This window comes from Musa acuminata, chromosome BXJ1-5, assembly GCF_036884655.1.
Source record: "Musa acuminata AAA Group cultivar baxijiao chromosome BXJ1-5, Cavendish_Baxijiao_AAA, whole genome shotgun sequence".
NCBI classification, from domain to species: Eukaryota; Viridiplantae; Streptophyta; class Magnoliopsida; order Zingiberales; family Musaceae; genus Musa; species Musa acuminata.
Window position 1 is genome coordinate 33993802 of NC_088331.1, and position 144179 is coordinate 34137980.

The 144179-nt window shown below is 37.9% G+C and overlaps 6 protein-coding genes across 11 annotated transcripts; 3 read left to right on the forward strand and 3 right to left on the reverse strand.

The window, feature by feature from the left end:
• The first annotated feature begins 39048 nt into the window (after positions 1 to 39048).
• Positions 39049 to 47348, forward strand: LOC135581738 (DNA excision repair protein CSB-like). The gene is made up of 6 exons (XM_065183652.1): positions 39049 to 39443; positions 40766 to 41332; positions 41658 to 42060; positions 43749 to 45223; positions 45928 to 46323; positions 46407 to 47348. The coding sequence occupies exons 1-6, from the start codon at positions 39339 to 39341 to the stop codon at positions 47076 to 47078; spliced, it is 3618 nt and encodes a 1205-aa protein (XP_065039724.1). The 5' UTR covers positions 39049 to 39338; the 3' UTR covers positions 47079 to 47348.
• A 1119-nt stretch (positions 47349 to 48467) lies between these two features.
• LOC135581975 (transport inhibitor response 1-like protein Os04g0395600) lies at positions 48468 to 52650 on the reverse strand. Of its 2 annotated transcripts, none has more exons than XM_065183654.1 (4): positions 51698 to 52650; positions 50673 to 51168; positions 49791 to 50600; positions 48468 to 48690 (listed from the first exon to the last, which is right to left on the reverse strand). In XM_065183654.1, exons 1-3 carry the CDS (start codon positions 52147 to 52149, stop codon positions 49821 to 49823), a joined length of 1728 nt encoding a protein of 575 aa, XP_065039726.1. In that variant the 5' UTR covers positions 52150 to 52650; the 3' UTR covers positions 48468 to 48690; positions 49791 to 49820. The 2 variants fall into 2 exon arrangements, with proteins under 2 accessions (XP_065039726.1, XP_065039725.1); XM_065183653.1 differs by lacking the exon at positions 48468 to 48690 and having other exon boundaries at positions 49612 to 50600; positions 51698 to 52200; positions 52302 to 52650.
• Positions 52651 to 60885: 8235 nt separating this feature from the next.
• On the forward strand, positions 60886 to 67995 carry LOC135674144 (RNA polymerase II C-terminal domain phosphatase-like 3). 2 transcript variants are annotated; one of them, XM_065183656.1, is made up of 13 exons: positions 60886 to 61857; positions 62082 to 62220; positions 62311 to 62366; positions 62449 to 62509; positions 62595 to 63965; positions 64315 to 64917; positions 64989 to 65135; positions 65238 to 65506; positions 65596 to 65707; positions 65785 to 66042; positions 66214 to 66260; positions 66454 to 67477; positions 67572 to 67995. In XM_065183656.1, exons 1-12 carry the CDS (start codon positions 61235 to 61237, stop codon positions 66521 to 66523), a joined length of 3756 nt encoding a protein of 1251 aa, XP_065039728.1. In that variant the 5' UTR covers positions 60886 to 61234; the 3' UTR covers positions 66524 to 67477; positions 67572 to 67995. The 2 variants fall into 2 exon arrangements, with proteins under 2 accessions (XP_065039728.1, XP_065039727.1); XM_065183655.1 differs by having other exon boundaries at positions 66454 to 67272.
• Positions 67996 to 72068: 4073 nt separating this feature from the next.
• Positions 72069 to 82643, reverse strand: LOC135674145 (chaperone protein ClpC1, chloroplastic-like). Its single transcript, XM_065183657.1, has 10 exons — positions 82492 to 82643; positions 80915 to 81523; positions 80029 to 80144; positions 79824 to 79946; positions 79292 to 79477; positions 78910 to 79125; positions 78538 to 78755; positions 74476 to 74551; positions 74319 to 74408; positions 72069 to 74047 (listed from the first exon to the last, which is right to left on the reverse strand). The coding sequence occupies exons 2-10, from the start codon at positions 81477 to 81479 to the stop codon at positions 72869 to 72871; spliced, it is 2769 nt and encodes a 922-aa protein (XP_065039729.1). The 5' UTR covers positions 81480 to 81523; positions 82492 to 82643; the 3' UTR covers positions 72069 to 72868.
• Positions 82644 to 88579: 5936 nt separating this feature from the next.
• Positions 88580 to 91967, forward strand: LOC135674146 (transcription factor ICE1-like). 2 transcript variants are annotated; one of them, XM_065183659.1, is made up of 5 exons: positions 88580 to 89107; positions 89171 to 89873; positions 90557 to 90787; positions 91326 to 91496; positions 91639 to 91967. In XM_065183659.1, the coding sequence occupies exons 1-5, from the start codon at positions 88698 to 88700 to the stop codon at positions 91723 to 91725; spliced, it is 1602 nt and encodes a 533-aa protein (XP_065039731.1). In that variant the 5' UTR covers positions 88580 to 88697; the 3' UTR covers positions 91726 to 91967. The 2 variants fall into 2 exon arrangements, with proteins under 2 accessions (XP_065039731.1, XP_065039730.1); XM_065183658.1 differs by having other exon boundaries at positions 88580 to 89873.
• An 8954-nt stretch (positions 91968 to 100921) lies between these two features.
• On the reverse strand, positions 100922 to 106687 carry LOC135674147 (auxin response factor 23-like). 3 transcript variants are annotated; one of them, XM_065183662.1, is made up of 15 exons: positions 106178 to 106687; positions 105959 to 106071; positions 105695 to 105790; positions 105551 to 105607; positions 105265 to 105420; positions 105106 to 105190; positions 104574 to 104664; positions 104328 to 104492; positions 104016 to 104132; positions 103833 to 103908; positions 103636 to 103759; positions 102725 to 103515; positions 101823 to 102013; positions 101542 to 101736; positions 100922 to 101230 (listed from the first exon to the last, which is right to left on the reverse strand). In XM_065183662.1, the coding sequence occupies exons 1-15, from the start codon at positions 106326 to 106328 to the stop codon at positions 101167 to 101169; spliced, it is 2472 nt and encodes an 823-aa protein (XP_065039734.1). In that variant the 5' UTR covers positions 106329 to 106687; the 3' UTR covers positions 100922 to 101166. The 3 variants fall into 3 exon arrangements, with proteins under 3 accessions (XP_065039734.1, XP_065039733.1, XP_065039732.1); XM_065183661.1 differs by having other exon boundaries at positions 102725 to 103500; positions 103591 to 103759; XM_065183660.1 differs by having other exon boundaries at positions 103591 to 103759.
• Positions 106688 to 144179: the final 37492 nt, after the last annotated feature.

The window sequence follows — 144179 nt, forward strand, 5'->3', positions numbered from 1 at the left end:
GATCCGATTCCCATTGCACAAATCTGTGGATATCATAATATATGTAACATGCAATATAAAGTGAGAAAATAATAATAATAAGAAAAAAAGACTATATAGTATGTCACATATTGTTGAATCTCGGATTTTGATGATGAAGTCAATTGTCATTTGTTGTCTAACCTATATGTTGAGATAAGTGTGCAGGATTAACTACGATGAAAGTAAGACATACAGCAGGAGTTGCGCCAGAGTCATGACAATGATCACGTTGGGAGTTCGAGAGCTCGACGGAAGTTCGGACAATCATCGGAGGTTCTACGGGAACAAATCCGAGAAGTCCATAAGCTTGCCAAAGAAGCTCATCGGAAATCGCCAAGTGGATCGTCGCAAGTCCAGGAGTTTGCCGGAAGTCCGCAGGAGAATCACCGAGGGTTCATCGGATGATCGACGGAAGTTCGTCGGAAACTCGCCGGAAGAAGCGATTGACGCACCGGAGCAAGCTGTAGAAATTATCTTAGGATTTATTATAGTTAGCACAATGATTAAGTTGGTAATGGGAGGTGATCCCATTAGCTTAATCTTGGGGCAATTGGACCCCTGAAAAACTCAAATTGGGTCAAATGGATCTACTCATTCGGACCCTAATTGCTGTGGGAGGTGCAACCGCCCAAGCCAGGAGGTAGCACCGCCTGGGCTAAGTCTCCCAGGGAGACTGGGCGGTGCAACTGCCCCAGCTAGGAGGTGCAACCACCTGGGCTCAGTCTCCAAGCGAGACTAGGCGGTGCAACCTCTCCTGACAGGAGGTAGCACCGCTTGAGCTCGGTCTTCGAGCTCTGGCAAGCGGTGCAACCGCCCCAGTCAGGAGGTGCAACCGCCTGAGCTCGGTCTTCGAGCTCTGGCAGAGAGGTGCAACCGCCCCTGACAGACGTGGCACCGCCTAGAGGCTCAGTCTTCGAGCTCTGCCAGGCGGTGCAACTGCCCCAGTCAGGAGGTGCAACCGCCTGATCCCGGAATTCCGGGAATTGACAGTTTTGAGCTCCAAATTTGAATTGGGTTGGGGCCTATAAATACCCCACCCATTCAGCACTGAAAGGAAGCAACTTACACTCAAAATTTTGATATCTTTCTGTGATTCTTAGAGCTCAAAATTGTTGTAAAGGCCAAAAGTTCTCCTCCCTCTATTCTTCAAAGTTTTGAGTTGTAAAGAGAGGAGAGAAAATTTCTGTAAGGGTTGTCTCCTAAGCCCGTCAAAAGGAGTGAAACTGTAAAAGGGTGGTTGGCCTTCGCCTATTGAAGGAAGGCCTCTAGTTGACGTCGGTGACCTCGTCGGTGGAGGAAGCCAAAAGTGGAGTAGGTCATGATTGACCGAACCACTCTAAATCTCGGTTTGCATTTACTTTGAGCATTTTATCTTTACTGCAAACCTCCTAAATAGCTACTGCCTTCTGTGCTTTTACGAATGAATTTCTAAGTTCAGTATCTTCAAAATTGTCATTTAGGCGTAAACTGGTTTTATCGTACGAACGTCGCATTTCAGTTTGCGCTTGCATTCTGATTTTCATCATAAACTGCAAACTGCCTTTGTAGATTTACTTTAACGTCATCTCGCTTAATCTTAAGTAACCTTAAAATCGGCTTTTACATCGAAATCATTTTTTATCAAACGAACGTAGCTTTCGGTTTTAATCGCTGAAAAATTTCCGCTGCACTAATTCACCCCCCCCCCCCCCCCCCCCCTCTTAGTGCTCTTGATCCTAACAATTGGTATCAGAGCGGGGTTAACTCTCAAACGGATTAAAACCCTAGAGAGATGGTTTACGCCGAAAACCAAGAGGGCCATTCTATTACACGTCCACCCATGTTCAATGGGATGGACTACACCTATTGGAAGACCCGAATGAGGATCTTTCTTATTTCTATGGATTTTGAACTTTGGAATCTTGTCGAAAATGGTTTTTCGAAGTCTTCTCTTCCAATGATCGATTGGAATGATTTGGAGAAGAATGCTTTCGCTCTTAATGCAAAGGCTATGCATGCCTTATTTTGTGCACTTGATAAAAATGAGTTTAATCGTGTTTCGATTTGTGAAACCGCATTTGATATTTGGCACACACTCGAAGTGACTCATGAAGGCACAAGTAGAGTGAAAGAGTCAAAAATCAATCTTTTGTTACACTCTTTTGAACTTTTCCGGATGAAACCGAGTGAGACTATTGGCGACATATTTACCCGTTTCACGGATGTCGTCAACGGTCTAAAAGGACTCAGAAAAAGTTTTTCGGATTTTGAGCTCGTAAATAAGATTCTAAGATCCCTTCCTAAGAGTTGGGATCCTAAAGTCACTGCTATTCAAGAGGCGAAAGATCTAAACAACTTTCCTCTTGAAGAACTAATTGGGTCAATAATGACCTACGAGATGACTTGCAAAGCTCATGAAGAGCAAGAAGACATCCTTCCAAAGAACACGAAGGATATGGCACTTAGAACTTTGGAAGACCACTTGAAAGAAAACTCAAGTGATGAGGACTGTGACGATGACTTGGCACTTCTAATAAGAAATTTTAAAAAATTCATTAAAAGAAACAAGTTTAAGAATGACACAAAAAATAAACTTGAACCCAAGAAGGACCAAGTTATTTGCTATGAGTGCAAAAAGTCGGGACACTACAAGAGTGATTGTCCCCAAGTCAAAAAGAGAACAACAAAGAAGAAGGCGCTCAAAGCAACATGGGATGATTCGAGCGCGTCCGAAGAAGAGGAGTCCAACACCGAGCAAGTTGCTCATTACGCCTTAATGGCCATCGGAGAAGCGGTAACGAATTTAATAGATGCAGATTTATCTTTCGATGAATTATTAAATGCCTTCAATGACTTATTTGATGAATGCAAAATTATTGATAGAAAATATAAATTGCTAAAAAATGAGCATGATAGTCTTACTTGTGATTTTGATAAGTTAAAAACTGAATATCATGATAGTTTAAATTCATGCATCAAATGCCATGATCTAGAAACTCTCCAAAAAGAAAACTTGCTACTTAAGGACACCTTGAAGAAATTCGAGGTTGGTAGCAAGTCATTGAACATGATCCTTGCAAACAAGGGTCACGTTCCCAAAAGAAGTGGAATTGGATTTGTGAGAAGTCCTCACCAAAATCCAACCACCTTCATAAAAGGCCCCATCCTACATGTTCGACACCAAAACAAATGTAACTTTTGTTGCAAATTTGGACACAAGACGCATTATTATCCATTCAAGAAAATTAGTCCAAACAAATTGATTTTGGTTCCTAAAGGAACCATGATAAACTCTATGTAACATGATAAACAATGTAGATCTATCTTTGAGGTACCCAAAAGCAAATGGGTACCTAAAACTCATCCTTTCTTGTAGAAACCTATACCATCGCAAGCTAGGAGCAAGAGATTGTACCTTGATAGTGGATGCTCAAGGCATATGACCGGAGATCCATCTCAATTCTCTAAGCTCACTAGCATAGACGAAGGCTATGTCACCTTTGGAGACAACAACAAGGGTAAAATCGTTGGCAAAGGAACCATAGGTAACAAATCCAACTTCTTTATTGAAGATGTTTTGTTAGTTGATGGCTTAAAACATAACCTCTTGAGCATTAGTCAATTATGTGATAAAGTATACATTGTCAGATTCGAATCTAATGCTTGCATCATTAAAAAACCACACAAAAACATGTCTATGATTACATTAAAACAAAATAACGTATACACTATTGACATCAATGATTTGTGTAATGAAATATGTTTTTCGGTTTTGAATGAGGATGCTTGGCTATGGCATAGAAGATTAGGTCATGCTAGCATGAAACTAATCACTCAAATATCATCTAAAGAACTTGTAAGAGGAATTCCTCATATCAAGTTCATCAAAGATAATGTATGTGATGCTTGCCAATTAGGTAAACAAATTAAGGGTAGCTTCAAATCAAAGAATCAATTAATCCATATGGACTTGTTCGGAGCAATCTCTACATCAAGTCTAGGAGATAGCAAATACGCCTTCGTCATTGTGGATGACTATAGCAGATATACATGGACCTACTTCTTAAAACAGAAAAATGAATGCTTTAGATATTTTACAAAGTTTTGTAAACTTGTTCAAAATGAAAAGGGTTCCATGATTTCATCAATTAGAAGTGATCACGGGGGAGAATTTCAAAACCATGATTTCCAAGAATTTTGTGAACTCAATGGATACAACCATAATTTCTCTACTCTAAGAAATCCTCAACAAAATGGAGTAGTATAAAGAAAAAATCGATATTTACAAGAAATGGCAAGAACCATATTGAATGAACATAGCTTACCCAAATATTTTTGGGTCGAAGCCGTAAACACCATATGCTATATTTTGAATAGAGTTCTAGTAAGACCCTTACTCACCAAAACTCCTTATGAGTTATGGAACAACAAAAAACCCAATGTTTCATATTTTAAAGTCTTTAGGTGTAAGTGTTTTATCTTGAATGAAAAGGATAACTTAAGAAAATTTGATGCTAAATTCGATAAAGGAAACTTTCTTGGTTATTCTTCGGTTTCTAAAGCTTCTCGTATCTTCAATAAAAGAACTTTAATTATTGAAGAATCTATTCATGTTATTTTCAATGAGATTTCCGAAATCAGGAAAAATGATTTTGATGATGATGTTAATTTTGGTTCCTTGAATTTAAATAAAACCCCGTCTCCAACTAGCAACTTGGATGCATCCACTTCCGAAACATCCTTACCCAAGGATTGGAAGTATGTAGATGCTCATCCTAAGGAGCAAAACTTAGGAGACACATCAAAGGGGGTTCAAACACGATCTTCTCTTAAAAATTTTTGTGCCAACGCCGCTTTTCTCTCCCAAATTGAACCCAAATGTGTTGACGAAGCCATAAAAGATGATTCATGGATTATCGCAATGCAAGATGAATTAAATCAATTTGAGAGAAATGAGGTGTGGACGCTTGTTCCTAGGCCTAATGACCATTTAGTTATTGGTACTAAATGGGTCTTTAGAAACAAGCAAGATGAAAATGGTATCGTGGTTAGAAACAAGGCTAGATTAGTGGCCAAAGGTTTCAACCAAGAAGAAGGTATCGATTACAAAGAAACCTTCACTCCTGTGGCTCGATTAGAAGCCATAAGAATGCTCCTTGCCTACGCTAGTAGTAATAATTTTAAGTTATTTCAAATAGATGTTAAAAGTGCTTTTCTTAATGGCTTTATTTCCGAAGAAGTCTATGTTGAACAACCTCCTGGATTTGAAAATAATAGCCTCCCTAATCATGTGTTTAGATTAACTAAAGCTCTCTATGGTTTAAAACAAGCTCCGAGGGCTTGGTATGAGAGACTTAGTTCTTTTCTTATTGAAAATAATTTCATGAAAGGCAAGGTTGATACTATATTATTCATCAAGAATTTTGAAAATAATTTTCTCATTGTTCAGATTTATGTTGATGATATTATCTTTGGTTCTACGAATGAATCTCTTTGTGAATCTTTTGCTAAAACTATGAGTCTTGAATTTGAAATGAGTTTAATGGGAGAGTTAACATTCTTCTTAGGTTTACAAATCAAACAACTAAGCAATGACATCTTTATTAGTCAAACTAAATATGCTATGAATTTACTAAAAAAGTTTAATATGAATAACTCAAAAGCTATTAACACTCCTATGAGCACCTCCACTAAGTTAGAAATTGATGAAAGTGGAGAAAGCTTCGATCAAAAAACTTATAGGGGTATGATAGGAAGTTTACTTTACCTCACTGCAACTAGACCAGACATCATGTTCAGTGTAGGACTTTGTGCTAGATTTCAATCAAACCCTAAGATATCTCATCTCAAAGCAGTTAAAAGAATACTCAGATATCTTAATGGTACCACAAATCTAGGATTATGGTATCCAAAATCAGAGAATCTTGAGTTAATTGCTTATGCTGATGCGAACTTTGCTGGCTATAGACTAGATAGAAAAAGCACATCAGGAACATGTCAATTTTTAGGACATGCCCTTGTTTCCTGGTCATCTAAGAAACAAAACTCGGTTGCACTATCAATAACCGAAGCTAAATATATTACAGCAAGTGCATGTTGTGCACAAGTTGTATGGATGAAAAACACCTTAGAAGATTATAAAGTTCATCTTAAAAATATTCTCATTAAATGTGATAACACAAGTGCAATATGCTTAACAAAGAATCCTATACAACACTCAAGAACAAAACATATTGATATTAGACATCATTTTATACGAGATCATGTTACTAATCATGATGTAATCATAGAGTTCATTGATACTAAACATCAACTAGCCGATATTTTTACAAAACCTCTAAATGAAGAACAATTTGATTTTATATGAAGAGAATTAGGAATGTTAATGTGTCCGAATACTTAAACTAGTTAAAATTACTTTTCGGACTTTATTGAATGATCAAATCACTTGATTGCCATGTGTTGAAATGTTTTGATTTTTGAAAACCTGTAGCATAATCTTGTCCGAATGCATGAAAGAATTCATCTCATTTTCGGACTCGCTTAACAGTTGGAATGACAAAAATCAAATACACTCTTATGAAAAATATTTTTTTCGAAATGGATTTGATAAAATGACTTTCCTCCTTCATGCACAAAGAATTATAACATACAAGGAGAAGAAGTATTCAAAGCATTATACGTATCATGCCTTCCTTTATATGCTTGATAACTTGCTTATATTGTTCTCCTGGTATCAAATCTACCATGCTTTTTGTTGATGACAAAGGGGGAGAAATATATGAATTGATTTGATACTATAAACACTGATGCTATGATTATGTCATGCCTGCATCATCAAGAGATATATGAACAGATGCCATATATAGAAATGCAACACTTGCTAAAATATTTGAAATGTGTACATCATGTAATGATATCAAAATCTTGCTTCACAGCTTTACATGTTGATATCTTACAATATGATGAATTGTTTCAATTACCATCATTCAAAATTATTATGTAAGAATGAATGTCAAGCCTTGACATCATCTTTAGAGATGTCACTTGAATTCTTAGGTCTTGAATTCAAGAATGACTTATCTCAAGTATGGCATGTAGACAGGGGGAGTTAAGGTTAACTCCATTATCAATTGATTGTCATCATCAAAAAGGGGGAGATTGTTGAATCTCGAATTTTGATGATAAAGTCAATTGTCATTTATTGTCTAACCTATATGTTGAGATAAGTGTGCAGGATTAACTACGATGAAAGTAAGACATGCAGCAGGAGTTGCGCCGGAGTCATGACAATGATCACGTTGGGAGTTCGAGAGCTCGACGGAAGTTCGAACAATCGTCGGAGGTTCTGCGGGAACAAATCCGAGAAGTCCATAAGCTTGCCAAAGAGGCTCATCGGAACTCGCCAAGTGGATCGTCGCAAGTCCAGGAGTTTGCCGGAAGTCCGCAGGAGAATCACCGAGGGTTCATCGGATGATTGACGGAAGTTCGTCGGAAACTCGCCGGAAGAAGCGATTGACGCACCGGAGCAAGCTGCAGAAATTATCTTAGGATTATTGTAGTTAGCACAATGATTAAGTTGGTAATGGGAGGTGATCCCATTATCTTAATCTAGGGGCAATTGGGCCCCTGAAAAACTCAAATTGGGCCGAATGGATCTACCCATTCGGACCCTGATTGTTGTGGGAGGTGCAACCGCCCAAGCCAGGAGGTAGCACCGCCTGGGCTAAGTCTCCCAGGGAGACTGGGCGGTGCAACTGCCCTAGCTAGGAGGTGCAACTGCCTGGGCTCAGTCTCCAAGTGAGACTGGGCGGTGCAACCTCTCCTGACAGGAGGTAGCACCGCCTGAGCTCGGTCTTTGAGCTCTGGCAGGCGGTGCAACCGCCCCAGTCAGGAGGTGCAACCGCCTGAGCTCGGTCTTCGAGCTCTCGCAGAGAGGTGCAACCGCCCCTAACAGAGGTGGCACCGCCCAGAGGCTCAGTCTTCGAGCTCTGCCAGGCGGTGCAACCGCCTGATCCCGGAATTCCGGGAATTGATAGTTTTGAGCTCCAAATTTGAACTGGGTTGGGGCCTATAATACCCCACCCATTCAGCACTGAAAGGAAGCAACTTACACTCGAAATCTTGATATCTTTCTATGATTCTTAGAGCTCAAAATTGTTGTAAAGGCCAAAAGTTCTCCTCCCTCTGTTCTTCAAAGTTTTGAGTTGTAAAGAGAGGAGAGAAAATTTCTGTAAGGGTTGTCTCCTAAGCCCGTCAAAAGGAGTGAAACTGTAAAAGAGTGGTTGGCCTTCGCCTATTGAAGGAAGGCCTCTAGTTGACGTCGGTGACCTCGTCGGTGGAGGAAGCCAAAAGTGGAGTAGGTCAAGATTGACCGAACCACTCTAAATCTCGGTTTGCATTTACTTTGAGCATTTTATCTTTACTGCAAACCTCCTAAATAGCTACTACCTTCTGCGCTTTTACGAACGAATTTCTAAGTTCAGTATCTTCAAAATTGTCATTTAGACGTAAACTAGTTTTATCGTACGAACGTCGCATTTCAGTTTGCGCTTGCATTCTGATTTTCATCATAAACTGCAAACTGCCTTTGTAGATTTACTTTAACGTCATCTCGCTTAATCTTAAGTAATCTTAGAATCGGCTTTTACATCGAAATCGTTTTTTAACAAACGAACGCAGCTTTCGGTTTTAATCGCTGAAAATTTTCCACTGCACTAATTCACCACCCCCCCCCCCCCCCCCCCCCTCTTAGTGCTCTTGATCCTAACACATATGTCATCACTCATATGATTGACTTGCAAGGCACCTATGACTAGCAATCTTCTACGTGGCCCTAAAGTTAATCACCTATGTATTTGATCCTCATCAGACTCTTGTGAAACCAAAAACTAATATGAGATAATGACTTTGTTAGTGGATCTATGATGTTATCTTTGTTAGGATCTTGAATAGCACTAAGAGGAGGGGGTGAATTAGTGCTATCGCAAAAATTAAGTCGATTCGAAACTTTTGGCTTGATAAAAATATATTGGAGAAGATATTGAAAGTGTGCTTGACTTAGAATAAGAGTGATAAGTAATTAAGGTAGAAAACAATAGTAATGAAGAGCAACAAGAAATTGCACACCATTTTTATAGTGGTTCGGTCGTCGTGACCCATATCCACTTCGATTCCTCCATTGAGGCCACCGACATCCACTATCGATCTTCCTTCAATGGACGAAGACCAACCACCCTCTTACAATACTTTCTCTTTTTTATAGGTTTAGGAGACAACCTTTTACAAGCCTCACACGTCTCTTAGATTGATAATAAAGCTAAAGGAGGAGGAGGAGGAGGATACTTAGAACTTTTTCAATATTTTTATAACCAAAATCTTAAGACTTTTTTTCACACTTTTTATACTCTTTTATGCATAAAAGAGTGAGGTATTTATTAGCTCTAATGACTTCAAAAATGGAGCTAAAAATTATCTCATCCCGGATTTCCAGAGTACTAGCGGTACCACCACTAGTATTAGATGGTACTACCGCCTGCAGATTAACATTGGGCGGTACCACCACCTAGTTTAGGTGGTACGATTACCTGACAGAGCCTCAGAGATCGAGCACTAGTGGTACCACTGCTTGATAGGGTGGTACCATCGCTTGATAGTATTAATGAGTAGATCAATCAATGAACTTATTCTCCAATTAGCCAGTTACCTCCATCATATAGATGGATATACAATATACTAGTCTATCCAATTATCTCGATATCCCTCTTTAGTAACCTATGACCGGGATTATTTAGGATCTATATTTAAAGACAAATCGGTTTCATCATAGTAATCTCATCACGATCCAATTCACATTACACAGATCTATGAACATCACAATATATATAGTATGCAACATAAAGTGAGAAAATAGCAATAATAATAATAAAGACTATGCAGCATATCACACATGTCATCACTCACATGATTGGCTTGCAGGGCACCTATGACTTGAACTTACTCCCACGTTTTTCCTTTAGGATCACTTACTTTTCATTGATAAAAAATTCATAATTAATTTAAATTTTTTTTTAAGTAATATCACCCAAATTTAATAATCACTACTTCTAAGCACAACCTTATAGTTCTCCAATGATAGCAAGAAAAAATCCGCAAGCAACTCTTGGCCCTACATAACAAGCTTCACATTGAAACACTTACTATCACAAGTTCAAATTTGTTCATCAGTAACCTTCACCTCGAACTTATCACAACATTTAATATGATAGGACAATCGCACAGTAACCTTGCTATCTATAAAAATATTGGTACTATCAATATTAATCAAAATAATAACATACTAACATTTCAAAAGCCCTTCAACTTTCCTAATTTGAGGATTAGAATGGCCAACTAATGCATTAATAACATGTGTGATAGGTTCAGCAATCTCATCATTATTGGTACTTTTATTATTAGAGTCTACAGCCTCAATCTTTGATTCCTCCTCAATCGGTTCAATCATCCAAAGTTTCTTGCTTACAATGATACTCTCTACTACACTTTTTAGTATAATGCTAGCACAAACCCTTTATTGATAGTTCTTTGAGTTCCTATTAGATCTGTCTTCTAGTATTATGATTTCAAATATGAATGATTATATTAGTTGACTTGCAAATCACATATTTATTAACATTCCTGATTCGATGGTTTTTCATGTTAATTTTTTCTTCCTGCATTCATGTAAAAGAAATTATAGTTGTTATAGTGTGAGGTTAGTGAATCTTAACTTCACAATGAATGTTTGAATTAAGACCTTTAAAGAATGTTCCCACTAATTACTATTCAGCCTAGTTGTTGAATCTCGGATTTTGATAATGAAATCAATTGGTAAATTATTTGATCTAATCCATGTGTTGAGATAAGTGTGCAAGATTAAGTATGATAGCAGTATGGCGTAAAGCAAATGATGTACCAGAGTTGAAGACTCGGACGATATACTGGGAGCTTGCCGAGAGTTCATCATGAGACTCGCCGAAAGCTCATCGAGAGATCACCGGAAGTACGCCGAAAGACTAGCCGAGAGTTGGTCGGGAGTTCGCCGGAAGACTCGTCGAGAAGTTCGTCGAAGGATTGCTGAGTGAAAAATTGATGTACCAGACCATGCTTGCCTTAATCATAGTTAGAATGATAATTAGAGTTGATTTGGGAGGTAATCCCATCAACTCTGTTAGGGGCCAACTGGGCTCGAAGCTAGGATGGTTTGGGTCGAATACAAGGCCCAACTAGGTTGCTGAACTTTAACCAACGGTGGCATCGCCTGGAAAGCAGTGCCCCCAGGACTGTGGTACCACCCAGACTGGGTGGTGGTACCGCCCAAATTGGGCGGTGGTACCGCTAGCAGTATTAACTGCCAACGGTGGTATCCCTAACAGTATTAACTGCCAACGGTGGTATCGCCCCTGTCAAGTGGTGGTACCGCCCGTGTCTGGCGATGGTACCGCCAGAGCTCGGTCTCTGAGCTCTGTTAAGCGGTGGTACCGCCCAAACTAGGCGGTGGTACCGTCCAGTGTCAAGTGTCAGGCGGTGGTACCACTCAGTAATGGCGACGGTGTTGAATCTCATATTTTGATGATGAAACCAATTAATAGTATTTAGGATTTGATCTGTGTTTTAAGTGATGCAGGATGCTTCGATTAGGGAGAGATATTTAAAGCAAGAAGAATCATGTTGGGCCAGAGAAATATGTCAGAAGATTAGACGTCGCGCCGGAGGATCAGTCGATGTATCAACAGAATGCTTCGGGCCATGGATTCGGGCATCGAACCAAGAAGAGTAGATATTACATCAAGGATATCAGAGTTACAGAGGTCAACTAGCCAATTGGACAATAGGCTGCAAGAGAGGACGATGTGCTGAAGAATCAGACGAAGCATCAATGGACCAATGACATGCCAAACAACATGATTCATACTTAGTATTAATTATCTAGATTAAAGTATATTTTTTACATATGCAGGATTAACTACGATAGTAAGGCATAAAGCAAAATGAAGTCCTAGAGTCAAGAACGTGATTTCATTGGGAGTTCGAGAGTTCATTGGAAGTCCGAACGTTTGTCGGAATTGACCAAGATGTCTCGGAGCTTGCCAAAGAAGCTCGTCGGAACTCACCAAAAAGATCATCATGAAGTCCCGGAGCTTGCCGGGAGTCCACTGGAACATTGCCGAGAGATCGTCGGAAGTTCGCCGGAAGATCGCCGGAAGCTCGCCGAAAGAAACCAAGACCTAGGGACTTGTTTAGCTTAAGTATGCCTTAGATTTCGTAGTTAGCATGTAATTGGGATTGGATTTGGGCCAACCCAATTATGTGCCAATTGGGCCCATGTAAAGATTGTGTTGGGCCCAATGAAAGGCCCAAATAATGACCCAAGAGATGGCACCGTCTTCGAGACTATATCAAGCGATGGTACCACCAGCCTGGGCGGTGGTACCACCAGCCTAGGTGGTGGTACCACCCAGTGGCCCAGTGCCAAGAGGTGGTACCGCCAGACTGGGCGGTGGTACTGCCCAGTGCAGTGTCAATGTCAGACTGACACTGGCGGTGGTACCGCCCGAACCCAAGAAACTTAGGATGAGATATTTTTAGGTTCCAAGTTTGAATCAACTTGAGGCCTATAAATACCCCTCTCATCCCTGGTTAAGAAACACAAGCACAGAGAGTCTAAAAGTGAAGAAACGCAGTTGCAATCACTTAAGAAATCCACTCCTCTAGTCTAAGTTTAGAATTTTGTTTAGGAGGAGTGAGTGCTTGTAAAGATTGTCTCCTAAACCTATGAAAAAGAGAAGAGGGGTGTAAGAAGGAGGTTGATCTTCGCCTATTAAAGGAAGATCAATAGTAGATGCTGGTAGCCTCGACGAAAGAGGAATCGGCGGAGTGAATGTAGGTCATGACGACCGAACCACTATAAAATTGGCGTGTTCTCTAGTTTTCATATACTTCTTGCAATTTACATTAACTGCAAACTGCCTTCAATATGCTCTTACTTCGCTTTCAAAGTTAAGCATTTTCGAGTTCGATTTTATTATACAAAAGGATTTTCCAAAATTGATATTTTTATCGCTGCACTAATTCATCCCCTCCTCTTAGTACCGACTCATTCCTAACAGTTGGTATTAGAGTCTCATTTTTTATATTTGGTTTAACACCCAAATAGAAATGGCTCTTTTCGGCTTTCAAGAGGGTCATACTCTCATTCATCCTCCCTTGTTCAATGGAACAGACTACACATATTGGAAAACTCGAATGAGAGTTTTCTTACTTTTCTTGGATTTAAATTTATGGAATATTATCGAAAATGGATTTGAAATGTATTCTCTTCCAATGAACCATTAGAATGATTTTAAGAAGAAAATTTTTTCCTTAAATGCTAGAGCTATGAATGTTCTATTTTGCGCTTTGGATAAAACTGAGTTTAATTGTGTTTCTATGTGCGAAACGACTTTCGATATTTGGCACACTCTTGAAATCACACACAAAGGCACTAATAGAGTTAAATATTCTAAAGTTAATCTTTTAATGCATGATTTTAAACTTTTTCGAATGAAGCCTAGTGAAACCTGTTAGGATCAAGAGCACTAAGGGGTGGGGGGGGGGGTGAATTAGTGCAGCGAAAAACTTTCGACGATTAAAACTGCGTTCGTACGATAAAAGTGATTTCAGTAAGAAAGACGATTCGTAAATCACTCTAACTTGTGATCAAGCGAGATGCAGTTAAAGCAAAGATATAAAGGTAGTTTGCAGTTATGATGGAAATCAGAATGTAAGCGCAAACTAAAATATGATGTTCGTACGATAAAACCGATTTCCGTCTTAACGCCGATTCGGAAAATACTTAACTATGAAACACATTCGTAAATGAGCAGAAGGCAGTAAGCTATTGAGGAGGTTTGCAGTACAGATAAGATGCTCAAAGTAAATGCAAACCGAGATTTAGAGTGGTTCGGTCAATCTTGACCTACATCCACTTTTGGCTTCCTCCACCGACGAGGTCACCAACGTCCACTAGAGGCCTTCCTTTAATAGGTGAAGGCCAACCACCTTTTTACAGTTTCACTCCTTTTGACGGGCTTAGGAGACAACCCTTACAAACTTTTCTCTCCTCTCTTGAAAGAGCAAAACTTGGAAGAAAAGAGGGAGGAGAACTTCTAGACGTTACAACACTTTTGAGCTTTAAAATCACAGAGTAAGACCAAGCTTTTGGTGGTTTGGGTTGCCCTTTCATTGCTGAAAGGGTGGGGTATTTATAAGCCCCAAACCAGTTTGAATTCCGAGCTAAAAACTGTCATCTCCCGGAATTTTGGGGTTTAGCGGTTGCACCGCCTGACAGAGCTCGGAGACTGAGCCTTTGGGCGGTGCCACCACTTATCAAGGGCGGTTGCACTGCTTGGCATAGCTCGGAGTCTGAGCCTCTGGGCGGTGCTACCGCCTGACAGGGGCGGTTACACCGCTTGGCAGAGCTCGGAGACCGAGTATAAGCGGAGACTGAGCCCAAGCGGTGCCACCGCCTGATTGGAGCGGTTGCACCGCCCGATCTCACTCAGAGACCGAACCCAGGTGATGCCGCCACCACCCAGGTTTCCTGGGAGACCATCTCCTAGGCGGTGCCACCGCCTAGTAGGAATTCTAGTCCGAATAGGTTGATCTATTCGGCCCAATTTGGGTCTGTCAAGGGCTCAATTGCCCCCAGATTAAGTTAATGGGATCACCTCCTATTTCTAACTTAATCATCATGCTAACTATGATTTTTCATAAGACATTTACTGCAACTTGCTCCAGTGCGTCAATCGCTTCTTCCGGCAACATAGCGAGTTCTGATGAGCTTCTTTTGGCAAGCTCCTAGACTTCTCGGATTTGTTCCTGCAGAAACTCTGACGACCGTCCGGACTTCCGTCAAACTCTCGTACTCCCAACATGATCATAGTCTTGACTCCGGTGCAACTCCTGCTGCATGTCTTACTTCCATCGTAGTTAATCTTGCACATGTAAAACAAAACTTCAATTGAGACAATTAATTCTAAGCAATTAACCAAGCTGTCCGGCATGTCATTGGTCCCTCGATGCTTCGTCCGATTCTTCGGCATATCATCCTCTCCTGTGGCCTATTGCCCAATCGGCCAGTTGACTCCGCAACTCCGATATCCTTAGCACAATACCCGCTCTTCTTGGCCCGATGCCCAAGTCCACGGCTTGAAGCCTTCTGTCGATATGTCAACCGATCCACCGGCCCGACGTCCAATCTTCTGACATGTTCCTCCGGCACAACATGATTTTTCCTACTTTAATTGTCTCATCCTGATCGAAGCATCCTGCATCACTCAAAACGCAGATTAAATCATAAACATATATCAAGTGGTTTCATCATCAAAATACGAGATTCAACAAAATCGTTGTTGACTTGTACACCTATTTTACGGATGTCGTTAATGGTTTAAAAGCTCTTGGCAAATGCTTTTCTAATTTTGAACTCGTTAACAAGATTTTACGATCGCTTTCTAAATATTGGGATTCGAAAATAACGGCTATTCAAGAATCAAAAAATTTAGATATTTTTTTTATCGAAGAACTCATCGGGTCTCTAATGACCTATGAAATGATGTGCAATGCACGTGAAGAATTTGAGAACCACTTTCTAAAGAACAGGAAGGATTTCGGACTAAGAACAAACGAAGATCACTCGAGCATAAGCTCAAGTGATGGTGAACTTGAACTCATCACTATGAAATTTAAAAGTTTCATGAAACAAAAATTAAAGAACAAAAAGAACGCAACTACTTACTATGAACACAAGAAGAGGGAAGCACTTTGGGATGAATTGAGCTCCTCCGAAGACGAGGAGAAAATCAACAAAGGCGATGTGGCAAACTATGCCTTAACACCTTTCGATGATGAGGTAATAAAAATGCCCTTAGTTTATTTCGAAATTACATGATTCTTTTCATGAGTTATTTTTAATTTAGAAAAATTATTTTTAAAAAAAATATATGTTTAATAAAATACAAAAAATTAGGAACAATGCTTATCTAGTAATTTTGAAAATAATCATGAAAATTACATGTGTTATGATAAAGGAACAAAACGTTAGACTTAAATCATGCTAGATGTTTTAACAATAATGTGTATCTTAATGATTTTCGTATTATTGAAAACACTTTATGAAGTCATGCTTGATGAAATAATGTAATGATGCATAATGATCGTGCTTAATAAATTTATCTTTTGAAATTATGCATGATGATTTGAAATAATGATGATTTTTGGGTGATTTATGCCTTATTGATCTTTGTTGTAATAAATCTTGCCCTTTCAGTTTTAAACATGATACATGTTTTTATTTGGCATAAATGAAATAAAATCATATGAATTGAAACAACTAAAAAGAAAAAAATAATTTTCTTGAAATTTATTTTTCTCTATCTTATTGATTTTAATGAATCCATTTGTATCATTTTTATGAATCTCTTGGACTTTGAAAATGATTTTGATGATTTAAATTTGAATAAATTTTTATCCAAGTCATGATCTTGATTCCTTGATATTTATAAATTAAGATTTATTATGAATCAAGATTTTTCATTAATCGTTCTCCTACGATTCTTCTTGGTATTTTATTTAAAGAAGAGATTAACTATATGAATCATATCTTTTGGTATTTAAGTGGTCTTATCTTTGATGACATGATTTCTTTGTATTTATGGCACGAATGCCTTGAAATGATTGAAATATTTTACACTATTATGTTCTTCCCTTATTCTTTCTTATTTACAATGATAAAAGGGGGAAAAGTTATTATCATGCATGGTAGGATATAATTTGACAAATTGATACTATGATGATGTGAAATATTTATGATTTGGAATGATACATGCAATACTTATGCTTTTTATTATGATGATGTATGTGATGTATTGCATATGATGATTGAAATTGCTTTGATTTAAATTCAAGGTTTATCTCAATTATGACATTTTGAAATAAGAATGAATTTTTTACCTTTGTCATGATTTGAAAATTGTTGTAAAGGGAAAAATATTACAACATTGTATTCTTCCCTTCTTTTTGACAATGACAAAGGGGGAGAAAAATTGCTAGCTCAAGATACAAAATTTAGAAACTTGCACATTGTAAACGAAGCAAATTGCTAGCTTGTTCATCAAAAAAGAGAAGCAAGAAGTGCTATCTTGCAAATCTCAAGACGCACAAATACAAACTTCAAAATTTGTAATTTTGCACATCTTTAAAATTTATGATGATTTGGTGATTATGCATGTTCTAAAATGTTGTAAGATTCACTAGCTTGCATGATGTAGAACTTGCTATCTTGAACATCACCAAGAAGTGCTATCTTGCCTATCTTAAGAAGCAAAAAATATTAACTTGCACATCTAGCAAAATTTACAAACTTGTATATTTCAAGAAGCAAGAGTTGCTTTCTTGAACATCTCAAAATTGCTAGCTTGCATGTTTTAAAATGTTGTAAAATTATTACTAGCTTGCATGATGATAAAACTGAAGATTATGTTTATTATGCAATAATTTGAACTTGTATGTCCAAATATTTGAAAGTTGCAATTCTCCTTTTTGTTGATGACAAAGGGGGGGAAGTATGATGTTATACATAAGTTTATGATAACATGTTGTTTAGATTTTAGATTTTTGAATTAGTTCAATGGTAAAATCATGTTTTCAAAACTTTTCGTTTCGATTAAAATCGTTTCTTACGAAAAACCGATTTTAGAAACTTCTCTTGAAAGCATACGTAATGAATTGAAGGCAGTAAGCACTTAAGGAGGTTTGCAATAAGGTAATAGCAAAAATAAATACCCCTCTCATCCCTGGTTAACTAATACAAGTACAAAGAGTTTTAAAGTGAGAAAATGCTATAGAAATCACTTGTGAAATCCCTCCTCTAGATCTAACTTTAGAATTTTATTTAGAAAGGAGTGTGTGTGCTTGTAAGGGTTGTCTCTTAAACCTGATAAAAGAAGAAGAGGAGTGTAAGAAGGAGGTTAATCTTCGCATATTAAAAGAAAATCGATAATGGATGCTGGTGGCCTCGACAGAAGAGGAATCGGAGAAGTGGATGTAGGTCACGACGACCGAACCACTATAAATTGGTTTACATTTCTGTTTTACTATTTATCTTAACTGCAAACTGCCTTCCTTACTTTACATCAACTACACTTCCATATAATTTCAATTTAAAAATCTTTTCAAAATGATTTTCATAGAAATCAGATTTTATCGTACGAAGGTTTTTCTAACCGACGTAATTTTTATCACTGCACTAATTCACCCCCCCTCTTAGTGCCGACTCGTTCCTAACAGTTGGTATAAGAGCTTGTTTTCTCATTTGGTTTAACATCTAAAGAGAAATGGCTCTTTTCGGCTTTCAAGAGAGTCACTCTCTCATTCATCCTCCTTTTTTCAATGGGACGGACTACACTTATTAGAAAACTCGAATGAGAGTTTTCTTGCTTTCATTGAATCTCGATTTATGGTACATAGTCGAATTTGGTTTTCAAATATCTTCTCTTCTAATGAACCATTAGAATGATTTGGAGAAGAAGACTTTTTCTCTAAATGCAAAGGCTATGAATGCCTTGTTTTACGCCTTAGGTAAAACTGAGTTTAATCGGATTTCTATGTGTGAAACGGCTTTTAATATATGGCACACTCTCGAAATCACACATGAAGGCACTAGCAAAGTTAAAAATTTAAAAATTAATTTTTTAATGCATGATTTTGAACTTTTTCAAATGAAGCCGAGTGAAACCATTGTTGACATGTACACCCATTTTACGGATATCGTCAATAGTTTAAAAGCTCTTCGTAAAAGTTTTTCAAATCTTGAACTTGTGAATAAAGTTTTATGCTCACTCTCCAAAACTTGGGATTCGAAAATAACTGCTATACAAAAATTAAAAATTTTGAATACTTTTTTGATCGAAGAACTCATCGGGTCTCTAATGACCTATGAAATGACGTGCAATACACATGAAGAACTCAAGAACAACCTTCCAAAGAACAAGAAGGATTTAGCACTTAGAACACATGAAGACCACTCGAGCATAAGCTCAAGTGATGGTAAACTTGAACTACTAATGAAATTTATAAAGTTAATAAAATAAAAATTAAAGAACAAAAAGAACGCAACTACTTGCTATAAACTCAAGAAGAAAAAAGAACTTTGGGATGAATCGAGCTCTTCCGAAGACGAGGAGAAAATCAACAAAGGCGAGGTGACAAACTACGCCTTAATAGCTTTCTACAATGAGGTAAACAACTCAAACAAAACTCTTTTAATTTATTTTGAAATTACATAATACTTTTAATGAGTTATTTTTAATTTAGTTTAATTATTTTTCTTGAAATTTGCATGTTTAATGATGTAATGAAATATGCCAAAAATAAAATAGGATCATGCTTATCATGCTAGTAATTTTAAAAATGATAATGAAAATTACATGTTTTATGTTAAAGGATTAAAATGTTAGATTTAAATCTAATGATAATCCTATATATGTTTTTCAAGAAGAAATAATGTATATCTTGATGATTTTCATATTGATTTTCGATTGTGTTTGAAAATGATTTATGCTAAATGAAACCATGATTGATAAATATACTTTATGTTTTCTTTGGCTTGTATGCCTTATCATGATGAATGTTTTGAAAATAAATATTTGCATCATGTTTGATGATTTTTATGCATGAGAACTTGAAATAATGATTTGAAATCATATGTTTTGGAATTATGTGTTACACTTTCTGATCTTGATGATTTTTTATCTTTCCGTTTTAAACATTGATGTATGGTTTTCATATGAAAAACTTGAGTATGCTTATATGAAATCAATCACTTAAAATGAAACACATAAAAAGGCAAACAAATTATCATTGGATTTAAAATGATAAATCAAATCTCTTGTTTAAAGAAGTCTTATGTTTAATATGTTATACTTTTTTGGTCTTGATGGTTTTTATGACAAAATTTACTTTTCGATCCTAAATGTTGATGCATATTTTTATTTGGCAAAAATGAAAAAGGCATGCATCTATGAAATCAATCTTATGAATTGAATCACTAAAAAGAAGAAAACTTTCTCCTTAAAAAGTTTCTCTACTTTATCGATTTTTCAAAAATGAGAGACTAATGAACCTATCTTTATTCTTAGAATCTATTGAAAATGATTTTGATTTGACGATTTGAATTTGAATGAGCTTTATCTTGATTTTTTGAGATTTATAACTTGAGATTTCTTATGCATGAATCAAGATATTATTTCATTTGATCTCCCATGTTTCTTTTTGCTATTTATAAAAAGAAGAGATTTGATGAAATAAATTATGTCTTGTGGCATTCATGATTTGATATTATTATCTTTCATGACATGATGTGTAAAATCTAACATGTATTTGTATTCTTCCACTCTACTTCTTTCTTGTCTAAAATAACAAAGGGGAGAAAGAAAATTGCTAGCTTAAATAGAAACTTAGACATGTTAGATCTTCCAAATACATAAATTCTTCTTATATATTTTCCGGATTATAATCTTGATCTCTTGAATTTTAGACTTAATCTTTTATTTTTGATGATTGAAATAATGATTGAAACATTGATGATATGAATGCATGAAATACTCATGATATTGTTTTGATGCTTTAAAATTATATAAATTTGCTAGCTTATGAGTATCATGTATGATATGATGATTGATTTATTTTAAGTATCATGCATAGAGTAAGGATGATATGTAAAGTTTTAAAATTGTGCATGTTGTAAATTGAAACTATAATGATGCATAAACATATTGAAATAATGATTGAAATATTAATGTAATTATGAATGATGATTTGATATTATGCATGCAACACTTCAACTTATGAAAATGATGCATGCAATGATAAAATATTCATGATGAAAAATTGTTTTGATATTCATAACATGATTTTTTGATTATCCACTCTTTGTCATGATTTGAAAATTATAGTAAAGGAAAAAAGAGATACAAAACTGTATTCTACCCTTCTTTTTGACAATGACAAAGGGGGAGAAAAATTGCTAGCTCAAGATGCAAAATTTGGAAACTTGCACATTGCAAAAGAAGCAAACTTGCTAGCTTGCTCATCTCAAAAAAGAAGCAAGAAGTGCTATCTTGCAAATCTCAAGACGCACAAATGCAAACTTGCAAAATTTATAATTTTGCACAACATTAAAATTTATGATGATTTGGTGATTATGCATGTTCTAAATGTTGTAAGATTCACTAGCTTGTATGATATAGAACATGCTATCTTACTACCTTGCATATCTACAACTTGATAGCTTGAATGTTCTAAATATGATGTAACGCTTGCTAAATTTTCTAGCTTACAAATTACATGATGATAAAACTTGATATTATATTCTTTATGCAATGATTTAAACTTGTATGTCTAAACATTTGATAAGTGGACTTCTCCTTTTTGTTGATAACAAAGGGGGAGAAGTATAATGATGTTATGCATAAGTTTATGATAACATGTTGCTTGGATTTTTGAATCCAAGAGTTCTATCGATATGGCATATTGATAGTGGAGTTTGGTTATGCTAGTCATAGGTGCCTAGCAAGCCAATCACGTGAGTGATGGCACGTGTGACTTGATACAGAATCTTTTTGCTTATTATATTTTGGCGTGTATCACTTTATAACTATTGCATAAATGCATACATATATTGTGATGTCCTTGGATTTGTGCAATGGGAATTGGATCGTGATGAGATTATGATAATGAGATCGATTCACCTTTAAACACATATCTTAAATAATCCCGGTCATAGGTTACTCGAGAGGGACATCGTGATAACCGGATAGACTGGTGTGCTGTATACCCGTCCATATAATGGATACAACTGGTCTCATAGCTGCTCATGTAGGGACACTAGGGATACAGTACATGTGCTCATTGGAGAATGAGTTCACTGATTGATCCGCTTACGGAATGCTGGATGGTTGATGATGCCTTATTGTTAGACAGCGATTCCGTAGTCCTAGTGGTGTATCTGGTCCTTAGACTTGAGACACCAAGGATGTCCTATATGAGTGCTCCACTCTTTGATACCAGACTTATAGGTTTGGTTGTCCCAAATCTAGTACAACTGGTCATTAAGAGTGGTAGTCGACCTTACGAGGGCTATTGAGTGTCGATAGAGGATCATCCACTCTCGGCGTCATGAGAGGAATATCTCATGTGTTCTTACTCAGACAAATCCCTGGCCAAGGTCATTCGGGTTGAGAGAGAAAGAGTTCTCCGGGAGAATCCGATTAGAGCGAGACTCGAGTAGAAACCGTATGGGTCTGACAGCACCATGCTCGATATACGGTCTTTGGGATATTAGATGGATGAGGGACTATAGGTACACGGTAACTAAGGACAGACAGGTCCAATGGATTGGATTCCCCTGTATCGTCTGGGGACTACGGCATAGTGGCCTAGTACGTCCATAATCGATGAGTTAAGTGAATTATTAAAGAGATAATAATTCACTGAGTTAGAAGGAGTTCTAACGAGTATGACTCACGGCCAGCTCGATATTGGGCCTAGAGGGTCACACACATATGGTAGGTATTGCGATGAGTAGAGGTTCGGATATGAGATATCCGACGGAGCCCTTGTCTTATTGGATGCAGATCCAATACCCACTAGGGGAGGACCCATTAGGGTTTGACAGGGGACCTCTATAAATAGGATGGATTCAGAGCCTCATAGGCTAGAGCCTTTGCTTGCCTTTCCTATTCTCCTCTTCCTCTCCACCTCAGATCAGGCCTAGAGTTTTGAGGAGCGTCGTCGCAACCCTGCTGTGTGGATCACCGCTAGAGAGGAGGACATTTGACCTCCTTTACCCTCTCCTAAGGATCTGCAAGGAAACAGGGATATACGATCTCCCTAGATAACACAATCTACTCTATACGTAGTTTCATGTTTCGCGGATTTTTGCGCACCAATCTTTGCACGACGATGAACATCTTTTTGGGAATCGAGATTTTGTTTTCTTGTTCTTCCGCTGCGCATGTGATGTCGCCCCCATGATTTCCCAATAGTGGTATCAAAGCCAGGTTATTTGTGCGAATGATTGGTTTTGAACTGCGTGTGTTGTGTTTAGGAAGAATTTTGACGTCAAAATCGTTGACGCAAAAACAAGGAAGGGCAGCAACAGTTGCTGCCCTCGATCTGCGTACGTGCAGCGCAACCAAAGGCAGGCAGCACAGCGCCGGCGCATGCGCAAGCGCTGTGCCTGCAGCAGCCGGCCGGCGGCCTGCTTGCAGCGGGCTTGCGTCCGGCGGGGCTGGCAGCCCGCGGGCAGAGGCGCCTGCGGCCGCTTCTCTCGCGGGGTGAGGCGCCGCAGGGCAGCGGCGCTTGCTGCCGCTGCTCCCGCGGGCGAAACCCTCCCCCCCACAGGGGCGGCCGCCCGGCGGGACAACACCGCCTGCGGGCGTTGCCCCGCCGGCAGAACCGCCCGCGGAGGCGGCGGCGCCCGCGGGGGAGCCCACCTGCAGCGGCAACACCGCCAGCGGGCGTGCCACCTGCAGGCGAGGGCAGCGCCCTCGCCCCGCCGCACAGGCCGCCGCCAGCAGGGTGGCGGCGGCGGCGGTAGCAGCAAAGGATAGTTGGGCATTAGGGTTTTCTGGGAAAAAGATAGTTTTACCCCTCGGAATTTGAGAAATTCCAGTTTCTGTCTTTTGTCCAAACTACGAAAATACCCCTATAAATTCAGAAATTCCCTACATGTCCCTGATTTCAGAAAATATTAATTAATTAAAAGGTTTAGTTGATTATTATTTTTATTATTATCTAGTAGTCCTACATGATGATGATTATTTATACATATGATGTATGATGTGTGGACGGATGATCATGGACCGTGTGATGTGTGTACTTGTGATTATTATTATTGAGGTCTGCGAGCCTCCATTATATTTCTCGTTTATTGTCGGGCCTGCGTGCCTATGATTAAGTTGTAATCACATGAGGAGGCGCAGCGGGAGCATGGATGCGATAGCGGGACCCACGAGACGGACGATCGTGATGCATGGAGATGCATCAAGATGTCGACGGAACAGACGAGGACGAGATGGACGATCACAGGGCATGGAGATGCACCGTTGCACACATAGATCTTGATGTGAGTGATTAGGCCTACTGGCTCGGGCCTAATCATATTAGGTTGTGGTCCATGATCATCTGGTGTGATTGCTTATACATATACTAGATAATTATATATATTTGCATGCGATGTAGATATATATTATATATGTATATGTGTGACATGTCATATTAGGAGACGAAATCTTAGAAACATCTCTCGATAATATTAAGTCGGTAAACGTGAGGCAATTAGATTGACCCACGTGGCCTTCCATCGTTATAAGTAGGAATCGATTCCCGGTGTAGGTTGAGTTGGTCGAGTCCCTCGAGAATCACCTATATCGCGATTCGCTATCTTGCTTACGACATAAAGATGTCACCGGTGACCTGAGGGAATGGTATACTTGGTCGAGTCCCTCGAGGGTATATCATCAAATCATACTCATCTTGTAACGAAGGTGTTGACTTAACCGAGCATCATGGTTGGTCAAGTCCCTCGAGGCCATGGTGATTCGGAGGCCGAACAGGACGGGAATCACAAGGAGTTGTGATCGGTAAGAGTTGCCTACCTTTTAGGCTTAATGTGATTGGTCGAGTCCCTCGAGGTTACACTAAGACGTTGATTGGATCCTGATCCCCACTAGAAGTCTGTCGGAGACTTCCGTTTCACGTGCTGAGGGTGTCGCGTGACTCGTTAGTAAAATAGTTGGAGCATATTAAGATGGAAGTTCATATCTTGATAGTTTATTTCTTGCAAAATCTGCATGTTATTCATTTCTGCTGCATCTTTATTTTCAGAAAATGTCGCTTTCAAATCCCTTACGTGGCATACTTGATGTCAACCGCCTCACTGGTCCAAATTATACGGATTGGCTCCATAACTTGAGAATTGTTCTCACAGCGGAGAAAATCGTGTACGTCCTTGATACAGTGATGCCTACGCCCGAAGAAGGGGCAAGCGAGGATGAGATCGCTCACTATGTGAAGTACATTGATGACTCCACTCTTGCTCAGTGCTATATGTTAGGCTCTATGACTCCTGAGTTACAAAGACAACATGAAAAGATGGATGCCAGATCCATTCTCCTACTTGTTCGCAAATTGTTTGAGGAACAGGGAAGGACTCAACGATATGAGATATCTAAGAGCCTCTTCCGCGCTAGGATGATTGAGGGGACACCGGTTCAGAACCATGTCCTAAAGATGATTGAGTGGATAGAGAAACTCACAGGTCTAGGAATGGTCCTAGAGGATAACTTGTGTGTGGACATTGTGCTTCAGTCCCTACCATATTCCTTTTCATAGTTCATAATGAATTTTAATATGAACAAGCTTGAGATGACTCTCCCAGAGCTCCTCAATATGTTGAGGGAAGCAAAGAGTACTATTAAGAAAGAGAAGCTAGTTCTCTACACTGGTGAGACTAAAAAGAAAAGGAAAGCAGAAAGGTCCCTTAAGAAGGGAAAGGGCAAGGGCAGACCAGGTAAAGCAAAGGTTGCTAAGAAAGACCTAGTAAAGGACAAAGGCCAATGCTTCCACTGTGGTAAAGATGGGCACTGGAAGAGGAACTACAAAGAGTACCTTGCAGAAAGGGCGAACAAGAAGCTTGGTGAAGCTTCAGGTACATTCATGATCAGTCTCCATTTGTCAGACTCTTATGATAACACATGGGTATTGGATACCGGTAGTGCTTATCATATATGCAATTCGTTGCAGGTTCTGGCAAGGCCTAGGAGACTAGAGAGAGGCGAGATGGACCTCAAGATGGGTAATGGAGCAAAAGTTACTGTATTAGCTGTTGGTGAGGTCTCCCTACATCTGCCTAGTGGAGCTTTTATTGCATTAGATGCATGTTATTTTGTTCCTTCTATTATCAAAAACATTATCTCCATTTCATGTTTAACAGTTAGTGGATATAAATTTATTTTTGAGAAAATGGTTGTTCGATATTATTAGATGATAAGATCATCACGAAAGGAACATTGCATAATGGTTTGTTTATGCAAGACACTACTCCACATATCATGAATGTAAGTGTCTAAGAGGAAACGAGATGAGGTGAACAGTGCATACCTGTGGCATTGTAGGCTAGGTCATATCCATGAGGGAATGATTCAAAAGTTGCTAAATGATGGATATCTACATCCATTTGACTATGTGTCATATGCAACTTGTGAACCTTGCATTCGTGGAAAATTGACCAACTCTCCATTTAGTGGAACTGGAGAGAGAGCCACAGAGTTGTTGGAACTCATACATAGTGATGTATGTGGACCCATGTCAACTCATGCCATTGGAGGTTACTCCTACTTCATTACATTTACTGATGATTTCTCAAGGTATGGATATGTGTACTTAATGAAGTACAAGTCCGAGGCCTTTGAGAAATTCAGAGAGTATAAGAATGAGGTGGAAAACCAGACTGGAAAGAGTATCAAAACTCTTCGATCAGATCGAGGAGGTGAGTACTTAAGTATAGAGTTTACTCAGTTCCTTAAGGACCATAGGATATTATCCCAATGGACACCTCCTTATACACCTCAACTCAATGGTGTCTCTGGAAGGAGAAATCGTACGCTATTAGATATGGTATATAGTCCATGATGAGTTTCGCTGACCTACCCATCTTATTCTAGGGATATGCCCTAGAGACCGCAGCTTACCTTCTGAACAGAGTTCCAACTAAGTCGGTAGTGTCTACACCATATGAGATATGGAGAGGGAAGAAGCCTGATCTTAAGGTTGTTAAGATTTGGGGCTGCCCTACCTACGTTAAAAGACACAACCCCGATAAGTTAGAATCAAGGACAGAGTGATGCAAATTTGTGGGACACCCCAAGGAAACTTGTGGGTATTATTTCTATCATCTCGAGGACCAAAAGGTCTTTGTAGCTAAGAGAGCAGTGTTCCTTGAGAAGGAACACATTCTTGGCGGAGACAGTGGGAGAATGATAGAATTAAGCGAGGTTGGAGAACCAAGCTCAAGCACCACTCTACAGCCCGAGTCTGTTCAAGTATCTAATACACAATTTTCAACTATACGCAGGTCTAATAGAGTATCTCATCCTCCTGAGAGATATGTGGGACATATTAGAGGAGAGGATGTTGAGAATATTGATCCTCAGACCTACGAGGAGGCTATTATGAGTATAGACTCCGGGAAGTGGCAAGAAGCCATGAATTCTGAGATGGATTCTATGTACTCCAATAAGGTTTGGAACCTAGTTGATGCGCCCGAAGGTATTGTACCCATCGGTTGCAAATGGATCTTTAAGAAAAAGATAGGAGTAGATGGAAAGGTAGAGACCTATAAAGCAAGGCTAGTGGCTAAGGGGTATCGTCAAAGGCAAGGTGTTGATTATGACGAAACCTTCTCACTCGTAGCAATGCTAAAATCCATCAGAATTCTATTGGCTATTGCAGCACACTATGATTATGAGATCTGGCAAACTGATGTGAAAATCACATTCCTCAACGGGAACCTCGAGGAGGAGGTGTATATGATGCAACCTGAGGGATTCGTGTCCAAGAACTGCCCAGATAAGGTGTGTAGGTTGCTTAGATCCATTTATGGACTAAAGCAAGCTTCCCGAAGTTGGAACATAAGATTTGATGAGGCAATCAGATCTTATGACTTCGTTAAGAACGAAGATGAGCCTTGTGTGTACAGGAAGGTAAGTGGGAGCGCTATCACCTTTTTGGTGTTATATGTGGATGACATCCTCATCATTGGGAATGACGTAGGAATGCTATCCATAGTAAAGGCTTGGTTATCTAGATACTTCTCCATGAAGGACTTAGGGGAAGCATCCTATATCTTGGGGATTAGAATATATAGAGATAGATCCAAAAGGATGCTTGGCTTGTCCCAATCCAGGTACATAGAAACCATTGTCAAAATTTTTGGCATGGAATATTCCAAGAAAGGGCGAACATGGATATGATACCTTATGCCTCAGTAATAGGGTCTATCATGTATGCCATGCTATGTACTAGGCCTGATATAGCGCATGCTCTGAGTGTCACGAGTAGGTATCAGGCAGATCCAGGCTTGGAGCACTGGAAAGCAATAAAGTGTATCCTTATGTACTTGAGAAGGACTAAGGATCTTTTGCTAGTATATGGAGGTAATAGCCTTAAGGTTGAAGGCTACACTGACTCAAGTTTTCAGTTTGATGTCGATGATAGCAAGTCGAATTCAAGGTATGTGTATACCTTGAATGGAGGAGCAGTATGTTGGAAGAGTTCCAAGCAAGATACCACTGCTGACTCGACCACAAAGGCGGAGTACATTACTGCATTAGATGTAGCAAAGGAGGGAGTCTGGGTGAAGAAGTTCATCACAGATTTGGGAGTCATGCCGGGTAGCGAGGAGCCGATCTCCTTATATTACGATAATAATGGGGCGATTACTCAAATAAGGGAACCCGGGTCTCATCAGAAGTGTTCTGAGGAGGTTCCAACTTATCAGAGAGATCGTAACCCGAGGATATGTAGCAGTGGAAAGAGTTCCATCTGAAGATAACATTGCAGATCCACTGACAAAGTCGTTGTCTCATTTTGTCTTTGAGCGTCACAGGGGTCTGATGGGGATTAGACACATAGGTGATTGGCTTTAGGTCAAGTGGGAGATTGCTAGTCATAGGTGCCCAGCAAGCCAATCACGTCAGTGATGGCACGTGTGACTTGATACAGAATCTTTTTGCTTATTATATTTTGGCGTGTATCACTTTATAACTATTGCATAAATGCATACATATATTGTGATGTCCTTGGATTTGTGCAATGGGAATCAGATCGTGATGAGATCACGATAATGAGATCGATTCACCTTTAAACACATATCTTAAATAATCCTGGTCATAGGTTACTCGAGAGGGACATCGTGATAACCAGATAGACTGGTGTGCTGTATACCCATCCATATGATGGATACAGCTGGTCTCATAGCTGCTCGTGTAGGGACACTAGGGATACAGTACAGGTGCTCATTGGAGAATGAGTTCACTGATTGATCCGCTTACGGAATGCTGGATGGTTGATGATGCCTTATTGTCAAACAGCGATTCCGTAGTCCTAGTGGTGTATCTGGTCCTTAGACTTGAGACACCAAGGATGTCCTGTATGAGTGCTCCACTCTTTGATACCAGACTTATAGGTTTGGTTGTCCCAAATCTAGTACAACTGGTCATTGGGAGTGGTATTCGACCTTACGAGGGCTATTGAGTGTCGATAGAGGATCATCCACTCTCGGCGTCATGAGAGGAATATCCCATGTGTTCTTGCTCAGACAAATCCCTGGCCAAGGTCATTCGGGTTGAGAGAGAAAGAGTTCTCCGGGAGAATCCGATTAGAGCGAGACTCGAGTAGAAACCGTATGGGTCTGACAGCACCATGCTCGATATACGGTCTTTGGGATATTAGATGGATGAGGGACTATAGGTATACGGTAACTGAGGACAGACAGGTCCAATGGATTGGATTCCCCTGTATCGTCTGGGGACTACGGCATAGTGGCCTAGTACGTCCATAATCGATGAGTCAAGTGAATTATTAAAAAGATAATAATTCACTGAGTTAGAAGGAGTTCTGACAGGTATGACTCATGGCCAGCTCGATATTGGGCCTAGAGGGTCACACACATATGGTAGGTATTGCGATGAGTAGAGGTTCGGATATGAGATATCCAACGGAGCCCTTGTCTTATTAGATGCAGATCCAATACCCACTAGGGGAGGACTCATTAGGGTTTGACAGGGGACCTCTATAAATAGGAGGGATTCAGAGCCTCATAGGCTAGAGTCTTTGCTTGCCTTTCCTATTCTCCTCTTCCTCTCCACCTCAGATCAGGCCTGGAGTTTTGAGGAGCATCGTCGCAACCCTGCTGTGTGGATCACCGCTAGAGAGGAGGACGTTTGACCTCCTTTACCCTCTCCTAAGGATCTGCAAGGAAACAGGGATATACGATCTCCTTAGGTAACACAATCTACTCTATACGCAGTTTCATGTTTCGCGGATTTTTGCGCACCAATCTTCGCACGACGACGAACATCTTTTTGGGAATCGGGGATTTTGTTTTCTTGTTCTTCCGCTGCGCATGTGATGTTGCCCCCATGATTTCCCAACAGGTTAAACTCCGAGAGTTATGGTTAACTCCGTCATCAATTAGTTATCATCATCAAAAAGGGGGAGATTGTTGAATCTTGAATTTTGATGATAAAACCAATTGATAGTGTTTATGATTTAATCTGTGTTTTGAGTGATGTAGGGTGCTTCGATCAGGGAGAGACAACTAAAGCAGGAAGAATCATATTGGGCCAGAGAAATATGTTAGAAGATTGGACGTCAGGCCAAAGGATCGGTCGATGTATCGATAGAAGGCTTAGGGCCATGGATTCAGGCATCGGGCCATGAAGAGTGGATATTGTGCTAAGGATGTCAGAGTTGCGGAGGTCAACTGACCGATTGGGCAATAGGTCGTAAGAGAGGATGATGCACTGAAGAATCGAACGAAGCGTCGATGGAGCAATGACATGCCGGACGACATGATTCATGCTTAGTAATAATTGTCTAGATCAAAGTATATTTTTATCTATGTAGGATTAACTATAATAGCAAGGCATAAAGCAAAATGAAGTCCCGGAGTCAAGAACGTGATTTCGTTGGGAGTTTGAGAGTTCGTCGGAAGTCCAGATATTTGTCGAAAGTTCTGCCGGAATTAATTGAGAAGTCCTAGAGCTTGCTAAAGAAGCTCATTGGAACTTGCCAAGAAGATCATCGTGAAGTCTAGGAGGTTGTCGGGAGTCCGCCGGAACATTGCCGAGAGATCGTTGGAAGTTTACCGGAAGATCGCCGAAAGCTCACCGGAAGAAACCGAACCTATCTTGCTTAGATTATGTCTTAGGAATCGCAGTTAGCACATAATTAGAATTGGGATTGGGAGATAATCTCATCAACTCTGTTAGGGGCAATTAGGTCCAAAGTTGGGCTAGTTTGGGCCAGACTTAAGGCCCAACTAAGGTGCTGAAAGCTTGGCCGGTGGTGGCACCACTTGGGGAACATCACCCCAGGAAATCTGGATGGTGGTACCACCCAAGCTTGGCTATGGTACCGCCCAGGCTTGGCGGTGGTACCACCGACAACAATGTTGCAAGCGGTGGTATCGCCCAACTGCAGATCCTACAGTAGTAGTACCGCCCAGGAATGACGATGGTACCACCAATACCTAGGAAACCTGGGATAAAACTTTTTTAGGCTCCAAGTTTGAATTAACTTGAAGCCTATAAATATCCCTCTCATCCCTGGTTAACTAATACAAGCACAGAGAGTTTTAAAGTGAGAAAATACTATATAAATCATCAGAGTAATCTCTCCTCTATATCTAACTTTAAAATTCTATTTAGAGAAGAGTGTGTGTGCTTGTAAGGATTGTCTCCTAAACTCGGTAAAAGGAGAAGAAGGGTGTAAGAAGGAGGTTAATCTTTGCCTATTAAAGGAAGATCGATAGTGGATGCCGGTGGCCTCGACGGAAGAGGAATCGAGGGAGTGGATGTAGGTCATGACGATCGAACCACTATAAATCGGTTTGCATTTCTGTTTTGCCATTTATCTTAACTGCAAACTACCTTCCCAGATCTTTCCGAAATGGTTTTCATAGAAATCAAATTTTATCATACGAAGGTTTTTCTAACCGACATAATTTTTACCGCTGCACTAATTCACCCTCCCTCTTAATGCCGACTCGTTCCTAATAGTTTTTTGGTCTTCCAAGAAATAAAACTTAGTTGTATTATCTACAACCGAAGCTGAGTACATAGTTGCAAGTGCATGCTGTGCTCAAGTTATATAGATGAAAAACACTTTAAAGGATTATGAAATTGACTTGAAAAACATACCTATAAAGTGTGATAATACTAGTGTAATATGCTTAGCAAAAAATCCTATTCAACACTCTAGAACTAAACACATTGACATTATGCATCACTTCATATGAGATCTTATTAATAATCATGATATAATATTAGAGTTTATTAATACGAAACTTTAATTAGCCAATATCTTTATAAAACCATTAAATGAAGAACAATTTCATTTCATTAGAAGGGAATTAGGGATGTTAAATTATCCAAATGTATGAATATTGTTAAATCTCATTTTTGGACTTTCTCGATTTTTATCTTACAAGTTCGTTCACTTGATTCATGAACTTATAATATGCATTTTAGGAGTTTTGTACGATGAATCATGAACTTGTGGTATATATTTTACGAGTTTTACATAATGTTTTGATATGGATCTGCTCCTCTTATGATATAAATTGTATATGATGATGATATGTGTGTGTGCTTTGTGAGCAATGCTCATTGCCTGTAGGCGGTGGCACCGCCTAGCTGGTGGTGGCATCGCCAGTTGTCACATGTTATAGGCGGTAGCACCGCCCAGCCAGCGGTGCCACCGCCTGCAACCTGCCCCCTTATAAACACAAGTTAGGGTCGGCGGTAGAACCGATCCCAACATATTCTGCGCTCCTCCAAACAGCTCCAAACCTATTGCTCTCCCTCTAGCAACTCAAAAATCTCCACTTCTCACTAGATCAAGGATCAATCTTTGACATTCTTTTAAAGATCACTAGAAAGGAGAACTACTAAGGTAATCTCTACACCAAATTGTTTCCCCTTTGTATTACTTATTTTTACTCCTTATTTGCCTTCATTACTATAGTCTCAATGGATTCTAAAAGATCCTCTAAGGACAAAGGGAAAAGGAGATTAGATGAAAATTATAACTCCCTACTTTTCGATTCTAATCAACATACCCTAAAATTTTTATCCATAGAGTCTAGACATGTTCATAAGGGTAAATATATTGATTTAGACTAATTAAGTGATTTGGAACCTATTCAATGGTTTGCTAATCTAGACATTCTCCCAATCCTTCAAATGAGTGAACCTATCTACCCTAGACTTATTAGGCTATTTTACAACAATTTACATGTAGATGAAGATGAAAGGGTATCTATCTATCTATTAGGACATCATATACCTATTACGGATAGAACAATTTGTAACATCATAGGAATCCAGGTAAAAGAAAGAGGGTGTTATTTTATAGGACAATGGGATGAAGAAACAGTTGGGGCTACTTACGTTGATGCCTTAGGAACAATTTTTGGTAATTCTAACTTAACTATTCTTCCAAAAAGTTATGAACATTTACTACCCTTAAGCACCAAAATACTTCATCACATCCTGATAAGTATCATTCTCCCAAAACAATATCATCATGATGAAGTAAGCCAAATGGAATTAGACACCATGTATTGGATTATGAAGGGACATAACAATTGTTTTGGTTACCTAATCCAACAAAACATGATTGAACTATTAAAAAAGACATAATGTTTCCATATGGTGGCTTAATCACAAGACTACTCCATGCCTATGATATTACTATTCCACCCGAAGAAGAAGTTATAAAACTAGATAGATTTAGTATCATAAATAGAAATCTACTTTAACAGATGAGATGTACATTCAGAAATGGTATATGGAATAGACTTCCTAGAAGAACTAATCCCCTCCAACCTGAACAAGAACCTAAAACATCAATTTTTAAGGGTAATTAATCTCCTCCAACTGGTCCCTTTGAGGAATCACCTCCAATAGAGCAAGCATCTCCCTCATCTATCGATGACATAGGGACTCGAATGGATCGATTTGAATAATGTCAAGATCGACTTGAACAATGCCAAGATGTCTGAGTTGCAGCAGATTCATCAACAACTCAATACCCTGTTTAGACATTTTGACTGGCCACACCACATGAATAATTAATTATGACTTTTTGCTAATGACAAAGGGGGAGAAATTGATGAAATCCCTTTCTTTTATTCTACTTACTTTGATGTTGTAATCCTATGTTGTTTACCTTTGATGTTGTAAACTTAAAATGCTACTTACTTTGATAATTGTAATTCTATGCTTTAATTTCCATGTTATCTCTTCAAATGATGAGTATGATAATGCAATATCGTGCTTACTTGATGCTGAAAATTTCTATGATTTTGACTCGAAAATGGATGTCATGCCTTGACATCATTTCTATCGACGAATACGTGTTATTATCTTTACATTTGGTAAATCATGATGTGCATGATGATAATAAGTTTAAATTATCAATTTGATGCTTGAATTCAAAGGTGTTGAATTCAATAGTGTCTTTTCTCAATTATAGCATATAGATAGGGAAAGTTAAGATTAACTCCATCACTAATTGGTTGTCATCATCAAAAAGGATGAGATTATTGAATCTCATATTTTGATGATGAAATAAATTGGTAAATTATTTGATCTAATCGATGTGTTGAGATAAGTGTGTAGGATTAACTACAATAGTAGTATGGCATAAAGCATATGATAGGCCGGAGTCGAAGACTCGGACAATATACTAGGAGCTTGCCGAGAGTTCATAGTGAGATCACCAGAAGCACGCTAAAAGACTCACTAAGAGCTCGTCGGGAGATCGCCGGAAGCACGCCAGAAGATTAGCCAAGAGTTGGTCGGGAGTTCGTTGGAAGCTCACCGGAAGACTCGCCGAGAAGTTCGCTAGAGGATCGCCAAGTGAAAAATCGACGTACCGGACCATGCTTGTCTTAATCGTAGTTATAACGATAATAAGAGTTGATTTGGGAGGTAATCCCATCAACTCTATTAGGGGCCAACTAGGCTCGGAGCTAAGATGGTTTGGGCCGAATACAAGGCCCAACCAGGTTGTTGGACTCTGACCGACGGTGGCACCGCTAGGGCCGGCGGTGGCATTGCTTGGAAAGTAGTGCCCCTAGAATTTCTTAGTGGTGGTACCGCCCAGACTGGGCAATGGTACCGTTGGCAGTTAATGCTGCCAGCGGTGGTACCGCCTAGTGTCAGGTGTCAGGTGGTGGTACCGTCAGTACCCCGGAAATCCTAGATGAGACACTTTTTGGCTCCATTTTTTAAAGTCATTGGGGCCTATAAATACCCTACCCTTTTCTACATGAAAGGACACCGAAGTGTGATTATAATCTTTGGGGTGTAAAAGTGCTAGAGTTTTCCTCCTCCCTCTCTTAGCTTTGTAATCATTCAAGAAAGAGGAGTAAGGCTTGTAAGGGTTCTCTCCTAAACCCGACAAAAGAAGAAAGAGCTGTAAAAGGTGGTTGGTCTTCACCTATTGAAGAAAGACCTTTAGTGGACGCTGGTGACCTCGACGGAGGAGGAATCTGAAAGTGGATGTAGGTCACATTGACCGAACCACTCTAAATTTTGTTTTGCATTTCGTTTTGAGCAATTTTATTTTAACTGCAAATCATTTCTTAGCAAACTGCTTCTCCTCATCTTACTTTCAGTATGCTTATGCTCTCATACATTTCAAGTTGCTATCTTTCCAATTCGATTTTCATTTAACGTACGAAATATTTTACGAAATCGAAGAATTTTTCGCTGTACTAATTTACGCCCCCCCCCCCCCCCCCTCTTAGTGCCACTCTTGATCCTAACACTAACACATAGTAGAAGTCTGTGAATCTTTACAAGCTACCTATCAAATTCTCATATTTTGATGGTTCAAAATGAACAAAAAGTCCTTTCTTAAACATTTCCCATGTGAGAACTTCATAATCAGTTTTATACCTATCATATCATTGAATAGCATCCCTATCTAGTTAAATTGAAGCTATTTCCACTTTAGAATATTTTGGAGTTTTATGAAAATGAAGAAAAAAAATCTCGGCTCTAAAATTTAACCAATCGAATCTCCATCTTTCTATCTTAGAAATTATACTTTCATGTGAGGATAGCCACTATCACACTCTTGGTAACCTCTTCCTGTGACTTTCGATCGATCTAGTTATTTACTATAGAAATCGAACTTCCATCTTGTTGATTTTTGCTCAAACTCTCAAGCAAACACTTTTTAAAATCATTGAGAGTTACTTACGGCTTGTTAATTTACTTTCAAGGCTTCAAATTGAGATTTCATAGAATTAGCAATAGTCATTGCATATGATTATAGATTTATAATTTTTAAATTTTATTTTTAATTTCAAGTCAAGAACATAAGCACTACTTACTAAATATTGAAGGTGAAGTCATCATTGGCAATGCGAGCACCTGTGGCGGCATTAGGGAGAAGATTGAAGAAATGCTAAGGAAATACCATAAGAAGTTTGGAAACCCATTAGCGATGCAACCGTTGAGGCTTATGGTGATGCCGAAGAAGAGATTAAGGAAACACACAAGAACTTTAAGAACATTGCTTTGATAGAAAATATCACTATGATACTAAATGATAAAATCCTAAAGCTTTATCTAAGAAAAGATATAGGGATTTGATCACATTGAGGGGATCAACCTCATTTTGATCACCTCAAGAGGATCAACATTCAAATTGGTCAAAAGTTTTGAGTTATATTTCATTGATCGAAAAAAAAAAAGTCAAAGACAATATATTTATATATATAGCTATTTAATCCTTAATCAACTAGGATTATGATTTTTAATAAAAAAATAAATAAAAATGATAATCCCTAATTTGCAACATCAAAGAACTCCTATCATAATTAAAAAAATTAAAAATAGATCTAAAACTAGATCAGTTCAATAGTAAGCCGCAAGCGCTAAGCTTATTCCTGAGCGAGTCTCTTTCTTTGTTTTGTTTGAGTGCGAGTTAAGTTTCAAGAGAAGGTTGGCTTTCCCGTTTGCATGCTTAACGTGCAGTGCTTTGCTTTCCCTTTGCCCTTTACCTACCGAGTTCTATAAGTTTTACCTCTGTAGCAAACATTAGCACAAGGGAATAAATCTTGACTTTCAAAGAAGAACAACAAATAGAAAAGAATCTGACTGACTTATTGAGTTTGACATCTCATGTGATTGATTAAACTCACCACTGTTTACTTTATCCTTTAATTATCTAAAATTAAATTAAAAATAAAATTAATATCAAATTCAGGATTATCACAATGAATTTGATATAAGTGAAGCTGGTTCTAATTCTTATTGCTTCTTTCTCTACCGTTCAAGAAATCACGCGTTTCTTATCTGAGAAGCTTCGCATATATTTAAGCTCGCATTGCCATCACTCGAAAAACCTTGACCTTATTGGATCCTAAAGGTCAACCAATTTGAAGAGAACAAAAATCTTTTTGAGTAGTGGATAGCATTGACTTTATTAGTATTGGAATGATATGCTTAATGTTAAAGTTTATGAATTCCTTCCACCTGGTCCTATCAGTCGACAGAAGATAAGTAGATTGCTCAAGGACTCGGAATATATGTTTCCACTTTAGGCAAGATCATGGCACTTTTTATTCGGTGTAAGAAGAGCTCAAAGCATGTGATAAGAGAGGGCTCAAACAGTGTAAAATTTAGCATTAAATGAAACCAGTGGAATCACTTGGTGTGCAATTAGGAAGAAACTACAATCCTAATGAAATGTATCTCTCTTTTTTGCTTTATGGAAGTATATGACTGCTTGCCGATGCCCATGATAAATATGAGTAAAATGAACGTCCACAAAGCAACTGCCCTGACAAACCAGGAGAATATATTCTGCATGGAGAAAAGGAGTTGTGGATTAGGCAATCTGGTGTTGAAATTTAATCCAATCTCTTCTCCTTCCTGCGCTATAAATAGGACTCTAATTCTATCAGAAACTATGCCATTTCCTGAAGCAACAAGCAAGCAGAAGGGTGGCCTCACATGAAGATAAGATCCTGTCTTTGATAGCCAAGGATGACTTGCCTATGATCTCTTCGAGATCTCCATTCGTTGAATCAAAATCTTTGTGTTGTTTCTAGGCAATCTCCTTGGCTAATCTAAGTGGCTCTTATCCTCTCATGCTAGACCAGTTACCCTTGTATAGAACTTCGTATCACATCAAACAAGAAAAGGTACATCATTCTTATCTTTACTTAGCTGTATCAGTTATTTAATTTTGTCCATGTTCATGCATTATTTTTCTGCGACCACCCTGCGCAGGAATGACAGACTGCGTCATACCCACATCGAATAGAAATTAATGCTTGCTGATAACTATGATCAATTACTGCATTACAAGTAATTGACACCTCAATATTCAGAACTTTCTCAACATCGGCGAATCGGTCTCGATAACATTCAAATAAAAATGATTAGTGCTATTACATAAGATTTTAGGTTTAATGATATTTTTAATTATTATTTTTTTAAAAAAAAAATTTAGAGAATCAGATTTCAATTTCTTAGTTTCAACTCCTTATTTATCGAATCAAGGCAATAAACGGCAAATTAAAGCTGACATAAGGATTCCACTGAATACAAAACAATTCAGAAGAAAATTATAATTCCATCTTGAAAAAATATATATATTACTCCATCAGTCAGCATAACTATGTTTCGTCTGCTGTTATCAGCAAAGCAGTGTTCAGCCAAACAAACTCCTCTCTAACTCTACACATGTCAATCTGCACACGTTCCCAATAAGCAATCTTCATCATATTTCACGTCAACTAAAGCAGTAATCTTATTTGTTTCATTCTCACACCATCGGCCATACCAATCCATCGTGAAGCAATTGGAAATTGTAATCTTTTCCCAAAGTAAAACTCGACTAAAGTCGTAGCTTAAGTCGCGACTATGCGCTGGACCAACGTAGAATTGCCACCTAGAAGCTCGTGTGTTCCGTTATTGTCGAGGGTTTCCCTGCCATCGATTCTTCCGGATTCAGGTTACGTGGCGTCGTCTGAGCCGCACATATCCCCGATGCCCAGGATAAGGCCTAGCCGTCCGTCCGATCCCGACGGCGGTCCGGTCTCGATTCTATAACCGATCCATTTCCCGGTTCGACTTAACCCGGTCTTAAAGTCGTGTTGCCCTCTTCGTAATTTCGAGGACCTGGTAGACGACGCGACCGAGGGAGCAAGAGAAGGGCGACCGAGAGAGGGAAGGGGACGAACTCTGCAACAAGGGTTTTGGAATCGATTCAAATCACTTGCTGCATCCTTTTCTCCGTCTGAGGCCGTCCCCGAAATCGGCGGCGGCTACTGAAATCGAGGACGAATAATTGTTTTTGGATCCGTAGTGGCTTTGAACAAGGGTTGTATACGTCGTCGGATGTCAGCCGTTTATTTCCCTCATTAATGAAAAGGAAATCTCCTGTTCATGTATGATATTATGGAAGAAGAAGACGAAGATAAGCTTTTGTTAAGTAGCCTGGGCATCACATCGGCGAATCCGGAAGATATCGAGCGTAAAATTCTGTCGCAGGTAATAACATGACTGATCCGGTGGCCTTTGTCGACTTTCTATGTACGATTGCTTCGCCATTTTATTCGAATGTGCAAACCAAATCTGTTCACAAATTGAAATATCCATTGTTGAGAGGAAGATTATCTGAGACGTGCTTTTCAATACAAACAAGACATATTGGGACATTGTAGTACTAATATATCCATTTTATAATTTATTTAGGATGAATGACTCCATTGTATTTATCGATATTGATGCTCTTGTATTTATTTAGGATGAATGACTCCATTGCGTGATGAACTGTTTTATAGAATTTGAATTTTGCAATGGAATGTTGTTTATAAGACTCAGGCTGAGCAGCTCTAATGCAGGCCAGGTGTCAAACATTTTCCTGATCCTCATGTTGACACAGGCTGCCTTCAGGAATAGGAAACAAAGAAGGGAAAAAAGAAGAACATTAAATAGAATCTCAATCGGACTTAAACCCTTGGGCTGACATAGGCAAAGTCTATCTACAAGGTCTTCAAAATCAAATTAATCCATAAATTCGTTGAACTATGTTTGTCTGTCAAATAGATGACAGCCACTGTAGCTTGTCTTATTTTAATATAATTATTTTTTGTTGTGATGTAATAGAAATTGCAGGCTTTATTTTCATCACTATTCATCAAAATTAATAAAATGGCACATGACATAATTGATTTTTTTGTAATGGTTTCATGGTAATAATAAAATCATTTCCCATATAAAGCTCAGTAGAGTTTGTAATGATAATGTTTTTAAAATTCGTCTATAAATATATTACTGGATAAAGATGGTCTTTTTGCATCCATGGTAAGTGCTCATGACACTTTTGGATGTCATTCGTTGCAAACTTTAAGCCTTCGATGCTGATTTTTGGTGACCAATCGGACCAGTATAGTGTTGGCATACTGGGAGACATACAAGCCTATCTTATCCAGCATGACCAAAAAGGATAAAAGATTAAATATGAATCAGTGCTAACCTATATGGTCCGGTCCAATACCAGTTCTTGGACTGGTAAATACCAGCCAGTATGTTATTGGTCCAACCTGTATTTGGTCCCTTGGTCTTTTAAACCTTGATTTGGCATGAAATGATCATAATCATCATTGAGTGAGGGACCTAAATATTGGTAGATCTAGCTTAATTCAATGTTCTTGAGTATTCAGCTTTGTAGCAAGCTGACTCTGCATATTTGATGTCAGTAGTTTTATCTTTTGCTGGATGCTAAGCATTTAACTATAAAGTAGAAGGAAAGTGCTACGTGTTGCATAGCAGGTATACGACAAGTTGACAAGATCCATTTTTGTATGCAGGCAAAGAATGACACCAATTATGCAAGTGAGCCTGGGGAGAGCTCCCATGACTATGAGCCTGATGAAACTGGACCATTGCCTACCCGAGTTAAACTCTACAATAAATTGCGTGCATTGGAAGTTGAAATCGATGCTGTAGCTTCTAGCATTGGAAGTGCTAAATGCATTGAAGTTGATGGAAGTGGCAATTCTGATAGCACAAGTGTCAGAGGGGATAAACCTGTGGAGAATATTGGGTATGATGTTCATGCTCCTTCTAGCAATTTGTGTCTGGAACAGGCACTTGCAACAGATCGCCTAAGAGATCTTAAGAAAGCAAAGGCTCAGCTGCAAAAAGAAATTTCTCTGTTTGGTGACTATGCTTTTGCTAATGACATTGAGCATGAAAAACACAACGTGGAGCTGCTTGATGAGTTGGTCAAAGAAAGACCGAAACAAAAACCAAAGCATAAGCAGAAACTAAAATCAAATGGACACTCAAAACGACCTCTGAAAGCTGTTGCCTATGATGAAGATGCTGATTTTGATACAGTTCTTGATGCAGCCTCTGCTGGGTTTATGGAAACTGTAATACCTTTTTTATCTGTTTTTGTATTAACTCAGTACATCTTTGTTTTTTTGCAGTTACTGGAAAGGTCTTTTTCGTTCTTATTTCTGCACTTACAATTAGATTATTTTCTTACATCAAATGAATAATATGACATTGATTGAGAACCTTGGCATCATGTTAAGGTTTTTCCTTGTAACCTGGTTACCAGGGTTCTTAGAAAAGTCTTCCTGCTTGCAGGGACCTCAAACTTCACTTTAAGGGAATCCTTCTTCACTAGGCTCCCCCTTTTAAGTGAATAATGTAATATGATTGCAAAATCTTGATCAGCTATCTATGTTGTAGGAGAGAGATAAATTGGTTCGAAGGGGTATCTTAACACCATTTCATAAGCTTAAAGGCTTTGAACGTCGTGTCCAAGAACGTGGACCTCCAATCAGGCAAGATGTACCTGAGGAAGACTCAACTGAAAATCTTGCATCAACCAGCATTGCTAGAGCTGCTCAATCAATTTCCCAGATTGCATTGGCTCGACCAACAACCAAATTGCTAGATGCAGAGGCTTTGCCTGCACTGGAACCACCTACTCGCCCGTTTCAAAGACTTCAAGGTCCTCTAAAACGCGCAAGATCCTCAAGAAAAAAAGAATTGGATAAGAATGAAAGAAATATAAAGAGGACAAGAAGGCCTGGACCTGAGAAAAGATGGAGAAAGGATGATTTAACCAATGAGTCACTGGATGGAAGTGGTATGATTTCTGGCCTATATTATTTACAGATACTCTTAATTCTTTTGTTTCAAGATTCATCATGTAATATTTTAATAGTCATGTATGGTTTTGTTGGCCGGAAGAAGTGTGACTTTGTTGTGTGGTAAAATAAAACATAGTTTTTTTTTTATGAACAAATTAGGTCTATGATATTTCTTACCGTTTAGCACTTTCAGGTATAACTGTAACTTTATAGTTTCCCTTGAATTTAGGAGCAAGTGAACATACTCCATGTTGCTTAGTAATCTTAAATCTATACACTTGCTTTGAGTTAAAAACATGTCTTGCACATAGGTAAAATGCAGTGATGTTGACAAAAATGCATGCTAGAGTACTGGTTAGGGCCTTAGGGGGGAAGAGCAAAAGAATCCAAGTTCATTTATATGTAAAGTTAATTTTACAAAACTAAATGAAAAATAAGAGATATCATGATATAAACATGCTAAACATACAAAAACTTGAAAAGAACTAAAATGATGGTTTTCTGGGTAAACAGGTTATTACTTCCGGAGAGTGATTCATTTTCAAGATATAGGAAACATAAAAAAGGTGATTTGTGGAAGTCATGCTTAGGACTCCCGTCACAGACTTATAGATTAAAATGGAAGTGGTTCTTTGTTCCTCGCCTCTCATCTCACTTCCTTTTCCATTTTTTTTCTCTTCAAGTGGCAACAGTAGTTAGCAATCAGTCCCTTTGTCCTTTTCATGCAGCTCCTCCTCGATGATGATGAATTTGTTCAAATCAGTCAGATTCTCAGAATTAAGCAATTATGTTATTAATCGATTAAGGCTGGGTGAGTGAATGCTGATACAAGTTTGATACACTGTGATGCAATCATTTATTGTTGCACACAATGTCTGCATTCTCAGTAATAGCTTCAAATTTAGACACCATAAATTCTATGGCTAATGCTAGTTAAAAAACCATAAATTATATGGCAAATGCTAGTTAAAAAACCAAAGTATTGCTGAGTTAATTTTAAGCCATAAGGTGCTACGCTGTATTTGCATTTTCTTTCATGATAGCCTAAGATGTTTCTGTATATTATCATTAAATGCCTCTTCTTTGTTGATTGCGTAGATGATCAAAGTGGTTTGCAACTGTATTGCCAATTGTATTATGTAGCTTATAAGATTACAAGGACAGAGTTGTGGAGACAAGTGAAACCTGGAAAGATTCACCAAGATATAGATCGAGGTCTAGAATCTAGAAATCTAGTACTGTTTTGCTATTTTTTCATTATTTCAACATACATCTAGCATGAAGCATTATGAAAACAGTTGTGGTGGATTCTCTGATAAACATTGGTTTTGTGTGCTGGAATGCAACCTCATTATCTCTTCAGGTTTACATGTCATTTAATTTTTTCAGGGAGATAATATATCATGGGTACGTTAGCTGTTATGTTCTGTTGATAAACTGCTTTTGTTAATAGATGCCTTATTATTGTAGTTATAGGTTGCTGCATTCAGTTGGCAGTCTCTTGCACTAAACATGATTCGATTTCTATTGCTAAAAATTTAGCTTGTTATGATCATTCAAACTGTGGTATTAGTATATCATGCATGCACGAGCATTTTGATTCTGCAGACATGAATACACAGGATCAGGACATTTCATTGTTGTAATAATGTGATTTGATTGTCATTATCTCATAATGCTTCAGAGGAAGACACAAGGAGAGGTTCGAGTGCCTCTGATTGTGAGGAAGAATTGCAAGATGAGGCAGAAAACAAAGACCAGTCATCTGTAGTCTTTGAAGGAGGCTTGAAAATGCCTGGTGCTATTTATTCAAAACTTTTTGATTATCAAAAGGTAGGAGTTCAGTGGCTGTGGGAATTGCATTGCCAAAGAGCTGGTGGCATCATTGGAGATGAGATGGGTCTGGGTAAGACCATCCAGGTCATCTCATTTCTTGGCGCTCTTCATTTTAGTAAAATGTATAAAACCAGTATTGTTGTTTGTCCTGTGACCCTTCTGAGACAATGGCAACGGGAGGTTAAGAAATGGTACCCTGACTTTAAAGTTGAGATACTGCATGATTCTGCGCATGCTATAACTAAACAGAAATTGGTCAAATCTAGTGAAAGTGATTATGATAGTGAATCTTCATTAGGTAGTGATAGTGAAAGACCTTGCCCTGTAAAATCAACAGAAAAATGGGATTATATGATTGATCGGATTGTGAAATCTGAATCAGGATTGCTTCTGACTACATACGAGCAATTACGCCTTATGGGTGAGAAGTTGCTTGATATAGAATGGGGATATGCAGTTTTGGATGAGGGTCATCGAATAAGAAATCCAAATGCTGAGATAACTTTAGTTTGTAAACAACTACAGACTGTGCATCGCATAATTATGACTGGTGCACCAATTCAAAACAAATTAGGAGAATTGTGGTCTCTTTTTGATTTTGTATTCCCTGGGAAATTAGGTGTCTTTCCTGTGTTTGAGACAGAGTTTGCAGTTCCAATTACAGTGGGTGGATATGCTAATGCTACGCCACTGCAGGTGTCAACAGCTTATAGATGTGCAGTTGTCTTACGTGATTTGATCATGCCATACCTTCTTAGGCGTATGAAAGCTGATGTGAATGCTCAGCTACCCAAGAAAACTGAACATGTCCTTTTCTGCAGCCTAACCCCAGACCAGCGATCTGTGTATCGGGCATTTCTTGCTAGCTCTGAGGTGGAGCAAATTTTTGATGGAATAAAAAACTCGTTATATGGGATAGATGTTATGCGGAAGATCTGCAATCATCCTGATCTATTGGAAAGAGAACATGCTGCTCAGAATCCAGATTATGGGAATATTGAACGAAGTGGAAAGATGAAAGTTGTTTCGCAGATTCTTAACGTTTGGAAGGAGCAAGGACATCGTGTTCTTCTTTTTGCACAAACTCAACAAATGCTAGATATTATAGAGAGCTTTCTTACTGCAAGTGGTTATAGCTATAGAAGAATGGATGGATTTACTGCTGTAAAGCAGCGGATGGCACTTATAGATGAATTTAATAACTCTGAGGAGGTCTTCGTCTTCATCTTAACTACTAAAGTTGGTGGTTTGGGAACAAATTTGACAGGCGCTGACAGGGTCATTATATATGATCCTGACTGGAATCCTTCAACTGATATGCAGGTAAAGTGATCTAGCATCAACTTTCTGTAGATTTGCTCTGATCAAGAAAGTTACTTTGATGATTTCTATGCTGTCTTTGGTGTTCCATGTTAGTCTAGAATGTATGCTTCTTGTTAGCCATTTCCTTTCCTTCTCCAAAGGCCAACAAGATGGTACTTCTGTGTACAATAATTGTGAAAGCATTAGTTGCTAGTTTTATGAATGCCATAAATATTTTTGGGCAATACCCATGCTGGCTGGCTGCTAGAACCGGAAATGTCATTCCCTGCTGGCACTCAGCATGGTGTGTTGAGTGTCATGTGTCACAAATAAGGTGAATGAAAAGAAAAAGGAGAAGAAAAAATAGGCAATGTCAGAATATTGTGAACTACTGTTCAAATTTCAAAATAATTTTTAACTTTTTTTGTTACTTTTACAAAATATTTTCAATGAATTAACAATTCATCTCATTTTATTGTAGTTTTTCACATCAATATTTTGATTTCTGTCAATCACATAACATCTTATTGTATGCTGAGTGTTTCCACTTTATAAGGGAGATGCTTCATTTGGTATTTAAGCAATTGTATATTTTGCCTGTTTCTTGATTTATTGTTTAGAATAGAACTTTGAAATTTTTTCTTTACTGTTGGCATTTAACATTTATAAAACGTTCACAGCAAAGTAGCTTAGTGAATCCTGAGTCTAGTTTTGGTGCATAACAGGCAAGAGAACGGGCTTGGCGGATTGGACAGAAACGGGATGTAACAGTTTACAGATTGATAACACGTGGAACCATAGAGGAGAAGGTATACCACAGGCAAATCTACAAGCATTTTCTCACCAACAAGATCTTGAAGAATCCTCAACAAAGGCGATTCTTCAAAGCAAGAGACATGAAGGATCTATTCACCTTGCAAGACGATCAAGGGGATTTGACCGAGACATCAAATATTTTCAGTCAGTTATCCGAAGAGATCCATGTAGGTGTTACCGATGGTTACCAAGGAAAACAAGGATCTAGCCCAAGTGGCATAAGGGAGAGCACTAATCAAATTGATGGCGGTAAAGATGAGGAAATAAATATTTTGAAAAGTCTTTTCGATGTCCATGGTATTCATGTAAGTGCTAATTTGCTCACCTTCTCTGCAATTTTGATTTGGCTAACAGTGATCATCACTTTGGGTTTGATTTTTCTTCTTAGAGTGCAATGAACCATGATGCCATTATGAATGCTAATGAGGATTTTAAGATGAAGATGGAGGAGCAAGCTTCCCAAGTAGCACAGAGGGCAGCTCAAGCCTTGCGGGAGTCACGAATGCTTCGAAGTCGTGAAAGTTTTGCTGTTCCCACATGGACTGGAAGAGCTGGCGCTGCTGGGGCTCCATCATCTACCCGTAATAGGTTTGGATCTACTTTAAGTACACAGCTGCTGGGTCCTGGGAAGCCCAGTGAAGGATCTGCTAGTAGGCCTCCTGGTTTCTCAGCTGGAGCTTCAACTGGTAAAGCACTATCATCAGTTGAACTCTTGGCTAGGATTCGTGGAACTCAAGAGAGGGCTGTTAGTGATGCCCTCGAGCAAGATCTGGATTTGGCTTCTACGTCCAATCACCAACATGGAAAGCCAGAAAGCAGTCATTCAACAAAGCCGCCCGGTAAACTCGTGATAGCGCAGCCTGAGGTCCTGATCCGGCAGCTCTGCACTTTCATACAGCAGAGAGGTGGGAGCACCGATTCTGCAAGCATAACACAACATTTCAAGGACAAGATACAATCAAAAGATTTGCCTCTCTTCAAAAATCTTCTCAAGGAAATAGCAACATTGGAGAAGGATGCCAGTGGATCCAGATGGGTTTTGAAATCAGAGTATCAGTGATAGTAGTTGAAGAAGGATTACCTACCATTTTTCTTTAGATTCCTTTAACCATAAAGTGCAAGTAACAAAGGATTCATTTGTTGGCTCACCGTTCATCACTTTTGTGTGACATCTGTGATTATATAAAGCGTCGTTGTCGTCGAGTCTTAACCACAAGTTCTGGTAAAAGCAATTGGGTTCAATTTATTTTTGAAACCTTTAGTCGGACACTTTTGTCTTTGTACATATCTAGAAGAGAAACAAATGCCAAGGGAGAAATATATTCATTCTTGATTGTGATCTCCATCCAATTGAAGAACACATATCTTTGATTGTGATCTTTATTTCTTCTAATTATCTTTATCGTGTACTGAAAGAATCAATGAAGCTGTTCATCCTGTTTGCTGTTGGACTCACTTGAAATCTTGACAGAATTTTCATAGCATTGCCCTTCATTGACCAATCACAAGTTTGCATGATATGATCAAGAAGAGCTTCACCGAGATGATGCTACAGTACTTGTGTTGTAGACCTCCATTGGAAGAACTTTTTCAAGACGGTATAAACATGAGATGAAAACGGAACGATGCTGCTGCGTGTCAATAATAATTTACACGGATATACATACACCCAAACAGCCACTGATGGATGTGTATCCATGTCCTTTTTCTCGAGTCGAGCCATTTCTCACGAGCTTCCTTCCTGTCATAAGCCAACAATATTAAATATGCGCCGAGCGGTGCAAGTTTTCTCCATCTATTATAACAACAAGCCTTTTATTTGTTTCATACGAAGATTCATTAGGCAAGTATCATTTTACAGAAAACCTTTCAGCAGCGCACAACACATTAACAATGTGCTAGAGACTCATCCCCTCTACCCTCGAGACACCTAGGAATTCTTTCTCACATGTATTCTTTTGCTTTCTTCCAAAGGAAAGTAATAATAGTTGATGTTTCCAAAGTGGTATTTTATTTCTATGGAGCAAGCACAGAGCTTGTAGGTGGTTCTTCTGTCTTTATTTTCTTACTTCACTGATGAACACCCTCCACCAACTTCCCTGACACGGTTTCAACTTCACTAATCTATTTGTTTAGTAGGACATACTATTTTTATGGAGTTCTACTTATCTCCTAAATTTTTTTATCCATTCCACGGATGATCTAGAAGCGTCTTGTGAAATCTAGATAACCATGGGAAGAACTTTGAGTATCTGACTTATGGGTCTCTTGGTTGAAATTTTACCTAGAAAATGAGATGGAATATATACTGATATTGATGACTCACAATTCATGTAAGCTTTAACTATTTGGTTGAACGATGGAATCAATAGATCATTTTACATGGTTACCATAGCATGTTGAATTGTCCACCTGGAATAGTGCAAGCAAAAGCTTAGTGTGAGTGGGTTTCTTCTTTACAAGCAGTTTACTGGTCCATATGTTCGTCCTCACTCTGTCTCATTGCTATTTGCTGCTGCTGTCTGCTGGAGATGGAGAAGTGCTGCTACCAGAGACAGGTTTGCTGCTAAAGGCTGTGCTCTGTCAGATCCCTTCTCCAAATCCTTAGTTGCTCATAGCTTACAATCTCCTTTGCATGGTTTTCAATCATGGTTGATATCAGTTTGGATAATCTATCAGACCAATATGGTGTTTATCAGACTATATATACCATCACTTGTTTCAACCGATACCAATAAAAAATAATACCAACAAATGCCTTATCATCTCTTGTCAGATTTGTCATTTGAAATCTCATTTGAAACAGATGTGAGTTGCTTTTACCACACAAGAAAAATCATCAATGAAGAATTAAGTATGATTTTAACAAGATAAAATGATAAAACAAGTGAGAATTAATTAACATAATATGAAATCTATAATTAGTAATATTAATAGTAAAAGGAGAGATAGAGGAATAGAACTAAAAATAATTTTAATGACATTATCATGAGTCCATCCAAATAGTTGGAACTTTTATCTGTAATGGTTCCCATAGCAAATATCACATTTCCACCACCACAGTGCAGGGTTAAAGATGCAGCAGTTTCTACAAAGGAAAGGCCAAAAGAACATGGACATGGTCAGAAAAGCTGGTCATCTTCTGGGACCACACTGCAGAAAAGGCAGAGAGAGTGATGACCAGACACAGGAAAGATGAAGAAAGATAGTGGGAGGAATGATCAGTCTAATAAGAGTAGAACAAACACAGGGAGGTTTGCTCTACACAGAATGATTCATCAACCAATCTTATCCCCATTCCCACCCTCCCTCTTTACTAAAGTAATTAATATTTAAGGCTGCGCATGTGAAATGCCATGGTAGGGCAGATGACGAATTTCCAAAGTGGCTTCCCCTTATATGCTGCATAGAATCAAACTCAGTAGTTAATTGGGACCAACTGAGCATGGAGGTGAAATCAGTTGAAAGTCTGGTCAATATCAAGGAAATGAAAAACATAAGTCTGTTGTTATGAAATTTTTGTTCCATAAATATTTTAAAAATAATGTCTTCGCCAGAACTCGATAGCGAAAGCAACCATGAAGAAGCTCAAATGACAATGGCCTAATCATCGTTTCGACCTACAAGTAGTACAGAACAGCAAAACCTACATGTCTAGGAAATCACTTTGGCCATGCTAGTTCGGTTTCAGTCTACAAAACCAGTCTAAATATAATAGGCACTTTTTAACTAAGTCAAAACAAATAAACATCAGCCAACTTAATTACATTACCTTGCACAACACAAGCTGTTCCAGCCAACCCTATAGTGTCCAAACAAAATCTGGTGCATCATTTCTTGGCCCAGCCACGGTCCGATAAAAGTACATCTTCTCCACCTTGTGGAGATCACTAAGATTTTCCTTGGATTCACAGGTGCCATTGTTTTCATTTATAATCTCCACATTAAGCCTCGGCATTTTTGCTGCAAGAGCCTTGCAACCTCCTAAGGTAACATCACAGGACGACATCCAAAGGGATCGCATTGTCTCATACTTGGCCACGTCCTTCAGAAGTGCAGCATCTCCGAATGGGCAATCCCTTATTTCAAGTTTTCTGAGATTCTTGCATCCGTTGAGCACGTATACCATCCCCTTGTCACTATCTCCAGCAAATGCAATCGACAGCATCTCCAGACGTTCGGCATACATGCCAATATATAGGAAAACCTGATCTGTTAAAAGACCAGATACCGACAACCTCCTGAGATTTTTACACGAACGGACAATTGCCCCAAAACCTTCATCAAGTGGCTGATTAGTGACAGGGTCTGGCTTCTCCGGTTCAAGGATGCATAATCTGAATCGAGTGAAATGCGGGCAATTCTTTGCAACAGTTGTAAGTGCAGAATTTGTCATTTGGTAGCAAAAGTACAGCAATGAGTTAAGCTTTGGACATCCTGAAGATATAGCAACCAGACCCTCTTCGGTCACGGCAGTGATTCCAGCACCATAGATATCAGATGGAAATACCCTCAGCTCCTGCAACTCTTTACAAGTGGATGCCACAACTGCTAATCCTTTGTCCCCAATGCAATCCAACACCTGTGGAAGAATCAGCCCATGGTTAATGAATGTCACTGATATGACCTCAGCAATGAATCAACAAAATCTCACCCAAAGCTTCTGAAGCTTAAAACAAAGGCCAATCAGCTTGGTAAGATCAGCACTCTGAATTGCTGGAGCATAGCTCAAATTGAGAACAGTGAGGTTAGTACAGACGGGATACAGTGCCTGCAGGCAGAAAGGAGAAGCATCCCAAAAACCTGACAAGCTCCTCAACGACTTGCATTTAAAGAAGGAATTGATCAGCCTGTGATAAGTTTCGCTACGGTTGTCGATTGCGAACGAACCAGTTCCAAGATCAACCAAATGAGGCGCACGAGCAAGGATCTTGTTCAGTGACTCCACAGATATTGAATGATTAAGCTTCAAGCTCCTGAGGTTTGGGCACCTAGCGACGAGCCTCTCCAGGGCGCTTGCATTGACCTCTCCTTTGAGGCAGGCAAAGTTCAGGGACACGAGAGAGGTACAGGAATCAGGGAAGCAACTGAGCCATTGGCGCCCATGGTCTTCCACCTCATTTTCCTGTAAATCCAACTCCCTAAGACCTCTAATAAGCAGGATAAAAACAAAGTCAGATGAAACAAGTGTTATAAGCAATACTCGTGCATTTGAATCAAGTGGAAAAAATAGAATTACTTCATAATCACAAAATTTAAGTTTACTATATCAGACAAATAAGCAGTCCAACATCCATAACTCATACATATCAGCCTTATAAAAATGAGGCCAATTTGTTTCAAGAAACATATGGGAGAAAGAAACAACAAAACAATTTGAATTCCCAATCGGCAAAAAATAAAAATAAAAAGGATCCAGATCAATGTCCCCATGAAGCAAAGATGAATGTTTAGCAGAACAATAAGAGTCACTGCTTGAGGGAAAAAAAAATTTGATTCATATTCAACACAACAACTACACCAACAAACTTATGAACCTAACTACATGAAGAAACATAATAAAAATTCAACCTTTATCACAACTCGTCGCACAAAATCCCAAAGAACATCCTCAGCAGAGAGTACAACACCGTGATAGTCCTTGTAGCCTAACGTTCTATAAATGGATGGACAGCTCACCTGCAATAAGTGGCAATCGCAGCGAGCCCGTCGGTACTAAACCCCTCGCAGCTGACGAGAACAAGCGATTTGAAGTTGGGGAAGGAACGTGCAAGGAGCTCAAGGTCATCATCAGTGACCACCATCCTTTTGAACCGCAGCTCCTCGAGGCCCGGGCAGCCTCGTGCGGCGGCCTCGATCCACGGCTGCGCGAAGCCGCCCCAATCATAGGGGACCAGGTTGAAATCGGCGAAATGGGGCTTCCCCTTGACAGTCAGCGACTTCATCTCAGGGAACCTCGTCACCGCTCGCTCGGGCCGGATGGCATAGCAGTTGCCGACGAATACGCTCCGGCGGCTAAGCCGATCCACCTGATACCACGCCTTGCACACCGTCGACACCGCGTTGCGGTCCCCGTGTGAGCCAAGGAAGTCGACGATGTGCTCCACCACCTCCTCCGGGAAATAAGTCATGGCTATAGACTACGATTAATTCGGTCTTTCGTCACTCCCCCTTCCTTCCAACTTAGGGTAAGCAGAAAAAGCAAGAAATCGATCAGATCTGTAGATCAACTCCAGCAGTAGCGAACGAAAATAGCAAGAACAAGGTAAGAAAAGGCTTCAACCTTCCATCTACCGCCCCTTTCTATTCGTTTCACATGGCAGCAGGCTTAGATCTACACCATAAGTGCTAAGAAAAAACCCTCTTCTCTTGGACAAATCAACGGAAGATGAGGTTTTGACAACAATGAATCAAGAAAAAACCCATATTTCTTCCACGGATCACGTCGGACAGAACCAAGGAGAACATTTGGCCAAAAATCACCCGAACCACATGGAAAGAAGAGGAAAAAAAAATCAAAGCAAAACCTAACAAATCAAGTGAGAACAACACATCCAGAACTCCCAGTTATCGATCTAAACTACCACATAAAATATGAGCTTTGATCTCAAGAGCCAAGGAAGCAGGGGGGGGGGGGGGGGGGGGAAGGGAGGAGAAGAGGAGCTCCGCTTCTACTCTCATTTTCGTGGTATCTTCTAAGCCTATCTAACCAGAGTTAACATTCAGGTATGGTTACTCTAACCCCGGTCATCCAATCCGACGGTCAATAGAAGCTCGTCGGTTCCCCATGTGGAAACACGAACCGTCGGATCGCAGCCCCGGTCCGTATCCGCCAGTTGAGGATAAGGGAGGGCAGGGGAGACGAAACCGTAACCCAGAATCCACTAAAGGCCATATCTTTGGTAAAATTTACGTTTTCTGCCATCAAACCGCTGCTTCAATTTGTTTCAATGATTTGGTGCGACAAGATAAAATAATTATATAATATTTTTCTACTGCTTTGAGGGACGAATATTTTGGAGGCGGTACGGTAGGACGGACGGCCCTGATTGAGTGGACCGAGTGACCAGATCGGTGGTGATGACATCAGAGGGTGGGACGGGAGATCACGCCTTTCGTTTCTCCCAATAATTAGCTGCTGATTGATGGAACAGTCACGTCGAGATGTGTCAGGCATTGGACGGCATCTGATGTGATGAATGGCGCCCCCGATGGACGGCTGCTGATGGAGTCGTGGGGGGGTTGCGCGGGCGTGGGACGGGACGACGACGACGACGACGACGACGATGATGCTGATGAGGCTGATGGTGGGAAGAGCGTGATTTTGGGGGATTTGTGGGTCCCTTCGTCTTTTGTCGTTTAGACAGGAGAGGGAGAGAGGAATTGGGTACCTTCGTTTTCTGGTGCCATTTCATTGGCTATAATGGGCCAAGTATGTTTCGGTCAAACCGAGACAGTGCTCACCCATCGCTGCAGCCGACGTGTGGCAGTGGTGGGGCCAATCAAATTAACATTTCAGACAAATAAATAAGCTAATCAAAGCTTCCAATTTCTCACATAAAATATGGTGAAAGCCAATCCCAGGTTTATATGGAGGATGATGGCTCATTCAACTCCCCCGTCATTTGCTAGACTAGTGTTTTACTGAGAAGCATGTCGAGTAGGAAACAAGTGAGAAGAATCCCAGCGTATAGCTCAAGATTGCAGCCACCAAGTCTCTCTTGGAGGATGAACACTTGTCATGCCGTGATATGGAAGTGAAGAAGATGATCCTTGTAGCTTTTGAGACATCCTTTAATCCGTTTGGGATGAGTTCGAGGTAAGAAGTAGAAATGAAATATTTTTTTAGATGGTACGATGATGTGGCGTGTCTGTCTAAATGGCGCATTATAATGTTCGAGTTGATTGAATTTAACGTGTTGAGTCCCCGATTCATCAAAAACAATGATGATATCAGTTAGACAGCTAACACTGAATAATAATTTATTAGGTTCAAGTCTTGATGCAAATGGCAAGAACGCACAAGGGCTTCATCATTTAATTTCATATGGCTCTATCTTCGTAATGAGGAATCAAACCATGCTTCAACATGACAAAGGTTGTGCTGGTTGACCAAAGGAATGCAATTCGACGAGTCAGATGAAAAAAGAAGGCGTCGTCGTCCTCATGCACGCACGGTCATCACACGTGCACCGCTCGCGTTATAATGGCATGAGAGCTACAACCTTGGCTCTCACAATTGACAGTAAAAAGGACAGCTTACCAGCAGCTACTCTTTCTACAGTGATCTTTTTAGCTCAATCTCCTCTATAGACTTGTGATATGTTTCGTGGTGAACATTCATGGAAAGAGTGGCATCAATGCTGTTGGAGAACTATACAAGATGGACAGTTTGACCACTTATACAGTCTTCAAAGAGTTGTGAGATTTTGAAGCTTGTTAGTGTTGTGGTTGCAGACATATAGGTGACGAGGGACATCTGTGACCTTGTCCTCTAATGTTGCATGAGTTCTAATCCTAAGTCTTAATCAAGATGACTGCTGCAGTATTGTATTATTTTTCTTCTTGAAATATCACAAGTGTATTCTGTTAGAATTTTAAAGAGTCACACATGTATCATTAAATGTGTTAAGTCATTATTTTGATTAGTCAAAATTAAAGTGATCTAATTAAAGTAAAGTTATTTGGCTAAAGGACATAATTGTTATGAAAATTAATTGTGTTGATACCATCATGTTCCTAACTTAATGATGAGATAAGTTAGGAATACGAAACTCTTGAAGCATAATTGTAGATTCATCAATTATGAATACAATCATAATTATAGATTCATCAGTTATGACTATAAATAAGGTTATGGTCCCCGGTTGCAGTATCAAATGAAGTTTCTCTTCACCCGTCAAAGAGAAATCTAAAGTTCTTAAGGATACTTTGCAATTGGAAGACCAAATCACCAATCAATTCAGAAAATACTCTAATGGATTCATCAGGTACGCTTCCGTATTAATCTGTTTATCAATTATTGTAGGATTTCATGCATATTATAGTGGATTAAATAAGTTTTATGAAAATATTCTTAATCCATTATTTTGGATCTATAAAGTATGTTTTTGAATCAAAGATGAATGTTTTGATTCTATAAAACAATTGTTTGATCCATGTTTGATATATTAAAAGAATCCCAACAAATGGTATCAGACCCATCCTACAATGATTGATGAACATTTAAGCTTATTTTCTCATGAATTTTAATGATGTTTTCATCAATATTTTAAAGTAATTTGGTTCTATCATCGTTGGGAAAGATGATAGTTTTATGTAATCATGCTATTTTGAAGTGATTTGGTTCTATTATTATTGGAAAAGATTATGGATTTATGTAATCATGTTTCACATTCAATTCAGTGCCTTTTTCTGATGTAATCTCAGTTTAATTTTGAATCATCTTTTCCACTTTGTGTCTTTTCCTATTCATCAATATACAAAAATTCATTTTTGCACTATAAGGCATAAATTTCCCAAATTCTTTTTGGATTTTATCTAATTAATATGAATTTAATTAATTAGATATTGTTGCAATATTATGTTGGTTTAATAATATTGTTGCAATATTATGTTGGATTAAACATAATATTGGTTCTATAAAGTTGTTTGTTGACATAAATTGAATGATTTACATGCTTTAAATATTTTAGTCAACAAATTAAGATCAAACCAATTTGACTAATATGGTCTAAATTCAATTAATGATAGTTTAATATTAGATTGAGTAATTTAATATATGAAGTCGCCAAAGTGACCTCTCATATATAATATTTCTCATGAAAATATTAAATGTAGTGTGTATTTATATCCATGCGGTAATTATCCGGCCCAAAGGAAGGTTAATGACCGGTAAGATTTTATGCATACTTGTAATAGTAAATACGTGATAATTATAAAGTTATATATGTAAATGATAAATCAATCTAAAGATGGATTTTTCATTTGACATGCCTTATTATCAGTATTTGATCATTACAACAAGACTACCACTAGCAATTAATATTGAAGTCCAAAGAGAAGATATTAATGTTGCACTTGGTATCTTGAGATGGGTTAAATCATTATTTGAATTTACTTAAGTTTATGGCAATAAATATGAGCATAATTTCTGGTTATCTATTATTCTCTTATTTAGGTTCTCTTGCAACAATATCTGCTAACCTCAGTTCTGTACCAGTTCTAAACGGACCTTGCACTAAGAGAAGACCAACCTGCTTCTCTTACAGAAAATAGTACTAATGATGATAGGAGACTATATGAGAAGTGGGACAGGTCTAATCGCATGAGTCTCATGATCATTAAGCGCGACATTCCAGAAGCCTTTAGGGGTGCGGTGTCCGAAGGGATTACCAAAGCCAAATATTTTCTTACCGAAATAGAAAAGTGTTTTCTTAAAAATGATAAGGCAGAAACAAGTACTCTACTTCAAAGATTGTTTACCATGAGATACAACGGCAAAGGAAATATAAGGGAATACATCATGGAAATGTCTAATCTTGCTTCTAAGATTAAAGCATTAAAGCTTAACCTATCAAAGGACTTACTTGTCCATTTGGTTCTGATATCTCTCCCTGCACAATTCAATCAGTTTAAGGTCACTTATAACTGCCAAAGGAACAAATGGTCTCTTAATGAGCTCATTTCATATTGTGTGCAAGAAGAAGAAAGATTAAAGCAAGAGAAGATTGAAAGTGCAAACTTGGTCAACACCTCTAAGGATAAGGGCAAGAAAAGAAAATATAAACCTGGAAAGAATGAGGCTAATAAGGGTCCAGTACAGAAGAAACAAAATAAGGATGATACTTGTTTCTTCTGCAAAAAATCTGGGCATTTGAAGAAGGACTGTGCCAAATATCACGCTTGGCGTGATAAAAAAGGTACGTTCCTTACTTTGGTTTGTTCTGAAGCCAATTTGACTTCAGTAGTTAGAAACACTTGGTGGTTAGACTCCGGCACAACTACTAACATTAGTGTTTCAAAGCAGGGTTACCTGAGCTACCGAAGGCCCAATAATGCTGAGAGATGCATTTATGTGGGGGACGAAAAATCAGTAGATGTGGAAGCTATAGGCACATTTAGATTGTTATTGTGTACTGAACATTATTTGAATTTGAAAGATACTTTTGTTATACCGTCGTTTAGACGAAACCTAATTTTTGTTTCTTATTTGAATAAATTTGGTTATTCTTGTTCATTTGGAAACAATCAGTTTACTTTGTCTTTAAATTCAAATGTGATTAGAACTAGTTCACTTATGACTTATGACAATCTATATTTGCTTGATACTATAGCTTCCTATCATGAATCCTCTCACTAAAGATGTACCACTCGAGGTTTTTTCATGAGCATACTGCTCATATGGGTATATTCGAATTTGAGGAAACTTCAGTTTAGTGGGAGTCTATCATATGTTTGTTGTATGTTCTATGCCAGATTCTGTATTTGTACAGACATTTTCTGATCAGAAATAAAGCTTCAGTTTATTATACTTTGTATATTATGGCTATTAAAGTTATTAATGATCTCATAAAGATAAAGTTGGACCAATTGAAAATTAACATGTACAGATCACATTCATGTAATTTTCATGCTACACATTTCATAATTGATCTATGTCATTTGGTTATGTTAATATTAGTGATCATTGATGGGTTTAGCTATGATTGATATAGCGAAGACCGCTTTGGTCCTATATTAATATGGTCAATGGACGAGATTGTTTTGTATGTCCTGTTTAATAATGGCAATAGTTTTGAGCTCACAAAGAATATCACATTTATAAGGATACATATGTGACTCAGTGGGAGATTGTTAGAATTTTAAAGAGTCACACATGTATAATTAAATGTGTTAAGCCATTATTTTGATTAGCCAAAATTAAAGTGATCTAATTAAAGTAAAGTTATTTGGCTAAAGGACATAATTGTTATGAAAATTAATTGTGTGGATACCATCATGTTCCTAACTTAATGACGAGATAAGTTAGGAATATGAAACTCTTGAAGCATAATTATAGATTCATCAATTATGAATACAATCATAATTATAGATTCATCAGTTATGACTATAAATAAGGTTATGGTCCCCGGTTGCAGTATTAAATGAAGTTTCTCTTCACCCGTCAAGGATAAATCTAAAGTTCTTAAGGATACTTTGCAATTGGAAGACGAAATCACCAATCAATTCAGAAAATACTCTAATGGATTCATCATGTACTCTTCCGTATTAATCTGTTTATCAATTATTGTAGGATTTCATGCATATTATAGTGGATTAAATAAGTTTTATGGAAATATTCTTAATCCATTATTTTGGATCTATAAAGTATATTTTTGAATGAAAAATGAAGGTTTTGATTTAAAAAATAATTGTTTAATCCATATTTGATATGTTAAAAGAACCCTAACATACTCGGCAAAGGTAACATTAGAGAACGAGTAGGCTTCCATCGTCATGCACCATCATCACCTTCGTCGTGACCGCAACACTTATGAGTAGAGACAAAGGATATGATGGAGAAAGGAGCGTGTTGGGAAGAAGATAACAAAACTACATTTGGTTCAAGTGAACGACATGCGAGTGATCGGGAGTTGAAAACTCCAACACATCAAATGAGAGAGAGAGAGAGAGAGAGAGAGAGAATATGAGAAGCTCAACACAAGACTGATGAGTGACACTTCATGCATGAATTTGTCTGCATAGTGGGTTAGTGGCAAATGTTGCTCGCAGATGATGCTATTTATTTCTCTGTCGCATGACTGCATTCGGCTTACACACTAGCGTAAGATGTTATCATAATCATCAATAAGGCAAATGTTGCTTGCGGATGATGCTATTTAGTTTCCATCTTGTTTTAAATATTCAGAGTAATATGGAAAATATTTAATGAATGGAGTAAGATTTTCCCGATACATCAATAATGCCTTATCTATGGATCCATTTTGTCAGTGATATATGTTTTAATCAATTTATCAGAAACTGAAAAACTTAAATTATTAGAAAAAACTCATATATATATATATATATATATATATATATATATATATATATATATATAATGTGTGGAAGTCAAATACTAAAAAATTATAATAAAATATTGTTGATTAAAATGTGTCTAGTGACATGAGTTAATGGATTTGTTAGTTATGCCAAAAAAAAAAAAGGTTTGTTCTCCCAACAATCTTTTATTTTGCGTAGTTATTTGCTTAAATGAAGTTTAAATTCAAAATAGTAGAAGAGAGGAAATTTCTTTCCATGGAAACAGAAGGATGTCAAGCCATGCTTTTGCAAACTCTATAACATATTAAATTGATCTTTAGGCCTTAAAAAGATGCTCAGTAAGAAGCTGAGCTTTTTGTTGCTATGTGATGCAGCAAGGAAGCCGAGTTATGTCAGTACTGCTCAGGTCCTCTTTCTTTGTTTGTGAATGCCAACTTTCTTCGCTAGGAAAAAGTATTAACTTTTAGGAAAGGAGGAAAAAGAGATATTCTGATGTTTGAGTTAAGTGCAACTCATCATGTTTATCTTCGGACAATGATTTTAATTCATTTGCTGTAAGCATAAAAAATTATAATTTAGATTAAATTTAATATAAAATTATAAAATTAAATAATAATATATCAAAATTAGAATGTGTGTCTTTCAGTATCATTCATAATATTTTTATTTAATTCATTAAACATAATTTATAGTTTTGGTGCATGATTTTATTTATTATGTAAGAAATTATCATCGTTTTTCTAGTGTATAAGTTTTATGATGAATCGATATATTATCATTTCTTATTGAATTATTGATATTTATTTATATTTCATGAATATTAAAGATTATTTTTATGATTATATTTTATATTATTGATATATTTTATTTTATATTTATTTTCAGAGTATTCTACTACTTTGTAATAGATTTGGTAATCATTTTTTTAATTAATAGAATATTTAATATTGTAAAGATAAGGATTTGAATTCAACAAAAATAAAAGAGAGAGTTTATTATGTAAATTATGGATAATAAAATTTTGACTTATTATTTTTTTATAAATTCGGACGTGACATTTTTTTACTGTATTCCACGCGATACATAATTTTGTTGATCTTTTAAGTTTCTAACATAAAAGAGTTATTTGATCACATAAATTAAATAAAAATTTTAAAACACAAAGAACCTAAGCGAAATCCAAACACTGTTTGTGAAACCACAAATTATCACGAAGCTCTCACAATAATATAATTATCCTTTTTCTAAGTGAACTAAACTAAACTAGATGGAAACCACTTTCATGTGCTTGTGTAGCGAAACATCAACCAATCGTTTGTATAAACTGTACATACGTGATTTATCATCATTAAATTTATAAGAATAATATAATAATTATTATTATTTTTTGGCCACCATTTGGATACATCATACCCCATTTGAGAAAGAACAACTCGTCCAGATAGATGAGTGGATATTTTGTCAGATATGGAGATAGTTTTCAGTAAAAACAAATTTAAAAAAACCTTAACGAAATGAAATTAAATATAGTTGAGTCCGTCGATCAAGGAGCCGACGCAGTGAACGTATCTGTACCGTCCCCGAAGGAACAACACTACCTGTGCACGTGATCCGCAACCCATTGCTTCTACCCTCACGGGGCCCACGAAGCAGGGTTACTCTTCCAAGTCACAAGCTTTGGTGGGACGACGGGTCACTCGCTGGCGGTGTAAAAATGTACTTATTTTATTAACCTGCTCCCAGGGGCGCGAAGCCCCACCAGAGTAAAACCTACGCCGTGGGAAGAGCCACGGCTGCCGTTGACGTGTACGGTCGAGATGCAATGTCTTGCGGTGGAACACTTGATCGCCTGATCGCCTCCGCTCGCCACCCTCGTCGTTCCCCTAATCTCCCTTTCGTCCATTGGTTGCGCTCTCGTTCCTCCTCACCTTCTCGTGCTCGGTCGCCACAACCGTCTCACGGATTCCATCCGAAAGAGTGAGATTTACACCGATTGATCACACCTCGATTGGTCGCCCTCGCTGAGCGCTTCCGGACGATCTCTGATTCGCCGTAGAAGGTGGCCTTCAACCCCGGAATCGAATCCTAGAAAACCTCGATCAAAAACCTAACCTTAGGAGCGGTGAGATTGCTCCATCCGTTCGGAAGAACTCCGCAGAGGCCGCCGGCCATATGCGCGTCCCTGGATCCAGTCGATTCTTCTTGAACCCCAGCGAGAAGGAAACCCTAGCTCGGATGGCGAGGGACCGCCCCCGCGGAGGCCGCGCGACGGAAGGGGAGGCGTCCGACGGCGACTCTTCGGAGTCGCTGGAGGAGATCTCTGCTGATGATTTCAAAAAGGACACGAGGGCCGGGAGATCTGGGGTTTGGATGGGGTACCGCATGTCGAACAACTACGGACCCAGCCTCTACAGCTTTGCGTGGGCGCAGGCCGTGCAGAACAAGCCGCTGGGGTTGGATTTGATGCCAATGACGGGTGGCGATCTCGCCTCGAAGAATGACACTAGTGATAGGTCCGCGAAGGAGGAATCTTGTGATGTGATTGTAGAGGATATCAGTCAGGATGGCGATGATGGAATGGAGTTGGAGGAAGGGGAGTTGGAGGAAGGGGAGATTGAGCTTGGGATGGAGCCCGTGGCTGATGAAATGACAGAGGTTTCTTCTGATAAACTGGAGAATGAGCCAGAAAAGAAGGAAACTGATGGGGAGGAATCAGAAGATATGGGGGATTTTGACAGGCGTGTGAGCCTAATTCTGGAGGAGTTAGAGACCATAACCATCGATGAGGCATTGGCGTAAGTTTTTAGCATTTAAAGAACTTTAGAGAAGAAGGAACTGTAATGCCAAACTACAGAGTTTGTTTTTGCAGTAATTAGAACCAGAATAAAAATCAAAGATATTTAAATTTTCATCTAAAAGAAAGATCAATACATAAGTTTCGGAGATTTTCTGAAATCATTGCAGCTTTTGTGTATTGAAAGAACCATTTTAATGATGTTGGTTTTCTTCATACGTGTAGATCCTTCGAGGATGTATGTTTGCGATTGCGTAAGTCTTTTGAAGACTTGAAACCAATGTTTACAGGGATAGAGAGCTCAGACACAGTGCTAAATGCTCTTGTCCAACAGGCTTTTATGGGAATTCAAACAGCTTATTCTGTAAGAGCAATGAAAAAATTGACATTTGCTATTCAGCAGTAGTATTTTAAGTCTTTGTGGTTGATTCTTATTCTAAGTTTTCGAACACAGGTGCTTAATTCAGATACTTTTCAGAGAAAGGAGCTGAATCAACAATTGTTGTTGAGGTCTGTTCTCTTTTCTTTTCTCCTATCAATCCTGGCTACCTGATATTATGAACTAAAGCTAGCTCTTTTCCATTTGTTGTAGGTTGCTGATTCACATAAAAAACCAGTATTCTGTTCTTTTAACATCTGAACAAGTAAAAGAGGTCCATAATTCATTCCATTTATCTTAGTTAAGTTATCATCAGTAGAATTTATGTAAAACTTTGAATTATTCTTTTTCTTTGGCAGATCGATACTCTAGTTAATTTATTAGTTTTTGAGGATCATAATAAAGAGAAAGAGCAGCATGGTGGGATTGGGAACAACAATTTGAATTTGTCTAAAGAACCTGGCGTCTCTTCTGATGGTTTAGTTTCTTTGGGAAAACCATATTTGGCTCCAAAAGCAGTTAGTTTGCCAATGCTGGGGTTACCTATGCCCCCTAGGAATAGAGCGGAGTTTAGTCCATTGCTGGATCTTCATGCAGATTATGATGAAGATAGTCTTCCTTCTCCCACACGAGAGACCATGCCACGATTTCCTGTACCAAAGCCCGTTGGTCATGCAATGGTGCCAGTTTTATCTTCTCAGTCGTTAACTGCCAAAAGTGAAGAAGCTGAAGGTGGCACGTCACAATTATACGTAACTGATGCTCTTAAGGCTGTCTCATTTTACCAACAGAAATATGGAAAGAATTCCATTTTGTCAAATAACCGGCTTCCAAGCCCAACTCCCTCAGAGGAGGGTGACAAAGATGATGATTCTCATGAAGAAGTATCCAGTTCTTCAGTTGCTGGTAATGCCAAAACTTTTTATACAGCAACACAACAGGTTTCCAAGTCCAGCAGCAATGCTACCCATACAAATAGCTCACCTGTGGATCGTTGTCCTGTTAAGCTGGCTGAGCAAGTTCAGTCCGGAACTAAACCCGCTGTAAAGCCTGCATTAAAGAGGAGAGATCCAAGGCTTAGGTTCATGAATAATGAAGTCAGAGGCCCTTCAGAAGAAAGGAGTGGTATCAGATGTAATGCCCCAGATGATGGGTTTTTGGGAGGAACAATTAATGCTAGGAAGCACAAGATTGCTGATGAGTCTGCTGCTGTGGTGGACCAGACCACGAAAAGACAGAGAAATGGATCTATGAGCTCCAGAAATATGCATGTAATATCAGGTAGCAGTGAGTGGTTAGAAGGCGATAGTATTATTCCTCAACCAAGTGAAAGGAGTCAAGTAAATGAAAATTTACATGTTGATATTAGAAAAGCAGGAACTGGAGAAGTTGGTTTTGATAAAGAACCCAATTCCAATGCTAATTTCAGCATGTTGAATGGACTAAAACCAAATTCTTCAAGTAATCCTGCTGGTCCTATTTCTTTGCCTTCATTGCTGAAGGCTGTAAACCCAACAATCCTTGTGCAGCTACTTAAAATGGAACAACAGAGACTAGCAGCAGAGAATCAACAGAATGTTACTACCTCAACAAGTGATATAACAAATGTTTCAAGTGTCAGTGGATTACCTGGGGCAGTTTCTTCAGTAATTTCTACTCCAGTTAGGTCCAATGAACCTGGACAAAACCAACTAGGAATATCTCAGGTTTCTCCACAATCAGCTTCCATGGTGAGGCCTAGCATTCAGTTGCTTGTTCCGTGACTTGTTTTCTGCACTTCTATTACTATGGTCCTTATCTTTATTTGATTTACTTTTTTTCTTCGTTGTCTCATTTGTTCCTACTGTTAGCCAGTTGTAATTGCTGTATGAAGTCACTCATTTAATATTCTGATTGAATTATCTTTTATTGTGCACAAATATAACTTAATGATTTCTGAAATATGATAACATTCTTATGCTTTTTGCCACCTTAAGATTTTGTGTTTGCTTTGAGACTTTTGTATTTAAATTTTTAATTTCGTCCTCATAATGCTATTTGAATGACCATCAATCATGATGTTTTGTTATATATTTACAGAGCTCTCAAAATGACCTGGGGAGGATTCGCATGAAACCTCGTGATCCCCGCCGTATTTTGCATAATAATATCGTTCAGAAGACTGAGGTTGTTGCGTCTGAACAGAACAATATAAATGGAGCCACTGCTGGTCCTCAGGGCATCATGGGACATTTAACTGCCAGGGAGGCAGGAGAGCAGGCACAGTCCAACATTTTGCCTACTCAATTTAGTCCCCCACCTGATAGGTCTGAGGAGTTAACCAAGAATCTTCCAACCATTGTTTCTAGTTTACAGCTAACTACCACTTCCCCAACAATCCCCCACAGTAACAGCCAACCAATCTCAAGTAAAGGTAATCAGATGGATGTAAAGTTGGCTTTGGCAGAGGTGAATGACCCAAAGACCGTGTCTGATGTGCTTTCCGAAAGAAGTGCAGGAGTTTCAGAATCAACTAACCTTTGGGGGGATGTAGATCATCTACTTGATGGGTATAATGATGAACAAAAAGCAGCTATCCAGAGAGAGAGAGCAAGAAGGATTGTGGAACAGAATAAAATGTTTGCTGCTAGGAAGCTTTGTCTTGTCCTTGATCTGGACCACACACTCCTTAATTCAGCTAAGGTAAAATACAAAAATTCTAAATCTCGAGTGTATATACATAGTGACTCCTGAATGTCTATCTACCCTTCTAGTTTGTAGAAGTTGATCCAGTTCATGAAGAGGTTTTGAGGAGGAAAGAAGAACAAGACAGGGAGAAGCCACAACGACATATTTACTGTTTCCAGCATATGGGAATGTGGACAAAATTGAGACCAGGCATCTGGAATTTTCTGGAGAAGGTCAAGTCTTGATGAACTTGTTTTTGCAAATATTCTTTTCTAGATTTTATTTGAGTTCCAAATCATTTTATATTCTGAAGTAAATTCCTTGACCCCATATAGGCTAGCAAGCTCTATGAACTGCATTTATATACCATGGGGAACAAGTTGTATGCCACTGAGATGGCAAAGGTGCTTGATCCAACTGGATCTTTGTTTTCTGGACGTGTCATCTCAAGGGGAGATGATGGTGATCCATTGAATGGTGATGAAAGGGTTCCCAAAAGCAAGGATCTTGATGGGGTTTTGGGTATGGAATCTGCTGTGGTGATTATTGATGATTCTGTGAGGGTCTGGCCGCATAACAAACTCAACTTGATTGTTGTAGAGAGGTTTGGGCAATCATATTTTTGATCGATTAGCATGTTAGTATTTAAATTATGAGCTTGACATTGTTTCTGTATTTTACAATTTATTTCAGATATACTTTCTTCCCCAGTAGTAGGCGTCAATTTGGACTTCTCGGGCCTTCACTTCTTGAAATTGATCATGATGAAAGGCCAGAAGATGGGACTCTTGCTTCTTCGTTGGCGGTATTAACTTTGTGGAATTTTATGCATCAAACACTTCCTAGTCTTTTCATCTGATGCGTTGCTTTTTCTTTGACCAGGTCATCGAACGAATTCACCAGAACTTCTTCTCACATCACTCCATAAAAGATGCTGATGTTAGAAATATACTTGCCTCAGAGCAGCGCAAGATTCTCACTGGTTGTCGTATTGTTTTCAGCCGGGTTTTCCCAGTTGGGGAAGCCAATCCACATCTACACCCCCTTTGGCAGACAGCCGAGCAGTTTGGTGCTGTCTGCACTAGCCAGATTGACGAACAGGTTACTCATGTTGTTGCCAATTCTCTTGGAACCGACAAGGTATTGATTCTTTTCTGTTCCTTATTTGACACCAAAAGCATTTTCCCTTTTACTTACGAAAAGAAAAAAAAGAAAGCATTTTCCCTTTTGAACATGATTTAATGTGTGAAGCAATAAAAAGATTGATCTTTTAGATGATTATCCTGCTTCTCATCTGCTAATGGATCACAGGTGAATTGGGCTCTCTCTACTGGAAGATTTGTTGTTCATCCTGGCTGGTGAGAAATGAATACCTCTTTTCAAAATTTCATTGAACATATGCTTCCCGCAACGAAGTAACATGGAGCCACAAATGTTGGCTGCTGGTGGGTTGGTCATCCACCGGAGAACATTTTGTGCACCAATGCAAGCTCATGTTATAATTTATTTTTCAAGTGGTTTTATGGACTAAGCTGATGTTTGTGTCAACAGGGTAGAAGCTTCAGCCCTTCTCTATCGGCGGGTGAACGAGCATGACTTTGCAGTCAAAGCTGTGACATGATAAGCTCATCATACACAAACACAGAAACACACTCGGCCTTTGTTATCTAAAGATCAGGGTAGAATCTTCACCCCTTCTCTACTGGTGGGCGAATGAACATGAGTTTGCGGTTAACGCTGTGACATGATCAGCTCATCATACACAAATCCAGAAGCACACTTGGCCTTTGTTATATAAAAATCTCCGATCAGAGGCAGTTCACAAACTGGGAACGCACACGGCTAAACTGACCTTTGGTTCCAAGAAAAGCTGTGAATACCAATAATCAATTCCAAAAGCTGAAGGGAGTAATTTTGGTGGGAAAACCAAGGGGCAGAGTGATGAAGACGTGGATGATGGAAGGGTGGTGAAATGTGTGACTGCAGGGCTAGAAAAGTTGGTCTTCCTTCCACTGCAGTTCTGTTATGGATCGAAAGAAGTCTTGCGTTTTATAGCATTTAAGCAACGTTCCCAATGTAGAGCTTCAAAAAATGTAACAGTTGTGTCTCTTAAAATGGAGGGTCTTAGTTTGAAGAAACAATTGAGAAAAGGTGCTGGGGTATGTGAATAATCTTGGTGTACCAAAGTAACAGGTAGATTCCCCAGGGTTGATATGGTCACCTAATTCAATGATTCGAGGTTGCATCAGCCAGTGATTGTTAATGGGAAACAGGCATCCTTGTCTGGGTCTCAGCACCCGTGGCTCTCTCTATAGGAAGAAGGGGTATCAGACAATGTGGAGAGACAGAATTGAGCGGCCGATCTTCACTGTAAGCATTTGGCATGCCCCTTTTTCTCTTGGATTTACTGTTGAGAAGTTTGTAAGGTAGAAGTAAATGGCACCTCAAGGAATCGCATTTTTTTTTATACATGGATTAATATAAAAAGAAGAAAATGCTAAAGAATTTGGGGGAAAGAAGTTCCATCAGTTTCTTGAATCTAGAAAAGTCTAATTGAGTGCTTTTTCTTATAAAGGTATTTGTATTTTTTTGGTTTTCTAAGTGATCTATAATCGAGAATTGTCAAATTTTTGATATATTTTTTTTTCTTGTCTCTTATTTTTATGAAGCAATGAGCAGCCGAAGAGATATGGGGCATCAAGAACGGTTGGGACAGGAATGAGACCGGGCACATGAATCCGACCCAATTCTTCGAACAAAGGTGAGCGTGGTCTGACAAATTCTTTGTTTCTCAGCCCACAATTGCCATTGGTACGAGGCCGGTCCCATTCTGACAGACGCAGCATCGGATCACAATACAATCCTTTCTGCTCCCTTATCCGCTCACTCTGCTCACTCTTCACAATTTACCTCCCAATGCCCCTTGATTTAATATCACATGTTAGATGAAGTTTTTGGAAGAGTTTATCTTTATTATAATAAATATATAATTTTTTAAAAAATAATCTAATTTTGTTATAAATTTAAATTTTGTAAAATAGGAAACTAAAGTAAAAAAACGTTCTCGATGATAGCTCGGAAGTTTTTACACAATTTTTACACAACAAGCGCGGATAAACTATGGCAAAACGTTTTGTCGTCAATTCTTCCCTTCTTTTCTCGTCTCTCTAATCTAATAGCACCCTTGATGTGGTTGTTATTTGTTGAGATTACTTTTGTGTATTTGGATATCGAGATGTTGAGGACGAAGCTGAAGTTATTGGTTCATGTTGGTTCTATGGTGCAGAATTACATCGCAAGCTGAATACTAGGTTGGCTGGATAGGAAGAAGACGGGTGTTGTTGCTATGCTTTTCTCTTTCTCCTTTCTTCTTAGCATAATAGGGCTGGTTGAGGCACTACTTGGATTGCTTTGGGGTGGGTGCTCTTCCCTCTTTTATAGTTAAGGGGTGGAGTTCTAAGTTAAAACTTAGAGAGTCCTAATGTAGTCAAAAACTTGGAAACTCTTAATGCTTTTAGGAGTTAATTAGTTCTAATGCTTTTCGGACTAAGAGCTAGACAATTTTGGTTGAACCTTGTCTCTTTGGATTTGATTGAGCTCGAGTTGAGTTTAGCCATATTGGATTTGTATTACAGTTTTGAGTCGAGGATAGGTTGAGATGAATTGGACTTTGATTGGAACTCAATTTGAGCCATATTTGAGTAAGGCTTGAGTCTGACTTGAATATGGTCTTTGAACTTGAGATTAACCGTAGTCTTTGTTTGGTTTAATCAGAATCAAATTGAAGTCTGATTGAATCTCTAGTTGAGTTGAATTAGAGTTTGACTAAAACTACGCTAGATCATCCTTGATCATGGTTCATCTAATTGGGTGATTCATGTCTTGTTAAATCTTACTTTGAGATTTCTTATCTCTTCATCTGTGTATCGAAGGTTTTGTTTTGGTGGTTGGTATCGTCGTGCTTGGCATATCGTCTTGATGGGGTTTTTGTTGTCGATTACTATTGACTTAAGGGCTTTCATTCTTTTCTTGAGGCTTCGAGGGTCACAAGTTTTTTATAAGCATTTACCATTCTTTTTGCTTTCTTTTTGCTTGGTCGATGAATGTCAAGCCTTTTATCAAACCAATTGGATCTTAGGTGACAAGGAATTTATTTCCATCCTTATACTTCTTTATGGGATCGAAGAAAATGAATAGCATCTCGATTCCATAAGTAGAAGCTCCCAAGAATGACTTGACATATGTTAAGCGAAATTATCTTGCACGTCACCTTGTTAGTGATTTCTTTTATGATGGCGAAGCATATCTTGTATTACTAGTTGATCTTCATCTCCATATCATCGTAAAGCCATCTAAGAGAATATGGGCATCGATATCGAGAGATACGATTCTTTTGGGCACTTAATGTCGAAAATCGAGCCAAAACTTCTTGCTTTACTTTGATTTTTTTTGGTGAAGAGTTCTTATTAAACCTTTAGATCAAGGTCCAAATTCGAGTTTATAACCTTTGGTCTAGCCATCAATAATAGACTCGAATTCACGTGTGATGTCGATGAAAGTTCGATGGAGTCGTCGTCCATGGTTATGGCTACGGTTCATCGACTTTGATCGTTCTTCAGTCACTTCATTGAGAAGAGTTTCGGGTGAACATTCTAACACTTTTGTATCACAGTGACATGTAATTTTATAATGTTCACAAAAAGATCACTTTGTTTTTAGAAATACCATCTTCTAAATTCTCTTAGGCTTTTGGGTGGCTCCCTTTGGCATTCTCGACGGGCTTCTCGTTGTAGATGTGATTCTTTCTCTCAATCGCTATCATCATATTTCTAATGATCGAAATAATATATATTTTGAAGAGGCTTAACTATATAACTATATTCATAGATGTTGACAGTATATTTTATCATCAGTGATTGATTATCAAGGGAGATTCCGAATGCCATCATTTGTTGTCGAAACTTAGATGGTATATTCTTGCACAAATTGGTCTTATTGTCCTCGACATAAGTAGTGTTACTTCCTCTATCTTTCTTCAAGATAATCATATGGTAGAATTCTTCTAGTATGAGTTTTTTTGAATCATGTTCATGACTTGTCTTTATCATTGTTGGTTTGAAGATAGGTTTTCCACTGTGCGAGGGGGTGTGCTCAGTTGACTCGAGTCATGCAAGCATCATTCTATCCTTGCTATTGTAATTATATAGATCAAAAGAAGTATTGAATTGATCTATCTATGAGTTTAATACCTCGATGTTAATTGAGTTGTTGCAAGAGGGTATGTCAATGCGAGCCTTGACACAAAAATGGTTTAGTCCTTGGACTAATATTAACATCTAGGAAGTAAAGTTAGCCAATGTTATTGAGGTTCGGGTGTGATGATCCATCGACTTGATATCACTTTTCAAATGAAAATTTTGAAAGAGAAGTTGTGCCTTTACTGCAATAAACATAACTTAGAAAAGGAAAAAATAAATAATCTAATCTTATTATGAATTTAAAGTGCCTAAAATAGGAAACTAAAGAAAAGAGTTGTTGAGGAATGATTGCTTGGAAGTTCTCGTGTAACAAAGCTAAGATAGATGATTGCTTGCTGCTGGTTCTCCCTCTCCTCACTCCTCTATATAATCTGACAACACATCTTATAGGGCTATGGAAGGATTGTTATTTGCTGAGGTTGCTATTGCATCTTTGGATGTTGAGAATGAAGATGCCGGTTGACATTGGTTCTCTCTTATAGAATTTCGTCACAAGCTGAAAGAAGAAGACTTTTTTGCTTGCTGATCTGAATGGTTGTTAAGAAGGATTGTGGATGCTCTCTTTCTCTTCTTCTACTACTATTCACAGTTAGGAAGTTATCCTAGACTAACTAATAGGTTGGATAAAAGGAAGAAAGGTATTGTTATCGTCTGTCTTGTTGGTTTCCTCCTCGTCTTCTCTTCTCTTTTTCTTAGTTGAAGACCCATTGGGTACTCAAAAGGGGGCATGACTTTAGACTTCTCTCTTCTTAGTTGAAGACCCATTGGGTACTCAAAAGGGGGCATTAGATTCGGACCCACCCGAACTCCGATCAGACTTTAATACTAAAATCGTACCAGATTATCCCTGACCAATATGCATGCGCATTAGAAAAAGAGGAATAGGGCTCGAGAGCACGCAGGCAGAGGCAGAGGCAGAGGCAGAGGCAGAGGCAGTCGCTGGCGCGAAAGCCCGCTGCCGTTTGTGTCGGCGAGAGCTTACCGTTCGCCGCCGGGGAGGAAATGGCTTCAAAACGAATGCAACATCCCAAAAACAGGCAGCGGAGATAGGTGGAATTCTCGGTGGACTTACCGTAAGCCCGTCTCATGGAGGAGAAACTACCTAGAAATAATTAAGGGTTTGAAAATGGTCCAAACAACGGTGACAGGATTCTAAGCAAAGGGCAACGAGGCAAAGTGGGGAGTCTGTTTGGATAAAGTTGTCCAAAGATTTATATGAATCAACTGCCTTCCTCTCATCTGCGTCGATGCCTCCCTCCCCCTCCAAGTATAATTTTCGGTAGACATACCACCGTAGGGAGTTACAAGGGAATTCTCGCAATCCGCCCACCGCAAAGTCCGTGAGTGAGATCCATAGATTCTGGAGAGACACACACAGACAACGTTACAAATGCTAAGAAGCGCCGGCATGAAAAAAATTTTAATTACACGAACCCAATGTCGTCTTCAAATTTTCAATGGTCTGCAGTTGGCGGATCCCACTGGCTTTTCCTCTCTCTCTCTCTCTCTCTCTCTCTCTCTCTCTCTCTCTTCCTTATTCTTTAGTTTATTTTTTTTTCCTTTACTAATTAGATCATCATCGAATTCTTTAATTATTTATTATTGATTCTGAAGAAAAATTAATCCAAATTACCCTTATATTTCGGTTCATCCGCTTCCTTCTTCAGTTCATCCATCCGTTTGATCCTTTTTCTGCAGTAAAAGATATATTTCCTCTTGACATTTTTTATTTATACTATTACACACATTATCAATCAATCATAACTCAAACATATATATGACCGACTCATTCAGACCATGATGGCCCCAGTTGCAATGAAAATATTCATCCCGATCAGATCACGGTGGCCAATGTCTAGATAAGTCACGATAACGATCTATACCGTGAAGTCAATAACCATAAGGTCATCAATAATTGAGTCACATGATATTGATCTATATCATAAAATATTCTTTCCAATCGAACCAAGTACAAATCACAGTAATCAAGATCAGTCATTATTTACTCTCAATGCCTTGACTGTCGATGAAGATTTATTGTGCAAGCAAATTCGAACAAAATCGGACTGATTCAACCGATGGCTTTCATAAAAGAGAAAAGGTTCCATGATCATCAGCAACCCAACTCCTAACAACCCACATGGTTCCATGATCATCAGCAAATCCTGTGTGAGAACGAAAGATGAGTGCAGTCATCCGTAGCAATGATAAAAGGATTAAGCGAAGTTACCCAACAAGCAAATGAACATTATCTATGCCTCAACCTCAAGAAATAATACGGCTTATGGCAGGTAAACTGGACATCACAAGCACCAGGTAATTAGTCTTGTCGTACACCATCACTTACTGTTACCAAATACCATGATCTACAACTAAACCTGTTCTTTTCATCGATCAAGAAACAATGATATCGCAATGCTGTCTCGGATTCATTCAAAGTCATTTACCCACATCCAACACAGATGATAACATAAGATCATAATCCCTCATCCATGTCTCACTTCAGTCCTAGCATCTTTTTTTATATTTTCATATGATTTAAGACAATCCAATGATTGGGTTCTCTCGTAACAGAAAACTTTGCTGTTAATATCCTCACATATGAATCATCTGGATGCTGTGAAATGGGGGGGATCAGACAGGTGTTTCCCTTCCCCTACCCTTGTAAACATGGCATCGTGCCATGGTGATGCCACAGGATACTGATTCTATACAGGAACAACCGGGGGCATTGATTCAGGCACACTGCTCCCGCCATTGAGAACTGTAACATTTCCTTCAGAGTCGACATCCACAATAGCCGAATCACCCTCCTTGATCTCCCCAGCCAACATTTTTTCAGCCAAGCTATCCTCCAGGAGCCTCATTATGGCTCTTCTAAGTGGCCTAGCTCCGTAACTTGGGTTGTAACCTTCCTCCACCACCCTATCCTTGAATCTCTCTGTCACTTGGAGCTCTATATCCTTGGCTTTCAGCCTGTCAAATACCTCCTTGAGCATTATATCAGCAATTTCCTTGACCTCCAGTTTCGTCAGCTGTCGGAAAACAATCATTTCATCTAGCCTATTCAAAAATTCTGGCCGGAAGTACTGCTTCAACTCCTCCGTAACAAGGCTCTTGATTCGGTTGTAGCTGCTATCCTTCTCATCATAGTCAAGATCAAAACCAATCCTACGCCCTCCTTTCTCGATCACACTGCTCCCGACATTGGAGGTCATGATCAAGAGGGTATTCTTAAAATCTACTGTTCGCCCCTTACTGTCCGTCAATCTCCCATCTTCCAGAATCTGGAGCATCATGTTGAAAACATCAGGGTGGGCTTTCTCTATCTCATCAAAGAGGACAACCGTGTAAGGGCGACGACGAACTGCTTCGGTAAGCTGACCACCCTCAGTGTAACCAACATAACCAGGTGGTGAGCCGATGAGCTTTGAAACAGTGTGCCTCTCCATGAACTCACTCATATCGAGTCGGATCATGGCTTCCTCAGAGCCAAAATAATACGAAGCTAGTGCCTTGGCCAATTCTGATTTTCCAACACCAGTTGGACCAGAAAATATGAAGCTAGCAATTGGGCGGTTGGGGTTCTTGAGACCAACACGAGCTCGACGAATGGCACGGCTTATCGCTTTGACGGCCTCATCCTGGCCGATCACACGTTTATGGAGAGTTTCTTCCATCTTAAGAAGTCGGTCAGACTCATCACTTGAGACTTTCTCCACAGGAATTCCAGTCCAAGAAGATACAATGTGTTGTATGTCTGCTTCGGTTACAACAGGACTTGAATCACCAGCCTCGCTCTCTGCTTCGCTTCTTTCTTTGCCCTTGTCAATTAAGGCTGAGATCTGAGCCTTCAGCTCCATCTCCCGATCACGCAATTCCCCTGCCTGTCAAAAGAGTTGAATTTGATGGTATTTCAAGTTCACATATAGGAAGAGCTACAGGATGCACAAATAAGATTAGGTATTGTTAATTTAGCTAAAATACTTAAATCATACATTTGGAATCATTCGATCTTCTAGCCTGCATACAATCCCAGAATAGCACATGCTTAAAACACAACTTAGAAGTTGTTGGGCAATCACATCTTTATGCTGAATGATACTTGATGCAATTAAATCATATTTTCTCGAGATTCATTTAAAATAAATCATGTACCTTTTCAAAATCTTGGCTGCGAACTGCCTCATTTTTCTCTTTTGTAATCTGCCTAAGCTCTTTGTCAAGTTCTCTTGCCTCCTCAGGAAGCTGTCAAGAGCAAGTTTTACTTCAATACATATAACCAATCACAGTACTAGATAATATAAGACCTTACCTGCGCATGGCGAAGCCTAACACGAGACCCAGCTTCATCAATCAAGTCAATTGCTTTATCAGGTAGGAATCGATCACTGGAGGTACAGCACAATGTATAAGAAAGGTATACAAGATAAAAGATAACTTCCACTGATGCATTAATGATAGAACAAGAACTGTCACTAAAATAGAAAGATTTGCTGCTTTTAAAGATCGATAAACGAAGACGAATGAAAAGGTTTAAAATACTTAACAAAAATTCACAGCATGGCATGATAAACCATAATAGATAAAAAAATTGTGATAGTTCAAGCATTTGTCACATGGAGTGAGAAGTTTTTGCCAGCAACAAAAATAGATGTAATTCATTGAAATAATAAGATAATCAAGAAAGAGCTATCAGAGTGCTAAGAGATGATAACAAGAGCATGACAAGGATGATCGTGATTGCCAGGATGATAGTTGCTGAACTTGGTGAATGGTCAAGAGATGGTGGCAGCACACGTCATGGTAATGTTGTCGCACCAAAAGTGGCACTAGCATTGTAACATTGTACAGGTCATGGCAAAGATGTCATTAAAGCTGAAACTAATCCTGAAATGTAGGTACTCGTAATGGTTATGATGGGATAAGTTGTCTATGCCAGTGAAAATGTAACTTCTAGGGATCCACAGTGACAATTACAGAAAATCCAAACCACTAAGGATAGAGAAGTATCTTTTCTAAGAAGAAAAAGGCCTTACATACATTAGCAAGAAAATAATAAACATCTAAGAAACTTTAGCAAAAGAAAAGAAACCAGCTTCCAGTGGCTTCGAACTTGTACTCCGTATAAGAAAATGTTCCTCTTCAATTTTCCTATGGCATACAAAAGATGATATGCATGCTGTAGAAATTCATGTTTCATCAGTTATGAAGACTAAAAAATAGGTCAAATCAAGAGGATATTCTTTTTATTTCAAAGAACAGAAGTTAGAAGAAGAGATTGCAGGTGCTTCAGTGTTGTTCAGCAGCATTTCTTAAAGATTTAATTTGCCTTCAGAGTGTTAGGGTTTCCAGCAAGTTAATTTCTACTCTACAACAAGTTGTTGGTGTATTGGTGTGCACTCACTGCTTGGATACCAATGAGCGTTGACTCTAGAAAATGCTTTTCTTGCCCCGAGTATACCATTTAAATATATATCTCTAAGGCTCCAATAAAGTGAACTTTGACCAAGATTTCCATTAGTGGCTCTAGAGGTGCCTGAAAACTATATCAACATATTAACATGTTCATCTCTAAAATTCCATCCACTCGGAACCTTTATTTTGTTAAAATATTTTGGCAGCATAACCAAGCTCTAGTGGTGAAGAAGAGAGGGGACTCAACAACTAAATAAAGAACGGTACAAACTTCACATAGGGTCCACCAGACCTCAGTGAAGGAATTCAAGCTTCCGATAAATGCTCAGTTTTGAGAGACGGATTCTCTTCTATGATTCTGATATCTCTTATACATAAAGGCTAAGCAATCATTTATCAAAGAAAATATTGGCGACAACATGCTACTGTTTACAGGTGAAGAAAATGAAAAGGTTTCAATTTCAGTAAGAAGAAGAATATAGAATGTTGTAACCAAATATGTAAAACTAAAAGGGAGAGAGGAGTAATTTTAATGTGCACATGTGAAAAGATGGGAGTCTTCATCATGTAAAGACACTTGATCACTCATTCTATACTACAAATGGGAAGAAAATTTTAATTTTTTTATCAGTTGCCAGCAGAACTCCCCACAAGCTCCAAATTAAGGTTTTTAGATAGAACACCAAAAGCCTAAGTGAATTATAAAACAAACAGTGTGTGCAAGCACCAAAGGTCAAAAGACCAGGTGGAAAGACGGTCAAAAGATCAGGTGAAGGGACTCTATCTTAGCAGAAATTATTGACATTAAATGCACTAACCCAGATGGAAAATTCATTTGAATAACCAAATGAAACTAGGTAATGGAATTGGTTCAAATAAAACAGATACAGCATCACGAACAAACACACAAATTCTAGATGGATTCTATGTATCAAGAAACTGATCTGATCCAATTGCACAGAAAGCTAACACAACCAAGCACAAGTCAGAACACCTGACACAACACCAAGAAAAATTGATCAAATACTCAGTACACTTGATCTAATCTATGACTTAATACCAATCCAAGTCTAACACAAGTTGCATGTAAGTCATGCCAAGATTAGACTAGCACAAATGTTGGTGCATATAGAGCCACATAATAGTATCATGCAAAAAAAGTTTTGATCCATTTCATTAGTTGAATAATATGCACTTCTATAAATATGCAAGAATGGCTTCTTGTTGTATAATTATTTAAAACACAATTAAATTTGAGAACTCAAAATCAAACAATTTAGTTAAGCTTTTGCAATGGTGACAAATTTAGTGTTCAATGTTTCTGTAAGCAAGACACAAAAGAACAATGGGCACAGATACATGTAATCAATGAAACTAGAATTGAATCAAGGACAAGTATATTATGTCACTTGTAGCATAATGAATATTTCCTAGGAAGTCGATCAACCAATTACGGTACAATTCATTCCCAATGAAACCAAATCTAGGGCATACCCAATGCACAGGGCTCTCATTAATGCAAGGTCTAGGGAGGGTCAGGGTCAATTAAAGAGACGGTTTCTGTTTCTCGATCCTAGCCTCCCTGGTCATAAAGGAACAACCTTCCCATTGTACCAAGACCCGCCCTTAATGGAACCAAATCTAAAAACAACCAAACAAAGTTTTGCATTAACTAGAATATGTCATGCCTCATGAAAATGAAAAAAATAGGCACAATAAGCAAACAATGAAAACATGTAATTCTAAGGCTCCAATTTTTTATTTTGTAGTGTCCAATTTTTTTATTTTGTAGTGTCCCGCAAACAATGAAAATGACTTCTTCAATCTTCATGTTGATAGAGGATAAAACGGACCAGTCCATAGCTGAGACACAAGCATTTCCACCTCAGCAACGAGGACTTCTACCTTAGTGGTCCGATACCCCAGTTTGGCCACCTCAGCAAGCAAGTAGTTCAGTCGCCCCTACAGGTGATTGAGCCCCCTTATCAAGCTACCTACAAGACCCCTAAATATAATTATATTTCTCTCTTATTCTTTTTTCTCTCTTCCAAATCCCTATTTCCTCTACACCTCGAATATTGCTAACTTAAGCATAGGAGAAACCGAATCGAACTGCTCCTGACATCAACCTTTTGCAGGGTCTCGGGCGACACTATAGGAAATTGGGTAGCATCTCAAAAGTGATTTCGTTGATCATTCCAACTCCATCAGCTATCTGATTCCTCTCCGACCATTCCTTGACATCCCGTGACGACACAATGTGCCCCCTTGTTGAGACCGAACTGAGTTGAGTCGTTTCTTCATCTCTTCATCAGGTGACAAACTTTTAACTTAACACATGTATCCAGTGAATTTTTGTCATCTTTTTCTTTTCAAAACCTATATGCCCACTAAATCTAAACCTTTTGTGTTTCAATCAAAACTTGCATCATAGCAAGACAGGATGATTTATTATAAATACATCAACAAAGACAAGAACACTGCCTAGTGAATCCTTGTTGAGTAGCCTTGTTGGGTCTGAATCAAGTTGAATCGTTTCTTCATCAGGTGACCAACTTGTGAGGTTAACACATGAATCCTTGTCATCTTTTTTTTTTTTTCAAATCTTTATGCCCACTAAATCTAAACCTTTTGTGTTTCAACTAAAACTTGTACCATAGCAATACAGGAAGATTTAGTATAAATGCATGAACAAAAGACAAGAACACAACCTAGTGCAGTCCATTTCAAGTATTTACTTAAGTAAAACTATGAAAAGAGAACCAAGATAGAATACAAGTAACACTGCATGCCTATTACATGTAGCAAGAAAGTGGGGGGGGGGCGGGGGGGGGAGGTGGGGTGGGCAGTGTGTGTGGGGGAGAGGGGAAGGAGGAGAATCAACCACAGAGTAAATTAAATAAACTTAAGGCTTGTTAGGTTTGTTAAATACAAAAGTAATTTAACATAATTCACAAACCTAATATACTGATAGGACAACTGAGCAGCAGCAATTAAAGCCTCATCAGTGTAACGAAGTTTATGGTGAATTTCATATCTTTCACGAAGCCCTCTAAGAATCTGTATTGTTTCATCTACTGTTGGTTCTGGAACTTTTACAGGTTGAAAGCGTCTCTCCAAAGCAGGATCCTTCTCGATATGTTTCCGGTATTCATCAAGTGTTGTGGCTCCAATACACTGAAACAAATGAGATAACAAATTACTGCCAAAAAGATGCTTTAAATTTCAGAGAGAAAAATATGTTATGAAGATAACTGATTCCTAACACAAAGGTTGAGATCACATACCACAAACACAAAAAAAAAAAAAAAAAAAAAATCATAAACTCTACCTGCAATTCACCTCTTGCAAGAGCTGGTTTTAATATATTAGCAGCATCTATGGCACCTTCTGCTGCTCCTGCTCCAATCAATGTGTGTACTTCATCAATGAAGAGTATTATTTCATCACTTTGCTTAATTTCCTCCATCAACTTTTTTAATCTTTCTTCAAACTCTCCACGATATTTAGTACCAGCAACAAGAAGACCCATATCAAGGGTAATCACCTGTATTACAAAGTTCCTTTAGAAGCAGAATAAGAGAGAAAATTGTGATCCTGCAGGAGGCACTAAAAAGCTCTTCCACTAACAAGTCATTATAGGCAACTTTAAACACAACAGCAAACATCACCAATACTGATACACAAGTACACTGATAAAAAAATCTACAAACCTTTTTTCCTTCAATTGTTTCTGGAACATCTCCATTAACTATGCGTTGAGCAAGACCTTCTGCAATGGCTGTCTTTCCAACACCAGGCTCCCCAATTAGGCATGGATTATTCTTTGTACGCCTTCCCAAAATTTGTGTAACGCGTTCTATCTGATCCTGCCTGCCAACGACTGGATCTAGCTTTCCCTGTGGAATAATCATTTGTTGCATACATTAATCCTTCAATCGTAAGAATAAACCAAGGTTTGCCGTACCGGACTGTACCACCCGGTACGGGCGGTACGTACCGGTCCGATAGGCCAGCGGTACGCGGACCACTCCGTACCGTACCGACACTGTAGCAGTGTACAGTAACACTGTAGCAGTGTACAGTGCTCGGTACACGTGAGTGTACCGCTCGGTACACCTGGGTGTACCGAGCGGTATACCGTACCGTACCGGTACCGAGCCCAGGTTGAAACGCCGGTACGGTACGATACGGCGAACCTTGGAATAAACAAGCATGTTTCGGAGTAAATGTTCAAAAGATTACTTCCACTGCCAACTTTGTCAAATTAGTTCCATACTCCTCAAGTGTGGGCATCTTATTGCCACTGCTTCCTCCTCCTACCCCGGCACCAACAGCTTCAGTGCTTTCACCGACCATTCGAATAACCTATCCCATGATAAAGCCCACAAGTCACAGCACTACTAAAAAATTCACAAAAGTATGGAACAAGGTCTAAACAAAAAATTACCTGGGTACGTATGTTGCTTGGATCAGCTCCAAGACTTTCAAGAACACGAGCAGCCACACCTTCACCTTCACGAAGAAGCCCAAGAAGCAAGTGCTCAGATCCTATGTAGTTGTGACCTGAAACAGCACAAACAACCATTAAGTCAAACTTTAATACAAGAAAGAAAAAGAAGAAGAAGTTATTCATTCAAGTAATCATGCTTTTTGACAAATGCCGGTGTGAAAATTTGGAAGGCATGAAATCCAATAATCCCTTGGAAGAACCCAAATAACATGTAAGAGGACAGTCAATCCTAGCCAGTGCAAGTGAGATAAATAGTGATAATTGTACAAGTCATTAGCTTGGAATACTGAAAAATGGATCCTTGGCATCAAACAGCCTGTTTAATTAGACGTGTAGAGGTTCTAAATCTTGCTTCAGTTAGAATTTTTTTTTACTCCATTGATCTCAGAAAAATTCTACATCAGTAAGCCCATTTTCTGTAATTGATAATTGCAACAAAGCAGGCTGGAGTTATATTATCCTGCTAGCATTTGAAGTTCCACTTGACTATCAAGTCAATGATATTCTTTCTTTTTTTTCCATGCTAGCAGTATAAGGCTTCAATTTTGAGTCTGACTTCATATTAAATACAAATGCAATCACAAACTACATCTCTAACCCATCCCGATTTTGTGGAAACAAAAGGGCCCCAAGATACTATACAGCAAGTGAGCATGATCCGCATGATAACATAGTTAGAATGAACTAAAAAGAACAAGCTGATATTAGAAGATAGCAAGACGCAGTCATTATGATATTGCTTTCAACAGAAGACTTCAAGTTAATAAAAACAAAACCTAAAGTTTAGAACAAGACTCCACAGAAGAAGACCTAAAAGAAGTACCAAGCTGGCGAGCTTCCTCCAAAGAGAGTTCTAAAACACGCTTTGCACGTGGAGTAAAAGGTATCTCAACAGCAACAAATCCACTTCCTCTTCCAATAATCTTTTCCACTTCCACCCGGGCATCCTTAAGATTAATTCCCATTGATTTTAAAACTTTTGCAGCAATACCAGTCCCTTCGCCAATAAGGCCCAACAGTATCTGCTCTGTTCCAACAAAGTTGTGGCCCAGCCGTCTTGCTTCTTCTTGAGCAAGCATAATAACTTTGATTGCCTTCTCCGTAAAGCGCTCAAACATGGCTTTAGCAACCCCTCGACTGGCTTTTCCCCATGCATAGGAGACATATACTGAAACCAATGAATGAAAATCATGTCGATTTCTTGAGAAGAACTCCAAATTATCTGCTCTTCGCAAGCCTGCAAAGCCTGGAAGTCGTAGGGGGTGCATTTGCAGTTGGCACATCATTTTAGCACCCCTTTTAGCCTTTCCAGAGCCCCGAAGCTGACTTTGTCTCCTGTTCGCCAGAGCACTAGGAAGAATTGTCAATTGAACCAAAGAACCAGCCATCTCTCCTTCTAAAGGGGAAACAACTTCACAGATCTTCGCAGCACCTTCAGGCAGCACCAAATTGTCAACCAAATTTTACCATACCCTATGAGTAAATGATTATCTCAAATAGTTAATCACATAAGGACTATGGTAAGATTGGAGAACTCAAGCTTCAAATCCTGGGGTATAAGGAAAAGATGCATGATCTACGAATACATTTAGACAATACATGAATAAAAAATTAACAAAGGTGCCACCACATGCAGATAGCAAAAAGAAATCTTGAATCTAGAAAGGATCATACCTTCTAGCAAGTTAAAGACAGCAAAAGAGAAACAATTAAATTGTGAAGGAATTGATGCATAAGGAAATGAGGTGCATCAATGTTCCAGGGTCGAAAAATTAAATGATGGATAGGAAAATTGAAAACGTGTCAATGATATTCTAATTCATTGTAATATAATCACTCATACAGCATGTGCCAGGGCAAAAAATTCTGAAACGAACTAACAGACAAAAAATAAGATATAAAAAGAAAATTAGGTAGGTAATAATAAGCTTGAAAGATCCCACATCAATTAATTTATTAAGACAAATTGAATCAAAAACATTATTCACCAACTATTACCCTTTATTTCATATAAATTTGCACACCATTTAATCTCTCGTATTATATTACGATACCATTTAAGGAGATTTGGAAGCAATCATGTGCATAGCGACAATTTCAGCTCAATATTACCTAAACTTATGCGCTAATTCTACTCGCAAGCCATAAAGGCGTACAATTAAATGAAAACCTAGATTTCCAAGAAACAACCAAATAATCAGGGACAAGAAAATAAAATACTAACAAGATGTTGCAAGCAGAAACAACAATCCAAGAACATAGCCAGAGAAAACCCAAATTCCCGCCGCGTTTCCAAGGGAATCTAACCACACGAGGGCGATTCGACACCTAGGGTTGCATCCTCTGAGCCAAACAAGTAGAAGAAACCCCATAACACAAGAGGGCAAGCACGACAACTACCTCAGATTAGAAGGCAACGACGAAACCCCGTGAGAGAGGAGAGAGGCGGCGGCGGCGATGGAGAAGAAGCGGAGCTCTCGATCCCCTCTCCGACCAACAGATAAAGAGGGAAATGGAAACGGAGAAGGAGAGGCAGACCAGGACAAGAGAGGCATATCTGTAACGATTCCCATGAATGCAACATTGTTACCCGTGCAGATACCACCGCATCAATGGCTCACCAAGAATGGTCCCGTTCATAAGATTTCAATAACAAAGCGAGTAGCTTTTAAGGTGACGGGCTAAAGTGCACAAAAGTATTTCCAGGGAACAATACAGTGAGGTCGAGCGCATCCTATCGAAGTGGGTATAAGCCAGCGTGATTGCATCGAGATTCGTATGATCGGTAAATCTAACGGTCAAAAAATTTTGGCTGCATCTTCATATGGCCCATCTCGAGCGCATCGTATCACACAGAAGAATGATAATTATAGACAGCCTCGTGGACGCCAATTGACCGCGTTGCGCGTCTCAAATTGATATGAGAGTGGTCTCATCAATATAGAAGATGTAACGATAAGGGAACCTCGTCCGTGGATTCTTGTCGACGGGAGACGTGGATGACCATAAGCCGTCCGTGGATAGCTGCAGCGGCGGTTGGGTTCAATCCGAACCCCACCGACCCAATCTGGGTTCAACCTCAATTCGATACCCAAACCTAATATTTATTTGTATATGCATGTGTGTTGGATCAGTCTGATCTATATAGATGGCCAATAAAGGTCATCCGTGATGAGTCAATCCAGAACAAAACTATGTCTTATAACTAGAACGAAGGTATTCGAATCGACTTAACTAAGGTCCTAAATTTTTGTCTATGGGATATATCAAAACTTATCAGGTCTAATCAAACCAAACCCAAATCTAATTTGCTTAGTTTCATACATGACTCAGATCAGTATTAAATTTTCTCAACCTTTTAGCTAGTTGGGACGATTAAAGTCGACACAACTTATCCTTCCTTATTGCCGATTCTTTGATATTATATACAAGACTCATATATATATATACATATATATATATATATGTATATATATATATATACATATATATATATACATATATATATATATATATACATATATATATATATATGTATATATATATATATGTATATATATATATATATATATATGTATATATATATATATATATATATGTATATATATGTACTAGCATTGATGAATTTGCTGTATCCTAGTTAATATTTGATCTTGACGTAGTTCAATTCAATCTAGTCGAGTTACTATGGAATCGACAGATGAGGAGGGTGTTGGCTATGTTAGAGATGTTGCCTTCAAGGAACTAGTACGAGGAGATTGACTTTCCCTTTATATAGGTGTTTCTAAGGTTCAGGTGAGAGAGGATCAATCCTCCTAGATAATCTAATCCAAACCTCATTTCTTACTATATATCTCAATTTTCTTAACATGTTTTTATTTATGATATTAAATATATCTAATTTTAAGGTTTTTTCGTCTAGTAGAACGACTATGTCATGTGCATGGATTACTCTAGTAATCAAGCCATCATATCGAAGCATCATATCCTTTGTTGATAATTCAATCATATTTTGTCGTATAATATATCTAAAATAATTATTATTTTCTACCGTAATCTAATATATGGTTCCTAATTCCATTTGACTAAATTCATCGTGATGATATTATTTTGGAAGTAGAATACTTATCACGATGTGATGAAACAATTTTGTGCTAAAAGGTAGCAAATGTTCATAGTTTTTTAGAATGATAGACAAATTTGGGTTATCAAAGATAGTACATAACACCTCAGAATATATAACCCCAAATGATTCAATGTCTCATTATCTTCTAAAGTAGCAACCTCATCTTTTTTTTTTTGAATTCCTATAAGATTATAAAATAATGAATTTCTATATGTAGCAACCTCTAAAGTAGCAATCTCTTCGATCATGTTTTGTCATATAAGATATCTAAAACTATTATCATTTTATACCATAATCTAATACATGGTTCCTAATTCCATTTGACTAACTTCATCAAGATAGTGCTGTTTTAGAAGTAGAACACTTATCACGATATGATGAAGCAATTTTGTGCTAAAGGGTAGCAAATATTCATAGCTTTTTAGAATGATAGACAAATTTAGATTATCAAAGATAGTGTCTAACACCTCAGAATATGTAATCCCAACTGATTCAATGTCTCATTATCCTCTAAAGTAGCAACCTCTTCTTTTTTTTGGAATTCCTATAAGATTATAAATTATACTATCTGTAATGGGTATGTGATGCCCTAAGAGATAAGTGGACATTCTATCGTTTTTATCCACACATAAGTTGTTGTAAAACAAACGAACAAATCTAGGATAAATGTGTTCACTTATTTGAAGAATTGAAAGGATATCTAAGTTAGTAAATCATTGAATTAGTTCTAAATTACTCAATTCTTCTATATCTACATATTTTTTCTTATGTACACTTCTAGACTCAAAGGTTGAGAATTTAAGGGCATATTGAGAGGAATCAAAGAGTATGAAATCATATGTTTCATATAATCTCCTTTTTCCTTTGTCCTTTAAGGATCTTCTAGATGCCATGAGGCTACATATATTATCAATGAGAGAACTACATATAAGAAGCAAGATCTATCAATAAATTGAGAGAAAGGTTTTGAAGATTACCCTTGTAGTGATTTCTTAGAGAGTTGAGATTGATCCTTAGATTTATAGAAGAGAAGGGTTTTATTGGGTTTCTAGAGGAAGAGCAAGGAGAATGAGAAGTGGAGAAGGGTTTAGAGGGGTGGAGGAGAGGTGGAGGAAGGTTTAGGGGCGGTTCGACCGTCGGACCAAACTTGGGTTTTTATAGGGCAGGGTTGTGAGCGATGGTATTGTCAGTTGGGCGGTGCTACTACATATAAGTAGTGCGTACTGGCGGTGCTACCGTTGGTGTATTGTTTTCCTCAAGTTATCACTATTTGTTTTCTTTGTTTAGCATTATTACTTTTCTTTTGAGACGTAGCAAGCAAGTACTCTTGCTTCCTTTTCTTTTGAGACAAGCAAGATGACAATCATTATGTGGTACAAACACTCATTTGCATAAATATCATATCAATTCATTTCGAAGTTTTACTTTCATAAATAGAAGGAGGAAGGATTCTTATAGAAATGATCGGTCCATAAAAGATCAAATATACCAATGATCCATGAATCAAATCTCTTATTTTGTGAATTGCAAAGAGAATGAATAAAAGTTAAATGATCTCGAAAAAGAAGACTCAATTTTTAAAAATTGAGAAATCTGAAAAATATAAAAGAGGAACTCATTGAAGAACCATGATTCATTTGGATACTTTTACTCTTTAGTAGATGGCAAGAAGAAAAATAAGAGATCAAATAAGACATCTTGATTAAAAAATGTCAAGCATCAAATATTGAGAAATCAAGATCATGATTAGGATAAAAACTTATTTAAATTCAAATAATCAAATCATCACTTTCAAGAGATTCAAAATTATATAAATATATTGATTAATCTCTTATTGAAAACTAAATAAGATTTTAGGGATAGAAATATTTTCAAGAATAATGCATTCCCCCTTTTTTATGAGTTTGTGATTTATTTCATACAAGCATGTCTTTGTCTTTTATACCAAATAAAAAATATGCATCATAAAAAAATAAGATTTATCACAAAAATCATCGAGATCAAATGTGTAACACGTAATTCCAAAACATAATATTTCAAATAACCATTATATCATTTAATTATCAAGCATGATTTTATTGAATATAAAACATCTTCAATTAAAATCATTTTATTACCGATAGTTCTAATTCTAACAATCTTTCCTTTATTGTTTTGGTTAGAGAGCTTTATAAAGTATTTTGGATCTCTGGTTATAAACCTTGAGCATCCATTATCAAAATATCATTTTGCTCTTAACTTATGATAATAAACATATCTACAAGAAAGTGAGTTTTCTTTTGGGTACCCATTTTACCTTGGGATCCTCGTAAATAGATCTACTTAACTTATCATTTTGCATTGAGTTATTTAAGGTTTCTTTAGGGACCTAAATTAACTTATGTGAACTATATCTCTTAAATTGACATTTATAATAAAAGTTACATTTGTTTCGATGTGAAACATATAAAGTTGAGTCTTTAATAAAGATGGTTGGCTTTTGATGAGTGTTACTCACAAAGCCGATTCATCTCTTTTATGAACATGATCCCTTTTTGCAAGGATCGCGTTTAAGGATTTACTTCATATTTCAAATTTTTCTAAGGTTTTATATAGTAGCAAGTTTTCCTTTTTAAACATCTCTAATTCGATTAATCTGTCCACATTAAAATGCTTCATACCCATTTTACCTTGGGTTTCTCATAAATAGATCTATTTAATTTATCATTTTGTATTGAGTTACTTACCACATCGTCAAGTGCCATTAAAGCGTAGTTAGTAACTTTTTTGTTGGTTGGCTCCTTGTCTTCGAATGTGCTTGAATCATCCCAAGTGAGATAATTTGATGAGTTCAATTTAATCATATCATATGATTACCTAATTTTCTCTCTCATTGTGCGCCACCACAGTTCTCGCTGCACGGTCGCTCACGTTCGCTTCGCTGTTGCCCTCAACTGCGTGCCTTTCTTATTTTTTTTTTTTAATTAATTCAAAAGATCCAATTGTCCAAACTACTTGGGCTGAATCCAATAATATATATTTGAAGTTAACTTATATTGCCGAGACATATATCTATCTTAGCATGGTATAATCTCTATCTCATCGTTATCGGAGAGAATGTCAAACCAGCTACCGTGGTGCAAGTTTTCCCTCTGTTCGCAAACACATAAGAAGCACGCCCTGTGAACTGCTTACATGCAGCTAACTGCGCATGGACACATTAACCGAACTTGGCAGCAGCAGACCCCCATCACCACAGTAAGAGAGCCGCATGAAAGCGAAGGTAACCGATCCAAGTTGAACAGACGCGATCACGGGAGTCTTGTCTTCCTCCCCTCGTTTTTCTCTCTCCCATTTACTCTCTCTCTCTCTCTCTGCCATTAATGGCGCCTTGCGAGGGACCTCTTCCGGCCGTTAAAGCACAGCCCCACCTCCCTGTCTCTCTACCATCCAACTCGGGTGGTACGTTCATTTACCAGGGAGAGAGACTATAAAGCTCCAAAGCTTCCTCAAGTTAATTTACCCACCTTCATTCTGAGAATAACAAATGTGGTCCATTTGCACATACAAAGACATCACTGCCCTCTCATTGCCCCTTCAAAAGCCTCTCTTTGTTCTCTCTCTTATCTTTAATTTTTTCCTGCAACAATAAATGTTTAGCAATCACATACTAGGATATGATTAGATGCATCTTGTCCAATCTCTCCAGCTAACTAATCGAAGCATAGCTAAGCCTAGGAAGTCACTTGATTTGCTGAATCTGATTGACTGTCGTATATATGGTGTAGTCCTGTTCTCTTTTCCTGATGAAGGTTGTAGGGGATGATAAGTCCCATTTGGCATAACTTTCAGCGTATGTTTCAGCTTAGACTAGTAGCAGTTTTCTATGACAAGATGCTGGCATCAACGGAAATGAAGGTACAAACATTTGTTCTTTGCATGGGTGGTGTTCCTGGTTCCATGTGATGGCCAGACAAAAGGAAACTGTGTCCTTCTGTATTGTCTTTGTTCCCTTGATCCTCATCAGATTAGATCATTTGTAGCCAAAAACAGTCTCTTTGAATCCCAATTCCATCCAGTAAAAGCCCTACAATGGGTTGCGTGATGAGATGATGAGGTGAGATGACAGCTCGACGGGTTTCAGAAGCCCCATGTCATGCACAACACATATCGATCGGAAGCAGAAGACATGGTGACAGTGATCGCCATCGAACAAAGCTGGTGACAGCGGCAGTAGAAGAGTAAAAACAGTGTCTTTTGGCCAATGGGTATTTTGGGACTTCAAACGCAGTAATAATGGCGGGCGACAGGGGGCAGTGTACCAAAGGCGAGCACGCCACGTCGCCGTTCGAACACATAAGTGTAACGTTTCCTTACCCATCGGCATCTTCCAGATGGAGCGCGATCTCTGAAGCGGAAGAGAAAGAAGCTTGAACACAAGCTCTGTCTGACTTCTTCTCCAACTTAAGGTGGATACTGGGGGAGGGAGAAGAAAGAAGCCATGCTCTCGAGGATCCACGGCGTCGTGTGGGCTGAAGATGGAGGCGAGGAGGAGGACGCTGCGTCGTGGACGAGAGCAAACACGCCCAGCGCCAGCGGGGAAGCGATGGGCGAGAGCAAGGACGAGCTCGGCCTCCCCAGCTTCAAGTCCATGCTCGACGACGACTGGTACTTGGGTGGCGGCGCTACTTCCAACCCCGCGACGTCTACCGCCGCCCATTACCCCTTCGAAGTCTTCCAGGCGCATCGAGACGTAGCCTTTCCCTCGAACCCGAAGCCGCACGAGGCCTTGCTGCTCCCTGTCGTCGACGACCTCGATCAAAGCCAGCCCTTTTTCCCCGCAAAGTCCGCCTTTGCTTCTCTCTTCGGCGCTGTTTGTTCGAATCCTTTCGACGCCGGGCTTGATCTAGGGTGCGACGCTCCGGGTTTTCTTCCGGCTCCCCAAGTGTCTAATACACGCGTCTTGATGAACAGAGGCGGCGGCGGCGGCGGTGGGGGAGGAATCCTTGGTTTCGCTGGAATGGTGGCGGGTGAGCAACTTGGTTGTCCCGATCTGAGCTCCGGAGCTGAATTCGCCGGTAGTCGTCTGCTGCTCCCATCCGAAAACTGTGATGGTTCCATCTCCGGTGTCGCCGTGGGCTCCATGGGCTTCGACAACTTCGACAATTCTCCATTTCTCAACCGGTCTAAGTTGCTGAGGCCTCTGGAGATCTTCCCTCCTGTGGGCGCGCAGCCGACTCTGTTCCAGAAACGGGCGGCGGCCGCTCTCCGCCAGAATCCAGCGGCTGCCGGCAAAAAAGGTGGCTTCTTGGGGCTATGGGGCTCGGAAGGAGCGGGACAGGGTAACGGTAGCAAGTCTGCTTTGGAAGAAGAGAACGAGAAGAAGAGGAAGGGGAATGAGGACGAGGAGATGGACGACGGAAGCGTCGACGCGTCAGGATTGAACTATGACACGGATGAAGTTGCGGTAGAGAATGCCAAGGACGAGGATAATGCCAAGGGCGATGGTGGGGGTAGCAACTCGATTGCCAACAGCACAGTGACAGCAGGTGGTGGAGACCAGAAGGGGAAGAAGAAGGGCCTCCCTGCAAAGAACTTGATGGCCGAGAGGAGGAGAAGGAAGAAGCTCAATGACCGGCTTTACATGCTTAGATCTGTTGTTCCCAAGATCAGCAAGGTGAAATCTTCATCACCTACAGTTCTTTGTTAGAAGTTCTCCAATACTTTTTGACTTACTCAGTTGTGTGTATCCTGAAACCAATTCTTCAAGAGCAAATTTGCAGCCATCCTTGTTTGCAATTAAGTATGTTTATGCGATCATCATTTGCTTAAAAATGTCTTCTTTTTTCTGCTTGGTTGATGGTATCAGATGATTCCTATGGGTTGGTTCATTAGAAACTTGAACCTTTTGTTCCTTGTGATGGTTTGTGGGCTCAGTGATTATTTAGGTGATGCTTTGCTTGTTCTTTTATAATTCAGTGCCATTTTTTCTAGTAATGTTTTAGAACCTTACCCACTCCATTTTTCAGTGCAATTATTTAGCTGTTTTAAAGCACCGCTGTGCTATGAATAAAAGGTCTATGTTGTGATTGCTGACAAGTAACGATATATTTGTGGTGCTCCTAAGCCACATTAAACAGAACAAATAATTCATTTTAACATCTAGTGTTCAAAGGTAAAAGTGGATGCCTTCATATATGGGCATATGTTGGTTCTGCATCATCGACGAATCGTAACATTTGTGTAGTAGTAGTAGTATTGGAAAATTTTTAACATCTTTCTGAATTGTTCAAGGAAGATGTCATCTTGTTATTTGCATCATTAAGAATTTAGTGTAACTAATTCTTCTTATCCTTGTAGATGGACAGAGCTTCCATTCTTGGTGATGCAATTGAGTACTTGAAGGAGCTTTTGCAAAGGATCAATGACCTTCACAATGAACTTGAATCAGCACCTTCCAGTTCTTCAATGCCTCTTACTAGTGGGACAAGCTTTCACCCTCTGACTCCAACACTACCCACTCTATCGTGCCGTGTGAAGGAGGAGCTCTGCCCGAGTTCTTTGCCAAGCCCAAATAGTCAACCAGCTCGTGTTTGTGCCTGCTTTATTTTATCTACTCTCCAATATCTTAATCATTTTTCCAGCCTTAATTATCGTAATAGAATGAAACTTTTCTTCCTTCCTCATCATGGTAACCCTGAAAAATCCTGCTTTTTATTAATCAACAAGGCTTCAGAAAAGATACTGGCAATCTGATAACTAGTTGTGGACCTGATGTCAACTATAATAAGCAATATTGAGTACCTATTTCTTACGTCATGAAGCCTAATTTCCAAGTGGAATCTTTTACCTTAGTAGTTGCATCACGATGAGACCATGAAGCTTAGCTTTGAAGTGCATCCATGTTTCTGAGTTATGATTACTTAATAATGATCTGAATTGTGTGCAAAGCCATAGTCATTTTCTAAAAAATCAGATAGCTGCTTCCAATTCCCTATAGAACTTGATGCTTGAGCTCAGAATAAATCTGAAAAAGCTTGGTTGACAATTTTATGAGACTGGAGTCTTGTCTAGAAGATTCACTATGTTGTTATGTGATGCAAACTGATCGATATTGTGTGTTTTGTAGGTTGAGGTCAGGGTAAGAGAAGGCCGAGCAGTTAACATTCATATGTTTTGTGCTCGTAGGCCTGGTCTATTGCTCTCCACTATGAGGGCACTTGATGGCCTTGGGCTTGACATCCAGCAGGCTGTCATCAGCTGTTTCAATGGGTTTGCCCTAGATGTTTTCCGAGCTGAGGTGTGATATCTTGTCCTCTTGTATCTCCAGCAAAGCTCATTACAGTTGCTTGGCTATGTTGCATTAGATTGTTGATTCTTAGTTAATTGCCTCCTCTTTGTTTCATCAATGACAACTGAAGTTTTCTTTTGCCCTTGTTCAGCGATGCAAAGAGGGTCCTGGTGTTCTGCCAGAAGAAATCAAGGCAGTTCTCTTGCATTCTGCAGGCTATGACAATACTATGTTGTGAGGAATCAAAGGAGAGACAGCAATTGCATTAATCCCAGTGGTGCATCAAATGGCTTCCTTTTCCTAAATCATCTTAAAAGCAGTAATGAATTGGATGGTCATATTAGCACTTTATAGGTTATTTGGAATGTGTCCTGCAACTTGAGGAAGGTGCCGACTGGCACTTATTTAAAGCTAGTTCTGTAATCAGATAACAGTTTCCCACTCTTTCTTGTATGGAATAAAAGTCGTATCGTTGGATAATTGTCTCGGCAGAAATCTCTATTTTTGTTTCTTATAATTTTGAAGTCACATATAATCCTGTAGTCGAGTGCATCGGTAGTCAGTTGCTTGTGTTTTGATTTAGATTAGCGAAAGATTGTCTTGCTTTTTTAACTATGTAACAATTTTCCTTCTCCCTTCCTGTCTATTTAGCTTCCATGTTCTATATGAACCAAAGAAAACAAAAGCTTTTCTTTGATATCTTTTGCATCATAGCGTGAATGATATGCTGTGGTATGAATTGTGGTCATCTTGATACAATCTCATTAATCCTTTCACTCATGTCATGTTGTCATCATCGTTCTCAGTCCAAGCTGTCATTACTGAAAGATTCTTGTCTGTCACTGATTCTTTCTCTTTGTTAGATGTATGCTGATGTTTCCATAATTCTTCTCTTCTACTTTGTTATAAATGTCTCTCACTGCCATCAGATATAGCATTCCATAAAATTCCTTTTGTACTTATTAGTCATCCTCATAAAAATGACAAAAGAAAACATGGTACAATAATTAGAAATGAAAGGAAATGAGGGTGGTAAGATTCAAGATTGGACATAATTTCTAAGTTGTGTAGAAGTAACTCTTCGTCTCTTTGGTCTTAAATGCCAAATGTTTCTTGGTCTTATATGGTGGCCAAAACATGCAGAAATAATCCATATGTTTGCAAGCAAAGGACCTGTTCACCAAGAACTGAATCTGGTGCAGAACATTGATGTCTCATCTCCTCCTGTTCCATCCAGCTGTTGATGCTTACTTGCAGTTCATTTATCTCCTAGTTGGGTCTCAGCTTCTGTTATTCCATGAACGTCTCGTAGCTTTTCTTGGCTTCTTCTGCTTGGACGCATTCAGCCATCAGTGATATAAATACCACAAGACTGTTTTCATTGGCTTCTTCTGATTTGGATGTATTCTCTGGTCTCCCAAACAATTGGAAGACTGCTTAAGCTTTTATTTAGGTTCAGAGGCGACAGTGATCCAAGTACCAAAAGAAGTTGTGTCTTAGGTTTTGGATTCTTCTGCATGGATGCATTCGTACCAGTCTTTTAGAAAACTAAAGAAGAGTATTCTGCAAAAAATAAGCTCAACTGGTGTAGTGTCATTCGTGTTTCAGAGTTCTCATGCAGGCTTCAGAGGCGACAGTGATGTGAATGACCATCACACAATATTATTGTCTTCTTCCTCTTGGATGTTTGCACACCATCAACTAGACATTAAATCAAAAAAGCAGCAGCATTAATTTGTTGACTTTGATTGATAGATATGCACTAGGAACTCATATTTATAATGTTTATCATAAGGGACAAGGCATTTAATTTAGATAGACTAGTAGAGGGACTCATCATAAGAATTGAAGGGTATCTGAAGCTGGTCCTTTTTATGATTCAGTACTGTACTGTTAGCTACTTTATATTATTCAGAACTATTGATAATGATACGACTTTATAAGGAACTCCCACGTAATACGATTTATACATTTGTACACATGCAAATGGATTGCTATGGAAGACGAAAGGATAACCGATGCATAAAATGTCAAAACAAAGAGTTCCAACTGTGGACTTAAGAGAAGGGAGGACCTATGTGTAACTAACTATGAAGGTCATACATGGATTTAGATGCTAATTACATAACGGATCAAGGAATTGATCCATTGTAGTGGATGGCTGGTTTGAGAGATGTTGGGGTTCTTTTAACATATCAAACATGGATCAAACAATTGTTTTATAGAATCAAAATCTTCATCATTGATTCAAAAACATACTTTATAGATCCAAAATAATGGATTAAGAATATTTTCATAAAACTTATTTAATCCACTATAATATGCATGAAATCCTACAATAATTGATAAATATATTAATACGGAAGCGTACTTGATGAATCCATTAGAGTATTTTATGAATTGATCGGTGATTTGGTCTTCCAATTGCATAGTACCTTTAAGAACTTTAGATTTTTCCTTGACGGGTGAAGAGAAAACTTCATTTGGTACTGCAACCGGGGACCATAACCTTATTTATAGTCATAACTCATGAATCTACAATTATGATTGTATTCATAATTGATGAATCTGCAATTATGCCTCAAGAGTTTCATGTTCCTAACTTATCTCGTCATTAAGTTAGGAACATGATGGTATCCACACAATTAATTTTCATAACAATTATGTCCCTTAGCCAAATAACTTTACTTTAATTGGATCACTTTAATTTTGGCTAATCAAAATAATGGCTTAACACATTTAATTATACATGTGTGACCCTTAAAATTCCAACAATCTCCCACTGAGTCACATTTGTATCCTTATAAATGTGCTATACTTTATGAGCTCAAAACTGTTGCCATTATTTAAACAGGACATATAAAACAATCTCGTCCATTGGTCATATTAATATAGGACCAAAGCGATCTTCGCTATATCAATCATAGCTAAACCCATCAATGATCACTAATATTAACATAACCAAATGACATAGATCAATTATGAAATGTGTAGCATGAAAATTGTGATCTGTACATGTCAATTTTCAACTAGTCTAACTTTATCTTTATGAGATCATTAATAACTTTAATAGCCATAATGTACAAAGTATAATAAACTGAAGCTTTATTTCTGATCAGAAAATGTCTGTACAAATACAGAATCTGGCATAGAACATACAACAAACATATGACAGGCTCCCACTAAACTGAAGTTTCCTCAAATTCTGATATACCCATATGAGCAGTATGCTCATGAAAAACCTTGAGTGGTACATCTTTTGTGAGAGGATCTGCCAACATAAAGTTTGTTCTTAAGTGTTCTATAGAAATTTATTTACTTTGTACCTTTTCTTTCACAACTAGGAACTTGATATCAATGTGCTTTGACTTAGTCGAGCTCCTATTGTTATTAGAGTATAAAACAGCTAATTTATTGTCACAGTATATCTTTAGTGGTCTTTCAATCCCTTATACTATTTGCAACTCTGTGACAAAATTTCTCAGCCAAATTCCATGATTGGATGCCCCAAAACATGCTACAAATTCCGCTGCCATAGTGGAAGAAGCAATAAGAGATTGCTTGGCACTACGTCAAGAAATCATCCCACCAGCCAACATATAAATGTAGCCCGAAGTGGATTTCCTACTGTCTTGGCATTCAACAAAATCGGAGTCAGAATACCTAATGATCTCCAAATGGTCTAATCTCCTATATGTGAGCATATGATCTTTTATCCTCTTTAAATATCTCATGACTCTTTTAGCAGCCTTCCAATGATCCATTCTAGGATTGCTTAAGTATCTGCCTAACACTCCAACAATGTACGCTATATCCGGATGCGTACAAATCTGTGCATATATTAGACTTCCTATAGTTGATGCATAGGGAATCTTATGCATTTCTTAAGTTTTCAAATTTCTTTTAGGACACTGATTGAGATTTTTCATGTATTAGATACATGTATCCATATCTAGAGTAATCGTCTATGAATGATATGAAGTATTGTTGACCATTCCATGAAGGTGTAGGAAATGGTCCACAAATATCTGTATGTATCAATTCTAAGACGTCTGTAGCTCTATATACACCTGATCTCCTAGGTTTAGTTTATTTACCTTTAATGCATTCAACACAAACATCTAGACCTGATAAGTCAATGGGATCAAGAATCCCATCTGACACAAGTCTTTCAACTCTATTTCTAGAGATATGACCCAAACGTTTATGCCATAATATACCAGAATTTTCAATTTTATATTTAGTACCTCGCAATTCCGCATTCAAGGTTTCATGATAGGATGCTATAGTATCAAGTAAATATAGATTGTCATAAGTCATAAGTGAACCAGTTCTAATCATATTTGAATTTAAAGACAAAGTAAACTGATTGTTTCCAAATGAACAAGAATAATCAGATTTGTCCAAATAAAAAACAGAAATTAAGTTCCGTCTAACCAACGGTATAACAAAAGTGTCTTTCAAATTCAAATAATATCCAGTACACAATAACAATCTAAATGTGCCTATAGCTTCCACATCTACCGATTTTCCGTCCCCCACATAAATGCTTATCTCAGCATTATTAGGCCTTCGGTAGCTTAGGCAATCTTGTATTGATACACTGATGTTAGTTGTTGCACCGGAGTCTAACCACCAAGTGTTTCTAGGTACTAAAGTTAAATTGATTTCTGAATAAACCAAAGTAAGAAATGTTCCCTTTTTAGCATGCCAAGCATGATATTTAGCACAGTCATTCTTTAAATGCCCAGATTTCTTGCAGAAGAAACAAGTATCATCCTTATTTTGTTTCTTCTGTACTGGGTCCTTATCAGCCTCATTCTTTCCATATTTGTATTTTCTTTTCTTGCCCTTAAAGTTGGTTTCGTTTAAAACCAGTACTGAATTGAGGTTAGCATATATTTTTATAAGAGAACCTAAATAAGAGAACAATAGATAACCAGAAATTATGCTCATATTTATTACCATAAACTTAAGTAAATTCAAATAATGATTTAACCCATCGCAAGATACCAAGTGCAACATTAATATCTTGTCTTTGGACTTCAATATTAATTGCTAGTGGTAGTCTTGTTGTAATGATCAAATACTGATAATAAGGTATGTCAAATGAAAAACCCATCTTTGGATTGATTTATCATTTACATGTATAACTTTATAATTATCACGTATTTACCATTACAAGTATGTATAAAATCCTGCCAGTTATTAACCTTCCTTTGGGTCGGATAATTACCGCATGGATGTAAATACACACTACATTTAATATTTTCACGAGAAATGTTATATATGAGAGGTCACTTTGGCGACTTCATATATTAAATTACTCAATCTAATATTAAACAATCATTAATTGAATTTAGACCATATTAGTCAAATTGGCTTGATCTTAATTTGTTGACTAAAATATTTAAAGCATATAAATCATTCAATTTATGTCAACAAACAACTTTATAGAACCAATATTATGTTTAATCCAACATAATATTACAACAATATTATTAAACTAACATAATATTACAACAATATCTAATTAATTAAATTCATATTAATTAGATAAAATCCAAAAAGAATTTGGGAAATTTATGCTTTAGTGCAAAAATGAATTTTTGCATATTGATGAATAGGAAAAGACACGAAGTGGAAAAGATAATCCAAAATTAAACTGATATTACATCAGACATTGAATTGAATATGAATTAAACTGATATTACATCAGACATTGAATTGAATATGAAGCATGCTGTAGCATAATTACATAAATCCATAATCTTTTCCAACGATAATAGAACCAAATCACTTCAAAATAGCATGATTACATAAAACTATCATCTTTCCCAACGATGATAGAACCAAATTACTTTATTGATGAAAACATCATTAAAATTCATGAGAAAATAAGCTTAAATGTTCATCAATCATTATAGGATGGCTCTGATACCACTTGTTGGGGTTCTTTTAACATATCATATGGATCAAACAATTGTTTTATAGAATCAAAACCTTCATCTTTGATTCAAAAACATACTTTATAGATCCAAAATAATGGATTAAGAATATTTCCATAAAACTTATTTAATCCACTAAAATATGCATGAAATCCTACAATAATTGATAAACATATTAATACGGAAGCGTACCTGATGAATCCATTAGAGTATTTTATGAATTGATCGGTGATTTGGTCTTCCAATTACAGAGTACGTTTAAGAACTTTAGATTTCTCCTTGACGAGTGAAGAGAAAACTTCATTTGGTACTGCAACCGGGGACCATAACCTTATTTATAGTTATAACTCATGAATCTACAATTATGATTGTATTCATAATTGATGAATCTGTAATTATGCCTCAAGAGTTTCATATTCCTAACTTATCTCGTCATTAAGTTAGGAACATGATGTTATTCACACAATTAATTTTCATAACAATTATATCCCTTAGTCAAATAACTTTACTTTAATTGGATCACTTTAATTTTGACTAATCAAAATAATGACTTAACACATTTAATTATAGATCATATTGACCCGATATAAGTCGTGGATCGGGTCAAGAGCCTATTGCTCTTTTACGTTCTTTACTAAAATACTGAAGCGGGTTGGGTCGAGCCGTAAGAAACACGACTCGAACCCGTTTTATAGAAATGTCAATAGGAAAAGTATACATAAATTTTGCGCAATTTGAATCCCAATTCGATTCATTTACATCGGTATTTGAAACCGAACCCCAAGTTGGCAGGATCGGCTCCGTCAGTTTCCTTCTGTTTTCGCTACGCGCGCGGTTCCAACTTCAAGATCGAGCGAGAGAGAGAGAGAGAGAGAGCTCCGATGTTTCGTTTCCACTTCCAGGTGCGAATTGCTTGATCTCCAGATATATGGTCTGTGTTGATATTTCTACTGTTCTTGATGAATTCTTTTGAAGGGTTTTAAGAATTTCTTTTGGGTAAATGTTTTATTTTTTTATGTCGTTTTCCTGGATCCATTTTTGAACTGGGGAAGAATCGGTTGGTTTCATCTTGGGTTTGATCAATTTCGATGGTGTGGTTAGATATTGAGATCAGCTTGTAGGAAGATTCAGGGTATTCGCCAGCTGTTTGTTGAAATGCCATGCGTAGAGCAGATCTGACAAGAGAATCCCGTTACCTTCATCTTGGGTTACTAAAATTTCATGATGCGGTAAGATGTTAAGATCGGCAGCTTGGTGGCATTCCCCAACTATTTGTTAAAACGCCATGCGTATATTAAATCTGACAAAAGAATCCCGCTATTTTCATCTTGGATTAATTCAGAGAGTGTGGTAGAATATGGAGATGGGGTTGTAGGAAGCTTGATGGTATTCCTCAAGTATTCGTTGAAATGCCATGTAATTATTAGATCTGACAACAAGAGAATCCCGTTAGTTTCGTCTTGAGTTACTCAAATTTGATGATGATGTATGATATTGAGATTGGATTGTAGGAAGATTAGACGCATTCCTCGACTATTTGTTGAAATGCTAAGTGTCTATTGAACCTGACAAAAGAATCCCGCTAGTTTCATCTTGGATTAGTTCGTCTCCATGAGGTGGTAGTATATTGAGATCGGACTGTAGGAAACTCGGTGGTATTCCTCAATAATTCGTGGAAATGCGATGTGAAATATTGGATCTGACGAGAGTTCAGGATTAGTCGATTTTGATGATGAGGTAGCAGATTGAGATAGGATTGATTGTAGGGAGACTTCTGACATTCCTCAAAATTTTGTTTTAATGCTATGTGAATATGAGATCAATCAAGATAATTGAGTAATTTCTTTTTGGATTAGTCCATTTTGATGATGTGGGAGGAGACGGAGATCAGATTGTAGGAAAAGTTGGTGGCACTCTTCAACCATTTGTTGAAACGCCATGTGCTTGCTCATTGCGCGTAGACGAAGGTATCCTTAACGCTCGTACCTCGTGAAGACCAGAATGAACTCGAGTGTCTATATATTTATCCTCTTTCCATTCTGCAGTGGTCTTAACTTTTGAATATGCTTTCTCTTTTGAAGTATGTTGCATTCAATATTGTTTCCTTATTATAATCACCAATGACATCACATTTGCAGATATCTTCGGACAAAATGTAGAAAGATCAGGAGTTCCTGCTGCGAGTAACAGATTCTACACACACACACCCACAAACAAACAAAAAAAAGGTACATGGTCCTCATTTTCCATAACCAACATGAATATGAATTTTCACATGATTTCATAAACTTTCACATTATCTATAGAACTTGCAAGCTTTTCCTCCCATTTAAAGATATTATGCTAGTTTAGAAAAAGATATTCTTTTCCATATCCGTAGGTCAAATATTCATTGAAATGAAACAAGCATAGGTTATCCGATTGTAAACATCCATCCACATGGTAATCTCTAGTGCATTTGCTAAAAACACATGCACGCAGACATGGGAGACGGATTCTTGGAAGATTTTTGCCTAGTTTGTCTTTATTTTTTATCTTTACCCTGAAATGCGAAGCAAGCATTCTATCAAGAACACATACAAACAAGTTATCGTTCATGCCCTTCCACTCTCGTATAGTATTGTTTGTTCGCTTGTGCAACATTCCAGTGCCATTGCTCAGTAAAAACCCCCACTTGTGCCGTGTTTTGGTGAAAAGGGACAAGGTGCAGCCAAGAATTGTAGCTACTGATTCCCTCGATGCATGCACATATTAGATAGGACATCAATTTTAAGGTGGATTTCATAGGCGAGTCAGGGTTTGCATACCTTGGCCAGACATGAATGGCAAATTCGATCTCATCCTTCTGCGTTACGCAAATTTACAGTCACCGGCCGCCAGCCAACCAGCCACAAGCGGCAGCACTGCAGATAATACGTCTCGACAGTCACCAGAGCTAACAGGAGCTTGTCGTGCCCACAGGACCAGGAAAGGTCTTTAGGTTAGAACCCACCTTGGATTGTTGAAGGCAAGTACAGAGGTCTTCCTGTCTGCGATTTATACACCCAGCAATCCAGCTTCGCTTCCGGGACGAGATTCCCTAGTCCTTGTTGAGCTTGATCACCAATTTTCTTAACTAGGATACAAAATGGAAACCCTAAACGCGGTCTTCAATTTTTTAGAGCCAACAAATCCAACGCACCTTTCACAAAGCCAATATTTGGGAAGATGGGTGTACAAAGTACATTGTTCCTTTATTTGTTCCTCTTAACATGGTCTACAACATGACAAATATCCATCTCTGTTGTGCTGGTCAAACCAAAACCCCACCGGTGACCAAACTCTAGGTTGCACCATGAGTAAATATCCAAGAAATGTCAGCTGGAGTCTGAACCAGTAGTCTTGGAAACTTCAGCAAATTGACACCAAGCATCAACCAGTAGATCACAAGCATTATGTTATACAGCATGGGACTAGAATTAGGCGTTTACAATACACAATTTACAATGCAGGAACAACCGCTTTAGTACTTGGTAGAATTCTGATTGAACCAGGCAGAGTTTACAAGCTTGTTCTTTTTAGAATGATTGCACAGAAGGGGCAAATGGATATATATAAGTTAGACTTACAACTATAATCTGACAAGCTATTTACAAGGTAGGTGCCATCCAGCATATATACATATATATCACAAGAGACTTTGAGAGCAAAAAATTACAATACCATCAAAACTGTAGGAATAAGAAAGTATCTCATATGTTGGAACCATCACAGAAAGCTACGTCCAACTTTTTTGGCTTCACATCTTCAAGAGACCTGCACAAGGCAACAGAGACTAGAAACTTAAGTCCCTATAGGTTCCAATCATCTGAAAACAAAAGGATGCTCAAAATTAAACAGAACAATCAGTCCGCAAGTGTGTTTTGTCATCATCATAATTTATGGAAATTAGTTAATGAGATGGTCTTTTTAGTAAACAATAGCTCAAAGGAGAGGAAGCTCTGCTGCACCATCGATGCAACTATCAATTTAATAACACAACCTAGTAGCATGAGAAAATGACAGCCAAAAATAGCCAAATAAATTATTTGAACAAAAGATGAGTTCAGGACCAGAGATCCACATACCGTGACAACTCAGCACAGCCCTCAGAATTCTCACGATTAGTACCATGCACAGGGCCGTTTGTTTCTTTGCCAGAACTATTTTCTTCTGAAGTGGCTGGACTCTCTTCGAGTCTAGAATTTAATGTTCCTGGGTTCATACTCTGGACCTCCTCTCGAGTGTAGATATAAATCTTACGAACCATGTTACAGAATTCACTGCAATAAACACTGAGTCAGCCACCTAGTAGTTAAGCTGTGCCAAAATAAAGCAAAGCAGGAAAAAAGTAAATACAAACACTTACTTCCAGGGATCATCTCCGACAAGCATCATATCACCTTCATTGTCAGTGTATACAACAAGCCAGTTCTTGTTGGGAGCAAGTAGTGCACCCTTAAAATCAAATATTTGATCTAGTTCAGCAATCAGTTCATCATAACCACTGAACTTGGAAAGATCAACAGACCTACCAAGTGCAATACCTTGCTTATGCACCTGAAATGAAAATAATCTGGTTAAGTTCTTGCTACATTTAGGTCATGGAAGTTGATTACTCCAGGAATTCTACCATATTCTCATGATAGTTCAGCATCATAAATGGCTGGCAATAGTAACTCTAGAAATTAAGGATAAGAATGTAGCACGAAGGAAATGTAGCTTTGAGTAACTACAATAGGAAAATTTGATTTAAAATTTGGTACCATTATGTGTTCTATGAATCAATTTGTTCAACCTTTTCTTGAACCAGAAACCTCAAGTGTGGTTATGGATATTCACAAATGTCAACCAAAACCTCTAAGGTTCTTTTATATTCAGAATTTGTTTCATGAAGCATGCTCCAGACTCAAAGATTGTTTTTTCTCAAGTTATTTGATAAGGCATAAAGGCAATAACTTCTTTTGGTCTGTCAATATTGTCTGCATTAATACTTCTTATTTTATATTGACAGGAAAACCTACATTCTATGGTACCAAAAAAAATAACTGGCAATGACAATCACATAAGACAACATGGGTTACATCTTTCAAAACAAAGTCAGCCCAGGCTACAACATAGGTTATAGCCATAGTGTAGAAAGATAATGAGGATATAGAGCATGAAACAATTACCTCCGCAATATAGCATATATCAAAGACTGATGTCAGAAACAAAAAGAACATAAAAAGAATATGTCTCAAATTGATTAAGCAAAAAAGGAAAGCTTGCCTTGGTGCAACTCCTGGTTGAACCACCTTGCAGTTTGTTCTGAACATCTTTAGGAGCCTGTTGACAAACCTGATTAGGTTTCTCTGTATCACCATTTGTCAGTGTGGTACTAACAGATGTTACAGGTTTGCTGTTTAAGTGAAACCCAAATAACTTGCAACCGCTATTTCCTTTGGACTTCACCACATCATTCTGGGATGGTGCTAGTGGTTGAGGTTTCACGACCCTAGTTTGTGGCATGTTCTCTGTTCGAGAATCTTGCAGAAACCGTGGTAGCCAATTTTCTGAGTGCCGATCACCTCCTAATTCCTGCAGTTCAGTATGAACTCCCTGCATGTCATATCTATAACTTCCAAGTTTCTGATAAGACAACTCAACAACACGAGTCATCTTCAGGTTGCATTCACCAATACTAAAATTTGAATTTGGAGGCATCAAAGACCGTGAGCCAGGAGAACAGTTATGTTTGGCTCCTTGATCTTGGAAATGAGACTTCAAAAGATTTTTATCACCTGGTGAGTGAAACCCACTAGAATCACCAGGTTGGAAACCTGATAATATATCAGTGTATGTTTGTTCATGCATCTTTGTGTGCATCCACCTCTCTGATACTAATCTTCTCAGAGCAGAAACATCATTTATCTTTTCATCACGCACCAACCACATGATAGGCTTTTGAGTAGTATCTGACTCATTGCTATCTGCAAAAGTACTTCTAAAGGCCATCATGTCCTGACCTTGCAAGACCCTTGAGACTTCATGGGATTGGCAAGGGTCTGCTTTGGAAGCAGCTGAGTAGCATGTTACGATAGTTAAGTTTTACTCGAAATGCATGTCATAATAGGATTATAGAAGCCATATTTTACCTTCTTTTGTTAGAACGGATGAATCAGGGGAAGAAGGAACATTACTTGTCCGAGGCCTTTTTGGCCTAGGCATAGGACCAGGGTTGGGTGGAGGTGTCAGAACAGGTTCGATTTTCCATGGAGACACCCTTTCTGGACGAGGAATCAAAGAGGCCTCATCCCATCGTACCTAAAATTAAAACACAGTATCACTCAATTAATCTTGAGCAATAACAATAATAGATGCCTCTATGATAAATTACCTTGAGGCATCTCCATTTTGATCCAGTCCACCTGCTTGGATCAGCATCTCCTATGCCAACAATGGTGCCGGTGAACCTTTAGGTATCAAAACTTTTATAGATCAGAAATGATTGTCATTTTACTTAAGTGATCCTAACGTAACTGTATCTATAAATTGATATGAAAATATAGCCTGCTGATACCTCTGTTCTGGGGTTTCTTCACCTTCAAATCTCATTTTGAACCTCATCCCTATAGAATGGTTGCTCTTGATAGAATCCACATGATCAAAAGGAACAATGAATTCAGTTGGACACATCCTGTCAGAGTAACCACATGGAATAAATAAATAAATCAAGTATCCAACAGGTTAGCACTACAATCAACAGAAGCCGCTTGAAAACTAATGAAATTTGCATCCCCTTTGGTAATTTCCCTCAATGCTCTAAATATGCATTGTAATTGCCTTATTGTTGTGAAATAATCCATGTGACCATTATACATAGTCTACATACCGTGGTTTGTAGTAAACAGTAAACATGGTTCCAGTGTTGACAGCATGCCATGCCGTAGCAAGGACACCCAAGTGCATACTGTGACTGGATATGACCGAGGATGGAACATTAGTCTGCTGTCTCAGTGCACGTCTCACACCAACACGCAGTTCGCTGTTTTCCCCTCTGCTTAACCATGGAACAATCACTTAGCACAAGACATAAAGAACTGAAAATGTCAGCGTGGTAAGTTTAACATGAACAGACCTTAGAAAGATGAAAGCATCCCGAGCAACAAGCCTTTTAGAACTAACAAAAACACTCCATCCACTTTGAAGCAGGTGTCTTCGTGGTTGACCTAGTTCAAAGACAACAGAGCAGATTATTAAGTCTGTGGCAAACTAGCTAGAGCGAAGAAAATAACCAGAAAAAGATGTAGTTAGCTTTCAGGTTCAGCATATAGAACTCCAAAAAAGAAACATGTTATGGTGATTTCATTTGCAATCAACAAGTCTAGCTCATCTGAGAACAAAGATTAGCCACCTACAGGAAATAGGCAAAAGAGCACCATTTATGAGCCAACATTAAGGAATTTAACATTGTAGTCTGCACATTTTCAACTAGTTAAGAACCACAATCATTTGGTCGTCAAGACTGGCAAAAAAGTCCATTCAAACATTTAAACAACACAAGAACTACGACCTTTAAAACCATAAGATCCAGAAAGGACAGAGAGATTCCCATAAATTCAAGGAAAAATCCACATACGAAGGCCTGTCAAGTTATAATATTGGCTTACCGCGAAAGATGTGTCGGAAATGCCATTCCACTCCATGCAAATCCTTGGCCACCAACTCTTGACTAGGCGGCTGCTGACTCATATCCTGATCACTATCCAGATATTCAACAAAAGGCAAAACCTTCCACAGGAACGAGAAAAGCAGACTAAAAATCTGACCAGTGGAGGAAGGCACTCATCAGCATGCCGTCTTAGCACTGAGAATCCACCGTGAGTGCTCGTGTCCGACGCGGTCAGCGTCTTGCAGAAGGAATACACATGAGGCCGTGGCGGTGGCGGTGGCGGTGGCGGTGCAAGTGTCACGGTATTCTCGTCCTGCTTAAATGCCACCACTCGTATTGTATTTTTTCAACAAAGAAGGAATCTACGTTCCCGTCTATCTCAAGTAACATCCACAGCGAGCGAAACCAGAAGTACCCAAAATGCTTGGGCCTTGAAGACATACCTTTGGATCCGGAAGCAACGTTATCTGAGCATATACCTCGTCAGTGTCCGGCTCGGCCTATCAACCAAGAAATACCCTCCAAAGATTAGAACGGAATACAAGGAAGAAGATTACTGCAAAAGATGGGTGTTCGACGAAGAGCACCTTCAGGTCGACATTCATAACCCGGCAAAGGATCTTCCATGGAAGGTTATAGACCGGCATCTGCTGGTCTGCTACCTGATTCGTTGAGGCTTCTACCTAAAACACCACAACAGACCAGCAAAAATGGAGATAACGAGAACCTTCACGAAAACGCGAACGGAAAGTGATGCCCCCAAAACGTCAAGGGGGAAACCCCCCAAGCAACGGTGATTTTTAGGTGGAATTCGGGGACATATGACTTTTGCCAAGACTCCCGCATCTCACCTGCTCCACATGCCCCTGCGGGAAGTAGAAGACCTTCTCCCCTATTCTGGGAATCGTCACCAGAGGGCCGGCGCAAGCATGCCATAGTTCCGTGTACAACGCATCCTCCGAATCTGCAAGTGAAACCACACTGAAGTCAAAACCTAACCGAAAACCCTACAAATAGAGAGCCAGCGCAACTGCCTTCGGCCACCGCCAGAAAACCGGCATGGAACCTACCTTTTCGGACGGCTGCGCCGCCGGAGAGCCCCAGGCTCCTTTCTTCATCGTCATCCCTCATAGGGGCTGCCTCGTGCGGCTCGCTGCACCCCGACGGCAAGCCCTCCCCTCGTCCTCTACTACCCTTCACCGACACCTCCGACGACGCCATCAAACCACACCGAACTCACCAGCACCCAGCGCAACTCGTCAATTGCCACAGACACCGATGATCCGACCAACTCAACCCATCGTAAACCCTAAACTGAAACCCCGAACGCCTCCAGATCCAACCCTATCAGATCCCCTTCAAAACACGAAAAATCCTAATTCGGCGAAGCCACTTCAAATCCCTCAAGAAAACCCCTAAATTTCTCACTCTCACTCGCCCTTCTCCGACAATCGTTTATCCTCAGCCTTAAACTCTCTCTATAACTCCGTCTCTCACCCCTTTTCTTTTGAGCATAGAGAGAGCTCGGAAGCGGCGAGAGAGAGAGAGAGAGAGAGAGAGACAGGGAGCCTCGTACTGTCGACGACCAGTGCTTGCTCGGATCTTATTCAACATTCCAGGTGCTACCTACTGCTTACATACTGTTTGAAGGGAGTCCGGAAAGGGACCTACGAAAACAAAAGTGTCAGATCCAATTGAATTTAATTTTTGCAATTGGAATTGCACTGGATCATTCCGTACCTTAACTCGGGTCAAATGCCGGAGCAATCATTTCAACCATGGTCAATTCCCCAACCGGCGCCGGGTAGGGCGGAGGCGGTCAAGTTGCCGTTATACGGCCACCTATCTCGAAATGCAAATACTTGACGGCGTTGCTCTTTCCCGGCTCGCCTTCGGATGGCTCCCGTGTCGTGCTATTAACGGACAGCGCCCTAAAAATTAAAAAGCCTTTCCCTCCCGATTTATTAAACGAAAAGCTTTCCTCTTCTATTTCGTGCTACTGTGGTCAAGCTCGGGCTATTGGTCAGCAGCCGCCCTAAAAATTAAAAAGCCTTTCCCTCCCGTTTCCACGGATAGAAACGTGTAGCAGGACCATTGGTCAAGCTCGGGCCCATCTGAGTGCACTATTGGAAGGCCAGCCGGTATCCGGAGGTGACCGTAACGGCTCCCACGATGGCGCCGTTACGCCCTCCCGCACCACGTTTCGATACGTTACTCGTCCCTGATTACGGCCTCCTTCCCAATGCCCGGGTTTAGCTGTCTCGGAACGAACAGCAGTCAACCGACAACGGAACGTGGCCCCATCTGATTGCCGCCTCGCAGGACCATTTGGATGTAAACAATGGTTTGAAGATGCGGTCTGCTATGTTGTCCATACAGCGAATCTCGAAACCGTTGAGCGTGTTCCGAAATCAGTTGAGTTCGAGGACTCTGGAGAAGTTTGCCCATCGGAACTTGATGATGCGATATCCACCGTCCATATGGGGAGAGGGTAGAAAAGGTCGGTGGATGTTGGGTGGTAAGGCAGGTAATCAAACAAAAACGACAATTGGTTCAAGTTTTCCGCAGCAGTGGTGGTCGGAAATGCGGGCCCCTGATAGCTGTGGCTCGAGGATGTCCGCTCAGCGAGGCGGGTCCCGCCCGTGCCCCTCCCGTACCCGACAACTCTCCCGCCCCTGCCAAGCAAAGTGGACCCCGCCCCTGCCCCCGGGTAATTGGACACGCCCTCGTCGGCCCCTTAGTAAACCGGCCCACGGGGAACCCCTAGGGTTGGTCAGAATCACTTTTCGTACGCCTTTAGCGCTGCCGGTCCCCCACCGGAATGTGGGCCCCTTTTCTTTGACCAATAACAGGGAGGATACTTGAAAAGGGTAAAAAATGGACTCCCGACGAGCAAGTCCGGGTGGGTCCCGGGACTAAACTGCGAAAAGCCTGCTCGCCCCACCAAGCCGTCCAGAACTCGCCACGTCAGCTCATGCCCAATCACCATTCGAAACGTTTAATTTTGGGACCCGTCGGTTTTACGCGCCAGTCGTCACATGGGAAGGAAGTGAGGGCAGTCCACGTCACACGGGAGGACGCAAGCAAACAGCTGCCGCGCGAGTGATCCTGCTCGTAATCATGAAACAAAGATAAGAATTCGCACGGATATTCGTGTCTTCCATCACAAACATCTTCTGATCTTTAGCTTCAGCGTTCCATGGTCAAATGGAGGATTTCGATTAAAAGGCCTTATTATTTTGAATTAAGTAGCAACATGATGGTCATATGTTTCTTGGCAATTATTTTAATCACGTTGACAAAGAAGGGGTACGATTTGACCAACCAATACAATAAATATATATCAGGTAAGGTAGAAATTAGCATATCTGGTCAAACCACTATAATCAAATTGTCTATTCTGTCTTTGTCATATTTATACTATAAAACAACAGAAAACGCTGCCTGACTGCATTCAACCTGGGATCATCCAAAAAGAACATGCATATAAACCTGCATGCATGTTTATAATTGGGAAAGGTATAACTACTATTTACTTTTGATTGGGATGTACAGGGAATTCTGGTTCTGATTATTTTCGGATGAATATTAAGAAATAGCATGAATACTATGTCAAGAAAAATTGCTGTTAATAAACAAAGAATCAAGGTGAAGCATGTGTTCAAAAATATATTATGATGTGCTAAAAAAATATTAGAATGATACTTATTAGAAAAAATATAAATATTTTAATTATTAAGCCAGGTTACTCTTTTCCAATGAGTTTAAAAACTTTGAGAACTCGTTTCCTAGTCTAATTCAATCAGGCCTGCACCCACGTGACATGATAAATATGATTCGAGCATAAAAATACACCGTAATAACAAAGAATAATTCGATTGTTTTCTTCTTCTTTTTTCCTATTATTGTTTCCCTCGATTGGTGGGATTTTTTTTGTTTCGATAATTTGAATCTAAAAATATATGTTGGTTAAATTTTAAAAGTTTTCTTATTTTTATCGTATCTATGATCAAGTCATCTGTTTTATAACGAGGAAAAAAATCGAAACAATAATATAAATGGGTTGAATATGTAACCGTTATTATTAAATATCTAATTTAATAATAATATAATTATTCTCATTAAGATTCATAATTTATTATTATGAAATTTTTCATTTATTATGATTTTAATGATTTCAGTTTTTTATTCTTTATACATGAAACTGTTATTATTAAATTAAATATTTAATATAATTAAAATTCTTCATTATGGTCCAAACGTTATAAATTTGAATTAATTCTTGAACGTTATGAATGTTAGGATCAAGAGCACTAGGGGGTGGTGGGGGGTGGAGGGGTGAATTAGTGCAGCCGAAATCTTTCGACGATTAAAACCGAAAGCTGCATTCGTTTGATAAAAACGATTTCGATGTAAAAGCCGATTCTAAATTACTTTAACTTAAGATTAAGCGAGATGACGTTAAAGTAGATCTATGAAGGCAGTTTGCAGTTTATGATGGAAATCAGAATGCAAGCGCAAACTGAAAAGCGACGTTTGTATGATAAAACCAGTTTACGTCTAAATGTCAATTCTGAAGATACTGAACTTTGAGATATGTTTTATAAATGCGCAGAAGGCAGTTTGCAGTTATGATTGAAGTCTAAACGTAAACGTAAACTGAAATATGATGATCGTACGAAAAAGTCGATTTACGTCTAAACGCAGATTCGGAAAGCTCTGAACTTAGAAACTCGTTCGTTAAAAGCACAGAGGGCAGTAAGCTATTAAGGAGGTTTGTAGTAAAGATAAAATGCTCAAAGTAAATGCAAACCGAGATTTAGAGTGGTTCGGTCAATCTTGACCTACTCCACTTTTGGCTTCCTCCACCGACGAGGTCACCGACGTCAACTAGAGGCCTTCCTTCAATAGGCGAAGGCCAACCACCCTCTTATAGTTTCACTCCTTTTGACGAGTTTAGGAGACAACCCTTACAGAAATTTCTCTCCTCTCTTTACAACTCAGAACTTGGAAGAAAAGAGGAAGGAGAACTTTTGGCCTTTACAATAATTTTGAGCTCTAAAAATTACTGAAAAATATCAAGATTTCGGGTAAGTTCTTGCTCTCTTAGTGCTGAATGGGTGGGGTATTTATAGGCCCCAACCCAGTTCAAATTTGGAGCTCAAAACTATCAATTCCCGGAATTCCGGGATCAGGCGGTTGCACCTCCTGACTAGGGCGGTTGCATCGCTTGGCAGAGCTCGAAGACTGAGCCTCTGGGCGGTGCCACCTCTGTCAGGGGCAGTTGCACCTCTCTGCCAGAGCTCGAAGACCGAGCTCAAGCGATTGCACCTCCTAACTAGAGCGGTTGCACCGCTTGGCAGAGCTCGAAGACTGAGCTCAAGCAGTGCCACCTTCTGTCAGGAGAGGTTGCACCGCCCAGTCTCGCTTAGAGACTGAGCCCAGGTGGTGCCACCTCTTGGCTGGGGCGGTTGCACCACCTAGCCTCGCTGGGAGACTTAGCCCAGGCGGTGCTACCTCCTGGCCTGGGCGGTTGCACCTCTTGGCACTATTTCAGATCATTGGTTGAGCTCCAAACTTGGCTCAAACCAGTCCGAATTCGGGCCCAATTGGCCCTTAACCGGGTTATAAGATTAACACCTAATCCTAATCCTAATTAACATACTAACTATAAATTTAAAGACATTTCTTAAGCTATTACAAAGTCTGCAAGTCAAGACTTCTTCCGGCGAGCTTCCGGTGAACTTCCGGCGATCTTCCGATAAACTCTTGGAAACCATTCTGCGGACTCCCGGCAAGCTCCTAGACTTCACGATTTGATCTTGGCAAGTTCCGACGAGCTTCTTTGGCAAGCTTCTGGACTTATCGGATTTGTTCCCGCAAAACCTCCGACGACCGTTCGAACTTCCGTCGAACTCTCGAACTCCCAACGTGATCATAGTCTTGACTCCAGCGCAACTCCAGCTACATATCTTACTTTCATCGTAGTTAATCCTGCACATGTAAAACAAAAACTTCGATCGAGACAATTAATCCTAAGCAATTAACCAAGTTGTCCGACATGTCATTGGTCCCTCGACGCTTCGTCCGATTCTTCGGCGCATCGTCCTCTCCTGCGGCCTAATGCCCAATCGGCCAGTTGACTCTGCAACTCCGATATCCTTGGCACAATACCCGCTCTTCTTGGCCCGATGCCCGAGTCCACGGCCCGAAGCCTTCTGTCGATACGTCGACCGATCCACCGGCCCGACGTCCAATCTTCTAACATGTTATTCCGGCCCAACATGATTTTCCTGCTTTAATTGTCTCATCCTGATAGAAGTATCCTGCGTCACTTAAAACACAGATTAAATCACAAACATACATCAAGTGGTTTCATCATCAAAATACGAGATTCAACAATGAATTGATGATGATAAATGTTTTTGATGAGAGAACATATATATATATGAGGATTTTGGTCCTTGGGCTCAATCATCTCTTTGCAGCAAAAAGACTTTTCTACACCATCTAAAATGAGAGTTCTGAGCTGAGAAATGCCAAAGTTAAAGAAGAAATCTCTATAGAAATTTTTGACAATAATGGTTGGAGGTACGTTATTTTATTTTCGTATCGGTTTTTACTGTGTTTCTATTATAATGATTTAGAAACACAAGTTGGTTTTAGTGATGTCTTACATTTGGTATCAAAGCCTTTTGACCTTTGTCTTGATATGAAATAGTTTTCATTTTTATGCCATGAAAATGATTTGATTTTGGTTTCTTCTTGGAAACTTCTTGATATATTTTATTGAAAATCATAAGAAAATATCATTTTCAACATTTTAGTCGGTAAAATGCTCATAGCATATTTAGTTATATAAAATTATGCTTATGAGCAAATTTTTTTATGTTTAAAATGTCTAGTAATACATATAATCTTAATTAATTAAGAATTAGCCACAACATCCTTAATTAATTATAATTATATATAAAGTTAAAATAAGGATCACATAGATAGCATATTGTGATTGATTATATTTCATATAATAATTATTATCCCACATGATCTTTTATTATATTTAATATAATTAATTAGGATAAAATATCAGATTATTTTCATAATTTACCCACAGGGATTATGAATTATAATATAATTTAATAGTTTTATCATAAAGATCATTTGAATATATTTGAATTAAGAATTCAGCCCATAGGCAATTTTTATGTCATGAGATTCATATTTTTGGCGTGTTTCAAATTTTGACATAAGCATGTTTGATTTTATATAGTTTCTCAAACTGTTAATTTCTCTGATATTCGATATTATATTCCCAAACTTAATGGTGATAACTATAAGATATGGAAGGAGAGAGTTCTCCTTCATTTAGGGTGGATGGATATCAACTATGCTATAAGAAAAGACGAACCACCTATAGTCACTAATACCGGTACTCCAACTGAGATCGTGTTATATGAGCGATGGGAACGATCCAATCGACTCAGTGTGATGTTTATCAAAACTAAGATAACTGTTGGCATACGTGGTTCCGTTGACCAGCATAAAAATGTCCGAGACTTGCTACAAGCTATTGATGAGCAATTCGTTATTTCGGAAAAGGCACTAGCAAGTACCCTTATTATGAAATTTTCATCCCTTAGACTCACCAACATAAAGGGTGTGCGTGAACACATAATGCAAATGCGAGATATTGCGACTCAACTTAAGAAACTTGAGGTTAATATGTCAGAATCCTTCCTAGTGCACTATATTCTGAACACCCTTCCACCTCAATATGACACTTTTAAAATTTCATACAATACACATAAGGACAAATGGTCAATCAGTGAATTAATGACCATGTGTGTTCAAGAAGAAAAGAGGCTAGTGATGGAATTGGGTGAGAGTGCATTGGTGGTTACCATTCGCGGGAAGAACAAAACTGACAAACATCAAGCTTATCAGCAGGGAAAAGGTAAAATACCACCCCAAGCTGATATCAAGAAAGAAGCAAGCTGTTTCTTTTGTAAAAGAAAGAGACACATGAAGAAGGAATGCACGAAATTCCAACAGTGGCTTGAAAAAAAGGTAAACCAACCTCTGAATCTAATATGGTCAATGTTAATATTAACACATAATGGATTGACTCTGGATCAACAATCCATATTGCAAACTCTTTGTAGGGTATGCAAAACCTAAGGAAGATAGTGGGAAGTGAGCAAAACATCTTATCAGGAACTAAGATGGGCTCACATGTAGAGGCAATTAGAACATGCATTTTAACTTGAAGTAGTGGTTTTGTTTTAAAATTGGAAAGAACCTTTTATATACTAAGTTTCTCACGAAACTTAATTTTTGTTTCCAGACTCGTACCATTTGGGTATTCTTTTAATTTTAAAAACACATCATTTCGTTTATTACATAAATCTAATTGTGTTGGGAATGATATTTTGTCTGATGGTCTTTACCGTATTTTATTACAAAATGATAATACTCAAAGTTCAATGCATGTTCACGTTGACATTAAGAGGTGTAATATTAATGAGGACTCCTCTATATTATGGCATCGGAGATTAGGACATATCTCCATAGAGAGAATTAAAAGATTAGTTAAAGATGGGGTACTTAATACTCTTAATTTTACTAATTTTAAGACTTGTGTGGACTATATTAAGAGAAAGCATACCAATAAGTCCAAAAAGGGTGCTAATAGGAGTTCAGACTTATTAGAGATAATTCATACTGATATATGTTGTCCAGACATGAACATACATGGTCAGAAATACTTCATCTCCTCTATAGATGATTACTCATGATATATGTATATATATTTGCTTCATAACAAAAATGAAGTATTGGATGTCTTCAAAGTTTTTAAGGCTAAAGTTGAGAACCAATGTGATAAGCAAATTAAAATTGTGAGATTAGATAGGGGTGGAGAATATTATGGTAGATATATTGAAAATGGACAAGCACCTGGTCCTTTTGCCAAGTTTCTTCAAGAACATGGGATTGTTGCCGAATACACTATCCTGGTTCTCCAGACCAAAATGATGTTGCAGAAAGAAGAAACTGAACATTATTAAACATGGTGCGGAGTATGCTTAGCAACTCCAATCTTCCTAAGTTCTTGTGGACTGAAGCACTAAAGACGGTTGTGTATATATTAAACCGAGTTTCAACCAAGGTTGTCCAAAGGACACCATTTGAATTATGGAAAGGTTGGAAACCGAGTTTGCGACATATGCACGTTTGGGGATGTCCGTCTGAAGTCAGGATATATAATCCACAAGAGAAGAAACTGGACCCGAGGACTATTAGTGGGTATTTCATTGGATATGTCGAAAAACCCAAAGGTTACAAATTCTATTGTCCATCTCACACAACTAGGATTGTGGAATCAAGAAACACTAAATTTCTTGAGGATGATATGATTAGTGGGAGCGATCATTTCAGGAACATAGTTTCTACACATGATCATATAGAATCTCAACCTTCCACATCAAATGATAGATTGATTATAGTTTATAACACTCCTCAAGTACAAACTAGTGCTGAACAACCAATCATTGAAATTCCATAAGTTGTTGATAGTATTCTAATAGATCAAGTAGTTCAGGAATTACAACAAGCTCCTGAACAACTAGTTGAACCACAAGTTCCTCAAGGAACCATTGGTACAACATTAAGAAGATCTACTAGAAATAAAAGATTAGCAATTGCTAGTGATTATGTTATATATCTACAAGAATTTGATTATAATATTGGAGCAAAAAATGATCCTGAAACATTTTCACAAGCCATGAGTTACAAAGAATCAAATTTATAGCATGATGCCATGAAAGAAGAGATGAATTCTATGATGAGCAATGGAGTTTGGGATCTTGTAGAGTTACCTAATGAAACAAAGGCTATTGGTTGCAAATGGATCTTTAAAACTAAGAAAGATTCGTTAGGTAACATTGAGAGATACAAGGCAAGACTTGTTGCAAAGAGATTTACTTAAAAAGATGTTATCTCTTATATCTAAGAAAGATTCTCTATGTATAATTTTGGCATTAGTTGCTCATTTTGATCTTGAATTGCAATAAATGGATGTGAAAACGATATTTCTTAACGGAGATCTAGAGGAAGAGGTTTATATGAAACAACCTGAAGGTTTCTCCTCTAGTTTTGGTGAATACTTGGTTTGTAAGCTTAGGAAGTCTATATACGACTTAAAACAAGCCTCCCGCCAATGGTATTTTAAATTTCATGAAGTGATTTCTTCATTCGGATTTGTTGAAAATCCCATGGATCAATGCATATGCCAGAAGGTTAGTGGGAGTAAAATATGTTTCCTTGTTTTATACGTAGATGATATTTTGCTTGCAACCAACGATAAATGTTTGCTACATGAGGTGAAACAATTCCTTTCTAAAAAATTTGACATGAAGGATATGGGTGAAGCATCTTATGTCATTGACATTAAGATCCATAGAGATAGACCTCGAGGTATTTTAGGTCTATCACAAGAAACCTATATCGATAAACTTTTAGAAAGATTTCGGATGAAGGATTGTTCACCAAGTGTTGCTCCCATTATGAAAGGTGATAGATTCAATTTGAACCAATGCCCAAAGAATAACTTTAAAAGGGAATCAATAAAAAACATATCATATACTTCTATCGTAGGAAGCCTTATGTATGCTCAGGTCTGCACTAGACCTGATATTGTATTTATTGTGGGGATATTGTATCAGAGTAATCCAGGTATGGAGCACTAGAGAGCTGCAAAGAAAGTGATGAGGTATCTACAAGGAACCAAAGATTACATGCTTATGTATAGACATACAAACAATCTGGATGTGATTAGTTACTCAGATTCAGACTTCGCCGGTTGTGTTGATTCTCATAAATCAACATCAGGATATATTTTTATGATGGATGGTGGAGCTATTTCTTGGAGAAATGCTAAGCAGACCTTGCTTGCTACTTCTACCATGGAAGTTAAGTTTGTCTCCTATTTTGAGGCTACTTCACATGGTGTATAGCTTAAGAGTTTCATTTCTGGGCTTAGAATCATGGATTCTATTTCTAGGCCATTAAGAATTTTCTATGATAATTCAACTACTATCTTTATGGCTAAAAACAATAAAAGTGGAAGTCGAAGTAAACACATCGACATTAAGTATTTAGCTATAAGAGAACGTGTAAAGAAAAAGAAAGTAGTCATTGAGCATATTAGCACTGAATTGATGATTGTTGATCCTTTGACTAAATGTATGCCACCTCTGAAATTCAAGGATCATGTAGAGAAAATGGGACTTGGTTCTACTTTGTAATAATATTGAAACTCTTATATATTGTGAAATTTTCTCATTCATGTGCATATTATTTTGAGAAAATATATTGTTACTAAATCAAGAATAAACACAAGGTTTATTCATTAAGTAATATTGCCACATTAAGATTAAGAAGCTAAATATATCGTAATACATAGATGATAATACTCGCTCTTAGAGGACTTATCGCTATGATTCATGTATTTATTTCTTAAGAAAATTATTCGAGAAAGATTAATTCAAATTATTAAGATAAACATATGGACCAAGTGGGAGAATGTAACCGTTATTATTAAATATCTAATTTAATAATAATATAACTATTCTCATTAAGATTCATAATTCATTATCATGAATTTATTCATTTATTATGATTTAAATGATTTCATTTTTTTATTCTTTATACATGAAACCGTTATTATTAAATTAAATATTTAATATCATTAAAGTTCTTCATTATGGTCCAAACGTTACAAATTTGAATTTATTCTTGAACGTTATGAATTGGTGATGATAAATGTTCTTGATGGGAGAACATCTATATATATGAGGATTTTGGTCATTGGGCTCAATCATCTCTTTGAAGTAAAAAGACTTTCCTATACCATCTAAAGCGAGAGTTCTGAGCCGAGAAGTGCCAAAATTAAAGAAGAAACCTCTGCAGAAATTTTTTACAACAATGGCTGGAGGTATGCTATTTTATTTCCGCATCAGTTTTTATTGTGTTTCTATTATAATGATTTAGAAACACAAGTTGGTTTCAGTGATGTCTTACAGAATATTCAGATAATAATTAACTCATTTAGTTTTCATTATGAAAATGGTCATATTCAACTCATTATCATTTTTTTTAAAGAATAAGTAATATTAATATACTTAATTAAAAATAAATAAGTTGTAGGATAATAAATATTATATAAAGTGTAAGTTAGCATCATTAAAACTTTCAAAATATTTTTTTTTATGAACATTCCAAATATAAATTTATAGATAATTTACCAAAAAAAATCTAGTATGGAGCCTTTATCATATGATGCCCTCATAATTGGTTTTTACCAAGTAGTGCTATTTTTTTAAAAAAATATTAATAATGTCTTTGAATCGAGTTATTTCAAATCACATATCCATAGGACAGTTCGATCTAATAAAGGCATCAGGATTTAGATTCAATCAATTTGGATTTAGTCGGATCCAATTACAATGGATTGCGTCAAACTTGGCTTAATTTGTAAACTAGTATAACTTGAGTATAATTAAGGTATTTTAATCAATTCAATACAAATTTCTTCAAGACTATTAATACATTATTCTAAAATATTTAATATTTTTATTTTCATAAATTTAAGGTGAATAATTTTTTTAATATAATATTTTTATGTTCAATCGATAATCGAGTATAACTCATTAAATTTTTATCAAATCTATCCAAAATTTTCTAAAACTATTAAGGTGAGACATAACATATTTAATATTAAAATTTTATTTTGTATGGATTTAGAGTGTAATTTTTTAAATATGATATTTTTGAGTGTAATGCTAGTGTAACTCTTTAAACTTCTTTACAAGTAATAGGGTGAGATGCTAATATGCTTAGAATCACCTTTTTTTTTTCTTTTTTTTTTGTATGAATTTAGAGTGATTAATTTTTGAAATAGGGTATTCTATATTGGATTTGTAACTAAGTATAACTTGAGTATAATTTGAATTAATTTTTATCAAATCAATCTAAACTTATTTGGAACTACTAACATATTATTATAAGATGTATATCATCATTTTTTTCTAATTTCAATTATGTGAGTAATGATATGTGTGACACAATCTCTGAAACTATATCAGATGGTGGTACCACTTAGTGTCAGACGATAAAACCGTTCAAACACAGTCTTCAAGACTATGTCAAGTGGTGGTGCCGCTAGACTGGGCGGTGGTACCACCCAGTGTTAGTGTTGCAGGCGATACCACCGCCCAGCACGGGCGATGGTACCGCCAACACCCCCGACACCCAAGATGAGACTTTTTTTTGTTCCATTTTTGAAGTCATTTAGGGTCTATAAATATCCCAACTATTCCTACATGGAGAAACACGAATTAGAGCAGAAAGGGGTTGTTATTCTGGGTTGTAAATTTGCTAAATGTCCTCCTCCTCCCTTTCTAGTTTTGAGATCATTCAAGACGGTGTAAGGCTTGTAAGGGTTGTCTCCTAAACCTGTGAAAAGGAGAAAGAGTGTAAGAGGGTAGTTAATCTTTGCTTATTGAAGGAAGATCGGTAGTGGAAGCTGGTGGTTTCGAGTGAAAAGGAATCATATAGTTCATGACGATTGGACCATTATAAATTGGTTTGCATTTCTGTTTTGATGTTTACGTTTATTACAAACTGCTTTACTTTCTTATTACTTGAGTTCACACTCTTACAAATGTTTCAAAGTTAAACACTCCTTGATACAGTTTTATCGTATGAAGATTTTCGATTCGATGTAATTTTTACGTACGCACTAATTCACTATGCTCTTAGTGTCAATTTGATCCTAACACTATGCTCTTTGATGTCGGACTTATAGATCTAAAAGTTTTAGATCTAGCATAATCGGTCATCGAGAGTGGTAACCAATCTTATGAGGACAATTAAGTGCTAATAGAGGATCATCCATTCTAAGTGGAATGTTTGATATGTTCTCGCTCAAGCAAATTCCTAGCTAGGGTCATTCAGATTGAGAGAGAAGAAGGTCTTTCAGAGAATCCGATTAGAGTGAGACTCGAATAGATATTGTATAGGTCTGATAGCATCATGTTTGCTATATAGTCTCTGGGATATTAGATAGATGAGGGACTATAGATACATTGTAAGTGAGGGCAAATAGGTCTAGTAGATTAGATTCCCCTTACCGTCTAAGGACTATGACGTAGTGACATAGTATGTCTATAGTCGATGAGTTAAGTGAATTATCATGGGATAATAATTCATTAAATTAGAAGGAGTTCTAATAGGTGTAACTCATGGCCAGCTTGGTATTTGACCTTTTGAGTTAGAAAGAGTTCCATCATTTCTCCCCTTTTGTCATAAAAAAAGGAGAATCATTCAATAATGTGTTTTAAACTATTCAAGTAAGTTTTACACCAATTTATCCATAAAATTTGTGAATTGAGAAGTTAAGCAAAAGCTTTGCAAGATAACTCTTTTTGCTTTTTGAAATGGGCAAGCTAACATTATTGCTTTAGATGTGCTAGCACTTTTTGGTGCAAGTTTCTTTCTTCCTTTTGTCATAAGAATAAGGAGAAAAGGAAGAAGAGTAAGGGAGGAATTCATTCTTTATAAGACAATTCAAGAATCAAATTCATTAAAGGATTTGAATTAAATCAAATAAATAAGTTTCATTGAATCAAGCTTCTACTATCACGAAGAAAAATGATTCATCAAAAAGATAAAAGTGTGCATACCAAATCTCGTTTCTAGTAAATAGAAGGAAGAAGGATGCATCAGAATTGATTATCGTATAAAAGATCAAGTCATTAATCCAAAGATCCATGAATTAAGACTCTTTCTTTGCAAAATGTAGGAGGGAGGACTTATGATCATCACATGAAAAATCAAGTTATGAATACCAAAAGTCCATGAATCGAATCTTTTCTTTTGTGAATTGTAAGATGAATGAATGAAGAAAACGATCTCGATTTAAAAAGAAAACTCAAAGTTACAAAAAATCGAGAAATCCGAAAAGTATACAAGAGGAACTCATGCATTTGGAATATTTAACATACCTAATTCTCTTCTAATAAAATCAAATTGTTTCTCATTCAATGATTTTATAAAAATATACGCTAATTGATGCTTTGTATCAATTAATTCTAAAGATACGTCAATTATTAATATGATCTCTAATAAAATGATGTCTAATCTCAATATGTTTAGTTCTAGAGTATTGAATGTGATTCTTGGTTAAACATATTGCACTAATGTTATCACATTTTATAGGGATATTTTTCAAGTGAATTTCATAATCTTCTAAAGTATTTTTCATCTATATAACTTGCACACAATATGCGCCTGCTGCTATATACTCATCTTCGGTTGTCGATAATGCAATCGAGTTTTGTTTCTTGGAAGACTAAGAGACAAGTGCGTGACCTAAGAATTGACATATTCCGGATATTCTTTTTCTATCTATTTGACAACTAATAAAATCAAAATCGGCATAAGTAAGTAACTCCAAGTTTTTGGAATTTGGATACCATAGTCCTAGATTAGGAGTTTTTTTTAGATATCTAAAAATTCTTTTAACAGCTTTTAAGTGAGATTGCTTAGGATTAAATTAAAATTTAACACATAGTTCAATACTAAACATGATATCAAGTCTAATTGCTGTGAGATATAATAAACTACCTATCATACCCCTATAAGTCTTTTGATCAAAACATTCTCTATTAGTATCTATATTTAGTTTTGTAGAAGTGCTCATTGGTGTATTAATAGCTTTAGCACTATCTATATTAAATCGTTTCAATAGATCTAAAGCATATTTAGTCTGACTAATAAAAAATTCATCATTTAGTTGTTTAATTTGTAATCCTAAAAAAATGTTAATTCGCCCATTAAGCTCATTTCAAACACTTGACTCATACTTTTGGCAAACGATTCACATAAAGATTCACTTAAAGAACCAAAAATAATATCATCAACATAAATTTGGATAATGAGAAAATTATTTTTAAAATATTTAATAAATAATGTAGTATCGACGTTGCCTTTTATAAAATTATTTTGAATAAGGAAAGAACTAAGCATTTCATACCAAGTCCTAGGGGGTTTATTTAATCTATAGAGAGCCTTAGTCAACTTAAACACATGATTCAGAAAGTTAGTATTCTCAAATACGAGAGGTTGTTCAATATAAACATCTTTGAAAATAAAGCCATTAAGAAAAGCACTTTTGACATTCATTTGAAATAATTTAAAATTATTACAACTAGCATAGGCAAGGAGAATCCTTTTGGCTTCAAGTCTAACCATAGGAGCAAATGTTTCTTCATAATCGGTACCTTCTTCTTGGTTGAAACATTTGCCCACTAATCTAGAATTGTTTCTAACCACGATACCAAGTTCATCTTGCTTGTTTCTAAAAATCCATTTAGTACCAATTACTAAATGGTCACTAGGTCTAGGAACAATCTTCCATACCTCATTTCTCTTAAATTAATTTAACTTATCATGCATTGCAAAGGCCCATGAATCATCTTTCAAGGCTTTGTTAATGCATTTTGGTTCAATTTGAGATAAAGGCTATATTAGCACAAAAATTCTTAAATGAAGAGCGAGTTTAAACACCTTTTGATGTATCTCCAATGATTAGCTCCTTAGGATAAGTATTTATATACTTCCAATCCTTAGGTAAGGATTCTTTGGAAGAAGATATATCTAAGTCGCTTAAGGGAGGAAATTTTTTATTTAAATTTAAAACATCAAAATTATTTTTCTTAAATTCGGGAAGCTCATTAAAGACAATATAGATAGATTCCTCTATAACCAAAGTTCTTTTTATTAAAGACACGAAAAGCTTTAGACATAGAGGAAGAACAAAAAAAAAATGCTTTTATCGGATTTTGCATCAAATTTTCCTAAGGCATCTTTTTCATTTAAAATAAAATATTTACAATCGAAAACTTTAAAATATGAAATATTATGTCTTTTGTTGTTCCACAATTCATAGAGAGTTTTGGAGAGTAATGGTCTTATGAGAACCTTATTTATGACATAGCATGCCGTGTTAGTGGCTTCGACCCAAAAATATTTGGGTAGGCTATATTCGTTTAACATGGTTCTTGCCATTTCTTGTAAGCTCATATTTTTTTCTTTCAACTATTTCATTTTGTTATGGGTTTCTCGGAGTAGAAATATTATGATTGTACCTATTTGATTCACAAAAGTTTTGAAAATTGTGGTTTTAAAACTCACCATCGTGATCACTACATATAAATGCAATCATAAAGCCTTTTTTATTTTGAACAAGTTTACAAAATTTTAAAAAATACTTCAAACAATCACTTTTGTGTGCCAAGAAGTATGTCCAAGTGTATTTATTATAATCATCAACAATTACAAAGGCATATTTGCTACCTCATAGGCTTGTTGTATCAATTAGTCCAAATAAATCCATATGGATAAATTGCAACGGTCTAGAAGTACTTATTTGATTAATTGACTTGAAACTACATTTTATTTACTTTCCGAGTTGACATACATCACACACTTTATCTTTGACAAACTTGATGTTAGGGATTCCTCTTACTAATTCTCTAGATGAAATTTGAGAGATTAGTTTCATGATAGCATGATCTAACCTCCTATGCCAAAGCCCAGCATCATCGCTTAAAGTTGAAAAGCACATTTCATTACAAAGATCATCAATACCAATAGTATACATGTTATTATGTTTTAAGGCAATCATAAATGTATTTTTGTATGGTCTCTAAACAATGCAAACATTAGATTCAAATCTTATGATATATCTTCTATCCCACAATTGACTAATGCTTAGAAGATTATGCTTTAAACCATCTACTAATAACACATCTTCAATCAAGAGATTTGATTTATTACCTATGGTTCCTTTGCCAATTATTTTACCTCTATTGTTGTCTCTAAAGGTGACAAACCCTTTGTCTTGGTTAATGAGCTTAGATAATTGAGTTGAATCTCTAGTCATATGCCTTGAGCATCCACTATCAAGGTACCATCTGTTGCTCTAGCTTACGATTGTAAACATATCTACAAGAAATATGAATTTTCTTTTAGGTACTCATTTAACTTTATGTGCCTTATCATTTTGTATTGAGTAATTTATGGTTCCTTTAGGGACCCAAATCAGCTTATATGGACTATATCTCTTAAATAGACATTTATGAGTATAATGTTTAAATTTGTAACAAAAGTTGTATTTGTTTCGGGGTGAAACATGCAAAGTTGGGCCTTCAACAAAGATGGTTAGCTTTTGGTGAGTGTTACTCACAAAACAAATTCTATCTTTTCTATGAACATGATCCCTTTTTGCAAGGATCATGTTTAAGTATTTGCTTCATATTTTAAATTTTTCTAAGGTTTCATGTAGTAGCAAAATTTTCTTTTTAAGCATATCTAATTCTTCATATTTTGTACAAGGAGGCAATATTTTATTATCATGCTTAATATTTCATTTATTGAATTCACTAACAAGAGAGACATGCTTCTTTTTTAATAATTTATACGTTTTACTAACTAATTTACATTCATCAAATAAATCATGAAATGCATTCAATAATTTATTAAATGATAAATGGGCTTCGATTGAGTTACTTACCTCATCGCCAAGCATCATTAAAGCGTAGTTAGCAACTTTTTTGTTGGTTGGCTCATCATCTTCGGATGCGCTTGAATCGTCCCAAGTAGCTTTTAACATTTTCTTCTTTTTCGATTGCTTCTTCTTCAATGGGGACATTCACTTTTGAAGTGCCCCTACTTCTTGCATTCGTAGCAAATTATTTGGTCCTTTTTTAAGTTCATTTTTGTTTTTAATGTCATGTTTAATTTTGTTTCTTTTTATAAATTTTTTAAAATTTTTTATTAGAAGTGTCAAGTCATCATCATCATCATCATCATCATCATCACTTGAGTTTTCTCTTAAGTGGTTTTCTTAAGTTGTAAGTGTCAAATCCTTCCTTTTTTTTGGAAGGTTGTCCTCAAGTTCTTCATGTGCATTGCATGTTGTTTCGTAGGTCATCAAAGACCCGATAAGTTCTTCGAGCGGAAAGTTGTTCTAAGTCCTTAGCTTTTTGAATTGCAGTTACTTTAGAATCCCAACTCTTTGGAAGAGGTCTTAATATCTTGTTAATAAGTTTAAAATTAGGAAAACATTTACCAAGTGCTTTTAGACCATTGACGACATTCGTAAACATGGTGTACATATCTCTAATGGTCTTGATTGGTTTTATCATTAAAATATGAGATTCAACAATCTCCCCCTTTTTTATGATGACAATCAATTGAATTCAAAAAATCATGCCATGTTTCAAAATATAAAAATACATCATATCACACATGATGTAAATCATCATCATTACTTCTCCCTTTTTGTCATCAACAAAAAGGAGAAGTGTATCTAGCAAGTTTTTGAGATATGTAAGTTTTACAACATACAAGCTAGTAATAATTTTAAGTTGTGCAAGTTTGCAAATTTAGCTTCTTTTTTTAGATATGCAAGTTTGCAAGTTTTGCTTCTTGAGATAGGCAAGATAGCACTTTTGCTTCTCTTGAGATTGCAAGCTAGCAATTCTTTGTGATGTTAAAGATAGTAAGTTCTTTCTTCTCTTTTGAGAAGTGAAAGCTAGCTATTTTGCTTCCTAGCAAGTTTTTCTCCTTGCAATTTGCAAGCTAGTAAATTTAGCAAGTTTTATATCATTTTAGAACATGCAAGCTAGCAAATTTTATATCATTTTAGAATTTACAAGCTAGCAAATTTTACATGATTTTAGAACATGCAAGCTAGCAAGTTTTTTGAGATATGAAGTTTAGAAAAGTTTTTGCTTCCCTTGAGATAGTAACTTTTTGCTTCTCTTTATAATGTGCAAGCTAGCACTTTTTTACTAATTTTTGTGATACACAAGCTTGCAAGACTATCTCTCTTGAGATATGTAAACTTGCGAGTTTTACCTTTCTTTGCAAGCTAGCAATATGCTTTTCTTAAGATATGCATACTAGCAATTCTTTCTCCCCTTTTGTTATAGGCAAAAAGAGGGGAATAGGACAAATGTGTAAATATTTAAGTCATCACATGGAAGATATCAAGAAAAAATTGGTAATGAGATATACTTCATGAATACAATGAATTATACAAAAAAAATCATATCATGAAAGATAAGATCATGTGAATACCAAAATACATGATTCATTTTGATAAATATTTTCTTTAATAAAATGTAAGAAATCATTCGAGAATAAAAAGTGAGAGATCTTGATTCACACAAGGAAAATCTCAACTTCTCGCAATTTGATAAATATTCTCTTAAAAGAGTGAATCATATGTGCATCAAGAAAGATGTTTCATGTTAAATATATCACAAGTCATAAATATGATAAATGATTTAGTTGGATATATCATCTCATTAATAAAATGAGTCATATGAAAATAGATCCAAAATCATCATCAAAATCACTTTTCGAAAAATTTAATGAAGGCAACGTAGATAGATTCATATGAGAACTTGATTTATGCATAATGTCTCAATTCATCATGAATCGTAAACAATTTAGAGTATCAAGCGAAGAAATCATGATTCATGTGACGAAAAGATTATCGATTCGTGCATTTAAACCATCATTATTTCAACTCATCATGCATAGTTTCAAAATGTAAAATCATCAAATATGACATACAAATTTATTTTTAAAACATTCAAATTGATAAATCATTAAACTTATTTTCATAATTTAAGAGATAATATAAAATAGATTCATCACTAAGAATCACTTGTTGAAAAAAAATTGAAAAGCTTTAGATGTATTTTCAAGAAACATACATTCTCTCATTTTTATTTTAATTTAAGTGATTTGATTTCATAAAAGCATGCTGTAGTCTTTTTATGCTAAATCAAAACACGCATCATCGTTTAAAACCGAGAAATAAGATTTATCACGAAAATCATCAAGATTAGAAGTGTAACCCATAATTCCAAAACATAAGATTTCAAATCATTTTTACTTCAAATCCTCATGATACCAAACCTTTTAACATTTTCATTACATCATTACATCATTATGCATCATTAAATCATCAAGCATGATTTTATTAACATATAACATCTTCAATCAAAATCGAAAAGCAATACGCAAATAATTAATATACACATTATTGTTTCTTAAAAATGTACATATGATTAATCTCATTAGGTGTACAATCATTAGATTTCAATATAATATTTTGTTCCTTTATCATATTTAAATATAATATTTTAAAACACTAGAAAGAAAAGCACTAAGAAAAAATATTTAAATATAATATTTAAAGAAAAACACTAGAAAGAATATTTAAATATTTAAAGAAAAACACTATAAAAATATTTAAAGAAAACACTAGAAAAAATATTTAAATATAATATTTTAAAACACTAGAAAGAAAAGCATGATCCCCTTTTATTTTTTATATATTTTATATACTAATTAAAAATAACATATGAAATGTATCAAGTAATTTCATAGTAAACTAAGAGGGTTTTAGTTACCTCATCGTCAATAGTCATTACGACGTAGTTCGCTACCTTGTGTTTGTTGGTTTGCTTCTCGTCTTTGGATGAGCTCAATTTGTCCTAAGCCAACTTGAATACTTTCTTCTTCTTTGGCAGCTTCTTTATTTTAAGTTCATTTTTATGTTGAATCTCGTATTTTGATGATGAAACTACTTGATATATATTTATGATTTAATCTGCGTTTTGAGTGACGCAAGATGCTTCGATCAGGATGAGACAATTAAAGCAGGAAAATCATGTTGTGCCGGAGGAACATGTCAGAAGATTGGACATCGGGCCGGTGGATCGGTCGACGTATCGACAGAAGGCTTCGGGCCGTGGACTCGGGCATCGGGCTAAGAAGAGCGGGTATTGTGCCAAGGATATCGGAGTTGCGGTGTCAATTGGCCGATTGGGCAATAGGCTGCAGGAGAGGACGATGCGCCGAAGAATCGAACGAAGCGTCGAGGGACCAATGACATGCCGGACAAATTGGTTAATTACTTAGGATTAATTGTCTCAATCGAAGTTTTGTTTTAAGTGTACAGGATTAACTACGATGAAAATAAGATATGCGACAGGAGTTGCGCCGGAGTCAAGACAATGATCACGTTGGGAGTTCGAGAGTTCGACGGAAGTTCGGATAGTCGTCGGAGGTTCTGCGGGAACAAATCCGAGAAGTCCATGAGCTTGCCAAAGAAGCTCGTCCGAACTCGCCAAGTGGATCGTCGCAAGTCTAGGAGTTTACCGGAAGTCCGCAGGAGCATCACCGAGGGTTCATCGGATGATCGACGGAAGTTCGCCGGAAGCTCGCCGGAAGAAGCGATTGACGCACCGGAGCAAGTTACAGTAAATATCTTAGGAAAAATTATAGTTAGCACAATGATTAAGTAGGAAATGGGAGGTGATCCCATTAACTTGATCTTGGGGCAATTGGGCCCCTAAAAAAACCCAAATTAGGCCGAATGGATCAACCCATTCGGACCCTGATTTCTGCCAGGCGGTTCAACCGCCTCAGTCAGGCGGTGGCACCGCCTGAGCTCAGTCTTCGAGCTCTGGCAGGAGGTGCAACCGCCCCTGACAGAGGTGGCACCGCCTGGGCTCGGTCTCCGAGCTTTGGCTGAGCGGTGCAACCGCCTCTGTCAGGAGGTGGCACCGCCTGAGCTCGGTCTTCGAGCTCTGGTAGGAGGTGCAACCGCCCCTGACAGGAGGTGGCACCGCCTAGAGGCTCAGTCTTCTAGCTCTGCCAAGCAGTGCAACCGCTCCAATCAGGCGGTGCAACCGCCAGATCCCAGAATTCTGGGAATTGACAGTTTTGAGCTCCAAATTCAAACTGGGTTGGGGCCTATAAATACCCCACCCATTCAGCACTGAAAGGAAACATACAAACACCGAAATCCTGATCTTATTCTGTGATTCTTAGAGCTCAAAATTGTTGTAAAGGCCAAAAGTTATTCTTCCTCTTTTCTTCCAAGTTCTGATCTTTAAAGAGAGGAGAGAAAATTCTGTAAGGGTTGTCTCCTAAGCCCGTCAAAAGGAGTAAAACTATAAAAGGGTGGTTGGCCTTCGCCTATTGAAGGAAGGCCTCTAGTTGACGTTGGTGACCTCGTCGGTGGAGGAAGCCAAAAGTGGAGTAGGTCAAGATTGATCGAACCACTCTAAATCTCGATTTGCATTTACTTTGAGCATATTATCTTTACTGCAAACCTCCTCAAAAGCTTACTGCTTTCTACGCATATACGATCGTGTTTCAAGCTCTGCATTTTCCGAATCGGCGTTTAGACGTAAATCATTTTTTATCGTACGAACATCATATTTCAGTTTGCGTTTACGTTCTGATTTCTATCATAATTGCAAACTGCCTTTATATCTTTGCTTTAACTGTATCTTGCTTGGTTACAAGAAAAATACTTTGCAATTATGATTTTGCAATTATGGTTACATCAGAATTACGATAGAAATAAAGGCAGTTTGCAATTATGATTAAAATCGGATTTTCTACCGAAATCACTCTTATCGTACGGACGCGATTTTAATCGTCGAAAGTTTTCTGCTGCACTAATTCACCCCCCCCTCTTAGTGCTCTTGATCCTATCAATTGGTATTAGAGCCCAGTATTTCTCATTTCGGATTTACACCCGAGAGAAATGACTCTTCATGTCTTTCAAGAGGGCTTATCGGTTGTTCGTAAACCATAATTGCTTTAACTGTATCTTGCTTGGTTACGTCAAAAGTCGTTTCGCACATAGAAATCCGATTGAACTCATTTTTGTCCAAAGCGCAAAATAAGGCATTCATAGCCTTTGCGTTTAAAGAAAAATACTTCCTCTCCAAATCCGACCATTCGTTCATCGATTTAGAGGGAAGTTGAAAACTGTTTTCAACGATATTCCATAAATCCAAATTCATATAAATCAAGAAAACTCTCATTCGAGTTTTCCAATAAGTGTAATACAATCCGTTAAACAACGGTGGACGAACAACCGATAAGCCCTCTTGAAAGACATGAAGAGTCATTTCTCTCGGGTGTAAATCCGAAATGAGAAATACTGGGCTCTAATACCAATTGATAGGATCAAGAGCACTAAGAGGGGGGGGTGAATTAGTGCAGCAGAAAACTTTCGACGATTAAAATCGCGTCTGTACGATAAGAGTGATTTCGGTAGAAAATCCGATTTCTATCATAATTGCAAACTGCCTTTATTTCTATCGTACGAACATCATATTTCAGTTTGCTTTAACTTTATCGTACGGACGCGATTTTAATCGTCGAAAGTTTTCTGCTGCACTAATTCACCCCCCCCTCTTAGTGCTCTTGATCCTATCAATTGGTATTAGAGCCCAGTATTTCTCATTTCGGATTTACACCCGAGAGAAATGACTCTTCATGTCTTTCAAGAGGGCTTATCGGTTGTTCGTCCACCGTTGTTTAACGGATTGTATTACACTTATTGGAAAACTCGAATGAGAGTTTTCTTGATTTATATGAATTTGGATTTATGGAATATCGTTGAAAACAGTTTTCAACTTCCCTCTAAATCGATGAACGAATGGTCGGATTTGGAGAGGAAGTATTTTTCTTTAAACGCAAAGGCTATGAATGCCTTATTTTGCGCTTTGGACAAAAATGAGTTCAATCGGATTTCTATGTGCGAAACGACTTTTGACATTTGGCGAACACTTGAAATCATGCACGAGGGAACTAGTAGAGTTAAAGACTCGAAAGTTAACATTTTATTGCATGATTTTGAGCTTTTTCGAATGCAACTAAGTGAGACTATAGGCGACATATACACCTGTTTCACGGATGTCGTCAATAGTTTAAGAGCTCTTGGAAAATATTTTTTGAATTTTGAACTCGTAAACAAGATTTTGCGTTCTCTTTCTAAGAAGTGGGATTCAAAAGTAACTGCAATACAAGAAGCTAAAAACCTAAACAACTTACCACTTGAAGAACTAATTGGTTCGTTGATGACATATGAAATGGTGCACAATGCACATGATGAACATGATGAACAAAATCACCTTCCAAAGAACAGGAAGGATTTGGAACTCTGGACAAATGAATACCACATGAGCGATGACTCAAGTGATGAGGACAATGATGAACTTGAACTTCGAACACTAAATCTTAATAAGTTTATTAAATAAAAATCTAAAATAAATAATAAACTTGAATGAAGAAAGAGGCCAAAGAAGAAGAACACAAAGTGAGATGAATCGAGCTCCTCCGAAGACGAGGAGAAAATCAAGAAAGGCGAGGTGGCAAACTACGCCTTAACCGCTTTCAATGATGAGGTAATCGAAATCCCCCTAATTTATTTTGAAATTACTTGATGCTCTCATGATGTATTTTCTTTTTTAGTTTAGAATTAATTTTCTTAAAAATAACATGTAAAAAAAAAAATTATGATCATGCTAAATAATTTCGAAAATGATAATATTGCATATTTTATGATAAAGAAATAAAATAATTTTGATTAAAAATATGAAATCATGGTTAAGAAGTAATAATGTGTATTACGTTGATTTCCATTGTTATTTCTCAATTTTGATTAAAAAAAATCATGTTTGATTTGAAGAAATGCATAATGATGTAATATTAAATATTTTGATTAACAATTTTATGCATGAGATTTTAAGCTATACATGATGATAAGCATGTGTTATTTTCATGAGTGTATTTGAAAAACTATGGCAAAAATGTGCTCGAATGCATGAACTTGTTAAGATTATTTTTTGGACTTTCTTGATTCAATGTTCAAATCACTTAATTGTCATGATGATTTTACACTATTACATGCCTTAATAACATGTTGGAAATTATGTGTTTTGGATACAAATTTTTTTTTATGATCATGAGCATGTTTTATCTTCATGATTGAACTTGAAAATCTATAGCAAAACTTTGTCCGAATGCACGAAAGTGTTAAATTTTATTTTCGGATTTTCTTAATCATAATAGTTCATTTTTGAGAATCTATTGATCTTGATGGTTTTATGATGAAATTCATTTTTCGATCCTAAACGTTGATGCATGTTTAACATAAATGAAAAAGCATGCTAACATGAAATCAATCACTTAAAATGAAATACTTAAAAAAAGGGGAAAATATATTATCAATGAAATCATGAATCTACTTATGTTACGAATTTTGTGAACCATAAAAATGATTTTTGGTGATTTGAATTTGAATGAGTTTTATCTAAAAACATGATCTTGGTTCCGTGATATTTACAAATTAAGATTTATTATGAATCAAGATTTTTTCATTAATCGTTCTCCTAAGATTTTCTTTTAATTAATTATGGAGTAGGTTTTTAAAAAAGAAATCATATCTTTTTGTATTCACATGTTCTAATCTTTCATGACATGATTTTTATGCAATTCCTTGTATTCATAAAATGTTTATTTCATCACCTAATAATTCTTTTTGATATTCCTTATGTGATGATAAGAATACATGAAATATTCATTAATTTGTTTTGATGCATACAAATAAGAAGTTTCGATCATGTATGGTAGAATGTAATTTGACAAATTTGTTACCATCATGTTGCAAAATAAATGATTATTAGGAATCATGCATTAATGATGATTGTATATTTTATGATTTGGCATGATGCATGCAATGATGAAATATTCATGAATTTGAAATGATGCATGCAATACTTATGACAATGATGTACATAATGTGTTGTATATGATATGTATCATGAATGCTTTAAATGATGAATGTTTGGTATCATGATCAACATGTTGATAAATGCTTAAAAATTTTAATGTTTGAGTATCATGTATGATATACCCATTAATGATGATTGATTTATTTTTCGGTATCGTGCATGAAAAATAAGGTTTTTGAAATTGTGTATGTTTTAATTTGAATATATAATGATGCACAAATAAAATTGATACTTACTTTTGTCATAATCTGAAAATTGAAAAAAGGGTCTTCCCTTCTTTTTGACAATGACAAAGGAGGAGCAAGAATTTCTGGCGTGGACATCATGAAAAGAGGCAAACTAGCTAGCTTACACAATTCAAGATGAAAGCAAAAATTACACTCCTCTAAAGAGAAGATGCAAATGTAACACTTGCCAAATTGTTTGCTTGCCTCATGTAAAACATTATCTTTTGCTAGTTTGGCATTTTGCTAGCTTGCACTTTGCAAAGAAAGCAAAAATGACACTTCTCAAAAGAGAAGAAAGAGCTTGTTATCTTGAACATCACAAGCTTGCCAAACAAAAATTGCAAAAGTGCTATCTTGCCTATCTTAAGAAGCAAAACTTGCAACTTGCACATTGCAATAGGAAGCAAGAATCATGAGCTTACAAAAGAAAGCTATCTTGCATTTGCTTTCGAAATTTTTGCTAGCTTGTATGTAGTAAAACTTGCATATCGCTAGCTTGTAGTATAAAGAGAAGCAAATAGTTGCTATCTCAAGAAAATTAAAAATGCTAAACTCATACCTTGCAATGGAAGCAAAATTGCGAGCTCAAACATTGCAAAGGAAGCAAAAATTTGCTAGCTTGCAACTTGCATATTTCAAGAAGCAAGAGTTGCCTTCTTGAACATCTCTAAATTGCTAGCTTGCAAGTTCTAAAATGTTGTAACATTGCTAGCTTGCATGTTCTAAAAGTGCTATCTTGTATACTGTAAAACTTGCATATCTAAAACTTGATAGCTTGAATGTTCTAAGCATGATGTAACATTTGCTAAATTTTCTGGCTTCAAAACTACATGATGATAAAACTTGATATTATGTTTTTCATATAATAAGTTAAACTAATATTCCAAACACAAGAATAGTTAGACTTCTCCTTTTTGTTGATGACAAAGGGGGAGAAGTATGATGTTATGCATAAGTTCATGATGACGTGTTGCAAGTATTCATGATGAATATTTCAATGACTTGAATTCAGTTTGAATTCAAGATTCTATCAATATGGCACATTGATAGGGGGAGTTTGTTTAAACTCCGGGAGTTAAGTTTAACTCCGTCATCAAGTGGTTGTCATCATAAAAAAGGGGGAGATTGTTGAATCTCGTATTTTGATGATGAAGCTACTTGATATATGTTTATGATTTAATCTTCGTTTTGAGTGATGCAGGATGCTTCGATCAGGATGAGACAATTAAAGCAGGAAAATCATGTTGTGCCAGAGGAACATGTCAGAAGATTGGACGTCGGGCCGATGGATCGGTTGACGTATCGATAGAAGGCTTTGGGCCGTGGACTCGGGCATTGGGCCAAGAAGAGCGGGTATTGTGCCAAGGATATCGGAGTTGCGAAGTCAACTTGCCGATTGGGCAATAGGCTACAGGAGAGGACGATGCGCCGAAGAATCGGACGAAGCGTCGAGGAACCAATGACATGTTGGACAACTTGGTTAATTGCTTAGGATTAATTGTCTCAATCGAAGTTTAGTTTTAAGTGTGCAGGATTAACTACGATGAAAATAAGATATGCAACATGAGTTGCGCCGGAGTCAAGACAATGATCACGTTGGGAGTTCGAGAGTTCGATGGAAGTTCGGACAGTCGTTGGAGGTTCTACGGGAACAAATCCGAGAAGTCCATGAGCTTGCCAAAGAAGCTCGTCGGAACTCGCCAAGTGGATCGTCGCAAGTCCAGGAGTTTTCCGGAAGTCCGCAGGAGCATCACCGAGGGTTCATCGGATGATCGACGGAAGTTCGCCGGAAGCTCGCCGGAAGAAGCGATTGATGCACCGGAGCAACTTGCAGTAAATATCTTAGGAAAAATCGTAGTTAGCACAATGATTAAGTTGGAAATGGGTGGACGTGTAATAGAATGACCCTCTTGGTTTCCGACGTAAGCCATCTCTCTTGGGTTTTAATCCGTTTGAGAGTTAACCCCGCTCTGATACCAATTGTTAGGATCAAGAGCACTAAGAGGGGGGGGGGGGGGGGGTGAATTAGTGCAGCGAAAATCTTTCAACTATTAAAATCGAAAGCTGCATTCGTTCGATAAAAATGATTTTGATGTGAAAGCCGATTCTAAGATTACTTTAACTTAAGATTAAGCGAGATGACGTTAAAGTAAATCTACGAAGGCAGTTTGCAGTTTATGATGAAAATCAGAATGCAAGCGCAAACTGAAATGCGACATTCGTACGATAAAACCAGTTTACGTCTAAATGTCGATTTTGAAGATACTGAACTTTGAGATACGTTTTATAAATGTGCAGAAGGCAGTTTGCAGTTATGATTGAAATCAAAACGTAAACGTAAACTGAAATGTAATGATCGTACGAAAAAGCCGATTTACGTCTAAACGCAGATTCGGAAAGCTCTGAACTTAGAAATTCGTTCATAAAAGCGCAGAAGGCAGTAGCTATTTAGGAGGTTTGTAGTAAAGATAAAATGCTCAAAGGAAATGCAAACCGAGATTTAGAGTGGTTCGGTCAATCTTGACCTACTCCACTTTTGGATTCCTCCACCGACGAGGTCACCGACGTTAACTAGAGGCCTTCCTTCAATAGGCGAAGGCCAACCACCCTTTTACAGTTTCACTCCTTTTGATGGGCTTAGGAGACAACCCTTACAGAAATTTTCTCTCATCTCTTTACAACTCAGAACTTGGAAGAACAGAGGGAGAAGAACTTTTGGCCTTTACAACAATTTTGAGCTCTAAGAATCACAGAAAGGATCAAGATTTCGGTGTAAGTTGTTCTCTTTCAGTGCTGAAGGGGTGGGGTATTTATAGGCCCCAACCCGGTTCAAATTTTGAGCTCAAAACTGTCAATTCCCGGAATTCTGGGATCAAGCGGTTGCACCGCCTGGTAGAGCTCGAAGAATGAGCCTCTGGGCGGTGCCACCTCTGTCAGGGGCGGTTGCACCTCTCTGCCAGAGCTCAAAGACCGAGCTCAGGCAGTTGCACCTCCTGACTAGGGCGGTTGCATCGCCTGCCAGAGCTCGAAGATTGAGCTCAAGCGGTGCTACCTCTTGTCAAGGGAGGTTGCACCGCCCAATCTCGCTCGGAGACTGAGCCCAGGCGATGCTACCTCCTGGCTGGGGCGGTTGCACCACCCAGTCTCCTTGGGAGACTTAGCCCAGGCGGTGCTACCTCTTGGCTTCGGCGGTTGCACCTCCCGCAGCAATCAGGGACCGAATGGGTTGATCCATTCGGCCCAATTTGGGTTTGTTTAGGGGCCCAATAGCCCCAAGATTAAGTTAATGGGATCACCTCCCATTTCCAACTTAATCATTATGCTAACTACGATAATTCCTAAGAAAATTTCTGCAGCTTGCTCCGGTGCATCAATCGCTTCTTCCGGCGAGTTTCCAACGAACTTTCGTCGATCATCCGATGAACCCTCGGTGATGCTCCTACGGACTTCCGGCAAACTCCTGGACTTGCGACGATCCACTTGGCGAGTTCCGACGAGCTTCTTTTGGAAAGCTTATGGACTTCTCGGATTTGTTCCCGCAGAACCTCCGACGACTGTCCGAACTTCCGTCGAACTCTCGAACTCCCAACGTGATCATTGTTTTGACTCCGGCGTAACTCCTACTGCATGTCTTTCTTCCATCGTAGTTAATCCTGCACACTTAAAACAAAACTTCAATCGAGACAATTAATCCTAAGCAATTAACCAAATTGTCCGGCATGTCATTGGTCCCTCGACGCTTCGTCCGATTCTTCGGCGCATCATCCTCTCCTGCAGCCTATTGCCCAATCGGCCAGTTGACTCCGCAACTCCGATATCCTTGGCACAATACCCGCTCTTCTTGGTCTGATGCTCGAGTCCACGACCCGAAGCTTTCTGTCGATACGTCGACTGATCCACCGGCCCGACGTCCAATCTTCTGACATGTTCCTCCAGCACAACATGATTTTCCTGCTTTAATTATCTCATCCTAATCGAAGCATCCTGCATCACTCAAAATGCAGATTAAATCATAAACATATATCAAGTAGTTTCATCATCAAAATACGAGATTCAATATGTTGCAATTCACGGAATGATCCGCGGTGGTGGAGATGATGGCAGAATTTGGCGACGATCTTTTAAGCAATTGTGGGAATTGCTTTGGGCGACCGTGGAGGGCTGATGGATGGTTATGGAAGGGCTGCGAGATGCCAAGAATGCTGCTCTGATACCAAGTGTTAGAACCCTTGCAGATTCTAAACTTGGGGTTGATCTCTTTAGGGGATCGGCCTCCTTGGAACTCTATAGGGGTTCCTCCCTCCAAGTTGCTGCTAAAAGGCTGCAGAAAAGATTCATCTATTGCTTAAGAAAAGAGGAGGAATACATGGCTATTTATAGGGCTTCTAAACCCTAGCTCCTAATAGGACTCCTACTTAAGACTCTTACTTCTAACCAACTCCTAGTAGGACTCCTACTCAAGACTCCTATTCCCTTACAACTCCTAATTCTTCTCTAAGAAAAAACCTCCTAACCCTAGCCGGCCTCTTCATCTATTTAATAGGGGTCAGCTTAGGTAGGTTTTACATGAATGTCCCTCTCAATTAGGACTCTTCTAGCTAAAGTCCTAACAACCTTCTTTTCTATTAGAAATTCTTGGATTTTATTTTTTATTCTTTCGTTGTGCATATGATGTCGCCTCATATTTTTCAACAAGTTGTGCCTCCTGCTAAGAAATCAACCAACCCTAAGTTGAAAAGAGAGGAGAGAAAGAGAAGGAGTTTATAAGATTAGCAACCTTTTCCTTACCTACGATCACCTTACTATAGAGATCTTTGCCAAGTTGTTGTTGTCCATAATAGCTTCCAAAAAGACTTGTTTTCCAAACCCTAGGAGGAGATTCCAATAGTAAAAGAGAAGAAGGAGATTGAAACCGATAACAATCTACAACTGATAGAACCATCGCGGATTCTAAGCTTGGGGTTGATATCTTTAGGGGTTCGGTCTCCTTGGAACTCTATAGGGGTTCCTTCCTCCAAGTTGCTGCTCAAAGGCTGCTAAGAAGATTCATAAATTATTTGTCAAAAGAGGATAAATACAGGACTATATATAGGGCTTCTAAACCTCAACTCCTAATAGGACTCCTACTCAAGAGTCCTACTTCTAACCAACTCCTAATAAGGCTCATACTCTGAGAAACAACCTCCCAACTAACCCTAACCCTAGTTAGCCTCTTCACCTCTTTAATAGGGGTTAGCTAGGTAGGTTTTACATGAATGACCCTTTCAATAAAATTCAATTAGGACTCTCCTAGCTAGAGTCCTAATAGACCGCTCTCTTTAAACTAGCCTTATCCTCGAGGTTGATGATCCATGAATTATGAGAATTTGATCTTCAAGTTGTCATAGCTCTCCCAAGTGGTATCTTCTGCTGGTAGGTTCACCCACTATATTAGCACTTCAATAGTGGGTCGTTGTCATCGAGCCACGATCCATCGATCAATAATGGCACTTGGCTTGGTCTAGAGTTCTCCTTGGATAGTCATTTTGGTAGATGGCTTTGGGCTGTCTCATTTTGTCCCAACTTAAGCTTTAAACATGACACATGGAAGACTGGATGGATTTGGGAGCTGGCGGGTAAGTCCAATATGTATGCTACTACTCCGATGCACTCCAAAATTTGGTAGGGTCCATAGAACCGAGGTAAAACCTTCATAAATGCTCTGGTCTGGATTGATGTTTGCTTATATGACTGGAGCCATAGAAAGACCCAATCTCCTATTGAAAATTCTCTTTCACCTTTATGTTGATCATATTGCTGTTTTATACTTGCTTGAGCCTTTCCTTGTGATGAGGGAAGCCTTTCAATGAAGTCATTGATATATCAGTCCATATAAAGTCCGAGACGGGTAAGGTTTGCAACTTTCCGGGACTTACCATTGCCTCGCCTTTTTGTCATTGACATACATCACATAGTACCACAAATTTAGCAATAATATTTTTCATCCCTACCCAATAAATTTTTTTCTTAATTCTCTTATAGGTTCTAAGGAACCCGGAGTGCTTGGTCGCAGGTGTGGAATGCATCTCTTGATGGATGATCTTTATGTAAGTAGAATTTGGCACAAGCACAATGCGAACCTTATAGCGCAATTCTTCTGAGTCCTAACTATAATGAGCCACGGAGCTTGGTGCTTCCTCCAATTTTTTTATGATCTTACTGGTCTCCGGATCTTCCTGTCATTCCCTCTTAATATTCTCAAGGAAGTCGCTGGTCGGTGTTAGGAACGAGTAGGCAATAAGAGGGGGGTGAATTAATGTAGTGGTAAAATTACATCGATTCTAAAAATATTTCATAATATAAAACCGATCTTAGAAAGATATTAAATTTCAAAGTGTTTGTAAGAGTGTAATGAGCAAGTAAGGAGGTTTACAGTAAGGTAAATTGCACAAAAGAAAAGCAAACTATATTTTTATAGTGGTTCAATCGTCGTGACCTACATCCATTCCACCTATTCCTCTTTCGTCGAGGCCACCGATATCCACTATTGGTCTTTCATCAATACGCAAAGTCTAACCACATTTTACAACTCAATTCTCATTTTACTGGGTTTAGGAGATAACCCTTACACCCCCACTTACTCCTCTATCAAATTATTCTAACACTTAGAACCTTGAGAGGAGTTCATACACAATTGAAACAAAGTTTTCTTTCCTTTTTTGCTCTCAGTTGTGTGTAGTTTAACCAAGGATGAGAGGGATATTTTATTGAATCTCGTATTTTGATGATGAAACCAATCGAATATTGTTTATGTTTTAATCTGTGTTTTGAGTGACGCAGGATGCTTCGATCAGGATGAGACAATTAAAGCAGGAAAAATCATGTTGGGCCGAAGGAAAACATGTCAGAATATTGGGCGTCGAGCCGGAGGATCGGTTGATGTATCAACAAAAGGCTTCGGACCATGGATTCAGGTATCAAGCCAAGAAGAGCAGATATTGCGTTAAGGATATCGAAGTTATGGAGTCAATTGGTCGATTGGGCAATAGGCCGCATGAGTGGACGATGCGCCGAAGAATCGGATGAAGCGTCGAGGGACCAATGACATGCCGGACAACATGATTAATGCTTAGTATTAATTATCTAGAACAAAGTGTGATTTACATGTGCAGGATTAACTATAATAGCAAGGTATGAAGTAAAATGAATTCCCGGAGTCAAGGACGTGACTTCGTTGGGAGTTCGAGAGTTTGTCGGAAGTCCAAACATTCATCGAAAGTTCTTGCGAAACCAGCCGAGAAGTCTCGGAACTTGCCAAAGAAGGTCATCGGAACTCGCCAAGAAGATTGTTGTGAAGTCCAGGAGCTTGCCAGGAGTCCGCCGGAACATTAACGAGAGATTGTCGGAAGTGCGCCAGAAGATCGCTGGAAGCTCGTCGGAAGAATAGACTTATGGACTTATTTAGCTCAGATTATATCTTAAATTTCATAATTAGCATATAATTGAGTTTGGATTTGGGCCAACCCAATTAGGGGCCAGCTAGGCCCATGTAAGGACTGTGTTGGGCCAAATGAGAGGCCCAAACAATGCCCTAAGAAGTCTCACTGTCATGGCATAACCTTCAAGACTGTGTCAGGCGGTGGTACCGCTAGTCTGGGTGGTTGTACTGCCCTTGGCAGGGTGCCAGGCGGTGGTACTACCAGTCTGAGCGGTGGTACCGCCTAGTGTCAGACTGACACTAGTGATAGTACCGCCCAACACAAGCAGTGGTACTGCTCGTGCCCGGGGAACCCGGGATGAGATGTTTTTAGGCTCCAAGTTTGAATCAACTTGAAGCCTATAAATATTTCCCTCATCCCTGGTTAAAGCACACAAGCACAAAGAGTTTAAAAGTAGAAAAAAAGTGTAGAAATCTCTTATGAGAATCCTCCTCTAGTCTAAGTGTTAGAATTCTGTAAGAGAGGAGTGAGTGCTTGTAAGGGTTGACTCCTAAATCTGTGAAAAGGAGAAGAGGGGTGTAAGAAGAAGGTTGATCTTCGCCTAGTAAAGGAAGATCGATAGTGGATGCCGGTGGCCTCAACGGAAGAGGAATCGGCAGAGTAGATATAGGGTCACGATAACCGAACCACTATAAATTGGCATGCTCTTTGGTTTGCATTTTTGTTTAGCAATTTACCTTACTGCACACCTCTTTAATTGCTACTACCTTCAATTCATTTATGAACATGTTTCAAGTTAAGATATTTCTGAGATTGGTTTTCAACGTAAATGGTTTTATCAAGACGAAACATTTTTGAAGACATGATTTTACTACTGCACTAATTCACCCCCCCCCTCTTAGTGCTGACCCCAATCCTAACAGTTGGTATCAGAGCCTCGTGATTTCTCAGTTAGTTTAACACACAAGAGAAATAACTCTTTTCGGCTTTCAAGAGGGTCACTCTCTCATTCATCCTCCCTTTTTTAATTGGATGGACTATACATTTTGAAAAACTCGAATGAGAGTTTTCTTATTTTCTTTGAATTTGAACTTATGGAACATTGTCGAATTCAATTTTAAAAGGTCTTCTCTTCCAATGAACAATTGGAATGATTTGGAGAAGAAGACGTTTTTTCTAAATGCAAATGCTATGAATGCCTTATTTTACGCTTTAGACAAAAACAAGTTTAATCGGGTTTCTATTTGCAAATTGGCTTTCGACATTTGGCATATTCTTGAAATCACTCACGAAGGCATAAGTAAATTAAAAGATTTAAAAATCAACTTTTTAATGCATGATTTTAAACTTTTTCATATGAAACCAAGTGAAACCATTGTTGACATATACACCCGTTTTACGGATGTCGTTAATGGTTTAAAAGCACTTGGTAAAACTTTTTCGAACTTTGAAATTGTTAGTAAAGTTTTACGCTCACTTTCTAAGAATTGGGAATCAAAAGTAACGGCAATACAAGAAACAAAAGATTTAAATATTTTTTCACTTGAAGAACTTATCAGTTCATTGATGACATATGAAATGGTGCACAATGCACATGATGAACATGATGAACAAAATCACCTTCTAAAGAACAGGAAAGATTTTGAACTTAGAACAATTGAAGACCACTCGAGCATAAGCTCAAGTGATGGTGAACTTAAACTCACTAAGAAATTAAAAAGTTAATAAAAAAATTAAAGAATAAAAAGAACGTAACTACTTGCTTTGAACGCAAGAAGAAGAACATAAATTGGGATGAATCGAGCTCCTCCGAAGATGAGGAGAAACTCAACAAAGGCGAGGTGGCAAACTATGCCTTAACAGCTTTCAACGATGAGGTAATCGAAACTCTCTTAATTTATTTCGAAATTACATGATGTTTTTCATGATACATTTATTTTTGTTGTTGTTTAGAATAATTATTTTTCTTGAAAATTACATGTTTAAAAATAAAAATACAAAAATTATGATCATGCTACTAATTTTAAAAATGATAATGAAAATTGCATGTTTTATAATGGAATAGAATGTTAGATTTAAATCTAATAATTATCATATGTATGTTTTTTTCAAGAATAAATATTGTGTATCTTGATGATTTCTGAATTTGAGTGAAACTGATGTCCTAATGAAAATATTAAGAAGTTTGATATCATGCTTAATGATGATGCATGGCTTTTGTATGGAAAACTAAGTATGAAAAGTTGATTCACCTAAAAAGAAAAAATACTTTATGAAATCAATTTCGATGATGCATAATGATGTAATTATGTAATGAAAATATTAAATATTTTGAAACTATGTTTTGATGTCATGCATAATGATCATGCTTAATAAATTTCGAAATTATGCATGATGATTTTCAAGTAATTTATGGTTTATTGATCTTGATGGTTTTTATGATGAAATTTATTTTTTGATCCTAAACAATTTGATGATATATATATTTTTTGGCATAAAAAGGACAAAGACATGCTTTTATGAAACAAACTAAAAAGAGGAAAGCTTTCTCCTAAAAAAAAATTCTCTACTTTATCGATTTTTCCAAAAAGGAGATTAATGAATCTATTTCTATCACTTTTGTGAATCTCTTGAAAATGATTTTGAAAATGTTTTTGATGATTTGAATTTGAATGAGTTTTATCAAAATCATGATCTTGATTTCTTGGAATTACATGAGATTTCTTTTTCAAGATCTCTTCTTTGTACACCTATAATTTTTTTGACATTTTATTTAAAGAAAAGATTTACTATATGAATCATGTCTTTTAATATTTAATTGGTCTTATCCTTCATGACATGATTTCTTTGTATTTATGGCTTGTATGGCTTGAAATGTTTTGGAATGATGCATGCAATACTATGATTTTTTAAAATAATATAAAAATCAATATTTATCATTTTCTGAAATAATACTCTAGAATGATGATTTGGAATCATGCATGTAATGATGATTTTATATTTTGGTATCGTGCATGAAAAATAAAATATAAAATTTTAAAATTGTGTATGTTGTAAATTGAAACTATAATGATGCACAAACATATTGAAATAAGATTAATACTTTACCCTTGTCATGAATAAAAATTGTTGTAAAGGGAAAATAATCACAACATTGTATTCTTCCCTTCTATTTGACAATGACATAGGGGGAGCAAATTTTGCTAGCTTGCTAGCTTGCATCTTTCAAGAAGAAGCAAAATGCTTGCCATCTAAAAAAGATTTAGAAATCTTGCCAACTTTCATGTGTAAAATTTGCTAGCTCACAAATTGCAAGGAGAAAAACTATCTAGGAAGCAAAGTTGCTAGCTTATTCAAAAATGATGCATGCAATACTTATGCTTTTATTATGATGATGTATTTGATGTATTGCATATCATGTATGAGAATCATGATTAAAATTGCATTGACTTGAATTAAATTTAAATTCAAGGTTTATCTCAATTATGATATATTGAAATAAGAATGACACTTTATTTTTGTTATAATTTAAAAATTAATAAATTACACTATTGTTTTTGTTATTCCCCTCTTTTTGCCAATGACAAAGGGGGAGAAAGAATTTCTAGCGTGCACATCATAAAAAGAGGCAAACTTGCAAGCTTGCTAATCTCAAAAGAGAAGCAAGAAGTACCATATTGCAAATATCAAGAGAAGCAATATTTGCTAAGTTACACATTTCAAGAGGAGGCAAAATAGTCTATCTTACACATCTCAAAAAATGTAAAATTTGGCTAACTTTTATATGTGTAAAATTTGATAGCTTGCATAATGATAAAATTAAAAATTATGTTTATTATGCAATGATCTAAATTTGAATATCATAAACACTTGATAGTTGGACTTCTCCCTTTTGTTGATGACAAAGGGGGAGAAGTATGTCGATGTTATGCATGATTTTATCATGACATGTTTGCTTAGATTTTTGAATCCAAGAGCCTCTATCAATACGACATATTGATAGGGAGAGTTTGTTTAAACTCCGGGAGTTAAGATTAACTCCATCATCAATTGGTTGTCATCATAAAAAAAAGGGGAGATTGTTGAATCACATATTTTGATGATAAAATCAATTGATAAGTGTTTATGTTTTAATCTGTGTTTTGAGTGATGCAAGATGCTTCGATCGGGATGAGACAATTAAAGAAGGAAAAATCATGTTGGACCGAAGGAAAACATATCAGAAGATTGGACATCGAGCTGGAGGATCGGTCGACGTATCGGCAGAAGGCTTCGGGTCATGGATTCGGGCATCAGGCCAAGAAGAGCGGATATTGCACCAAGGATATCGGAGTTGCGGAGTCAACTGGCCGATTGGGGAATAGGCCGCAAGAGAGGATGATGCGCCGAAGAATCGAACGAAGCGTCGAGCGACTAATGACATGTCGGAGAACATGATTAATGCTTAGTATTAATTATCTAGATCGAAGTGTGTTTTACATATTCAAGATTAACTACGATAGCAAGGCATGAAGCAAAATGAAGTCCTGGAGTCAAGGACGCGACTTCGTTGGGAGTTCAAAAATTCGTTGGAAGTCCGGACGTTCGTCGGAAGTTCTGGTGGAACTAGTCGAGTGTTAGGATCAAGAGGTCTGCACTAAGAGGGGGGGGGGGGGGGGGGGTGAATTAGTACAGTGGATAAAAATG

Excerpts from the sequence above, each read along its gene's own strand:
- LOC135581738 (XM_065183652.1), top strand. The coding sequence starts at position 39,339 with ATGTATGATATTATGGAAGAAGAAGACGAAGATAAGCTTTTGTTAAGT. Across the intron at positions 39,444-40,765 it reads AGCGTAAAATTCTGTCGCAG|GCAAAGAATGACACCAATTA; the intron begins GTAATAACATGA and ends TTTTGTATGCAG. Across the intron at positions 46,324-46,406 it reads TCGATGTCCATGGTATTCAT|AGTGCAATGAACCATGATGC; the intron begins GTAAGTGCTAAT and ends TTTTCTTCTTAG.
- LOC135581975 (XM_065183654.1), bottom strand. The coding sequence starts at position 52,149 with ATGACTTATTTCCCGGAGGAGGTGGTGGAGCACATCGTCGACTTCCTT. Across the intron at positions 51,169-51,697 it reads GCGATTGCCACTTATTGCAG|AGGTCTTAGGGAGTTGGATT; the intron begins GTGAGCTGTCCA and ends CCTGCTTATTAG. Across the intron at positions 50,601-50,672 it reads TTAAGCTTCAGAAGCTTTGG|GTGTTGGATTGCATTGGGGA; the intron begins GTGAGATTTTGT and ends ATTCTTCCACAG.
- LOC135674144 (XM_065183656.1), top strand. The coding sequence starts at position 61,235 with ATGCGCGTCCCTGGATCCAGTCGATTCTTCTTGAACCCCAGCGAGAAG. Across the intron at positions 63,966-64,314 it reads CTCCACAATCAGCTTCCATG|AGCTCTCAAAATGACCTGGG; the intron begins GTGAGGCCTAGC and ends ATATATTTACAG. Across the intron at positions 65,507-65,595 it reads AACTTGATTGTTGTAGAGAG|ATATACTTTCTTCCCCAGTA; the intron begins GTTTGGGCAATC and ends AATTTATTTCAG.
- LOC135674145 (XM_065183657.1), bottom strand. The coding sequence starts at position 81,479 with ATGGCTGGTTCTTTGGTTCAATTGACAATTCTTCCTAGTGCTCTGGCG. Across the intron at positions 78,756-78,909 it reads TTGCAAGAGGTGAATTGCAG|TGTATTGGAGCCACAACACT; the intron begins GTAGAGTTTATG and ends CATTTGTTTCAG. Across the intron at positions 74,552-78,537 it reads TTGTCCTATCAGTATATTAG|TGATCGATTCCTACCTGATA; the intron begins GTTTGTGAATTA and ends CTGTACCTCCAG.
- LOC135674146 (XM_065183658.1), top strand. The coding sequence starts at position 88,698 with ATGCTCTCGAGGATCCACGGCGTCGTGTGGGCTGAAGATGGAGGCGAG. Across the intron at positions 89,874-90,556 it reads TTGTTCCCAAGATCAGCAAG|ATGGACAGAGCTTCCATTCT; the intron begins GTGAAATCTTCA and ends TTATCCTTGTAG. Across the intron at positions 91,497-91,638 it reads TAGATGTTTTCCGAGCTGAG|CGATGCAAAGAGGGTCCTGG; the intron begins GTGTGATATCTT and ends GCCCTTGTTCAG.
- LOC135674147 (XM_065183660.1), bottom strand. The coding sequence starts at position 106,328 with ATGGCGTCGTCGGAGGTGTCGGTGAAGGGTAGTAGAGGACGAGGGGAG. Across the intron at positions 105,421-105,550 it reads CGTTGCTTCCGGATCCAAAG|GACGAGAATACCGTGACACT; the intron begins GTATGTCTTCAA and ends GCATTTAAGCAG. Across the intron at positions 103,760-103,832 it reads CAAAATGGAGATGCCTCAAG|GTACGATGGGATGAGGCCTC; the intron begins GTAATTTATCAT and ends TTTTAATTTTAG.